The sequence below is a fragment of the Oryctolagus cuniculus genome, chromosome 13 (genome assembly GCF_964237555.1).
Source record: "Oryctolagus cuniculus chromosome 13, mOryCun1.1, whole genome shotgun sequence".
Taxonomy (NCBI): domain Eukaryota; kingdom Metazoa; phylum Chordata; class Mammalia; order Lagomorpha; family Leporidae; genus Oryctolagus; species Oryctolagus cuniculus.
Genome location: NC_091444.1, coordinates 39103075 through 39222038, shown reverse-complemented (window position 1 = coordinate 39222038; position 118964 = coordinate 39103075). Strand labels below are relative to the sequence as shown.

Below are 118964 nucleotides of genomic sequence, written 5' to 3'. Positions count from 1 at the left end.
CAGAGAGGCTCTGAGTCCAGTTTTCAGTCTCCTGTTTTATCTGGTGAGCTAATGATTGGTATTTAGGAAGATGTTGCCCTTATTCTTATCGAAGAGCACAGCTCACTTTAGTAGTGAAAGTTGTTTTGTGCTCACTGGCTGCAAGCACCTGGAGGGCAAAGGCCACAGTCACTCCCATAGTTACCAGCCTGGGATGGGAAAGGCGGGAAGTCAGAACGCTTTACTGAGCAAATGAGTGAAGGTATGATTACACCTGGTACATATAATATCAGTTCAGCTCAACACGCATGTAAGGAGTGCCTGGAACACACAGTGCCGTAGGAAGTCCGAAGATGAGCGGTGGCGGTGTCTAAACTAAGGCATCTGTGTCTAGCAGGCAAGACCACGGCAGAGAAACACCAGACCTGGGAGAGGCTGCCAGGGCTGGGGCTTATTTACCAACTCAGTGACCTTGAGTAGCTTATTTAACTTGTGCTTCCTCTTTTATAGAAGGGTAATAATCCCAGTATCCACCCCTTAGACTGTTGAGAAGACTGGATTCACAATTACACATAAATAACTTAGCAAAGGCTCTGGCTGGCTCGAAGTAAGCTTTTAATAAATGTTGGCCACTATTACGTACAATGTCCCATAAAAATGTAGAGGAGACATTACACAGTGGGGAGGGCGTAGTGTGTGTGTATCACAGGATAAAGTCTGCCTACGAATGTCTTTTACTTGACTTGCAAGAGTTGGCTGCTACAGTGCTTTAAGTATGAATCAGTTGCTAGCCTTGTGGACATGGGCATTTTAATAGAAGAATCCAGATGTAGGACTTAGCTTAAAAACTTAAGGGCCTGGCACTGGGGTTTGATGACAGAGAACCGGAACTCCTGGAGGAGAGACTCATGGCTGCAAAACTTCCCTGGCAACTGACGTGGTCCACACAGCAGGAACCTGCATGTGGTCCATGAACACTGATAAACAGGCTTGAACTCTATCAGTTTATGTGTTGTCTGCCTGGCCACTTGTCTTGGTCCATTCATGCTGCTGTAACAGGACACCACATACTAAGTGGCTTACAAATAACAGAAGTTCATTTCTCACAGTTTTGAAGGCTGAGAAGCCCAAGATCAAGACACTAGCAGATCCTGCATCTGGTGAGGAAAACTTCCTGGATCTCTGGCTGTGTCCTCACATGGTGGAAGAGACAAGGGAGTTCTGTGGGGTCTCTTTCATAAGGGCACTAACCACCTTCATGAGGGCTCTGCCCTACAGACCTAATCGCCTGCCCAAGCCCCGCTCCTAACACATCACACTGGGGATTGTTTCAACATGGATTTCAAGGGGACTAAAACATTCCATCTGTAGCACCACCATCGGCCTTCATGTTTGTGACTCCCTGAAATAGAAGACAAAGAACTGCTCACGCTCCATAAGATTTGGGAGTGGCTTCAGGAGAGAAATCTCTGATGGATCCCCTTGGAGCTTCACATTGGAAGAACATGGCAATGACCTTCTAGATAGAAGGAGGATCTCTTGCCAAAATCCTGAGTGTTAAGAGAGCCTTGCATGTTTAGTCAGGCTGGTTAGAGTTAGGTGAAGACTGATAGGAAATGAGCATGAAGAAAAGGAAGGAGCCAGTGTGCAAGGCCCAAAAAAGTGGGCGATTGGCCTGTAGGTGTGAGGAGCCAGTGAAGGGGACAGGCAAGGCCAGGGAGTGTCACGAAGAGGTGCACAGCAAGGATACGGGCAATGCAGTCAGCTGAGCCAAGTGAGCCGGCAGGAAGTGAGGAAAAGTGCACCAAGATGTCGCTTGGCAGCTGTTGAGACCTTTGGCTCACTTTCTGGACCTGTGCGTCTATCTGTAACAAGTAGAGATTGCCTCTGTCTGGTTTCATCACTTGATGTTGATAGGCTCAACTTATCTCTGCAAAAGTGTTGCAGAGACTAAACAGATAAGGTAGTAGTCCTACAGTAACTTTCACCATTCCCCTCCAAAATGTTCCTATGAGCCCCTGTTGATGATTAAAATCTCTCTATATTTTTTCAGATTCAGAAGTTAAACAATTCTAACCAAAGGAACTCAAATACTTTTGGAAGAGTTGTTTTTTTTTTTTTTTTTTTTTTTTTTTAATCTCCTATAATTCCATTATGGGGTACAGTCTTCCATTTGTCCTGCAAGCTAATATTCATATAACAGTGGTGATGATTGTTATTGCATAGAATTTTCCTACTAAAGTAGGAAGACAGGAAAGTTGAGAAGGGAGGCCATTATTCCAATGAATTGTTGGAAAAGTAGACTAGAGCTTAAGCTCCAGGGCCTCTTAGTGCCCCCTGCTGGCTGAATGCAGTAGCTCGGCTCCTGCCAGGTGATTCTGCCAGATCTGCCTGACATCCTGGGCCCTGGGGCCCCCTCCCGGGTTAGGGAAGAGAAACGCTGCTGAGTCTAGGGAGAAGCAGAACGGCTGCTGGGCCCCCTCTGGATCTGCAGAGCCAAAGCAAAGCCTGAGGTTCTGGGCGGGACCACCCCAGGGAGTGAACTGTAGAGGAAGAGATTTTCTACACGATCAATAAAAACACCAAAGTTCAGTCAGCCGTGCTGGAAGACAGACTGAATTTTCTTGCTCTCTATGGAAAATTAAATTATGAAATTGTTATCATATGGAGACCAAGGAGTATGCAGCCAGTAAAACAGAGGTAGAACAGAACTGTGTAAGTCAAATAGGGGCCGGCACTGTGGCGTAGCAGGTAAAGCTGCCGCCTGCAGTACCAGTGCTCTATGTGGGTGCCGATTTGAATCCCGGCTGCTCCACTTCTGATCCAGCTCTCTGCTATGGCCTGGGAAAGCAGTGGAGGATGGCCCAAGTCCTTGGGCCCTTGCACCTGCATGAGAGACCCAGAGGAAGCTTCTGGCTCCTGGCTTCGGGTCAGCGCAGCTCTGGCTGTTGCAGCCAACTGGGGAGTGAACCAGTTGATAGAAGACCTCTTTCTCTCTCTCTGCCTCTCCTTCTCTCTCTGTGTGTAACTCTTTCAAATAAATAAATAAATAAATAAATAAATAAATCCTTTTTTTAAAAAAAAGTAAGTAAAATAATAATAGTAATAGTAACAATTGTTATTATGACTGTGTTATTTGAATTTGGAGATACTAGTTTTTTAAAGAGTTGAAATTTTTTGTTGTGGTTTCTTTTCTCATTCCAGAAAAGCATCCATTTGGGTACCTAATTTTCTATTCCTTTTCCTAAGCACCACTCTCTCCCCATGGTGGTGTATAAGTGTCAGACGCCACAAAGTCTAGACGTGCCCTTGCTTGGGCATATTTCAGAGACACCCCAGAAGAGCACAGAACCAAAGCCACAAACCAGACTTCCGGGATGGCTCCGCCTGCCACTCGTCCTGCAACCACCACAAGCTTTCTTTCCAGCTCCAACCCACGGTCTCCTGCAGCGCAGCCTTCCTATACCTGCACGTGAGCTCCCCAGCGGCCAAGCTGCGGCTCACCTGTGCCGTCTTCCACTCCTTACACGGTGTCTGGGGTCACCGAGTTCCTCTCTAGAACAGTGGTGACAAACTAGAAAACTGGCGAATGCAAACAAATAGGAAGAATGGAAACTGGGTCCCCAGGTGCTGGTGGGACGGTGAGAATAAGGTGTCACAATTGCTCAGTGCAGTGTAGGAAGGTTTCCTGGAGGAAAGCGTTTTTGAGACTTAACTGAAACCAACAAGCAACAAGACGTGAGAAGCGCAGCCAAGGGTCAGGAGAGCAAAGGTGCACTTGGGAATGAGATCTGCTAAGGCTCCATGGTGGTGATTGTTACGTGCCCCAGGAGGGGATAATGGTCAGTTACGTCATTCCTCACACCCCACACCCCAGGCGCTTCACATACCTTTCCCTTCATGTCTCCAAAGTCTCTTGGAGTAGATGTTAGGAAGGGAGTGCCATGGATGGCCCCATTCCTCTTAAGGAACAGAAGGCAAAGGCTCTATAATAATAGACCCTCACTTAACAGAGAACTGAGCACAGTGCCAAGCATACTAGGTGCTAGAGCTAATGTGTATGATTTTGGAGCCAGCTCTACCCAGCCGTGTAATCTTGGGCATGTGACTTAACCACTCAGCGCCTCAGTTTCCACATCTGTGAAATGGAACAATAACAAAAGAACCTAACCAGAACACCATCACAAGCATTGACAGTTCTTCCCACATTCACAGTGCGGTTAGAAGAGTGACTGGCACAGAACAGTCCCCATAAATGCCGGCTTTGTTGTGATGACTTCTACAGAACTTTCATAGAGTCCCCGGTCAACAAGATCCCGTCACCAATGCCCAACCCCAAGGAAAAACCCCAGTTCCTGCTGCACCTCTGGGCTGTTGTAGATAAAGCCGCTGTGCCAGGAGGCAGCAGCCTCCTGCAGTCTGGGCCATAAAACCAAGAGAGAATCTAGGCTTTTTTTTTTTTTTTTACTGTAAAAGCATTTGTTTGCTGTGGCAATTTTTTTTTACTGTAAAAGCATTTGTTTTCTGTGGCAATTTTTTTATTTTTGTTTTTTACTGTAAAAGCATTTGTTTGCTGTGGCAAATTTTTCCAGCATGGAATAGTTTGAAGGGGAAATCATGTCACGTGCTGGCACCGGAGAGTGCCCGCTAACACCTTCCACGCTTTCCTGCTGGGGTGCTTCGGGCCCAAGCCAGTGGGGGCTGCCACCAGAGACAAAGCTGCGACTAACTTCTCCTGGCCAGGGGAGGACGAGGTTGAGATCCCGCCTCGCGATGTGGGCTGTGCATGTGCGAGATACAAACACTGTCCAGGGCGCGTGGTGAGGCGCCAGTGACACGTGCGCTCGCCAGGCGCGTCCGCGCAGCGAGCTTCTGGCAGCTGTTAGTAGGATGCCCTGATAGGGCAGGAAACATCTCAAAAAGAGCTTACTATGTTAAAAAAGCCAGACGCAGACCCTTTTGGATTAACAGATGGAAAAGGCAAAAATACCTGGGATGTATGAAGAATGTTTAACCTTCCGTTTGCTGCTTTTCTGCGCTATTTGAATTTTCGAATATGCGTGCAATCTTTCTCAAGTGTCATGGAGGATTATCTGGGAAGATTATTTTTTTGAAAAACCTTTCTATGACGTACATTATTGTGTTTTAAAAAGAGAAGAGAGAGCTTTTTGAAAGCCCATCGTAGGATTTCTTGGCTGCTGCTATTGCTGTGGTGGCTGAAAGACCTCCCAGTGCCAGCACATAATAGATGCTGAATAAATATTTGTTCAGTGGATGAATCAACCTGTGGAAAGGTCAGAGCGTGGCTTTCTTACCTTTACTTCCCTCCAGAGACTCTTTCCTGAACTAGATTCAGCGCGTCAGCCCTTCAACCACACCCAGAGTCCTTGCAGAACAGATCCAGGGACCAGGCTGTCTGAAACGCGACTTCCCCAGCCTTCCCCCCCACCCTGCCAGGAGCTCAGCCCCCACACATTCACTCCGGAAATATTTCCTGGCCACTTGACATGAAGGGGCTTCAAAAAGTTCATGGAAATTCACATGATTTTTAAAAATTGAATATTTCTCTTTTCTAAAAGAGGTATTACTTATTTGAAAGCAGAGTTAAAGAAAAGCGAGACAGAGAGGAGACAGAGACAGAGAGGAGAGATCGGTCTTCCACCTGCTGGTTCACTCCCCAAATGGCTGCAATGACCAGGGCTGGGCCAGACTGAAGCCAGGAGTCAGGAAGTTCTTCTAGGTCTCCCATGTGGGCGCAGGGCCCCAACCACTGGGGCCATCCTCTGCTGCTTTCCCAAGCCATTAGCAGGGAGCTGGGTCAGAAGCAGAGCCAGGACTTGATCCCCAGGAGTTTGAGGAGCAGGTGTTCCAAGTGGTGACTTAACTCACTATGCCACAATGCCTACCCCCACATTATCGTTTAATTACCTTTTCCCAAGAACTTTCTGGAGCCCCCTTGTATTTTCATAGGTCAGAGCAGGGGCCGGGGTTAACTGTCCCCCAAGATTTTCCTAGTAAAGCTATTCATCCCACAACTGTTTATTGAACCCCCCAGCCACATCTGCCACAGGTGCAGGTACCCTCAGGGCAGGCCCTGCCCTACTGTACCTGGAGGTACCTCTGATCTCAAGCCCATCAGACTCAACCTGTGAGTCAAGCAGATCCTGTTTACTATCTGATCCCCAAATGCTTGCATAGCCAGGGCTGGGTGAGGCCTAAGCCAGAAGCCAGGAACTCCATCTGGGTCTCCCAGGTGGGTGGCAGGGCCTCAGCTACCTGAACCGTCACTGCTGCCTCCCAGGCTGCACGTTAGCAGGAAACTGGAATTGGGAGTGGAGCTGGCACTTGAGCCCAGGCACTCCAGTATGGGATGCTCACATCCCAAGCAGCTACTTCATCGTTAGACCACTCACTCCTGACCCAATCTTTTACATGTCAAATGATCCTTGAGAAAACAAAAACATTGTTTCTGTAGTAATTTCCCAGAAAGTTTGATATATGTTAAAACCAGGCAAAAATTCATAGTGTTTATTTGCAAAATGCAGGTTGCATGCTTTGATAATTACAGGTGATGTTTTTGTCTCCATGACGGTCCAGTGGCTGTGGGGTGGTGGTGAGTGTATTATAAGGACACCCCAAAACTGGTTGGAGCAGTTGCAGTAGCACCTCCAAAACTGGATCTGCTCACTCAACATGCAGCAAGCCAATCACTGATATCAGGTAGTGGAAGAATACAGGTGTTTGTTGCAAAGCAACAGGCAAGGGTGGGGCAGCCATGACTTAATTCCCAGGTTCCCCAAGGAATTAGGGGCAAAGATTCCTCCATACTGAAGTCAGAGTTGAGGTGCATGTTCAGCTCATATCCAGGTCCCTGATCGGTCTGCAGTGCTCCTGTCCCTCCCGACTGGTTGGAAATACATTCTTTTGGGAATTTTGAGGATGGCAGAGTAGATTCCAGTGAGTCGATTGTTTATTTCCTGCTTGAGGAATGGCGTTTCTGGTAAAGAAATCCCTGAAGACAAGGTCAGACATCAAAATGTTTTCGATAGCGAAGACAAAAGACCTTGTGGGGTTGGCATTGTGGCATAGCGGGAAAGCCACCACCTGCAATGCTGGAGCTCCATATAGGTGCTGGTTCATGTCCAGGCTGCTCCACTTCCAATCCAGCTCCCCGCTAGTGCACCTGGGAAAGCAAGCAGAGGAAGATGGACCAAGTCCTTGGGCCCCTGCCACCCATGTGGGAGACCCAGAAGCAAGTTCCTGGCTCCTGACTTTGGTCTGGCCCAGCCCTGGTTGTTGTACCCATCTGGGGAGTGAGCCAACATATGGAAAATCTCACTGTCTCTCTCCCGCTCTCTGTAACTTTGACTTTCAAATAACTGAATACATAAATCTTTAAAAAAAATGTTATTTCCAGGGGAGGTAATGACCTTGTGAGTCTTGGGATCCAGAACACCATAGAGTTGGTTGCACCATTCTCTCAATTCCCTGAGAATTTTTAGTAAGAGTTCGATTTGCAATCATAAAAGCAGGGCAAGGAAACTTCTTGCTGAGGGAGGGAGGCTGGGGGGTTATGGGGGACCAGGTCCTGGTGGTCTCTCACGTCTGCATCCAAGGCTGTGTGTGGGCTCAGGGCGTTGCAGGAGTCTTGCGCCCCCTAGCCGGCTCTCGGATTCCCAGGCCCGGCATTCCGCGGGCTGAGAGAAGCGGAAGGGCGGGGGTCCAAGGGCAGCCAGGTGAGGCTCTCGGGAGGCAGGAACTCTGGCAGTCAGCAGCAGCCCAGTCTCGCTGCATATCTGCAAACAGCGGGAGGTCCCAACGCCCAGGAAAGCGTGGGGTGCAAGCCCCAGCGCAGGCACCGGGCTGTGGGCCTCCCAGGTGCCAGACAGCGGGATTCCAGCCCAGGCAGATAATAAAGGTGCTAATCAAATAAAACCCCCAATGAAAAAGGACTTTATAAGTTGCAAGCGTGCAGGCCAGCCACACAGGCACAGGTCTGAGCACCAGCTTACACCTATTTGTTTTGTATTTAAACAACAGTTTTGAAGTGGTCTGGGAAACCGGGCTCCCGTAGTTGTTACTTTAAGGCATGGAACAGGTGTGACCCTCAGAGAACACAGCACTCACAGGCCAGGGATGGCACCGAGCAGCATTTTCTTATTTTCATTCTTATGAATTTTATGAATCAGTTCTTAATGTCAACACAATTGTTATTAATATACTTCAATATATCATATATTTTAATGAGTCTAAAATATAAATATATCCTATAGCTACAATAGAATAAATGTAATCAAATAAATGTGAATGACTTGTATTAATCATTAATAAAAGAATATCCTGTATTCCTTATTAACTTCTTTCTAAAGTATTTACTTTGATATTTTTTATTTATTCACTTACTTATTTGAAAGGTAGAAAAACAGAGAGGCAGACAGAGAGAGCTCTCCCATCCACTGGATCACTCGCCAAATGCCTCCAACATCCAGGGCTGGGCCAGGCCACAGCCAGGAGCCTGCAGCTCACTCTGGGTCCCCCCCCCCTGGGGGTAGTAGGGACCCCCACCACTTGACTCCTCACTGCTGCCTCCCAAGATGCACATTAGCAGGAAGATGGAACTGACAGCAGAACCAGGACTCAAACCCGAGCAGTGTTTTAACTGCTACCCCAAACCTGCACCCCTACTTACTGTTTAATTAATCGTACAATAACACATGTTCTTGGTTAAAAAAAAAAAAAATTCGCGCAGCACTGACAAAGGGGTAAGGACAGCAAATAAATTCCCCTGCACCACCCTGAGCCCCCAGTCCCACTTCCTAGAGAGAGATTTCTCACATATCCTTCCTTGAACTCGCTTCTATGCACGTGCAAATGCGCGCATGTATACCCAGTACAGATCTTTTTGCAAGGCATACAAAATGTGTTTTTGGTATACATCCTGTAGGGCAATTGGCTTTCTTCATTTTACAATATCTGGGGCACCTCTTACCATGATAGGACCTTTAGAGCCACCAATCCTTCTGGCTGGGCTCTGGATTTCCTTGGAACCCAGGGAGGAGGGATGGTTGGGAATCTGGTAGGGGGTGGGGCACAGCAAGCAGGCGTGTGGAACTCACCCATGCGGGGCTGCTCAGAGAGGGCAGAGGGGAGAGCAGAGAGAATATGGCACAGTGACACGCGGTGCAGCACAGCAAGGCAGAGCCGATTCAGGACCCTAGTGCAGGAGGTTGAGGGACCCCGCCAGGGGGCCCTGCGGTGGGAGAGGGGACTGGCCTCAGCTCTGAAAACAGCACAAGCAAGTGGGAATTTACACAGAGAGGGTTATGGGCAGAAAATGACTGAGAGGACACATCAGGGGTGTGGAAGCTTCTGGCTAACCTGACCCAAAGGGATTCTTGCTGAAGACAGGTGGGGGAATCTGACATCACCTGCGAGGCGGGCGGGCGGGCGAGGACTCAGATATCAGAGGTGGGAGTCCTTGCTGACTCACTTAGCAGGCTTCTTTGCTAAAACTGGATCATACAAGGGAGTCCCCAGAGGGGCCGAGAGAAGGGTGCAGATGCCTGGCTAGGGTGTGACCAGGCTGAGATCCTAGGTGAGGGCCTGAGTCATGCAGCTGGAAGGATGCCCACACTGTACGGATGGAAAGTCGGAGTGGGGCAAAGCCGGCCCAGTGGATGGAAGAGCCTGTCTTTGACTCAGAGTTCTGCCCAAGATACAGGGCGCTCCCCTGCCTCACACCTCTCCTGAGAGCCACGCCAGCCTAGCCTTCCATTGGAGAAACACAGAACCCCGTGCTCCTGGAAGCACCTCTCAGAGGCCCAGGGACAAGAAACGCCAAGGATCCAAGCAGGCCTGGGAAGAGCTTCGGGAACCGCTGAGGGGGCTCCCGCTGAGTCGTGGGGCTGGAACGGGGCGTGCACTGCCCTGGAGCCCTTTCCTGGGAGGAAGTTGATCCTGCTGACAGATTTCTTTTTTTCTGACAGGTAGAGTTAGAGAGAGAGACAGAGAGAGACAGAGAGAGACAGAGAGAGAGAGAGTCTTCCTTTTTCTGTTGTTTCACCCCCCAAGTGGCCACTACAGCCGGCGCGTTGCGGCCGGTGCGCTGTGCCGATCTGAAGCCAGGAGCCAGGTGCTTCTCCTGGTCTCCCATGGGGTGCAGGGCCCAAGGACTTGGGCCATCCTCCACTGCACTCCCGGGCCACAGCAGAGAGCTGGCCTGGAAGAGGGGCAACCGGGACAGAATCCGGCGCCCAGACCGGGACTGGAACCCGGTGTGCCGGCACCGCAGGCGAAGGATTAGCCTAGTGAGCCATGGCGCCGGCCCAGAACAAGTTTTTAAAATTAATTACCTGGGAGGAAATGAGAGACAGGCATTGTGTCCACCCATTGATTTGTTCCTCAAATGCCCACAACAGCCCTGAGCTGGGACTGAAGCCGAGAGCCTGGCACGCATCAAGGTCTCCGGTGCAGGTTGGGGGAACACCAATTACCTGAGCCATCCCTGCTGCATCCCAGGCTCTGCACGAACAGGAGGCTGGACTCGGCGGTGGAGTTGGCCATCAAACCCAGGTACTCCCTAGTGGGATGCAAGCATCTGAACCCTGAGGCCAAATGCCCACCCGACAACACAATTTTTAGTGGTTGCATTGCTGCTATCTTACGAATGTGCCATTATTCAACCAGTCCTCTGCTGGTGCTGGTTCATAACCAGATTAGACACAGAGGCCCAGCTGCCAATAAGCACGTATCTCCCGTGCACTCCTGCTGTGTGTGGTGTGTGGTGAGGGGAGGAGGCAGGGCTGTGGGCTGATGGCCCCTGCGCGCCGGCAGCCAGCCACCAGCAAACACAGAACCAAGAACGTCAGTAGACTGTGTCTCTACACTGATAGCTGAGGGAAAGGAGTGATGGCGCATTGGGATAGTGTAGGGAAGGGGTTAGACTGTGGTATCAGGGAGGCCTGGGTTCAAATCCAGGTGCGACCAGTAAGTAGCCAGAAAAGTTTTGAGTAAGTTATTTTGGTCCAGTCCCCAAAGCATCAGTATTGTCCCTTTAATATACATGGCACTACCTATGCCCTGAAAGGACTGAAGTTCCGATACCCACAACATCGGGTGAACGTCCAAAACGCCACGCTAATCTAGGCACGAAGCTCGCATCTTGTGTGATCCCCTTTTCATGAACTGTCCAGAACAGGCAAGTCTGTAGAGCCAGAAAGCAGGGTGGCGGTGGCCAGGGGCTGGGAGGAGGTGTAAAGGAGGTGAGGCTCTCCCTTAGCAAGGACGAAGTTAACCAGGAGCCAGACAGAGGCGGTGGCTGCACACAGCGAGTGTACTGAATGTTCTGTGTTGCACACTGTAAACGGGGGAATTCTATGCTATGTAAATTTCATCCCAGTAAAGAATTAAAACAAGTGGGGATAGTAATTGTGCTTACCACGCAGGTGCTGTGAGGTCGGATGAGGCAAACTGCAGGACGCACAGGACCAAGCACAGAGCAAGAGCCAGCGGCGCCAGCTCCTGTCACAAAGGCCCTCCTCTGTGTGGAGCCCCACGGCTCCTACCTCCCCAAAGTCGTAACACAGCCTCAGGCCCCAGTGATCTGGGCCCATCACCTCCACGGCCTTCTTCCTAATGCTCGCCCCACCACGCACCTGCTGATCCGAACGCCCAGCAGACACACTCCCACCTGAAGCTTTTGTATCCGGCTCTGCCTCACCTGAAGATGCTTTGCTAGACACCCACTGAGCTCAGCCAGCCAGCCTGTTCAAGTATGTGTTCCAGATCACCTTCCCAGGGAGGCCTCCTTGAACTCCTATATTTAAAATTGTGTGCCCACGGCCGGTGCTGCTCACTTGGCTAATCCTCCGCCTGCAGTGCCAACACCCCGGGTTCTAGTCCCAGCTGGGGCACCGGGTACCAGTCCCGGTTGCTCCTCTTCTAGTCCAGCTCTCTGCTGTGGCCTGAGAGAGCAGAGGAGGATGGCCAAGTGCTTGGGTCCCTGCACCCACATGGGAGACCGGGAAGAAACACCCAGCTCCTGGCTTCGGATCGGTGCAGCGCCAGCCGTGGCGGCCATTAGGGGAGTGAACCAACGGAAGCAAGACCTTTCTCTCTGTCTCTCTCACTGTCTATAACTCTCTCTCTGTCTCTCTCTTTCACTAACTCTGCCTGTCAAAAAAAAAATTGTATGCCTTGTCCTATTCCCCTTCTACTACTTTTTTCTTTTTTAATTTTTAAGGTCTCTTGAAGTTGTGAGGTTTGTTTTTTGTTTTTTTTTTTTTTTTTTAATTTTTTGACAGGCAGAGTGGACAGAGAGACAGAGAGAAAGGTCTTCCTTTGCCATTGGTTCACCCTCCAATGGCCGCCGCGGCCGGCGCACCGCACTGATCCGATGGCAGGAGCCAGGCACTTATCCTGGTCTCCCATGGGGTGCAGGGCCCAAGCACTTGGACCATCCTCCACTGCACTCCCTGGCCACAGCAGAGAGCTGGCCTGGAAGAGGGGCAACTGGGACAGAATCCGGGCCCCGACCGGGACTAGAACCCAGTGTGCCAGCGCCGCAGGCGGAGGATTAGCCTAGTGAGCTGCAGTGCCGGCCTTTTGTTTTGTTTTGAGAAGCAAACACACACACACATAACTCATAACTCCCATCAGCTGGTTCACTCCCTAAATGGCCTCAATAGCCAGAGCTGGGCCAGGTCAAAGCCAAGACCTGGGAACTCCAACCAGGTCTCCCACATGGGTGGTGGGACCCAAGCATTTGAGCCATTACCTGTTGCCTTAGCCTAAGCTGTGCCTTAGCAGAAAGCTGGACTCCGACTCCAAGCCGTATGTGGGACACAGACATCTCAAGCAGTATCTTTTTGATTTTTTATAAGATATATTCATTTATTTGAAAGGCAGAGTTACAGAGAGAGAAGAGAGAGAGAGAGAAAGAGAGAGAGATCTTCTACCTGCTGGTTCACTCCCCAAATGGTAGCAATGGCCAGGGCTGGGTCAGGCTGAAGCCAGGAGCTAGGAGCTTCATCCAGGTCTCCCAAATGGGTGGCAGGGGCCCTAGGACTTGGACCATCCTCTGTTGCTTTCCCAGACACATTAGCAGGGAGCTGAATTGGAAGTGGAGCAGCCAGCACTTGAACTGGCTCCCATATCCCACTCTGCCATAGTGCCAACCCCCAAGCAGCATTTTTTTTTTTTAATTTACTTATTTACTTGAGAGGCAGAGACAGAGAGGTCTTCCATCCACTGGTTCACTCCCTAAATGGCCGCAATGGCCGGAGCTGTGCCAATCTGAAGCCAGGAGCTTCTTCCAGGTCTCCCACAAGGGTGCAGGGGCCCAAGGACTTGGGCCATCTTCTAGCACTTTCCCAGGCCACAGCAGAGAGCTGGATCAGAAGTGGAACAGCCAGGAATTGAACCAGTGCCCATATGGGATGCCAGTGCTGCAGGCGGTGGCTTTACCCGCTACGCCGCTGTGCTGGCCCCCAAGCAGCATCTTAACTGCTGTGCCCAAACAAGTGTCCTTCCTTCCTTTTTCTTTACGCCACTTCGAGCAAACTACTTGATTATACCATGCTAAGTTCCCATGTAATTAATTACTAACTCATCCTCCTCCTTGTCATGATGGGAGTCCCTCGGGGTGGAGAGTTTTGGAGATTTGTTTTCTGTTGTGTTCCCAGTGCCTGGGATGGTGCTGCTCAGCTGGACGCCCCCCAAACACAGGTGAAGGAAACAGTCGTGGAGGCCAGCAGTCATGGAGACCACGAATGAGGCTGGAGACAGCACGTCTGGGACGCACCGAGGGGCCTCCCGGGCTCGGACATCCTCAGCACACACGCAGGAAGCCGTCGGATCTCCTGTTCTCTGCAGTGGCCTGGGACACTGCAGGCTCCCTCTCTGGAGCCAGGCGTGCAGCAGGTGTGGACCCATCTCGGAAAGTGGGGAGCATCTGAAGCTGCTCCCCACCACACACCTGTTTGGGGCCGGTACAGGGAAGGTTGACTTGCGGTCTCTGGGGCAGGGAGAGGGAGGGGAGCCAGACTGCGGCTTAAGCCCCCTGCTGCCGCCGGCGTCCCTAGGTGAATCCCTGCCACTCCGCCTCTTGCCCGCCTCTCAGATTCTGTTTCACTGTTCCTTGGGGCTCCCAGCAAAGACAGCCAGGGAGAGAGGAAAGGGACCAAGAACCCCAAACTGTGTGATGGCATTGTCTGCTCACACCTCTAATGAAGCAAGCAAACAAAAAGGTGGCCAGGGGGAGTAGGAAGAGCCCCAAGATGGTACCTGGGATTTAGTTCTGGCACTGTCTTCCAGCACACAATTGAGAAGTGGCTGGAAAGGAGCTAATCAACGAGTTCTGTACACATATGGAAAAGGGGGGGGGTGGTCAGAGAGGGAGAAGGCCTGGCCCAAGTGGGACCGGGCCCTGGCCCCTGTCCGTTGGGCCCCATTTCCGGGGCACCCCGTGCCAAGCCCCCTCTGCTGGGAAATGACAGAGGGCTCCTCACCGGCTCCCTGCCGCCCTCACGCCCCAGGTGTGGCTGATTGGCATGCTAATTCCCCACCGGCAGCACCCTCTAGGTGGCTTCACAACTACCTGCCAGCTGACCACTTCCTCCAGCAGCAAATCCAAGGCTTCAAAAACCAGGGAGAAACTTAATATGGCCCCAGACCCTTTCATCCCAGCTTCGCCTTTCATCCCGGCCTTTTAAAGTGCAGCGAAAAGTTGCAGGGACCACAGAGCCCCCAGGGAGAAGGTGGCAGGCAGGCACCGCTTCCCCATTTCGCTGCTGGCAAAACTGAGGCTCCAGCAGAAGCTGGCGGTCCTGTTGGGCCCGCGGAGCTGCAAATCTTCCGCTGAGCCTTCAGCTCCTTTTGAGATAAACCAGGGGCGGGAAGAAATCCCACAGAGTTCTAGAAACAGGAATGGGTGGTCCCAGCTTCTCATCCCACCACCGACCGAGCAGCCTCGGCTTGGGCAGACCCCAGAGCCCAGCATAACCTAGGGCCCAGGTCACAGACGAGGTGGGAGCCGAAATGAGCGCACCTGAAAAAACACCGACTGCGACTGCGCAAAGCAGTGTGTGCGATGCGCCAGACGGGGCTGTGTGGGTGCCCGCCTGGGGCCCCCGCCAGACCGAGGCCACAGACGGTGGGCGGGGCTGCGGGCCGGCCCCCTCCCCCGCCTCACTCAAAACGCAGCATCCAGAGCAGCGCTCAAGCTCGCGGGGTGATGACCGACGAGCAGATCCAGGAGCGGGGTCTGTGACCCGCTCATTCCCACGCACGAGTCCGCGCGGCTGCCCCTTGCGCGGGGCTGGAAGGGCCGACTCAGCGGCAAGCTGCTCCACCCCTCACAGGCACACCTGGCACAGGACAAAGCCAAGGCTCCGAGAGGCTAAGGGGCTTTGCCTGCGGTCCGACAGCCGATGAGGGACTGGAGTGAAGACATTCAAATGTCTGCACAGCTCCTGGTGTTGGGGGCTTGACGCTGGGAGGGCGGGAACTGCACCGAACCCCCTGCGCCCCGCCACGTCCATTTAGCCCATTTATTCTCCACAAGGGCACTGAGTGGGGGCTGTGGGGGTGGGGCCCACTTCCGCTGGCCGCCCAGGGCAGAGGAAAACTCACAAAGGAAATCCCAGACCAGAGAGACCAGGAGTGCCCGTAGGAGGGCCGGCGGTGCCTGCAGAAGGCCTTGGTCCTACCTTGGGGTCAGGGCTTTTTCGGGTACAGGCACCCGCACTTCCATGCTGCCACAGCTCAGCTTGCTGGCTGCAGAGACAGAAGGGGAGTCGCCCAGGGCAGGCTGGTTCCAGCTGTGGGGTGACACCTGGGAGGAGAAGCCTTTTATCTGAGAAGGGCACTCCCCAGATAGCCTCAGCCAGACTCAGGCCCAGGGGGCCTCCTGGAGTGGTAAGAAAGAGATGTCTGCAAACAATGCCAGCCACAACACCTCGCTCCCACTCCAGATGCTCTGCCCCGGCTGAGGCTCTCCAAGCTCCAGGCCGCCCAAGCGCCTTCCCATCAGGGCAAAGGCTGTCCCAAGGGCCCAGCTCCGGCTCCTCGGGGCCTTCTTCAGTGACTGTAACTGCACAGCTCTTCTTGCACCCCCAGGGTCGGATACTGCCAGTGTAGGAGCTGCCCCCTGTTCTGTCTGCCTCCTGGCCACACCCACTCGCCTTCCTGCTGTCCACCACTAGCAGAAGGCGCACGAGACCCTTGCCAGTGCCATGCCACTGGAATCAGGACCAAAATAAACCCATGCTCCTTATAAATCCCCCCCAGGCTCAGGTATTCTGTTATCACAACAGAAAACGGCCTAGACACAATCACGCTAAACACTCACATCCAAGGGGAGATTGTATTCTGATTAGGGAAACAAGGCTAATCCACATAAGAACCTAAATGACATTTTACACACACACACACACACACACACACAGAGTCTACTGAGGAATGGATGTTTGGTGCAGTAGCTTAGGTCACTGCTCTGCTGGCCCTCCCGTATTGATGTCCCGTATTGACAAGTGCCTGGTGTAAGTCCTGCTCACTCTACTTCCGATCAGCTTCCCGCTAAGGCACACCCTGAGAGGCAGTAGATGCTGGTTTAAGTGCCTGGGTCCCTGCCAAGCTCATGGGAGACCTGAATGGAGTTCCTAGCCCCTGGCTCCGGCCTGGATGTTACAGGCATTTGGAGAGTGAGTCAGTAGATGGGAGATGTCTTTCTCCTTCCGAATTTCAAATCTGTACGTAACTTTTGAAATCCACCAAATAAATGTTCTAATTAAATATAAACATATGCCTGCATAAAGAGTTGATAATGGTTGTTCCCAGATAGGTGTGTTTACGAGAATTTTCGTTCTTCTGTGGTTTCTATTCGATTTCTCCGTAATAAGTAGAGGTGACAGTGATTCTACGATGAGAGAAAACAGCACTCGCATGAAGTAACCAGACAGCAGCAGCATCAAGGGAGGAGCAGCTCCAGACAGGGAGACCTGTGGCTTCCCGGGAGAGCGGACCTGACTCGGTCTCGCAGCTAGACCTGGGCCTGCGTGAGTGTGGGGAGAAGGAACCACAGCACCCCGGGGAGAGCAGGGAGCAGACAGGAGGGATGTGGGGCTGGGGCAACCTGTTTCTGCCCAGGGCCACTGGATATTTATAACATTTGTGTGCGTGCCACAGAAAACTATCAACTTAGATTTGTTGAATTTTGAGTCCTGCCCATGGTTGCCTTGGCAGGGCCAGACCAAGTGATTTTGCGGGCACTGCACGGTCTGCAGACTGGACGTTCCCACCCCTGGCTAAGGGGATCAGCCTGGCTCTGACCTCAGCCTCCCAACCACCTTCCCTCCTCCTTGGTCATCTGTCACCCTTCAGAGCAGGAAGGAGAGGCCCCACCCGTGAAATCCCGCGTGCAAAAGCTGTTGGGTGCGTGCCACTGAGCCTGCAGTGCCTGCAGTGGCTGGTAAACCCAAGTGGGCCCGCCGGAGACGATATGGAGAGTTTATGGCCTGCTCTCCTGCTGCCGGGAACTGCCTGCGATCTGCCCGCTTGGGAAAGTTCCTGGGTAGTGGTCCTGGGCTTGGCACCTTCTTGCCCCCATCTGCACCTCCTGCACCCAGGACCGAATGTGCAGGAGGCAGGGGTGAGTGGCCCCCTCCCAGGTAGGCTACCACCCCACTTCTGCCTGGGCTGCTGAGGGATCTGCTGGCCAGCAGGTAGGGGGCAGGCTCCTTAAACTGCACTCGGGGTCACTGCCAGGGCTGTGGTGGGGGTGTCTCTTCCTGCAGACACATACATGAAGAGTTCTAGCCTGACCCTCTAGCTACTCGTGCTCAGGTGACTTTTGGAACTTCCTCACCTGGGGAGAAGTTTAACAATAGTTAAGAAAAATTCCTGAAGGGGCGGGTGTTGTGACACAAAAGGTTAAACCACTGCCTGCAACGCCTGCATCCCATATGAGTGCTGGCTCGAGTCCTGGCTGCTCCACTCTGCTCCAGCTCCCTGCTCACGCGTGGTTCAAGTGCTTGCCCTTCCCTCCTCCGAACCCCAGCTCCAAACAGAAGAACTGAGGCTCATCCTCTCCCCCGTTACAAGGAAGCCAGCACCACCTCAGACAGGAGACCTGACCTTCCCCAAGTGGTATTTCTGTTCTCATACTCAATATCTTTCGCTTTCTTCAAACACACTGCCTTTAAAAACTATTTTTGTATGCCAGAAAATCTTAAGCACACTAAAGTGCAGAGAAGAATATAATGAACTCTCACGATGTAGCTTCAAATTTTTGTCACCTCAAAGTCACTCTTGCTCCTCTAGTTCCCCACGCCTCCTCTTACCCACAAACTGGATTGTTTCAAAGCAGATCTCAGACATCTTATTATTCCATCTGCCAATATTTCTGCATATATCTTAAAAAGAGTAGGAGTCTTTTAAAAATACATGGCTGCAAATCACTATGTGAGCTGAAAAACCACAATTCCCAGATATCATCTCATCTCTAATGTCTGAATGTTCCACCTTGTCCCAGAAAGGAATTTTTTAAAAGATTTATTTATTTATTTGAAAGGCAGAGTTACAGAGAGGGAAGGAGAGAGAGAGAGAAAGAGAGAGAGAGAGAGATACCTTCTATCTGCTGGTTCACTCCCCAAATGGCTGTGACAGCCAGGACTAGGCTAAGCTGAAGCCAGGAGCCAGGAGCTTCACCCAGGCCTCCCACGTGCGTGCAGCAGCCAGGGACTTAGGCCACCCTCTGCTGCTTTCCCAGGTGTACCAGCAGGAGCAGCTAGAAGTGAAGCAGCCAGGATTTGACCCCGTGCCCGCATGGGATGCCGGTGCTGCAGGCAGCAGCTTAACCTGCTACGCCACAGCGTCAGCCCCCCAGAAATTAATTTTTATGGATGGTTTGAATTTGGATTCAAACACTGCATTTGGTTAATGTGTGTTTTAAGTATATCCTTTTTTTTTTTTTTTAACAGGCAGAGTGGACAGTGAGAGAGAGAGAGAGAGAGAGAGAGAAAAAGGTCTTCCTTTTGCCGTTGGTTCACCCTCCAATGGCCGCTGGGGTCGGCGCGCTGCAGCTGGCGCACTGCGCTGATCTGAAGGCAGGAGTCAGGTGCTTATCCTGGTCTCCCATGTGGGTGCAGAGCCCAAGCACTTGGGCCATCCTCCACTGCCCGCCCTGGCCACAGCAGAGAGCTGGCCTGGAAGAGGGGCAACCGGGACAGAATCTGGTGCCCCGACCGGGACTAGAACCCCTGGTGTGCCAGCACCGCAGGCGGAGGATTAGCCTAGTGAGCCACAGCGCTGGCCCAGGTCTATCTTAATCTATAACTTTTCCTCTCCCCTCTCCCCTCTCCCCTCTCCCCTCTCCCTCTCCCCTCTCCCTCTCCCTCTCCCATCTATCTGGTGACTTGATGAAGCAGCTGATTGCTTGTGCTGTAGCATTTCTGAGTCTGTGTTTTGTGGACTGCGGAGCTGAGGTGCTGCGTGACACGTTCCTGTTCCCTGTGCTTCTTTGGAAGTGGCAGTACGTTCTCACGGCTGGGTTAGAGTCTGGCTCAGCATTTCGGCAACAATGACTCGTGGGTGGTGCACATTTGCACAGGGAAGTAGACACTAGCAGCAGCCGTGAAGATCACTGCTGAGGCCCATCATTTCATTAGAGGTTGCGGAACGGGGACACTCTGGAGTGGCCACTTGGAGCAGTGGTGAAGCCACCACTTGGGGTTCTACATCCAAGTGCCTGGATTTGAGTCCTGGCTCTGCTTCCAGGTCCAGCTTCCTGCTAAGGCACACCCTGGGAGGCAGCATGAAGGCTCCAGCACTTGAGTCGCTGCTAGCCACACGGGAGACCTGGATTGAGTTCCCGGCACCTGGCTGCGGCGTTCAGGGAGCAAACCAGGTAATGGAAGGTCTCTGTCTCTATGCCTTTCAGAAGAATGAAAATAAAACAGCTTCAAGAATCACTTTTTTAAAATGAGAACATTGTAACTCCAGCATTTCTTCCTCATGTATTAGGCGAATACTTCAACAGGGGAAACACTTCAACAACAGTTTGCTTACCTTGAGGTACAACCGAGAGGAAAGGCAGGTTCAATGCTTGCTTCTTGCTGTTTGCTTACCTACTGTGTCCCCTAGAACCCTCCACAGGTGACGCATTTTTGTCCTTGAAATGATCATTAGGAACTAATGAGTTTTAGCCTGGTTACGTGCTGGATTTTTCCCATGGATGCCCACGTTGCCCTGTGTTTGGCCAGTGGGAGCTTCTTCAGATTATTTCTTGAGAATGTCTGCTACCTCAATAGCTTGTTGGGTTTCTCATTTTCAAACACTCCAGATTCATATATTTGCCGTCACAGGCCTAAAATGAGCCATTTCTCAAAGGAGCATTTTTTCCCCCTTTCACTGGGAAATGGTACATAAAGACCAAGGTCTGAGTGCTAAAGAGTTACAACAACCCCAGAGTAAGCAACCCACTGAAACACAGGGCTCCCAGGGAAGCTGCTTGACGCAGCTGGGACACCCACATCCCTACGTCGGGGTCTGTGGGCGCCGGTGCTGGCTCTGCTTCTGAACCTAGCAACCCACCTTCCTGATGGGGCGCAGCCTGGGAGGCAGCAGGGGAACACTCAAGTGCTTGGCTCCTCGCCACGCACGTGGGAGACCTGGATTGACTCTGGCTCCTGGGTTCTGCCTGGCACTTGGGGAGTGAGCCAGCAGGTGGAATCGCTCTCTCTCTCTCTGCCTTTCAAATTAATTACTTAATTAAAAATTTTTTTTTAAAAAAGACCCCCTAGGCACTGTTTGTACAGTGGTAAACCCTAAGTGAAAGTGTACTTTGGGTGCTCCATGGGAGTGGGCTGAGTTTGGGGCTGAGCAGAGACAGCCGTGCCCCAAGCAGCTGGGCTGGAGCTGGCACTCAGATCCAGTGAGTTCAACTGGAAAGAACAGGAGGCCAAAGTTACTTCCTCTTCCATCAAAACAAGTACACAAGGCTCAGGTTATTGAAAGAGCAAAGTACCCAATTGTCTGAGAACACAATTTCTTTAAAACCTCCTCTTCCTCGTGTACACTGAAATGGATTCGAATCCACTGGAAAGTGTCCTATTACATCCTAGATCCACTAAGGATCTGGGTTTGATTAGAATAATTCAGGGTGGCACTTTAGCTGCGTGGATGTCCCCCACCTATGACAGGCCATACAACAAAAGACTGTATTTTAGAAATACACACTGCTTACCTGCAGGCTGGGACAGGGTCCAGAATTGAGCTGGGTGACTGCTAACACACTAATTAATTATTGCCAAGCAGGAAAGCCGGTTCTGTGTTATCCTGACACCTCTGTCTTTACTTGGCCTTGTCCGGCGTCACTTTGGAGGGTACACGTGATTTACACGAGCCCAATATCATGGCACATCCCACAGAGGCAGAGGACTTGCACAACAGCTTTTCGACGTGGTTCGAAGGAAACAAGATGATCGCAGCTAAATGAGGGCCAAGTCCAATGCTGAAGAAACTTGTAGTATCATAGCCCTCTAACCAGCAAGCGACCTCAAATGTTTGCTTTTGAAGACAGACCATCTATTCATGCTATAATAGTATTTTTTTTTTTTTTTTGGACAGGCAGAGTGGACAGTGTGAGAGAGAGACAGAGAGAAAGGTCTTCCTTTGCCGTTGGTTCACCCTCCAATGGCCGCTGCGGCCAGTGCACCGCGCCGATCCGATGGCAGGAGCCAGGTGCTTCTCCTGATCCCCCATGGGGTGCAGGGCCCAAGCACTTGGGCCATCCTCCACTGCACTCCCTGGCCACAGCAGAGAGCTGGCCTGGAAGAGGGGCAACCAGGACAGAATCCAGCGCCCTGACCGGGACTAGAACCCGGTGTGCCGGCGCCGCAAGGCGGAGGATTAGCCTAGTGAGCCGCGGTGCCGGCCCTATAATAGTATTTCACACACTGTTCAGCAGAGTCCACCTGAGACTGCTATAAAATGAGGTAACTATTGATGCTCCTGAGTTCTATCGAAACACTAAGAATGGGAGTCTGGAACTCAAATTTAGTGTAAGATGTTGCATCAGTGCCCACGTCTCTGCACCTGCACATAAAAAGTTATCAATGACCAGTGATTTTCCAGATGATAGGCTAGGGCTGTGCTGGTGATGGTGGGCACTGCTAAGTGCACGTGGCCCTTTAAACGCAAATCAATTAACGTGAAGCAAAATCGAACGTTCAGTTCCTCAGTGACAGCACCCCCATTTCAAGTGCGCAGCAGGCATGCTGCAGAACGAGATGAGCACCATTCTGTTCGTTGCTTCAGTTCTTCAAGCGGGTAGACATGAACTTGGGGGACGTATGTTTTCCCTTCTCTGAGTTGAAATGTTCTTTCAACTTTATTGGTTATCCACGTGGATCAGGGCTGAGAAAGACTCATACAGAGGAGTCTTCCCTACTCAGTGACTTTGGTACAAAGAATTTTGGAAGAAGAAATCATTAAAAAAGAAACCCTCAATGTGTTGGAGTCAAAACTTATTTTGTGTTTGTTATTTAACGGATGTAGTGCTGACTAAACTACAACAAACGGCTTCTTAATGTTTTATCACTTTTCTGTCACTTGAATACCTTTTTTGGGGGGGTGTTGTCTTTCAGTCTCCTAACCCCTGGTTCTGAAATAAACCCCCGAAACCCAAGAGGCCCGGGCAGGACAGGAGAGGAAATCAAAGGAGGCAGGGATCAAAGGGTAACCAGCCGCGGAGCTCCGAGGTGGAGGTGGAGCCATTGACTCCCCCGCTGCCTTTTCCTGGCTGTCCCTTTAATAAACACCCAGGGCTCCCGTGCCGGCTCCCAGCAGCCAGAGGGGCCTGGGGGAACAACAAAGAGAGCCCGGGGAAGAGAGTACTTAGCACCTGGGGAGGAAAGGCAGGCCTCTAGGATGTTTGGGTGAGTCAGGGCCAGGGGCCACGGTGGGAAACGCTGAGGGCGCCGGGCAGGACGCTGACCCTGACTGGCCTCCATCCACCGACTTGCACTCTTCCCCTGCTGCCTTTCAGTCTTCCCTGGCCTGACCCAGCCTGTAGGGCTCTTCCGTCTCACCTGGCCCTGCTTTCTGTCTATAGCAACAGAGAGCACTGACAGACCAACAGGACCAAAGCTGGCAGCACACCAAGGGCTGGGCGAGCCCAGCTGCTGGAGCTGGGGAATCCACACCCCAGTCCCAGGGACAAGGGCCACCCGCTGACCCTGGACTTCGGTTTGTGGTTCTGAAACTGACATGCCTCTCTGGAGAAAAGCACTTTATGAAGCCTTACATTGCAAGATTATCTATTTTGGGGCCAGCGCTGTGGTGTAGCTGGTAAAGCCGCTGCCTGCAGTGCCACATCCCATATGGGCGCTGGTTTGAGTCCCGGCTGTTCCACTTCCAATCTGGCTCTCTGCTGTGGCCTAGAAAAGCAGCAAAAGGTGGCCCAAGTCCTCCGGCCCCTGCACCCGCGTGAGAGACACAGAAGAAGCTCCTGGCTCCTGGCTTTGGATTGGCTCAGCTCCGGCCATTGTGGTCATCTGGGGAGTGAACCAGAGGATGGAAGACCTCTCTCTCTCTGCCTATGCCTTTCTGTAACTCTGCCTTTCAAATATATAAATACATCTTTAAAAAAAGATTATTTTGAGATGATAACTTGCAATAATACACACTTTTTTAAAAGATTTATTTATTTATTTATTTGACAGGTAGAGTTACAGACAGTGAGAGAGAGACAGAGAGAAAAATTCTCCCCCTGTTGGTTCACTCCCCAAATGGCCGCTATGGCTGGAGTTACGCCGTTCCGAAGCCAGGAGCCAGGTTCCGCCTGCGGCACCAGCATCCCATATGAGTGCTGGGTTCTAGTCCCAGTTGCTCCTCTTCCAGTGCAGCTCTCTGCTATGGCCTGGGAAAGCAGTGAAAGATGGCCCAAGTCCTTGGGCCCCTGCACCCACGTGGGAGACCTGGAGAAGCTCCTGGCTCCTGGCTTCAGATCAGCACAGCTCTGGCCATTGTGGCCAATCAGGGAGTGAACCAGCGGATGGAAGACCTCTCCTCTCTCTCTCTCTTTCTCTCTGCTTCTCTCTGTAACTCTTTCAAATAAATAAAATAAATCTTTAAAAAATAAAAAAATAGTATTTGCTTTTAATCAGATTTCTCTTGTTTTTCCCACTAATATCCTTTCCATTTTCCAGGACCCAATCCAGAACACTTCATTGCATTTAGTCATCAAAAAACTCAAGTTCCAAAATGCAAAACAGCAATGCATGCACATGATTTGACAATCCTAATACAGCTGCTCTGAAGGGCATGAAAACCTCCCTCTGCAACCCTCCCGCCCCAGCTCCAGCCTGGGTTCCCGCCGTCCCTTGGCAAGGCCACGGCTTCAGCACACACCAGCACACTCCCTCCAGACTTCACTGAGAGCCAAAGGACGAAAACCCCGGACAGGCTGAAGTCTCATCTCAACACAGAAGCTTACAACACAACAGCAAACACTCAGGACACAGTGGGAAGAGAAGAACATGTGTATCGTCAGTCGCGAGATTACCAAATCTCAAACGGCACGCTGATATTTCTCTAGCAGACGGAAAAGCCTGCTCCACCCCGGGGGCAGGCAGCCACCGCCCCCACTGTCTTCGCACGCCCATTCCCCTGGCCCACTGAAGAACAGGCAGGTTCAGGGCCCGTCACAACAAGCACACCAATGAGGCTTGGACACAGGGCCCTGGGGGGGTTCCACACAAACAGACCAGAGCACTTCTAGGACCTTGGAGCCCCAGACAGAGTTTCTGGGATGCCCAGGCCAAGTCTGCCTGTGAAGCTTCAGCTGGCAGCCAGCAGACAGCAAATCTGTGTTCCCTGCCATGCTGGCCCCCAGGCCCCGCAGCTGCAGCAACGCATCAGTTGCTAAGGCCTCCATGGGAACCTTACGGGCCCCTGGCTGGAGAGGGGCCAAGTGACCACAGGCCACGTGTAGTGACCACGGAGGCACGTCTGGAAGCCACCTGGGCCCCTGGATTGTGATCTATTTCCTAATCTATCGACGTGGACTGCCTGCTACTGGCTTTGCAAGAGCACAGAGAAAGCCCATCCTAGCATAAGGACACGCCACCATTGTTTTTTGAAACAAGGAGTTAGAAGAATGGGAATAGAAAAATAGCAGACCTGAACTCCCATGCCATACATTCTAGGTCTGAAATCCACCTGATGTGGCAGAAGGGGTACAGCGGAAGAGGGGAGGGAGTGGCCCACGGGAAAGCAGGGGGTAGGTAGGCACTCCAGCCCAGCAGGGAGAGACTCAAGTCCCAAGCTCAATGCAGCAGCTCCAAGAATACTTCCAGTTTTGACCCCTGCACCCAAGACAGAGACACAAAGAGACGGAGGGAGACTTCCATCAGCCAGCAAAGGCTGAGAAAGGACGATGCCTTCAGAGGGCGTGGGAACCGCGTGGAAGTCCTTTATCAGCTCCGCTTGGCTAGACCCGGCGTGAGCCCTGCGGGGCGTCTCAGCGCGCTGCTAACGGGGGTACTCGGTCAGCGCCTGGGCGCTCCCAGGCCCCTCTATCTCCACCCCCGGCCCAGGCTGATCCGGGATGTGTCGGGGAAGTTTGCTGTGCACAGGAGCGGCGCTGTTTGACTCACCTGGTATAGGGTCTAGCACATAGCAGGGGTGGTAAATAAATGGCTTTGATGACGACGGCGGGGACGGCGGGCCAGGCGCAAGGCCTGGGCCAGACGGAACCCAGGAGCAGCCCCAGGCTCCGGGCCGCCCAGGGTGGGGGCAAGATCCGGGCGGGGAGGGAGGCGCGGCCCCGCGTCCTAGGGCCCCGTGGGCTGCCCCTCCCCGAGCAAACCTTTTCTCGGAGATGTTGATTGCGGTGGCTGGGCCGACCCGGGGGATGGGCGGGGGAGGGGACGGAGGGGCCCGGGCCCAAGTTCGCGCCTCCCTCCCCATCCCATGGCCAGCGGAAGCGATTATTCCCACCGGCGTCTGGCGGGGCCGGGGGAGGGCTCGCACCCCAAAGAGACACGGGCCTCCCCGCGCCCACTGCTTTGATGGCGCCGCCACCGCCAGCCCCCTCCCTCGGGCTCGGGCCCGTATAACTGGGGCTGGACCCTCGGCGGCGTTGCACTGGGCTCGGAGCCATGGCCGCAGCAGGGTCCCGCCCGCTCCAGTTCCCCGACGCCGCCTCGTTCCCCGTATACCGGCCTGCCCACGCCGGCGGGGCCTTCCCGCCACCCCCGGGCCCGGGGTCCGCCCTGCTCCCCGCGGGCCCGGGCTCAGAGCGCCTAGCCCCCGCGCCCTTCGCGGGCTTTCTCGGCAGGGAACCCGGGCCCGCCGCGCCGCCGGCCCCCAGCCTGGGCTCGCCGGCGCCCCCTAAAGGCGCGGCCGCCCCTTCGGTGTCGCAGCGCCGCAAGCGCACGTCGTTCAGCCCCGAGCAGCTGCAGCTTCTGGAGCTTGTCTTCCGCCAGACCATGTACCCCGACATCCACTTGCGCGAGCGCCTGGCGGCGCTCACCCTGCTCCCCGAATCCAGGATCCAGGTGAGCGGCCCGCCGCGTTCGCAGGTGCGCCTCGGCCTAGAGGCGGGGGTGGGTGGATGGGGCGCGCGTCAGAGCCGGGATTCCCAGGCTTATTGGCCACAAACCCCTGATTCTCTCTGACTTGAGGGACGTTGGGCGAGTTGTTTCCCTTGGGCCTCCATTTTCCGGGCTGTAAAATGGGGACGAGGTGGGTACCTGTTGCACAAGCTGTTTGTGAGTGTGAAATGACGTACTTCACACACGCAATGACTTGGATCTCTCATTTGTTAGTACGTAGTAATACTAACTAGGCTACCCCAGCAAGTATTTTTACGCTTTTTCTGATTCAGGAAAGACACAGATGAAGCGCGGTTGGAGTTCGCTCTGGCTTTGGGTTTGGGAATGGTGGCTCCGAGAGGGGAGGGCGGGCTTTCCGAATTACCTACTGGCCCCCACACCACAAGGCAGGTGTTCCTGCGTGGAATTTTGGTCTGGAAGGATGTGTGGCATTTCGGGTAAAGTCTGAAACATCTGGGCCTTCTTGGCACAGTTTGCGAAGCGTGGTGCAAACTGCACTTGTTATCTAGAGTAATGGAGATCCCAGTCGTGGAGGCTGTCTCTTTGCCTGGTCCTGTCCACGTGTGGTTTGAAGCAGGAGCCCTCATTTCACATGAGGACAGGGTAGGCTTGTTTCTATTCTAGACCCTTGGGAGTCATGCAGCTGCCCATTTCTATCTTTATATTTACATTTATTTTCATTGTATTTCAAAGGCGGGGAGACGGGTATCTTCCACCTGCCGGCTCACTCCCGGTCTGGAGCTCTCTCCAGGTCTTTCACATGGGTGGCAGAGGCCCCAAGTTCCTGAGCCGTCATCCGCTGCCTCTCAGGGAACCCTCAGCAGGAAGCTGGGTGGAAAGTGAAGGCAGGCTTCAGGCCAAAGGATTCCGATCCCGGGCGCAGGCAGCCCAAGCAGCTCGCCAACTGCTGTGGCAGGCGCCTGCCCCTGCCAGGTTCAACAGTGGGCCTTGAGGCACCCTAATTAAGGAAACCTTCAGTGTTTGTGGGGAGGTAGTAACGATTTAGGGGCAGAAATGCAATCTGGGTAATCCGAAGCAGTTTCTGTCTCCCTCCTTCCAGGTGTGGTTCCAGAACAGGCGTGCCAAGTCGCGGCGTCAGAGCGGGAAGTCCTTCCAGCCTTCCCTGGGGCAGGAGCTGGTCCCCAGCCCCTGCGCTCCTGCAGCGGGATCCAAATGTGTGAAGCCCCAGCTGCCCCTGGAGGCGGACGTGAACTGCCTGCCGGATCCCAGCCGCGTGGGAGGGGGCGTCTCGCACGCGAGCTCCCAAGGCCAGAATTTCCAGAACTACTCCCCTCTCTCTGCAGACATCGGACCCAAGCTGGACTCATGGGAGGAACACATCTTCTCTGCCTTTGGTAACTTTTGAGGATTCTGGGAGCGTTCAGGGAAAGCTCCAAGGAGCCACGACTGACAGCGGGGAGACACATCAGAATCCGGTCCTCTGACTTCCCCTCGGAGGCCATCTCTTCCTGGTCTCCCCAGGGATCAGAACTTAAACTCGCGCTCCATCTCCCAACCCTATGCGGAGCACCAAGATTGCTTTTCTTTGAGCGTTTTATTTTTTCAACTGTCAAGTAAAAATTATATATGTATTTATGACGTATGTACGTTTATGATGTACAACATGTATGCATACACTGTAGAATGGATACATCAACCTATTTATTATATGCATTGCCTCACACTGATTTTTGTTGTGGAAATACTTAAAATCTACTTTCTTAGCAATTCTCACATATGGAATATATTGCTATGGTCATGATATACAATAGGTCTCTTGAACTTATGCTTCCTGTATCACCAAAATTTATATTCTTTGTCCAATGTCTACCCAACCTCCCCACTCTTACTTTCCAGAAAACTGTGCCCATTGTCTTCACACTCAATCATGGCGCCATTGGCTTAGCATCCAGGTTATTTCAAAGAGTCAGTTTGTAGTAGCTGCCAGTTGCCATCAAATTACAGAAATCTTTGCTCTCCCAGATAATCAACACCATCGTCTTTTAAAAAGTTTATTATTAGGGGCTGGTGCTGTGATGTAGTGGGTAAAGCCACCACCTACAGTACCCGTATCCCATATGGGCACCGGTTCTAGTCCTGGCTGCTTCACTTCCGATCCAGCTCTCTGCTATGGCCTGGGATAGCAGAAGATGGCTCAACTGTTTGGGCCCCTGCACCCATGTGGGAGACCCGGAAGAAGCTCCTGGCTTCGGATAGGTGCAGTTCCTGCTGTTGCAGCCATTTGGGGAGTGAACCAGTGGGTGGAAGACACCTCTCTCTGCCTCTGCCTCTCTGTAGCTCTGCCTTTCAAATCAATCAATCAATCTTTTTTTTTTTTTAAAAGAGTTTGCTATTTTGTTTGAAAGTCAGAGACAGAGAGATCTTTCATCTATTGGTTCATTTCCCAAGTGCCAGGAGCCAGGAACTCCATCTGGGCCTCCCACGTGGGTGCCAGGGACCCAGGTACTTGAGCCATCACCCGCTGCCTCCCAGCATTAGCAGAAATGCTGGAATCAGAAGCAAAGCTTGGGGGGGGGGGGTGTCGGCGCTGTGGCTCATGTGGTTAATCCTCCGCCTGCAGCGCTGGCATCCCATATGGATGCCGGGTTCTAGTCCTGGTTGCTCCTCTTCCAGTCCAGCTCTCTGCTGTAGCCCGGGAAGGGAGTGGAGGATGGCCCAAGTGCTTGGGCCCTGCACCCACATGGGAGACCAGGAAGGGGCACCTGGCTCCTGGCTTCGGATTGGCGCAGTGCTGGCCATAGAGGCCATTTGGGGGGTGAACCAGCAGAGGGAGGACCTTTCTCTCTGTCTCTCTCTCTCACTGTCTAACTCTGTCAAATTAAAAAAAAAAAAAAAAAGGAGAAGAAGCAAAGCCAGGACCCGAATGCGGGCACTGCAACGTGGGATGCAGTGTGTTGACCCACAACCCACCCTGACATCCTCTTCAGCCTACAGAACACTTCTACAAGTCTTCAGTTCACCTACCCACTGTATGTGCCACTTCCAGTTTTGGACCAAACAACTACCTTTCTCCTTCAAAACGCCCGAGACCCTCTCCACTGGCCCGCCCCTCCCCACTGCTTTGACCTGGTTCTGCTGTTTGAAGCCATCTCTAATCCTGATGTTGTACCTGTCACTTTGATCACTCCAACATTATCCTTAGCACTTGGTATTGTACTTCCTGGGCAACTTGAATGGATATTAAATGTTCTTCACAAAAGCTTCAGTGTAATTCTGTTGAAGTCAATTCCATCCTTTATTTTTTATTTATTTTAGAATAAAACACGGGGCGTTATTAACCCCAGGGTGCGGGGCAGGTCTTCGGGGGCGGGAGAGGCCCCTGCTTGCCGGTGATGAGGGGGTCGCGCAGCACCACGATGACCGAGTCCCCGCGCAGGAACATCCTGGAGATGTACGGGTCCTCGCTGGCCGGCTTGGACTTCTCCCTGCCCTTGCTGCTCTCGGGGATCCCGGTCCACATCTCCTCCAGGTTCTGCAGCGCCAGGCTGCAGGGCCTGTCGAAGGCCTTCACGCGGCCCAGGATTTCCTGTTGCTGCAGCAGCTGATGAGCACCCGGGGGTTGTTCTTGACCGACCGCGTGAGCAGAACGCGTGGCCCGTGTTAAATTCCTCCTTATCCCGCTTCTGCCCCTCCTCGGGGGTCATCCCACTCTTGGGCTTGCTGAGGAGGCTCCCGGTGCCAGCCGCGCGAGTTCGGGTCACTCCAATTCCATCCTTTAGATAGCTCTTAGTACAGTGCCTCACCAGTAATCACTACCATATCAGCTGGCCACTGTGCTGAGAAACCGAATTTGGTTAAGAGCATAGGTTTGCTTGTCCAAAGTTTAGTAACATTCATGAAAGTTCTGCTTTTAAGACTTCTCTTTCTTAATCTATAACTCTTCATGTATGCAAATCACTCTAAGTTAGCCCAAGATCAACTAAATCTGAAGGATTTCAAACTCCTAAGGGTCAAAGGGAACCGAGCATGAGGTAACCACAGCTGAGGTTTCTGGGTAACTGCACTTCAAGGAAGGCGCCTGGGAAGCCCAGGCGAGGGCCAAGGCATCTTGTCTCAATGGTTACTGAAGAACCTGCGCTATGCTCAGTGTCTCAGAGAGTGTACTAGGGGGCTTAAAAATATCATGGAAATGTGTTATGAAAAAATTACATCATGGATTAACAATTTTTTGCATTAAAATAAACAGCTATTAATGACTCCATGAACTTTTGGACATACTCTTGACAATGTCAGTTGTCTAAATTTTATTAGAGATGTTCAAGTGGTTTCCACTTTTCAGAGCAGAAAAATCTTTTTTTAAAAAGATTTATTTATTTATTTGAATGCAGAGCTACAGAGAGGCAGAGGCAGAGGCAGAGAGAGGTCTTCCATCTGCTGGTTCACTCCCCAGATGGCTGCAATGGCCAGAGCTGCACCGATCCCAAGCCAGGAGCCAGGAGCCTTCTCCTGGTCTCCAATGCAGGTGCAGGAGCCCAGTAATTTGGGCCATCTTCTGCTGCTTTCCCAGGCCATAGAAGAGAGCTGGATTGGAAGTACAGTAGCCAGGACTTGAACTGGCACCCATATGGGATGCCGGCAGTGCAGGTAGCAGCTTTATCTGTTACCCACAGCAGTGGCCCCACAAACTCATTATTAAAAGCAAGCCGGAGAGGGGCCGGCATTGTGGTATGATGTGTAAAACTTCTGCCTGCAACGCTGAAGATGGCCTAAGTCTTTGGGCCCCAGCACTTATGTGGGAGACCTGGAAGAAGTGCCTGGCTCCTGGCTGTGGTCTGACCTAGCCCTGGCCAGTATAGCCATTGGGGAGTGAACCAGAGGATGGAAGATCTGTCTCTTCCTTTCTCTGTGCAACTGACATTCAAATAAATGTCTTTAAAAAAAAAAAAAAAAAAAAAAAAAGAGCACACAGCTCAGGCTCCCCTAACAAGCTGGTCGTCTGAATTCTCTGAAGTATGTCTGAAAGCACAGATGAAAAGCGCAACATTAGTGGTTACCCAGTGCTCACAACGTACCAAACCCTGTGCTCAGGCCCTGCTGTGCGGAGGTCAGGTCTCATCACACAGCCAAATGAGAAGATACAAATAATGCACAAGACCAACAGACAACACTTTATAAAGATTTATGGTTCACAAGAATCACATTTAAAAATACATCTTGAAATTTACTTATTTTTCCCCATGAGCCACTTACAAGGTCTGTATTTCGATCCTGCTGTCACGTCTTTAATTTTGACAAACCATGGGAGCCTCTTGAACAGGAAGTCTACACCCCTCTCAGACGCTAAGAGGCCCTAATGATTCAGCATGTCACAGATCTATTTTTATCCCCACACCTACCATGTAAGACAGGGATTACTCCCATCTTAACCACTGTGAAGCAACTAGTAGTGGTTCACAATCGTACAGCTTAAACAGCAATGGCCAGAACTCAAACCCAAGGCTAACTCAGCTCACCCATAAAACCACCACCATACAATGCCTGTAGATAGAGTGACCTTTTTAGTCATGATTAATGATGAAGTGATAGGTTTAACAGCAACCCCCAAAGCAGAATTTCTGCAAGTGAGAGAATTTCTGCAAGTTTACCCATCTTGTAAAGCAGCCACCAAGGCAGACCATACTTAAGCTCTCCTGAAACCCATTTATGCATGCATTGCACAAATTTCATTTGGTGACCAGGAACAGGCTCTTTACCAGGACCTGGAAATAAAAGTGAGCAAAGTCAGAACCAGTCCCTGCTCTCATACAGCAGAGGCCAGCACTGGAGGCAGCACATCATTCCAAGAAACAAAATGGCAAACACAGCAAGTGCTAGAGAGAGAGGCGCGTGACCTGGGGACACTAATAGGAAGTGTGCTGCAGTCAAGGACAGCTTCCTGGAGAAGGGGATGCTGGAGGGAAGATATCTGGGATGATCACGAACTACCCAGGAGAACTGGAGCCCAGCCTGTGGAGGGAGCAGGCGGACGGAGCGAGACCAGATCACAGATGACCTTGGGGGGTCTTGAAAAGAGTTCTGAATTTGTCTCTCCCTAAACCTGCCTTTCAAATAAAATAAATCTTTTAAGAGTTCTGAATTTGTCCTGAGTCCTAAGAAGACTTAAAGGCATTTATAAGATGCAGATTCAATGACCAATTCTGCCCCCCCCCTTTTTTTAAGATTTATTTATTTGAAAGGAAGAGTTAGAGGCAGAGAGAAAGAGCTTCCCATCTGCTGATTCACTTCCCAAATGGCCACAACAGCTGGAGCTGGGCCAACCTGAAGCCAGGAGCTTCTTCCAGGTCTCCTACACAGGTACAGGGGTCCAAGAACTTGGGCCATCTTCTACTGCTTTCCCAGGCCATAGCAGAGAGCTGGATCAGAAGAGGAGCAGCCAGAACTCAAACCAGTGCCCACATGGGATGCTAGCACTGCAGGCGGTGGCTTTACCCATTATACCACAGTGCCCACCCCTGCTCCACTTTTTTTCTGATCCATCTTTCTGCTATGGCCTGGGAAAGCAGTAGAAGATGGCCCAAATGCTTGGGCCTTGCACACACGTGGGAGACCCAGAAGCTCCTGGCTCCAGATCAGCCTAGCTCTGGCCATTGAGGCCATTTGGGGAGTGAACCAGTGGATGGAAGATCTCTCTCTCTGCCTCTAACTCTTTCAAATAGATAAATCTTTCAAATAAACAAACAAAAAAACCCAATGTATTAACAAAAAAAACTGACATCTCCCCAGCATCTCATCCTGTCAGGGTTTTTTTTTGTTTGTTTGTTTTTTACAGGCAGAGTGGACAGTGAGAGACAAATAGAAAGGTCTTCCTTTTGCCGTTGGTTCACCCTCCAATGGCCGCCGCAGCTGGAGCCAGGTGCTTCTCCTGGTCTCCCATGCGGGTGACAGAATCCGGGACAGAATCCGGTGCCCCGACCAAGACTAGAACCCGGTGTGCCGGCGCAGCTAGGCGGAGGATTAGCCTGTTGAGCCGCGGCACCGGCCTTTTTTTTTTTTTTTTTTTTTAATAAGCAGTGTTCCTGGTTCATGATGATGGCAGCTGGACTGCAAGGCGTGGTGGTAATGAGGAGGCAGAGAGGTGCATGGATTCCAGAGAAAAAAATTAACAGGCCAATCTTTTTACAGATTCTCAGTGGTAACAAGTGAATATGATTTTTGTAATTAGCTTAAAAACTCAGAACCAAATCTATATAAATAAAAAGCATGTGCATGACTGATTGTTTGCTCAATCTGGCCTTGACAGCTTTTTTCAGAGCTCCCAAAAATGTGTTAATCAGGAACAGCATCATTCAAATCAATGTCCAGCTCACTCAAAATGACTACACTGAATCATATAGATTTCTTTCCCCCTAGACAGAAAGAAAACTCAAGTAAATTCTTAGGGACAGTTCCTGCTGTTAACACACGATGGCACTGAAAGATAATTAGTGCTCAATTAAATATGTGTAAAATGACATACTATTTAAGCATGACAGATGAGTCTTAAGCAATATCAAAGTAAAAATGAACAAAACACCTGATTTTAGGCAGAATGTATTAAAATCAAGCACTTTTTTGTTTCTTTTTTATTTTATTTGAAAGTCAGAGTTACAGAGAGGCAGAGAGGCAGAGAGAGAGAGAGAAAGAAAGTGAGTCTTCCATCTGCTGGCTCACTCCCCAAATGGCTACAACAGGTAGAGTTGGGCTGATCCAAAGCCAGGAGTCAGGGGCTTCTTCCAGGTCTCCCACACGGGTGCAGGGACCCAAGGACTTGGGCCATCTTCTGTTGCTTTCACAGGCCATAGCAGAGAGCTGGATCAGAAGTGGAGCAGCTGGCCGGCGCCGCGGCTCACTAGGCTAATCCTCCGCCTAGCGGCGCCGGCACACCGGGTTCTAGTCCCGGTCGGGGTGCCGGATTCTGTCCCGGTTGCCCCTCTTCCAGGCCAGCCCTCTGCTGTGGCCAGGGAGTGCAGTGGAGGATGGCCCATGTGCTTGGGCCCTGCACCCCATGGGAGACCAGGAAAAGCACCTGGCTCCTGGCTCCTGCCATCGGATCAGCGCGGTGCGCCGGCCGCAGCACGCCTGCCGCGGCGGCCATTGGAGGGTGAACCAACGGCAAAGGAAGACCTTTCTCTCTCTCTCTCTCACTGTCCACTCTGCCTGTCAAAAAAAAAAAAAAAAAAAAAAAAAAAAGTGGAGCAGCTGGGACTACAACCAGCGCCCTATTGGATGCTGGCACTGCAGGCGGCAGCTTTACCTGCTACACCACAGTGCTGGCCCCTGAAATCAAACTTTTGCTGGGTGTATATCAAGCCAAGTGACTTGGTTCACTGTTTGCAGTGATCACAGATGGAAAAAAAGTCCTTCCTAAAACTGAATGGTATACTTCAAAATGACGAATTTATCTGTATTGTATTTCCTAAAAATATGATTTAATAGAAAATACAATTCAAACTTTTTAAATAGAAGGAATACTTATCAACTTATGTTAATCAAATGAGGAACATAGACAATAATTTTCATAGATCAATTTATTTAGAATTACAAATATTAAGAATAAAAGATTTATGCATTTCTTAGTTAACATAACAGCTTAGCTCAATATAAACTCTGCACTACAGTTCTGCAGTGGCACAATACCAACAAAGAATACAGAAGCATTTTTAAACTATACAAAAATTTCAAATGGAAAATAATCTTGTTTGAGTTTTATCATACATTAACATATATAAAAGTCTCATTTTATGAGACATCTAAAAGAATTAAAACCACTGCTACAGCCCTATCTGAAACTCCAAATCTGAAAACAATTTATATTTTTGACTTTATAATATTCTATATTAAAACAAAGAAAATTACAAATACATATGTTTTTACAAGATTAACATTTTAGGCAGGGGTTTCCTTTAAAAAAAAAAAAAAAAAGACACACACAAGAAAACAAAACAACCAAAACCAAACCTCTCTTCTGCATTTCACAGCACTGGTTATTATATTTGTTTTCCTTATAAAATCTTTTTACTTTATAAATTGTGTACTGTTGGATTTTAACCAGTAATCTGGTTTAAAAGTTGTGCAAATAAACAAAAAATATGAAAATAGTGTGTTATCAGTCTTTTATATCTTACTAAATCTCCTAACAATAGCACTTTTTGCCCTGAATCAACGGGAAAAGACACGCCAGATCCACTCTGGAAATCAGCATTATGCAGTAATGGTTTCTCCTGCTCCTTCATTTTCTTTCACAAACAACAAAAGTTTCTTTTATAAATTATGATAAATTAAAATATTATTATAAAATGATCTACAGAACCATGTCACATTCCAAGTATATATCCAATATTCTTGTAAAGTTCATACGTCCCATCTATATTCCAGTGGCTTCCTTAAAACTAGGACTTCCTACACCTCATGATGTTATCTTCTGAAGACTGAGATGGTGAGCAACTAAATCAGCCGGAGTTAGTTTTCCAGGTGGGATTTCCACATTGCCACCAACATGCACATAAAGACCAGGTTTCTTCATGTTCTCCAATGCAGGATTGCCTGCATGTGTTGGGTTGAATTCATGCACATTAAAAAAAATGGTCATTTTCTTCCATAAAATTATATTATGTTCAGACATTTTCAGTTTAAAAATACTTGCTAATAAACATATGTAACATAAGCAATGCTACTGTATCTGAGTAATAAAAGATAAATTAATATAGTCTGGCCAGCAATGCTGGTTTAAGCAGTACAGTACATTGAAAGGACTTATTGGAGACTGAAGTCCCCCTTGTTCTCCAGCAGTTAGATTATTTGGTGTTGGAAGCCTATACAAAGGAGAAGAACTTCTCAGAAACAATGTCCTACGCAGTTGGAATAATTCATCTTGCATTCAGTCTCTGTTGGTGTTATTTGCTGCAAAGGCATGTAAGTTTCCCATCTGGCTCAAGCCACTCTGAATATGTGCAACATGGATTTCTACATTATTCTGAAAGCAACTAAAGAAAGAAGAAACATGGTTAACTACTTTATTTCACAAAATTAAGAACAATTTTTTTAAAAAGAAAAGCTAAATTTTAGTTAAGAAAAATAGCTAAGATAAATCTCAGGGAAGGAATAAATTTCTTACACATCAGCCATAATTCTACTTTAGCAGCAGTTGAAACAGCATGCTCTGAAGAAGCAAAGGAGCCACAGGGGCGCTAGAAAGAGAGGACGACCCTCAGGCCGGGGCGGCTCTATTGCTACACTGAACTGCCATCCTAACCCCAAATGTAAAGAGTCTGTCTCCTGATTCTCAACATAAAAAATTCTGTGAAATTTCTATTGTCTATAGACTGAAAAGCTCTTTTAAAATATATTTAAAATATAAAAATATATGAATACTTCACAAATATGCATTTTTTTTTGACAGGCAGACAGTGAGAGAGAGACAGAGACAGAGAGAAAGGTCTTCCTTCCTTTGGTTCACCCCCCAAATGGCTGCCACGGCTGGCGCACTGTGCTGATCTGAAGCCAGGAGCCAGGTGCTTCTCCTGGTCTCCCAAGCGGATGCAGGGCCCAAGCACTTGGGCCATCCTCCACTGCCTTCCCGGGCCAGAGCAGAGAGCTGGACTGGAAGAGGAGCAACTGGGACAGAATCCGGCGCCCTAACCGGGACTAGAATCCGGGGTGCCGGCACTGCAGGCAGAAGATTAGCCTAGTGAGCTGCGGCGCCAGCCAATATGCATAATTCTTAAGATTTGTACTGAAAATCACTATGAATTTAACACAAAAATGATTAGAGTGTGCCTAAGGGATTACCTGATATTAGAAGCATCGATTGTACTCTTGATATCATTTAATGAATCTGTAAGTGATTTGAATTCAAAGGAATTCAGGTCTCCTCCTTCCGCTAGACACTGAAGTAAAAAAACATTTTGAGACTGAGTTGAATTATAGCTCAAATACAGACACAAAATACCTGACACAATCCATGGATTATAATCTCAACAACATAGTTAGTTTCAAAATTAAGAAAATAATTTCTCTGAAATTTACCTTAATTTGCAATAAAATAGCAGTAAGCCTGGAAATTAAGTCTGTTAGATTTTTATTTTCCACACAGGGCTGTCCTGTTGAAGAATTTGCATGCCGAACAATTTCTTGTGCTTCTTCCTCGCACCTGCGTCTCATGTCTGTCGGCTGATCTGCAGGCTGGAGGCCCTGGTCTGGAGCAAGCTGAACACAGACGATTGAAACATGAGATGACTATTCATAAGGCTATTATTCCTATGTGTGTTTGTGCCCTATCTTCAGATCTGACTTTATAAACTAGCATTTATAACTAAAATGATGCTCACTCTTACCTTCAAAGGTTTTTTCCTCGTAACAGTTTTTTTTTTTTTTTCAGTTAATTTTTCTTGACTTTTAATATTCACATTAGACCAACAGTCACAACAACATCCTATGCACAGCCACTTCACCCTGAATACACTTGGTTGTCACGTCTCTTTGGATACCTGTATCTGAAACAGTGCCTCAGGTGCTCATGACCTTGGTATTTTTGAGGTGTACCAGCCAATTATTTTGTGTAATAATCTTCAACATGAGTCTGTCTGTCTCCTGACGATCATACCGAAATCGTATGTTTTTGGCAGGACTACACAAAAGCAACGCTGAGTTCCTTCTGCCTCACTGTTGGAAGGCACGGGATACTGACGGTCCCACTGCTGGTGATGCTACATTTGGTAACTTGGTTAAGTAGCTCCAGATTTCTTCACAGTGAGGGATTTCTCCTTTGTAATTAATGTGTATTTGTGAAGATATACTTTGAGGCAATGTAAAGATTCTGTTTGTCATCAAACTTTTACCTACCAGTTTTAGCATCCATTGACAATTCTTGTCTGTCTCAATTACTGTGATGTTGCCAAATGGTGTTTTTCAATCCTATCATTCCTTCTATATTTATTAGTTGGCATTTACTATAAGGAAGAACTTTCCCTTAAAAAAGGAATTCATTAGTATCAGCAGGGACTCATGGCTTCTTATTTTATCCTATGGGTTATAGTGTCTTACTATTTACAGATGTAGCCAGTGGGAACTCTGTCAAGCTGGCTCCTTTTGACATGTCCCCATCATTTTGGGGAATATTTTACTTTGCAGGAATAAGATGGTCCAGGCTTATCTTCTACCTTCTCTCCTTTAAGTCCGAGATCAGTCTTTTTCAAGGAACTCTGCTTCTTTTTACTGGAGAAGTGTTTAGGGACCAAGATGAGTTCTTTGCTAGTAGGGTATCATTGCTTCTAGACTCTCTCAACAGGCACAGACACACCAATCGTAACAAAATAAACCATAAATTCACACTGATTCTACCTAATCCAACCTAACAACACAGGGTTTACTCTATTTTCCTCTTTATAACATCCTTCACTCTTACTGAGAAATCCGACTTCCATAATCCTCATTACATTTATTTACTTATCAGTCTTAGAATATATGCAAAGAATTTCAGCATTGCTAATCCATGCTGTACTATAGGGAAAAGTCCTACTAATTAGAGTTTAGCATTTGTTTAAAGTTTGGTTTAGACTAAGGGCACAGAGTCAAAACACTATGCTCAAGTGATTTGATTAATTTTGTCTCCTCCTCTGAAATACAGTAAGGTTTATTTTTATTTGCATTCTATTTTAGTTTTTTTTTTCTTTTAAAAAGATTTATTTGGAAGGCAGAGTTAGAGAGAGGAAGAGACAGAGTCTAGAGAGATCTTCCATCTGCTGGTTCACTCCCCAAATGGCCGCAACAGCCAGGGCTGGGTCAGACCAAAGCCAGGAGCTAGGAGCTTCTTCTGGGTCTCCCATGTGGGTGCAGGGGCCCAAGCACTTGAGAAATCTTCCATTGCTTTCCTAGGTGCATTCGCAGGGAGCTGTATTAGAAGCAGCTGTGGGGTTGGCACTGTGGTGTAGCAGGTGAAGCTGCTGCCTGCAATGCAGGCATTCCACATGAGCGCCGATTTGAGTCCCAGCTGCTCCACTTCTGATCCAGCTCTCTGCTATGGCCTGGGAAAGCAGTAGAAGATGGCCCAAGTCCTTGGGTCCCTGCACCTGAGTGGGAGACCCAGAAGAAGCTCCTGGCTCCTGGCTTCAGATCAGTGCAACTCCAGCTGTTGCGGCCACTTGGGGAGTGAGCCAGAGGATGGAAAACCTCTCTCTCTGTCTCTCTGCCTCTCCTCTCTCTGTGTAACTCTGACTTTCAAATAATAATAAAAATAAATCCTAAATAAAAAAAGCAGCCGGGTCTTGAACCGGTGGCCATACGGGATGCTGGTGTTGCAGGCAGTGGCTTTACCCACTATGTCACAATGTGAATTCCCTTTATTCTTTCTAAAAAATATTTATTTATCTACTTAAAAGGCAGAGAGAGATCCTCCATCTGCTGATTCACTCCCCCAAAAAGCTCCAACAGCCAGGGCTGGGCCAGGCTGAAGCCATAAGCCTGGAACTCCATCTAGGTATCCCACATGAGCAACTGCAGAAGATGATCCAAGTACTTGGGCCCTTTTCACCCATTTGGGAGATCTGGATGGAGTTCCTGGCTCTTGGCTTCAGCCTGGCCCAGCCCCAGCCACTGCAGCCATTTTAGAGGGGTGAACCAGTAGATGGAGGATCTGTTTTTTCTCTCTGCAACTCCACCTTTCAAATAATTAAACCTTTTTTTCTTAATATTTTCTTATTTGAAAGTCAAAATTACAGAGAGATGGGGAGAGACAGAGAGAAAGAGAGAAAGAGAGCGAGCTCTATCCACTAGTTCACTCTATCCACTAGTTCACTCCCCGAATGGCCTTGACTGCTAGGGCTGGGCCAGGCCAAAGCCAGGAGACCAGTACTTGTTCCAGGTCTCCTATGTGGTTGCAGGGGCCCAAGTACTTAGGCCACCTTCTGCTGTCTTCCTTTTTTTTTTTTTTTTTAATTTTTTAAAGATTTATTTATTTCAAAGGCAGAGTTACAGAGAGGTCAAGAAAGAGAGGTCTTCCATCCGATGGTTCACTCCCCAAATGGCTGCAACAGCCGGAACTAGACTGTTCTGAAGTCAGGAGCTCCTTCTGGGTCTCCCACACAGGTGTAGCCTTGGGCCGACTTCCACTGCTTTCCCAGGCCATAGCAGAGAGCTGGATCAGAAGTGGAGCAGCCAGCACTCAAACCGGTGCCCACATGGGATGCCGACACTGCAGGGAGTGGCTTTACCCACTATGCCACTGCACTGGCTCCAATAAATAAATCTTAAAAAAAAAAAAAAAAAGTAGAGCAGCTGGTACTTGAACTAATGTTCATATGGGATGCTGGCATTCCAGGCAGCGGCTTAACCCCCTGTGCCACAACACTGAGCCCTAGAGTTTATTTCTATTTGTTGGGGAAACACTCAGACAAATGTTACTTCTCACCATTCCCCAAAACCCACCTCATTCCCAAATATTTGAAATATTAAGCAGATATATTTTATTTACACTTATTTTCTAACTTAAAGGTAACAGATCCCATATATATTTTTTCATACTTTTAAAAAATTATATTCTGCAAATCATAGCAGCTAGCAGACAATGTCGTTGGTAATTAAAAAAAAACACTTAAAAATATATTTTATTTATTTAAAAGGCAGAGTGAAACAGAAGAGAGAACTCCCATCCCAATTCATTCCCAGAACGCCTGCAAAAGCCATTGTTGGGCCAGGCCAAACCCAGGAGCCGGGAACTCAGGCCAAGTCTCTCATATGGGTTGCAAGGACTCAACTACCATCAACTCTGGCTTCCCAGGATATGTATTAGCCAGAAGTCAGAATTAGTAGCAAAGCCGGGACTCAAACCCAGGCAGTTCAGTACAGGATGCGGTGTCTGAGTGGCATCTTCACCATTATGTCAAACACCTGCCCCTCACTCTTTCTTATAGTAGCACAGTACTCCATTGTATGGATGTCCCACAGGTTACTTAGCCAATTCCCTGTGTGTGTACACTTAATTTTTTTCTAGTATTTTACAACCACCATAATGCCACATTGAGTAATCTTGTCCTCTTCTTAAAACTGTTAAAAAATTTTAATTTGATTCACAAACACATGAAAGTACACAAATCATCAAGATAGAGGTTGATGAGTTTTCACAAGCAAGCCATGCCCAGCACCCCAGGGGCCCTCCTAAGGCCATCCTGCAGTACTGCCTCCCTGAGGGTAACCACCATCCTGAAGTGCAGCGACACAGAGGAGCTTTGGCTGCTTTTGAGCTCTACAGAAATGAAATTGAACATTTATCCTTTGACATCTGATTTTATTTGTTCAACTTTGTATTTGTGAGATCCATCCAAGGCATTATGTTGCAGCTGATTTCATTCCTTCTCATTAGTGGTAGTATTCCATTGTGTAAACCATGTTTCTCATGTCCATTGTAGCACTGATGGGTATTGGGGTAGTAGTAATTTTTAGCAACAATGAACAGTGATGCTATGTGAGGCAGGAGATGCTTAGTTAACTCGGGAAGCTGTGAAAAACAAATTTCAAAACTCTTCCCAGTTGTTTTCACAGCTGCACTAAGGGCCCTTCATCCTTATAAAAATATAATTTTCACATTTGGGGCCCCAAGTCTCAGCCTCAATCTGAGCTTTGAATCCTGGCTCACATCTACTCTTTTATATTTATTTGAAAGGCAGAGACTTGGGGGTGGGAGGCAGCGACAGAAAGAGGTCTTCCATCTGCTGGTTCACTACCCAGATGGCTGCAACAGCTGGGGCTGGGCCAGCCTGAAGCCAGGAGTTTCTTCTGAGTCTCCCACATGGGTGCAGGGGCCCACACACTCAGGCCATCTTCTGCTGCTTTTCCGAGGTGTGTTAGCATGGAACTGGATTGGAGTGGAGCAGCCAGGATTTGAACCAGCACCCATATGGGATGCTGGCACTGCAGGAGGAGGCTTAACCTTCTACACCACAGCGCCGGCCCCACTTTTATTCTTGTAAGAAGTATACTTTGTACTTTCCTATAATAAACTTTTGCTGTTATACTTATTATCTGTGTGAACTTCATTCAGTTCATTGTCTGAAGCTCAAAATAACCTGTTCCATGGTCCTTGCCTTTCTACTTTCTACTCCCACATTAGTATATCTTTGGCAAATACATGTTCACTTATCTGTTTTGCATATAATACGATAACTGCTTGATACTGCATTCTTTTTTTTTTTTTTTTTTTTTTTTTTTGACAGGCAGAGTGGACAGTGAGAGAGAGAGACAGAGAGAAAGGTCTTCCTTTTGCCGTTGGTTCACCCTCCAATGGCTGCCACAGCCGGCGTGCTGCGGCCGGCACACCGCGCTGATCCAAAGCCAGGAGCCCGGTGCTTCTCCTGGTCTCCCATGCGGTGCAGGGCCCAAGGACTTGGGCCATCCTCCACTGCACTCCTGGGCCACACCAGAGAGCTGGCCTGGAAGAGAGGCAACCGGGACAGAATCCAGGCCCCGACCGGGACTAGAACCCAGTGCGCCGGCGCCGCTAGGCGGAGGATTAGCCTATTGAGCTGCGGTGCCGGCCCCTGATACGTTATTTTAAAACCAATATTGTACTCTCCCAAGAGCTTGGTGAAAAATTATGTTGCTTCATTAGAAAAGGAATCTATCACAAATGTCCTTGGATACTACAGAAAGTTTGAAAAGGAATCCATTTCTACATGTATCACTGGCTTTGTTATGTCACCTTGGGTTGCTGGGCCTGTACCTCTCTCTCATAGTCCAGGGGAGAAAACCTATTTACTAGGACAACACATAATGTTATAAATGCAATTAGCAACTACCATGAGAACAAAAATAAATGATAACAGATGGCTAAAGGAATGGGCAAACTATCCTTAGAATTTATGTAAGCAGAGTTTGTTCCCTCAGGTCCTCAAGCAGATAGGTAACATCACCTAGGGGAGAGTTTTGGGACTTATCTATGCGGTTACTGTCATAAAAAAGCCAATTGTTTAAGAATTTCATATCAAAAATAGAGGGACTTTACTGGAAAAATACAATTTCAAAGAATGTAAATGCAAGAACATTCTAAACTTATCTCAATCACTTAATTCTTACCCTGGAGTAAAAAACAATTTGAGGTGAAATTGTTGTACTACTTATATATATATAAAAAATCATATATGAATGATAATCGACAAATAAAACTGTGACCTGTGTATCTGAAATTCAAGAATTCATAGTTGTAATGTAAAGTTTAGAAGAGGAAGAAGCAAAATTATATACACAGCGTGACCACAACTTTGTGAGAAAAAGCATGAACTGCACAGCAAACAAAAACTAAGGGAAAATAAACCAAGATACATCCTTTGGGGTAGCGGAATTAAGAATTTTTTTGTACAAAAACATTTTGAGAGTACTATACCATCTGTAATTTAAAACAAAAAAATCCAGAATTGATGAGTTATGATGTATAAAGTGCTCTTCCACACTGATGCTATGAGGAATAAAAATACATATAAAATATGACTCTGGTAAAACACCTTACAAAGATAATGGCTTCCCTGGATTTTCTAAGATGCATAGGTAAAAACATTAAGCCAGATATAAAAGTAGAGGTAAATTCATACAAATTACCCACCTCATAGCAGTACTGTTGAACTTTATGCAAAACTTTGTTTAAGTCCTTATTCAGCTGTTCAAGTTCTAGAACAATTGTTGCATATCTCCGCTGAAATTCAATGCCAATGGGCATGGAATATGATTTCTGAAAAGAAAAAATAGCCAGATCTTGATAAAAATTTTTATTTAAGTAATGCAAGTTCAATAATCTAAAATTGGATTTGATGTACCTAAAACTAAGGTTATTAACCTTGTCTATACTCAATGTTACAGTTCTTGTGGTAATATTATTTTTTTTTGAGACTGTCATAGTCCTCAGGAGTGTCATGATGTCTGGTACTTAACGTTTTAATAAAAATATTTATTTCAAAGGCAGAGAAAGAGAGAGAGAGAGAGAGAGATCCATCTTCAATCTGCTGGTTCATTCCCTAAATGGCTGCAGTGCCCAGGGCTGGGCCAAGCCAAAGTCAGAAGCTAGGAATTCCACTAGGGTCTCCCACATGGGTGGCAGGGCCCAAGTACTTGGGTCATCTTCCACTGTTTTCCCAGGCACATTAGCTGGGTAGGAAGCAGAGCAGCCAAGACTCAAACCAGCACTCCAATATTATTAACTTACTGTGCCACAATGCTGGCCACAATCTTTTATTTTCTCTTAATTGTGTCTTTTGGTGAGAAGTTCTTAACTTCTTAAAATTTTTATTTATTGGGGCTGGCATTGTGGTACAGCAAGTTAAGCCACTGCCTATGATGCTGGCATCCCACATGAGCACTGGGGTTCAAGTTCCAGCTGCTCCACTTTCTGTCCAGCTTTCTGCTAATGTACCTGAGAGAGCAGTAGAAGGTGGCCCAAGTGCTCGGGCCTCTGCCAGCGACATGGGAGACCTGGATGAAGGATCAGTCTTTGTATCTGGAGCGTGTTCTCTATCTGCATAACTCTGCTTTCCAAATAAATCAATCTTAAAATTTTATTTTCATTTTATTTGAGAAGCAAGAAAGGGAGAGATAGATACACACATACAACACACAAAGACCTCTTTCATCTGCTGGTACATTCCCCAGATGCTCACAACAGCCAGGGCTAGTCCACACTGAAGCTAGAAACCTGGAACCCAATGTGGGTATCCCACATAGGTGGCAGGAACTCAAGTACTGGAGCCATTATTTGTAGTCTCCCAGGGTATGCATTAGCAGGAAGATGGATTGCAAACCCAAACCAGGCACTTTATGGGTTGCAGGTGCTCACAGCCATGATTTAAATGCTACAACCCATGTCTACTAGCCTCACGGTTCTTCATTTTAATGTAGTTTAATTTAGCAATACCTTCCTTTATGGTCATTGCTCTCTAAATTCATCTTGTTCTTACTTCAAGCTCATGAATATAATCACCTGCATTCTCTTCTATATTCTCTCATCTTTAGATCTAGAACACTATGACTTTGTCCATGGTATGGAGTAGGAGTTGAGTTTTTTCCCTCCTATACTGATGGCTCCACTATGATTTCATAATTTTTTTTTAATTTATTTTTTTGACAGGCAGAGTGGAGAGTGAGAGAGAGAGACAGAGAGAAAGGTCTTCTTTTTCCGTTGGTTCACCCTCCAATGGCCACCATGGCTGGCACGCTGCGGCCGGTGCACTGCGCCGATCCGAAGGCAGGAGCCAGGTGCTTCTCCTGGTCTCCCATGCGGTGCAGGGCCCAAGGACTTGGGCCATCCTCCACTGCACTCCCGGGCCATAGCAGAGAGCTGGACTGGAAGAGGGGCAACTGGGACAGAATCCGGTGCCCCGACCGGGACTAGAACCTGGTGTGCCGGCACCGCAAGGTGGAGGATTAGTCTATTGAGCCACGGCGCCGGCCTCCACTATGATTTCAAAGATCTTTCTTTCTCCAGTGTTCTGCAGAACCATTTCGTCACAGATCAAGTGTCCACATGTTTGCACGCCTGTTTCTGGGCTCTTTAATCTGTTCTACAGTCTATTTATCAATCTTGTGCCAGTATTACAGTCTTTATTAGTTTATCTAATAGTTTTATTATTAGTTCATCTTTATAATGTCTTGATATCCAAGAGAGTAAGTCACTTTACCTTGTTATTCTTCAAGAATATCTTGGAAATCCCTGGCTTTTTCTAGTTCCACGTACATTTTAGAATGAGCCTGTCGGCTGGCGCCGCGGCTCACTAGGCTAATCCTCTGCCTAGCGGCGCTGGCACACCGGGTTCTAGTCCCAGTCAGGGCGCCGGATTCTGTCCCAGTTGCCCCTCTTCCAGGCCAGCTCTCTGCTGTGGCCAGGGAGTGCAGTGGAGGATGGCCCCTGCACCCCATGGGAAACCAGGATAAGTACCTGGCTCCTGCCATCGGATCAGTGTGGTGCGCCGGCCACAGCGTGCTGGCCGCGGCGGCCATTGGAGGGTGAACCAACGGCAAAGGAAGACCTTTCTCTCTGTCTCTCTCTCTCACTGTCCACTCTGCCTGTCAAAAAAAAAAAAAAAAAAAAAAAAAAAAAAAGAATGAGCCTGTCTACATGCAACCAGTTTTATAATAGTGCATACAAGCAACTTAAAAGGGATTTTGATTCAGATATACTCAGTCTATACATGAATTTGGGAAGATTGACTTCTTCACAACAATTTGAATTTATAAATATGCATCTCTCTTAATTTAGGTCTTTAATTTCTCTGAATAATATTCTACAGTTTTCTGTATCAAAGCTTTAAGTACCAATTTATATGTAGGAATGTCATTTTAAATTTCATTTTCTAACTGCTTAGCTGATGTACAGAAACACTTTAATTTTTTTTAAAGATTTATTTATTTGAAAGGTGGAGCTGGAGAGAGAGAAAGAGGGAGAGACACAGAAATCTTCCATTGCTGGTTCATTCCCTAAATGGTCACAACGGCTGCGCCAGGAGTTTCTTCCAGGTCTCCAAAGTGAATGCAGGGGCCTTTCCACTGCTTTCCTAGGGAGCTGGATAGGAAGTGGAGCAGCCAGCTCATTGGTGCCAATATGGAAGAGAGAGAGAGAAAGGTCTAAGGTCTTCCTTTCTCCGTTGGTTCACCCCCCCAACTGCCGCTGCGGCCGGTGTGTTGCTGCCTGCACGCTGTGCTGATCCGAAGCTAGGAGCCAGGTGCTGGACTGGAAGAGGAACAACCAGGACAGAATCCGGTACTCCAACTGAGACTAGAACCTGGGATGCCGGCGCCGCAGGTGGAGGATTAGCCTAGTGAGCTGCGGCGCCGGCCTGTAGGTGGTGGATTTACCCATTAATGCCACAATGCTGACCCTGGAAAACACGTTTTTTAAAGTTTTTTATATTTCTAAAGCTGGCCTAGGGCGGACATTGTGGTGTAGTGGGTTAAGGCATGGCATGTGAGGTCATCAAATACTGGTTTCTCTACTTCCTATTCAGCTTCCTGCTAATGAGACCTGGGAGGAAGCAATGACCCAAGCCAAGTGCTTGGGTCCCTGAAACCCAAACAGGAGGCCTGGGCTCCTGGCTTCAGCGTGGCCCAGCTCTAACTGTTGTGGGCAGCCACAAGATCTGTTAAACAGAAATTGTGACTATGGGCATCTGTATCTCATTCTCAATCTTTTGTTTTTTAAGATTTATTTATTTATTTGAAAGGCAGAGTTATGAGGAGGGGGGGGGAGGGAGGGAGGGAGGGAGGTCTTCCATCTGCTGGTTCACTCCCCAAATTGCTGCAACAGGTAGAGCTGGGCTGATCCAAAGCCAGGGGCCAGGGACTTCTGGATCTCCCACACGGGTACAGGGGCCCAAGAACTTGGGCCATCTTCCACTGTTTTCCCAGGCCACAGCAGAGAGCTGGATTGGATGTGGAGCAGCCAGGACTCAAACTGTATACGATGTGGGCACTGCAGGTGGCGGCTTTACCCACTAAGCCACAGGGCCAGCCCCTCATTCCCAAAGATAAAATTCCTTTTTTTAATTTGACAGAGTTATAGACAGTGAGAGAAAGAGAGAGAAAGGTCTTCCTTGTGTTGGTTCACTCCCCAAATGGCCGCCATGGCTGGGCTGCACCAATCCAAAGCCAGGAGCCAGGTGATTCTTCCTGGTCTCCCACGCGGGTGCAGGGGCCCAAGCACCTGGGCCATCCTCCACTGCCCTCCCGGGCCACAACAGAGAGCTGGACTGGAAGAGGAGCAACCGGGACTAGAACCGGCGCCCATATGGGATGCCGGCGCCACAGGCAGAGGATTAACCAAGTGAGCCACGGCGCCGGCCTCGGAGATAAATTCTTAACATTCTATTAATTAGTATGATGTCTGCTATGTATTATTGGGTAAACATTCTTTATCAGATTAAGGAAGTTCCTTTCTATTCCTAGTTTGATAGGAGTATTTGCTGGGGCCAGAGCTGTGGCATACTGGGTTAAGCCAACATCCTCAGTTCTGTCATCCTATATGGGTGCCGGTTCAAGTCCCAGCTGTACCATTTAAGATCCTGTTCCCTGATAACGTGCCTGGGGAAACAGCAGAAGATGGTTCAAGCACTTGGTCCCCTGCACCCATGTAGGAGACCTGGATGAAACTCCTGGCTTTAGCCCAGCCCAACCCTGGCCATTGCAACTATTTGGGAAGTGAACCAGTGGATAGAAGATCTCTCTCTTGGAGCCAGCACTGTGGTGTAAATAGGCTAAGCATCCGCCTGTGGCGTCTGCATCCCTTATGGGTGTACCGGTTTGAGTCCCAGCAGTTCCTCTTTCGATCCAGCTCCCTGCTGGTGGCCTGGAAAAGCAGTGGAAGATGGCTCATGCACTCACTTTGGGCCCCTGTACCTGCATAGGAGACCAGGAAGAAGTTCTCGGTTCCTGGCTTCAGATCAGCTCAGCTCCAGCCATTGTGGCCAGCTGGGGAGTGAACCATCAGATGGAAGATCTCTCTGTCTCTCCCTCTCTCTGTAACTCTGCCTCTCAAGTAAATAAATAAATCTTAAAAAAAAAAAAAATACCTCGGTCATCTGACTTCCAAATAAATAGTTTTGCAAGATGTTTTTTGATATTTATTGAAATGATCTTGTGGATAATCTTTTTTTTTTTTTTTTTTTTAAAGATTTACCCATTTATTTGAAAGGCAGAGCTACAGAGAGGCAAAGGCAGAGAGAAAGGTCTTCCACCCGATGGTTCACTTCCCAAATGGCTGCAATGGCCAGAGCTCTGCTGATCCAAAGCCAGGAGCCGGGAGCTTCCTTCAGGTCTCCTAGGCAGGCGCAGGAACCCAAGGACTTGGGCCATCCTCCACTGCTTTCCCAGGCCATAGCAGAGAGCCAGGGTGGAAGTAGAGCAGTCAGGACTCGAACTGGTTCCCATATGGGATGCCAGGCTTTACCCACTATGCCATAGTACTGGCCCTATAGATAATCTTTCTTAATGTGATTAGTCACACTTAAAATTTTATTAATATATGATTATTTTTAAGTCTTGTTAATCAGTTAATACACATTTAAGGCATTTTAGTAGTCCATTTAAAGGATAATAACACACACTCCTAAAACCTTAGTTGCTTTAACAGATAAATTTTTTCAAAAAATTTTCCATCATAAAATGCAATGTACATTGTAATATTTTAAAAGAAAAATCAGGGTTGCATTTGAAACTTTTAAAAAACTGAGAGTAGAAACATTGGGTCTTAATTTAACACAGGATCAGTAAAATTGCTGTAAATACTGAGAAACATTTTGAATGCTCTTCGTCTTATTAATACTCCATGCAAAAAACAAAAAGCAGCAACTAATCTTGATGATTTCAAGATTATTATTCAGTATTTAGTACTGCATATTTCACTCTATGTAATGGGGATCCCTCTCCTTTCTCTTCTTGTATTGTATGCAATTCTGAAACTGATTGAGTCATGAAAATCATTTGTGGTGGTGACTTTAATGTATTAAAAACGTTCTGTGTTCCTTTCTGACTGGATTACACCCTGGATTGAAAAGTCTTCCTTGTGGTAGTTAGATGCAGTTTCAAACATGAATAAACTTTTTGTTTTTCCTAATTAAAAAAAAAAAAAAAAAAGTCTTTTTGTAAAACAGCCTGACAGTTCCTCAAAAGGCTAAATAAACAAGGAGTTAGCCCAGCAATTCCTAGGTATGTACTCAAGACAGTGAAAGCACGTATCTACATAAAAACTTCTATCTTCTATGTACATGTTTACAGTAGTCCTACTCATAACTAACAAGGGGAAGCAATGTTCGTGCCACTAGCTGAAGAATGGGTAAGCGATATGCGGCACGTAGAATCTGAGCTGCTGTTTTGGCTTAGCAAGCTACAAAGCTGCTGCTTGTGATACTGGCATTCTGTATCAGCGCACTGGTTTGAATTTTGGCTGTTCTGCTTCTGATCCAGCTTCCTGTTAATGTACCTGGGAAAGCAGCAGAGGATGGCCCAAGTACTTGTGTCCCTGCCACCCATATGCGAGACCCTGACTGAGTTCCAGGCTCCTGGCTTCGGCCAGGCTCAGGCCCGGCTCAGGCCCAGCCATTGCAGCCATTTGGGGAATCAATCAGCAGATAGAAGATCTTTCTCTCTGTCTCTCTCTCTCTCTCTGCTTTTCCCTCTTCCTTTCAAATAAATCTTTTTTTTTTTTTTAGAGTAGCACATAGACACATGGAATTGAGTGTAATAAAAATAAAAGAAACACTGATACATGCTATATCATGGATGGAGCTTCCAAACATTATGCTATATGAAAGAATCCAGCCCCAAAAGGTCACATGTGATGTGATTATATTCCCATTAAATGCCCAGAACAGACAAATCCACAGAGACAGAAAGTAGATTAGTGGTTGCTTGGGGGTAGGGGTATGAGTTCAGGACACAAAAGAGATGGACTGCTAAAAGGTACAGAGTTTCTTTTGGAATGATGAAAATTTCTAAAATTGATTTTTTTTTTTTTTTTGGACAGGCAGAGTTAGTGAGAGAGAGACAGAGAGAAAGGTCTTCCTTACATTGGTTCATCCCCCAAAATGGCCGCTACGGCCAGCGTGCTGCGCCAATCCGAAGCCAGGAGCCAGGTGCTTCTCCTGGTCTCCCACACGGGTGCAGGGGCCCAAGCACCTGGGCCATCCTCCACTGCCTTACTGGGCCACAGCAGAGAGCTGGACTGGAAGAGGAGCAACCGGGACAGAATCTGGTGCCCCAACCGGGACTGGAACCTGGTGTGCCGGCGCTGCAGGCAGAGGATTAGCCTAGTGAGCCGCGGCGCCGGCCTAAAATTGATTTTGAACCATAAACTAAAAACCACTGTACTCTCAATTTACTTTAAATGAACCAACTGTATGGCATGTAAATAATTTCTCAAATTTATAAAGAACATTACCCCCTACTTTTAAAAATATTTATTTTTGAAAGATAGAGAGAAAGACAGAGTAGTCTTTCATCACTGGTTCACTACACAAATGGCCTCAACGGCTGGGGCTGGACCTGGGCCAGGCTAATCCAGGAGCCAGGAGTTCCTTCTGGGTCTCCTATGTGGCTGCAGGGGCCATCCTCTGCAGCTTTCCCAAGCACATTAGCAGGGAGCTGGATCGGAATTGGAGCAGCTGGGACTTGAACCGGCACCCATATGGGATGCCTGCACTGCAGGCTAGGGCTTTAACCCACTGTGCCACAGCACTGGCTCCAGAGCATTACCCCTTAAACATGTTTCTATAATTAAGAATGTTCTAGGTTGCCATATGGAGGGTGACTGTGCTGTGCAAAATGGATTGTTTTGAAGGATGGCTAACTTGTAAGCTGATTTCTGCAGATATCCATAGTCCCCAAAGTAGAAAAGGACTAACAAACATTATAGGATAACTCTAACAACACATACAGAGATATGAAATCAATGCTCACAGTGGTGGACATGGGGGAAAAAGGAGCAGAGACAGCACAGTATCTAGTTTCCCAATAGTTTAAAAAATGATTAAAACAGAGCTCTCAGAGAGAACCCCTTTTCTGACTCTCGTATTATTAATGTCCACGTATGACAAGACAAATTATTTGCAAAGCAGAAAAATAATAATTAGAGACTGAGATTTTCAATTCAATATCTATTTCTGTATAATGCTGAGGCAGTCAGAAACTAATGAATTACATATGTATTTTTGTTTTGTTTTTTGAAATGAGAGGGAGGGAGGGAGAGGAAGGGATCTTCCACCCACTGATTCATTCATCAAATGGCCACAGTGGCTGGCCAGTGCTGGGCTAGAATCAACCAAGGAGTCTGGAACTCCACCTGGGTCTCCCAGATGGGTGGCAGGGGCCAAGTACTTGGGGTAACATCTGCTGCTGTCCTAGGCACATGAGCAGAAAGCTGGATTGGAAAGCACAGCAGCCAGGACTTTAACTGGACACTCCAATATGGAACAAAAGTGTTGGCTTAACTTGCTCTGCCACAATGCTGGCCCCTCACATGTACATATTACTTTGTATTTGCATGTATAATTTTACAAATTTGATTACTTAATTTTAATTTAAAAGACAGAGAGACAAACAGACTGAAAGATCTTCCATAGGTTGGATGTCTCCCCAAGGCCACAACAGCCAGGGTTGGGCCAAGCTGATGCCAGAAGCCAGGAGCTCCACCCAGGTTTCCCACATAAGTAGTAGGGATAGAAGTACTTAAGCCATCATCTGCTGCCTCCCAGGGTGTGCAGGAAGCTGGAATCAGAAATAGAGCTGGGACTTGAACCCAAGAACTCTGATATAGGATGCAGCTATCTCAAATGGTATCCAAATGCTTGCCAAATGCTACCTTGCCAAATGCTCCCTCTAGGTATATGTCATTTTAATATATTTAAAACATATTTGCTTAATCTCAAATAGGAAAGGCATATTGAAATTAATATGCTTTGACAAACATATCCTGACTTTAATATACTATGTGGTTTCAGGGCTGGCATTGTGGTGCAGGAGGTTAAGCCACAGCCTGCAACACTGGCATCCATATGGATGCCAGTTTGAGACTCAACTTTTCCATTTTTGATACAGCTCCCTGTTAACACACCTGGGAAAGAAGCAGAAGATGGCACAAGGGCTTGGGCCCCTATACCAACGTAGGAGACCTGAAAGAAGCTCTGGGCTCCTGGGTTCAGTTTGGCCCAGTCCTGGCTGTTGTGGCCATTTGGGGAGTGAACCAACAGATCGAAGATCTCTCTGTCTCTAACTCCATCCTCCAAATAAATAACACTTTAAAAAAAGAAAAAAAGGTTATAAGGAATAAATAAAATATACACCAAAATAATTTGTAATTCATATTTCTGGAAGGATTGCCAAATTTCTCAGTCTTTTTTTTTTTTTTTTTTTTTTTAATATTTATTTGAGAGGTAGGGTTAGAGAGAGAGGGAGAGACAGAGGGAAAGGTCTTCCATCCATTGGTTCACTTCCAAAAAGGCCACAAGTGCTAGAGCTGAGCAGATCCAAAGGCAGGAGCTTCTTCCAGGTCTCCCATGCGAGCAGAGGGGCCCAAGCACTTGGGCCACAGCAGAGAGCCGGATTGGAAGAAGAGCAGCTGGGACACGATCTGGCACCTGTATGGGATTCCAGTGCTATAGGCAGAGGCTTAGCCCACTATGCCATAGAACCCAGCGGCCCCTGAAAGTCTTCTTAATGATAGATTTTGAGACAGTAAAAATAAAATAAACATATTCTAATACCAAAAGGATCTTCCTTTTGCAAAGAAGGAATTAAATTTATTTGGTAATCTGTATTTGTCCCTAAGATACTCTGCAAAATATCAGTTCATAAATAACACAGCAAATATTGGGGCTGCCGCTGTGGCACAGCAGGTAAAGCAGCTGGATGGAAAAACCTCTCTCTCTCTGCCTCTGCAACTCTACCTTTCAAATAAATAAATACATTTAAAAATAATAATACATCAAATAGGATAATAGGTATTTAAACAAAAATACACAATTCTTTTTATTTTTAGTACCTTTATAAGGTATCATACATATAATACATCAGTAGAAATGGTAGTCTTTATGATAACTTCCATAATTTACATTTTAAAACTAATCTTAGCTACTGGCTTTGTTAAAGTGGGTTAAGCCACTGCCTGTGACATTAGCATCCCATATTACAGAGCTGGTTCAAGTCCCTGCTACTCTGTTACTGATCCAGCTCCCTGCTAATGTGCCAGGGAAGGCAGCAGAAGATGGCCCAAGTGCTTGGGGCCCCTCCATCCCCGTGGGAAACCAGGATGGAGTTCCACGTTCCTGGCTTTGGCCCAGACCAAAGGCCACTTGGGAGTGAACCAGCAGATGGAAGATTGCTCTCTAACTGCCTTTCAAATAAAAACATATTAAAAAAAGGAATTATTTTGAATAAAAACCTTTTTTAAGATTTATTTGAAAGAGAGTTACAGAGAGGGGTAGAGGGGAGAGAGGTCTTCCATCTGCTGGTTCACTCCTCAAATGGCCGCAAAGGCCACAGCTGAGCAATCTGAAGCCAGGGGCTTCTTCCAGATCTTCCATCCTCCACAGCTTTCCCAGTTACATTAGCAGGGAACAGGATTAGAAGTAGAGTATCTGGACTCAAAATGGTGCCCATATGGAATGCCAGCACTGCAGGCCGAGGCTTTAACCAGTCACGCCATGGCACTGGCCCTTCTACCTTTGTTTTTAATAAATACAGGTAACAAAATAAAGCTGAACATACTTTGGATACAACCAGTAGTTAGCACTTCTTCAAAACGTAGCATAACTGTAATAGTATTCATTTTATCTGCTGTTCTAAGCAATTTAAATTTTAGCTTTTCACTAAAATATATATGATATATGCTTTTTCTTCTTTTTTTAAGCATATATTATTCTACAGCAATCTAACATTGTGGCCTTGTTCTTATCTTACGAAGCTTAACTTCAGGTTTATGTTTAAAAAACAATCTTTTTTTTTTAAGATTTTATTTATTTATTTGAGAGGTACAGTTATAGACAGTGAGAGGGAGAGACAGAGAGAAAGGTCTTCCTTCTGCTGGTTCACTCCCCAAATGGCTGCAACGGGCACAGCCGTGCTGATCTGAAGCCAGGAGCCAGGTGCTTCTTTCTGGTCTCCCATGTGGGTGCAGGGGCCAAGCACTTGGGCCATCTTCTACTTCTTTCCCAGGCCACAGCAGAGAGCTGGATTGGAAGAGGAGCAGCTGGGACTAGAACCAGCGACCATATGGGATGCCAGCATGCAGCGGGAGGATTAACCTACTGTGCCATGGAGCTGGCCCCAAGGACGATGCCTTGATAAGAAAAAACCACTATAGTACATTTTCTTGCCTATTGTGTGAAAACATAATGGAGGACTTTTTTTACGTGGGAGGCAGAGCGAGGTGAGGGAGGCAGGAAGGGAGGGAGGGAGGGAAGGAGTAGGAGGGAGAAGGGAAGACAGGGGAGAGGGGGAGAGAGGGAGAGATGGAGGGAGGGAGGGAGAGATGGAGGGAGGGAGGGAGGGAGAGATGGAGGGAGGGAGAGAGCTATCTTCTATCTATTGTTTCACTCTCCAAATGCCCAGGGTAGGTCAGGCCACAGGTAGGGGTCAGGAACTCCAATCTGGATCTCTCATGTGGGTGGCAGGAATTCAACTACTTGATCATTACTGCTACCTCCAAGGTACATTAGAGGGAAGGTGGATTAGTAGCAGAGGCAGACTCCATTCCAGGCACTGTGACACGGGATTGAGCGACATGTGACATGTTAACCCATTGTGCCAGAAGCCTGCCCCAGTGAGGGACATATTTCAACCATTTTATTACCAGTGGTCATGTCATGGTTACCAACTAGAAATTTTGCTAAACTCTTGGGTGTTCTGTACTATGACAATCAAGATACTAATATAAGTAGAAGGTTTTTGATTTAAGACAAGTTGGAGATCTTCTAAAATCTATTGTTTTCTGTTCTTTTGGTGGCTGTGGAAGTTTCATATTTTCTCTGGACATCAATAGACATCCAGTTTTTTTTTTTTGCTTGTTTGTTTTTTTGACAGTCAGAGTTACAGACAGAGAAAAAGGTCTTCCTTCCGTTGGTTCACCCCCCAAATGGCCGCTATGGCCAGCGATCAGAAGCCAGGAGCCAGCCCCCAAATAGCCACTGAACTATAACTACAATGCTTCTATGAATTTTGCCATTTTTTAAATTCTGGTATATTCTTTGAATCTACCACACCACTGGAAATATTTACTGTATTCATACTAAATTTTGTTAAAATCTAACCAAAGGAAGAGAGTTTCTGGGTATTTAGGTCATTTTAGCTCACAGGCTTAATTTTTGTTTTTTATAATTTGTGGAGACTTATCATCATCTTCTGTGGCCATGGACTCCATTTATTTATATAAACACAGACCCTCTTGCCTTCTTTTATTAACATAAACCCTGGGGAGCCGGCACCGTGGCGCACTAGGTTAATCCTCCACCTGCGGCACCAACATTCCATTTGGGCGCCAGTTCTAGTCCCGGTTGCTCGTCTTCTAGTCCAGCTTTCCGCTATGGCCTGAGAAAGCAGTGGAACATGGCCCAAGTTCTTGGGTCCCTGCACCTGCATGGGAGACCCAGAGGAAGCTCCTGGCTCTTAACTTCAGATCGGCACAGCTCCGGCCATTGCAGCCATTTGGAGAGTGAACCAAGGGAAGGAAGACCTTTCTCTCTCTCTCACTGTCTGTAACTCTACCTGTCAAATAAATAAATAAAATTAAAAAAAATATATATATAAACCCTGCTTGGCTGTGATTATTTGCCTTTTTAATATACTGACAAATTCTATTTACTAATGTTTTATTTAGGATTCTTACATCTATGTTCATGAATGACAAGTGCTGTGATTCTCCAGTAAAGTCCTTTGGGGTCCTATCTCAGAGCATGGAAAGTTTGCCAACTTTCCCCAACCCCTGATTGGTTTTTGGACTCTAATTTTCATCTTCCCCTCTCCTGTAAGCCTTTTAAGAATACCACTCAGCTGGCTGGTGTCGAGGCTAAATAGGCTAATCCTCTGCCTGCAGCGCCGGCACACCAGGTTCCAGTCCCAGTTGCTCCTCTTCCAGTCCAGCTCTCTGCTATGGCCTGGGAGTGCAGTGGAGGATGGCCCAAGTGCTTGGGCCCTGCACCCGCATGGGAGACCAGGAGAAGCACCTGGCTCCTGGCTTTGGATCAGCGCAGTGTGCCGGCCGCAGCGGCCATTGGGGGGTGAACCAACGGCAAAGGAAGACCTTTCTCTCTGTCTCTCTCTCTCTCACTGTCCACTCTGCCTGTCAAAAAAAAAAAAAAAAGAAAAGAAAAGAATACCACTCAGCTTATCTATCACCTTCTCTGTAACTTGCAAAAGCCCCCAAGGAAGAAGTAACCTTAAATGCCAAGTTCTCACTTCCTTTTATTTTTGTAGACTAAATACCTGTAATTCTTTGATGTCTCATTAATGCTCTGATGTCTACAATTAGGTTATTTGAATATTTCAGTAAGAAAGGTTAATCCAAATCACTGAGTCTACCATTACAAAAAGCAGAAAGAATCCCTAATGTTTCCCTAATAGTATATAATAGTATATTCAAATTCTTTAGGAGTGTGTTTCTCGCTCCACTTTTAACTTGAGTGAATGCCATGTCTGAGTTCTGTCACAGAGATGAAGAAAAGGAATGAGGAAACAGACCTTGCATTAATCCCCTGTCAAAATATGCATCTTACTTCTTCATTCCACTGTATTTGCCAACTCTAGGTCTAGAGCCTCTTCAGGGGTGCAATGCAACCCCTGGTAGCCATGGTTTTTGTTTTCATCTAAAAACATGCCAGAAAAAATTTTGAAAGCTCATGTTGTTAAGCAGATGGCTTTCATTTTTACTATTTACTTCTTTTCATAATTCACATTTTGTGTGGAATTATAAAAGGTAGGAAGAAAATGTGCTCAGCCTACCATTTTAAAGTAGAAATTTCATTAAATTTTTTTGTTAGAGATTTTATTTATTTATTTGAAAGGCAGTTAGAGAGAGGCAGAGGCAGAGAGAGAGAGAGAGAGGTCTTCCATTCCATGGTTCATTCTCCAGATGTCTGCAAGAGCCGGAGCTGGGCCGATCTGGAGCCAGGAGCCAGGAGCCAGGAGCTTCTTCCCGGTCTCCCATGTGGGTATAGGGCCATGTTTTACTGCTTTCCCATACCATAGCAGAGAGCTGGATTGGAAGAGGGGCAGCCGGGACCAGAACCAGCGCCCATATGGGATGCCAGCGCCACAGGCGGAGGATTAACCTGTGGTGCTATGGAACCAGCCCCTTGGGCCATCTTCCACTGCTTTCCCAGGCCATAGCAGAGAGCTGGATTGGAAGTGAAGCAGCAGGACTCTAACCGGCACCCATATGGGATGCAGGCACTGCAGGCAGTGGCTTTACCTGCTACATCACAGCGCTGGCCCATTCACTAAATCTTTAAAATGTTCATGTACTTTTAGACCTAGGCATTCTATCTTCTAAGAATTTATCCTAGGATTTTGACTGTTTTTGCCACAAAGAAATAATAAATGAGTAGATATGCTGACCTTGATTTGAATGTTAACACAATGGCTACATGTGAAAACATCATCACATGGCACTCATTAATATGTAAAGCTTTTATTTGTCAGTTAAGAAAAGAATTTGGGCCTGTGCTGTGGAATAGTGGGTTAAAGCCCCAGCCTACAGTGCCAACATCCTATATGGGCGTTGGTTCAGTTCTGGCTGCTCCTTTTCCAATCCAGCTCTCTGTTATGGCCTGGGAAAGCAGTAGGAGATGGCCTAAGTGCTTGGGCCCCTGCATCCTTATGAGAGACCTGAAGAAGCTACTGGCTCCTGGCTTTGGATCATCTCAGCCCTTTCCATTGCTGTCATTTGGGAAGTGAACCAGTGAAATGGAAGACCTCTCTCTCTCTCTCTCTCTCTGGCTCTACTTCTTTTTGTAACTCTTTCAAATAAATAAAATAAATCTTAAAACAAAAGAAAAGAATTTACCCCACAGATTGACACCAAAAAACACAAAATCACAAAGCTATATGGATAAGGATATTTACTGGAGCGCTATGTTCATAAAATAACACAAATATACATTAATAGGAGACTGCTTAGATTATGGTACAATACAGTAAAAAGACAAGTCAATACATATGACAAGGGCTGACACTGTGGTATTCACAGGTTAAGCCTCTACCTGTGATACCAGTATCCCATATTGGTGCTGGTTTGAATCCTGGCTGCTCTACTTCCGATCCAGCTCCCTGAGAATGTACCTGGGAAAGTAGTGGAAGATGGCCCAATGCTTGGACCCCTGCCACCCACATGGGAGACCAGAAAGAAGCTCCTGGCTCCTGGTTGTAGCCTTGGCTGTTGTGGCCATCTGGGGAAGTGAACCAGCAGATGGAAATTTTTTTTCCTCTCTCTCTCTGTAACTCTCTCAAATAAATAAGTAAATCTTTGAACAAAATACATAATTCGTTAGAAGACATATAAATTCATTTGTTAGAAGATAATTTTTATTTTTTTTAATTTATTTGACAGGTAGAGTAATAGAGAGAGAAAGAGAGAGAGACAAAGAGAAAGGTTTTCCTTCTGTTGGTTCACCCCCCTAATGGCCTCTATGGCTGGCGCTGCGCTGATCTGAAGCCAGAAGCCAGGTGCTTCTTCCTGGTCTCCCATGCGGGTGCAGGGGCCAAGCACCTGGGCCATCCTCCACTGCCCTCTCAGGCCACAGCAGAGAGCTGGACTGGAAGAGGAGCAACTGGGACTAGAACCCAGTGCCCATATGGGGTTCTGGCGCCACAGGTGGATGATTAACCAAGTGAGCCACAGCGACAGCCCCTAGAAGATAATTTTCAAAACTACATGATCCTCCACCTGAGGCGCTGGTATCCCATATGGGTGTGGGTTCTAGTCCCAGCTGCTACTCTTCTGATCCAATTCTCTGTTATGGCCTGCGAAAGCAGTGGAAGATGGCCCAAGTGCTTGGGCTCCTGCACCCACATGGGATATCAGGAAGAAGCTCCTGACTCCTGGCTTCAGATTGGCAAAGCTCTGGCTGTTGCAGTTATTTGGGGAGTGAGCCAGAAGGAAGACCTTTCTTTCTCTCTCTCTCTCTCTCTCTCTCTCACTGCAACTCTACCTCTCAAAAAAATACAATTTTTTTTTTTTTTTTGGACAGGTAGAGTGGACAGTGAGAGAGATACAGAGAGAAAGAAAGGTCTTCCTTTTGCCGTTGGTTCACCCTCCAATGGCCGCCACGGCCGGCGCGCTGTGGCAGGCGCATGCACTAATCCGAAGGCAGGAGCCAGGTGCTTCTCCTGGTCTCCTATGGGGTGCAGGGCCCAAGCACATGGGCCATCCTCCACTGCACTCCCTGGCCACAGCAGAGAGCTGGCCTGGAAGAGGGGCAACTGGGACAGAATCCAGCGCCCTGACCGGGACTAGAACCCGGTGTGCTGGTGCCGCGATGCAGAGGATTAGCCTAGTGAGCCGCGGCACTGGCTGATTTCTTTTTCTTTACATTTAATATCTTTTTTTTTTCTTTAAAGATTGTATTTATTGGCTGGCGCCGCGGCTTACTAGGCTAATCCTCCACCTTGCGGCACTGGCACACCGGGTTCTAGTCCCGGTCGGGGCGCTGGATTCTGTCCCGGTTGCCCCTCTTCCAGGCCAGCTCTCTGCTGTGGCCAGGGAGTGCAGTGGAGGATGGCCCAAGTGCTTGGGCCCTGCACCCCATGGGAGACCAGGATAAGTACCTGGCTCCTGCCATCGGATCAGCGCAGTGTGTGGGCCGCAGTGCACCAGCTGCGGCGGCCACTGGAGGGTGAACCAACGGCAAAAGAAGACCTTTCTCTCTGTCTCTCTCTCTCTCACTGTCCACTCTGCCTGTCAAAAAAAAAAAATAAATAAATAAAAAAAATAAAAATAAAAAGAAATCCATACATTAAATATTATTTTAAAAATCTGTATTCCTCTTTAAATTATCCCTCTTTAGAATTTTTATAACAGGAATTGTTACTTTCAATCATATATAGGACAAACCAAGCCAATGAGCCCTCTTCTACAGAGCTCTCACCTGCCAAGAAGGCAAATCACTATCAAAATAGGTCTGTTTGAAAACTGCTTAGACTCAGTATATGCAAGCCTAATACCTTAAGGTATAAAACTCAGACATAAGTTCTAGCTAGAGAAATTAAAGAGAAATAATTAAATTATGCACAAGGATGGAAGCGATGAAGAGATCAAAGGAAACACAGAAGAGGGGGAGAGCACTGAAAGGCACAGAATAAAGGGGAGACATGAGAATGACGGGAGCAGGGTCAGCATGCACCTTTCTCTGTTCAGGATATGCAATAGGAATACGTGGTGGCTGATCTTCTTCAACCTTTGACAGCTTGTCTACCTAACATTATTGATTTCACATTATGCTTAATCTTGGTCTTCAGTTTACAATTTCATCAAATGAAGAGGTTGAATTAGATAATTTAAAGTCTTTTTCTTTCTTCTTTTTTTTTTTTTTAAGATTTTATTTATTTATTTGCGAGGTAGAGTTATAGACTACTAGGTAGAGTGAAGACAGCGAGAGGGAGAGACAGAGAGAAAGGTCTTCCATCTGCTGGTTCACTCCCCAAATGGCCACAATGGCTGGAGCTGAGCTGATCCGAAGTCAGGAGCCAAGAGCTTCTTCTGGTTCTCCCCTGTGGGTTCGGGGCCCAAGTGCCTGGGCCATCTTCCACTGCTTTCCCAGGCCATAGCAGAGAGCTGGAAGGGAAGAGTAGCAGCCGGGACTAGAACTGATGCCCATATGGGATGCTGGCACTGTAGGCAGAGGATTAACCTACTGCGCCACACAGTGCCTGCCCCAAAGTCTTTTTCATGGAAAAATTTCTATAATGCTAAAAGAGGACTGTTTTTCATTTATGTATCTATTTGTGCAATTATTTATCTACACCTACTCCCATTTAGATATCTATGTGTGTAACTGTTTATCCATACCAATCCTCTTATTATCCCAGAGATGATAGTGCTAAGACTTCCCATCCCTGCACACATGACAGATATTGGAAACCGTCACAGTATTTTCTCCCTAAGTCTAATCACCAAGCCCTCTCTTTTCATATCATGCAGCCTTTTTCAATCACCTGGAGATGGTACTTAAGATAAAACCTACTTACCACATTACAAATTCTTAGTACATGAAGTTCACTACAATATAAAGACTTTAAGTCACTATTTTCTTTTCTTTTCTTTTTTTTTTTTTAAGAATTATTTCATTTATTTGAAACAGAGTTACAGAAAGAGGCAGAGCCAGAGAGTCAGAGATCTTCCATTCTGCTGGTTTACTCCCAAAATGACCATAACAGCCAGAGCTGAGCTGAGCTGAAGCCAAGAGCCAGAAGCTTCCGGGTCTCCCATGCGGGTACAGGGGTCCAAGGATTTGGGCCATCTTCTACTACTTTCCCAGGCCATAGCAGAGAGCTGGATCAGAAGAGGAGCAGCCAGGACTTGAACTGGCACCCATATGGGATGCCGGTGCTGCAGGCTGGGGTTTTTAACCCACGGCACCACAGTGCCTGCCACAAGTGAATATTTTCTACAGTTTTTTCAAACCCTGCTAATTATCTTTTATGAATAAAACTGCTCATTTTTTTGACTCATTAGCTTAATAAAACAGGGTATAAACTCTAACAAGACAACCTAAAGTTGGCAACTTACATACTTCCTGATTTACTTTTTCTGAAATACTCTTTTGTAACCTTTGTCAGTACAACTTCCTTAATCAGAGGAGTCAATCCAAGGGATTCTACATTCATGCAAAACTGACGAAGTACCTACCATACCCATTTTTTTTTTTTTTTTTTGAACAGGCAGAGTGGACAGTGAGAGAGAGAGACAGAGAGAAAGGTCTTCCTTTTGCCATTGGTTCACCCTCCAATGGCCGCCATGGCCGGTGTGCTGTGGCAGGCGCACCGCGCTAATCTGAAGGCAGGAGCCAGGTGCTTCTCCTGCCTGGTCTCCCATGGGGTGCAGGGCCCAAGGACTTGAGCCATCCTCTACTGCACTCCCTGGCCACAGCAGAGAGCTGGCCTGGAAGAGGGGCAACCGGGACAGAATCCGGCACCCCAACCGGGACTAGAACCTGGTGTACCGGTGCCACTAGGTGGAGGATTAGCCATCTACCATACCCATTAATCCTATTCAACTATACAGTCAACACTGCATTGTTAATCTATGTGTTGAGTATAACGAGAGCTAAATGACAGAGGATGAGGATTTGAAAATAATATTTACCTCATGGGTTTTTTTCCGTATTTTTTCATCATTAGATATAGAAGGCCTCACCATTTTAAAAGCAGACAAGCAAATAGGGAAAAAGAAACCCTTACCAGTTTTTCTGCTTCTGTGTTCATTTCCCTTAATTTCTTGATATGTTCCTTTTTAATCATGAGAATTTTTGATAATTTAGTCTACAAAGAAAAAAAAAAGTTTTAAAATAGAGGCACTTAAGCTTACCAGACACTAGATTTCCAATTTTTCACTAAGATATTTTATAGATTTGAGTGTTTCAATAAGTATAGCAAATCATTTTATTTTAGATAACAAGAAATATTGTTTTAAAATACACTGTAACTAGCATATGTTTAAAGAACTAAAATGTCAACCTGAACAAGCATACACCGACTCAAAATAGAAAAATTTGTAGGTCAATTAGTATAGTAATTGTAAGGAAGTGAAGCACAAATGTTAAAATTTGTAAATTCAGAGTGTTTTTTTAAAAGATTTATTTATTTGAAAGGCATGTTCACAGAAGAGGGAAAAACAGGGAACGAGAAAGAGAGAGAGAGAGAGAGAGAATCAATCTAAGATTGATATCTGCTGTTCATTCCCCAAATGGCCATAATGGCTGGGGCTGGGCCAGGCCAAAGCCAAGAGCCTAGCAGTTCATCCAGTCTCCCATGTGGCTGCAGGATCCCAAGTAACTAGGCCATCTTCTGCTGCTTCCTGAGGCACATCAGCAGGGAGCTGAATTGGAAGTGGAACAGCTGGTATCCAAACTAGCACTCATATGGGATGCCAGCATTCCAGTGGCAGCCCAAACCACTGTGGTGCAACACTGGCCCCCACAGTTATTTATTTATTTTTTTTCAAATTAGCCATCATTAGAAAATGCCAGTGACCAAACTGATTATTTTATAGAAACAAAGAAAAGAATAAACATTTATCCTACCTTTTTTTTTTTTCTTTTTTTTTGGAAAGGCAGAGTGGATAGTGACAGAGAGAAAGAGAGAGAAAGGTCTTCCTTTGCCGTTGGTTCACCCCCCAATGGCCGCTGCGGCCAGCACACTGCGCTGATCCAAAGCCAGGAGCCAGGTGCTTCTCCTGGTCTCCCATGCGGGTGCAGGGCCCAAGGACCTGGGCCATCCTCCACTGCACTCCCGGGCCACAGCAGAGAGCTGGACTGGAAGAGGAGCAACTGGGACAGAATCTGGCGCCCCGACTAGGACTAGAACCCGGGGTGCCGGTGCCACAGGCAGAGGATTAGCCTAGTGAGCAACGGCGCTGGCCTATCCTACCTTTCTTAATACAAACTATACCATTTAGGTAACCAAATAATATATTAGGAGATTTTGTTTTTCTCATAAACTATTTTCACTAGTAAGAAAAAAAGGAGGAGGAAGACACAATGAGAATTCCATTTGCAACTAACAAATGAATTGACCTAGGATTGATAATCAATGGCAGCTAACATTGAAAAAAAAGATAAAACATTATGGGTCTCTTATCAGAAGACAAAATCTAGAAAGGTACATTAGTCACATTAAACAAATAAACAAACCAAAGAAGTAACACAAATCGAACCAGATCTCTAGATCCATTTAGCAACTTGCAAAAGGAGATGAAAACTTATGCCTACACAAAATCTCACACATAGATGTTCATGGTAGCTCTATTTATAACTGCCAAAACTTAGCAGCAACCAAGATGTCTTTCAGTAGGTGAATGGATAAACTGCGGTGCATCCATACAATGAAATATTATTCAGTGCTGAAGGAAAATGAACTGTCATGTCATAAAAAGACAAGGAGGAACTTCAATGCATGTAAGTAAGTGAAAGAAGTCAATCTGAAAAAGACACATATTGCATGATTCCAATTATATGACTTTCTGGAAAAGGCAAAACTATGAGCAGAGTAAAGATTCAGTGGTTGCCAGGGTTCAGGGAGAGGAATGAAAAGGTAGAGCATGGAAGAGTTTTAGGGTGCTGAAACTGCTCATTATGAAATTATAATGGTCGATACTTATAGTACTACACATATGTCAAAACCCTTTAGGCTGGCGTTGTGGCGCAGCGGGTTAAAGCCCTGACGGGAAGCACCAGCATCCCACATGAGCGCCCGTTCTAGTCCCGGCTGCTCCCCTTCTGATCCAGCTCTCTGCTATGGCCTGGGAAGGCAGCAGAGGATGGCCCAAGTTCTTGGGCCCCTGTACCCACATGGGAAACTCGAAAGAAGCTCCTGGCTCCTGGCTTTGAATTGGCGCAGCTCTGGCCGTTGTGGCCATCTGGGGAGTGAACCAGCGGATGCAAGACTTCTCTCTCTGTCTTTACCTCTCTCTGTAACTCTTTCAAATAAATAAAATAAATCTTAAAAAAAAAAAAAAAAAACCTTAAAAAGTTTGATACCAAGAGCTCTTTTTAAACCCAAGACATCACATTAAGATAATAAAGAAGGGGCTGGCATTATGGCGCATATGGACACGGTTCTAGTCCTGGCTGCTCCTTTTCCAATCCAGCTCTCTGCTATGGCCTGGGAAAGCAGTGAAAGATGGCCCAAATCTTTGGGCCCCTACACCGCATGGCAGACCAGGAAGAAACACCTGGCTCCTGGCTTCGGATTGGCACAGCTCCAGCCATTGCGTCCATTTGGGGAGTAAACCAGTAGATGGAAGAGCTTTCTGTCTGTCTCTCCCTCACACTGTCTGTAACTCTACCTCTGAAATAAAATCTTTAAAAAAAAGAATAAAGAAAATCCATAAATTTGTTAAATAGAAACTGTGATAGCAGGCATCCAGATCTCATCTCTAGTCATAAAGAGAAATTTTTTAACATTTCACTAATAAGTATGTTTTCTATATGTTATTTGGCAAATATTCTTCATCAGATTAATGAATTTCCCTTCTATTCTTGGTTTGATAAGAGTATTAGTTTAATTTTGTAAGTTTTTTTAATATTTATCAAAATGATCTTGTGAATTTACTTTCTTAATATGAATTACACTTAAAATTTTATTAATGTAAGATAAATTTGCTAATACTACAATATTATCTTCAAGAGTCTTGTTAGTCATTTAAAACACATTTATTTATTTATTTATTTTTTAAGATTTATTTATTTGAAAGGCAAAGCTACTGGCAGAAGGAAAGACAGAGATCTTCCATCCATCCACTTGTTTACTCCCCAAATAGCTGCAAGGACCAGGGCTCGACCAGGCCAAAGCCAGGAGCTTTTTCTGGGTCTCCCATGTGGGTGGCAGAGGTCCAAACTATTGGGTCATCTTCTACTGCTTTCTCAGGTGCATTAGCAGGGATCAGAATTGGAAGTAGAGCAGCCGGTACTTGAACCACTGCGGTCTAACCCACTGTGCCGGCCCCATTTAATATATATTTAAGTCAAGTTAGTAGTTCATTTAAAGGTTAATAATATATACTCTTAAAACCTTAGCTGCTCTATGGAACAGAGAAGGGGAAAATTGCTTTGTCTTTTTGTAAAATAGCCAGCAGATCCTCAAAAGGCTAAACACAGAGTTACCATATGGCCCAGCAATTCTACTCTGAGATATATACTCATGAAAATGAAAGCATTTATCTACATAAAAACTTGTATATGTATATTCATAGTAGCCTTGCTCATAATGACCAACAACCAACCATTCAGAATTTCATAGAACATAGGCTACAATATTTAAGTCCTTAAAATATCATAAAAAGAAGAATCCAAATCCAAGAAAACCCCACCAAAAAGACTGATGTCCTTTTTGGCTTTTTTATTTTTAACAGTTTTTGGAAATAGCATAGATCCTAAAACCCACACAATAAAACAATGTCACACAAAAATATTTGGTCACAGGGCCTGGGGTTGTGGTATAGTGGCAAGGCCACTGTCTGCAACACTGGCATTCAATGTGGGTGCTGGTCTGTGTCCTGGCTGCTCTGCTTCCACTCCATCTTCCTGCTCAAGGCCTGGGAAAGCAGTAGACGATGGCCCAAGCCCTTGGGTCCCTACCACCCAAGAGGGGGACGTGGAAGAAGCTCTTTGCTCCTGCCTTCAGACTGGCCTAGCCCAGCCTTGACCATTGTGGCCATCTGGGGAGTGAATCAGTGGATGGAAAATCTCTCTCTCACTCTCTCTTCCACTCTATAACTCTGCCTTAAAAAAAAGTCTGGTCACAGAAAAATTTTCAACTTTAACACAACAAAGGAAAACCTAGTTTTTAAACAAATAGCAAGATATTCAGAGCAATTCTTACCACTTGGATAAGGAATTCTACTGGAAAACCACCCAGTGTTTCAGTGTCAGAACCAGATATTTTACTTCTCCAGGGTGACTGTCCTAATAAAGGATCATTATCCTATGGAAATAAAAGGTAATCATTTAATCAGTGATTGCTCAAATAAAGTAACTTATTTTTAGGAAAATTGAAAATCCTATTGCAATTATTAAAATCCAGTAAGAACAAAAATATTTGACAACTTAAAATATATGGATACCTCAAGTTGTAATAGATGTGTACTTTACTGGAACATAGTTCATATTCATAAAAATAAAATTACTGATGACATCTCTAAAATATTACTTACCGTAACTGGTGACTGGAGGGGAGGAGTATAATGTAACCGTGGTGGGGTCATAAGAAATCGAGAAGGCCGCTGTTTTTGTCCAAAGGCAGCAATTGGCATTGTCTCATGAGGTTCATTACTCTTTGAAAAAAGAGAATAATCCACATAACTTAAAGAAATTTACCAGCTATTCAAGCTTTATAAACAATGTATTTCAGCCTGAGATACATACTCAGACATATACTATACTATATTATAGTATTAAAGCTTATTCTGTGGTTTAGTATTTCTATGACAAGATATAATTCTATAAAGATCAAGGGCTACAAGTTAAATCAGAATATGAAAACAATACTTTGCTGCTAAAAGACAGAACACACACAAGAGAAGAATTAAGAGAAGAAAAAGACTAAAGGATTGAAAGAGTTCAGAGAATCAAAGATTAAAATAAAAGCCTTCTATGACTACCTCTGGCATTCTGCATTTAGACTATCAGAACATATCCTACTGCAGTTAAAGTCAACTCTCACTTTGCCCCCAAGAAACATTTGGGTGATCTCAAAACAGAAAGTATACCACTGAAATAGAAAGTAATTTACCTTTTTTTGACAGAGGAGATTTGAAGATTTCATTCTTTAATGTAAAAATTTAAGAGTGGTCATTTTGTTCTATACTTAGTCCAAATTTTCTTTCTCTCCTATTGCTCTTCTCTAAAAGGCATGTTTGGGAGATTCCAAGGTGGTAGAATACAGAAAGGGTATACTGCTCTAGGCTAGGGGAAAATAGTCAAAAAACCTGAAGAAAGTACATTCTCAGAGGAGACTTAGAGAGAAAACCACAGTGGAAATTCTACAAAAGGAAGAGGGATGCTGCGGAAGGTGTGGATGCACAGTGACAAGCAGATACACAATACACAATCCTAGCAGCTGAGAGCCAGAGCCAGTGCCAGCTTTGGAGAATGAGGTAGGATCAGACTGCAGGCTGGTGCCACTGGTGATATGGTTCAGGGAGAGCCTGGTGTGAATCCAGCCTGGGTTTTACCTAAGGGGGACAGGGTACCTGCTAACCCAGCAAAGAAAAGGGGCACATTTCTCTCTCCCCATCCTCCCTGAAAACAGCACCCAGCCACCAGCTTAGAGAGGGTGGGTGCCATTTGGACATAAGTAGCAGCTGTGGCGGCTCTTGTGTATGCGTCCAGCAACTGGCCAGGACAAGATGCCACCTTATGGAATACAAGCAGTGGAGGTAGCAGCTCAGCTGTGTGCACCCTGCAACTGGCAGGGAGAAGGCACCACAGTGAAATAAGGAGGGGCTGCGGCCAGTGGCTTTCATGCATGCATGTGATCCACAGATTTTACCAGGTGGAAAAATTTGTGCTCTCCACTGACTTTGAGTCTGGCTGGGAGGATTGACAAGGGGCTGGGTACTCACATGAGACTGTGAGGTAACCCCCACCTCTCAATCTATCACAGGCTTCAGGTTTCAAACTGCCTAGGTGGAGCACCCACAGGCAGCTCGCTCTGTGAACAGGTTAGAGGGGTGGGGCAGATCCTCTGTACTGCATGACTGTGGACTGTGGGAGTCTCGTGTGTTGAGACTGTGGGAACTCTGTGACTGCACAAGAGAGCATTTGATAAAATACAACATCCTTTCATGATGAAAACCTTGAGCAAACTGAGTATAGAAGGAACATTCCTCAACAAAATCAAAGCAATTAATGACAAGCACACAGCCAGCATCATGCTGAATGGGGAAAAGTTGGAAGCATTCCCATCAAGATCCAGAACCAGAGTAATAGAGACAGAGGGAGAAAAAGAGGGTGAGAGACAGAGAGATCAGCTGATCAAGTGATCTATCTGTTGGTTCACACCCCAAACTGTTCCAATGACCAGGGCTAGGCTAGATGGAACCCAGGAGTAAGGAGCTTATTCTGGGTCTTCCATGTGGGTGCATGGGCCCAAGCACTTGGGCAATCTGCGGCTTTCCTAGCCACATTAGAGGGAGCTGGATTGAAAATGAAGCAGGGGCCAGCACAGTGGCTTAGAGGGTAAAGCTGCAGTCTGCAGTGCTGGCATCCCATATGGGTACTGGTTCGAGTCCTGGCTGCTCCACTTCTGACCCAGCTATCTGCTTATGGACTGGGAAAGCAGAAGACGGCCCAAGTGCTTGGGCCCCTGCACTCTGATGGGGGACATGGGAGAAGCACCTGGTTCCTGGCTTTGGATCAGCGCAGCTCCGTCCGTTGCAGCCATCTGGGTAGTGAACCAGTGGATGGAAGACTTCTTTTTTTTTTTTTTTTTTTTTTTTTTTTACAGGCAGAGTGGACAGTGAGAGTGAGAGAGTGAGAGAGAGAGGGAGAGAGAGAGAAAGGTCTTCCTTTTGCCATTGGTTCACCCTCCAATGGCTGCCGCGGCCAGCGCGCTGTAGCCGGCACACCGTGCTGATCTGAAGGCAGGAGCCAGGTGCTTCTCCTGGTCTCCCATGGGGTGCAGGGCCCAAGCACCTGGGCCATCCTCCACTGCACTCCCAGGCCACAGCAGAGAGCTGGCCTGGAAAGGGGGCAACCAGGAGAGAATCCGGCGCCCCAACTGGGACTAGAACCCGGTGTGCCGGCGCCGCTAGGTGGAGGATTAGCCTATTATGCCGCGGCGCCGGCCAAGACTTCTTTCTCTCTCTCATTCTCTCTTTTTTTTTTCTTTAAAGATTTTATTTATTTATTTGAGAGGTAGAGTTACAGACAGTGAGAGAGAGAGACAGAGAGAAAGGTCTTCCATCTGTTGGTTCACTCCCCAAATGCCCTCAAGGGCCGGAGCTGCACGGATCCAAAGCCAGGAGCCAGGTGTTTCTTCCGGGTCTCCCATGCAGGTGTAGGGGCCCAAAGACTTGGGCCATCTTTCACTGCTTTCCCAGGCCAAAGCAGAGAGCTGGATTGGAAGAGGAGCAGCCAAGACTGGAATTGGCGTCCACTTGGGATGCCTGTGACGCAGCAGAGGATTAACCTACTGTACCTCGGTACCGGTCCCCAACCCCGCCCCCCAACCCTCCGCCTCTGCCTCTGTAACTCCACCTTTCAAATAAATAAATCTTAAAAAAAAAAAAAAGAAAGAGAGGCCTTCACTGTGGCATAGATGGTAAAGCTGCTGCCTACAGTGGTGGCATCCCATATGGGTGCTGGTTCAAGTCCCAGCTGCTCCATTCATTCATTCATTCATTCATTCTTTATTTGAAAGAGTTATAGAGAGAGGTAGAACCAGAGAGAGACAGGTCTTCCAACCGCTGGTTCATTCCCCAAATCACAGCAACAACCAGAGCTGAGCTGATCCAAAGCCAGGAGCCCGGAGCTTCTTCCGGGTCTCCCACAGGGGTAGAGGGGCCCAAGGACTTGGGTTATCTTCTATTGCTTTCCTAGGTCATGGCAGAAAGCTGGATTGGAAATGGAGCAGCCAGGACTTGAACTGGTGCCCATATGGGATGCTTGCGCTGCAGGCTGGGGCTTTACCTGCTATGCCATAGTGTTGGCTCCTGCTCCACTTTTTTTTTTTTTTTTTTGAAGGTTTTATTTAATTAATACAAATTTTCCTATTACAGCTTTTAGGGATATAGTGTTTCTTCCCCCCATTTCCGCCCTCCCACCCCCTGCTCCACTTCTGATCCAGCTCTCTTCTATTGCCAGGGAAAGCAGCAGAAGATGGCCCACGTTTGGGCCCATGAACCTGTGTGGAACGATGCAGAGGAAGCTCCTGGCTTCTGGCTTCTGACTGGCGCAGCTCTGGGCCTTGCAGCCAATTGAGGAATGAACCAGCGGATAGAAGATCTCTTTCTCTCTCTCTCTGCCTGTCCTTCTCTGTATAACTCTGACTTTCAAGTAAATAAATTCTTTAAATTTTTTTAAAAAGTGAGGGGGTGGCACTGTGGCACAGCAGGTAAAGCTGCCGCCTACAGTACCTGCATCCCATATCGCACCGTTTTGAGACCCAGCTGCTCCTCTTCTGATCAGGCTCTCTGCTATGACCTGGGAAAGCAGTAGAAGATGGCCCAAGTTCTTGGGCCCCTGTACCCATGCAGGAGACCCAGAAGACGCTCCTGACTCCTGGCTTCAGATCGGCATAGCTCCGGCCATTGCGGCCAACTGGGGAGTGAACCAGAGGATGGAAGACCTCTCTCTCTCTCTGCCTCTCCTTCTCTGTGTAACTCTTTCAAATAAATAAATAAATAAATCTTTAAAAAAAAAAAAAAGAAGAAGATCAAAAAGCAGAAGCAGCTGGCATTTGAACTAGTGTCCATATGGGATGCTAGCATAGCAGGTGGCTTTACCTGCTACGCCACAATGCCAGCCCCGTCATTCTTTTTTTTTTTTTTTTTTTTTTTTGACAGGCAGAGTGGACAGTGAGATTGAGAGAGAGAGAGAGGTCTTCCTTTGCCGTTGGTTCACCCTCCAATGGCCGCTGCGGCCAGCGCGCTGTGGCCGGCGCACCGCACTGATCTGATGGCAGGAGCCAGGTGCTTCTCCTGGTCTCCCATGGGGTGCAGGGCCCAAGCACCTGGGCCATCCTCCACTGCCTTACTGGGCCACAGCAGAGAGCTGGACTGGAAGAGGAGCAACCGGGACAGAATCCGGCGCCCCGACCGGGACTACAACCCGGTGTGCCGACGCCGCAGGCAGAGGATTAGCCTACTGAGCCACGGCGCCGGCCCCAGCATTCATTTTTTAAAAAAGATTAATTTATTTATTTAAGAGTTACAGAGAAAGAGGGAGACAGAGAAAAGGTAAGATCTTCCATTCGCTGTTTCACTCCTCAATGGCCACAACAACTAGGGCAAGGCAAGGCTGAAGCAAGGAGAGTGGAATTCCATCTGGGTCTCCAACATGGGTGGTACAATCCCAAACACTTGGGCCATCTTCTGCTGCCTTTCCAGGCACATCAGCAGAGAGCCAGATTCTAAGTGGAGCAACCAGGATTTGAACTGGTGACAATATGAGATGACAGTATCACAGGCAGGGGCTTAACCCACTGTGATAAAAAAAACCAGCCCTACATTATTCATTTTTAAAGCTTTATTAGATCACACACTTATATTAATTTTAATAATTATTTTATTAGAAAGTAATCTCCTTGACATAGCTAAATGAAGAATGAACATGAAATGATGGTCTAGCAGTTTAATGGAGTATACTCAAAATTTAAAAGATCTCAATTGTAGTTAGCCTTATAGGAAACCAGCTCTAAAGCTCTGAGTAAATTATTTAATGTACTTATAACTCAGTTTCATCATGTAAAAAATGAAGGTAACTAATACCCAACCTGTCTAAGTGTGAGGATAAAACAGGACAAATATTAAATTACAAGATGTTGGGCCCCACGTTGTACAGTAGGTAAAGTTGCTTCCTGCAAAATCGGCATCCCATATGGGCGCCAGTTCAAGTCCTAACTGTTCCACTTCCAATCCAGCTTCCTGCTAATGTACTTGGGAAAGCAAAGGTGGCCCAAGTCCTTGGGCCCTGGCCACCCATGTGGGAGACCTGAAAGAAGCTCCTGGCTCCTGACTTTGAATGGGTCCAGCTTTGGCCACTGTGACCATTTGGGAAGCAGACCGGGGATGGAAGGTCTCTGCTGTTCTGTCTCTTCCTCTCTCAAAGCTCTGCCTTTCAAATAAATAAATAAATCTTTAAAGTACAAGATATTGTTTCATAATTTTTAAAGTCTATTTATTTTTTCCTTATTTGAGAAAGTGACAAATATATACACACACATGGAAAATTAAGAGATAAGAGATTTTCCACATGCTGGTTCATTCCCCAAATGTCTATAAAAGCCATGACTGGGCCAGGCCAAAGTCAAGAGACACAACTTCATCTGGGTCTCTCTTGTGGGTGGCAGGAGGCCAGCACATGAGCTCTCATGTGCTGTGTCTCAGGATACATTAGCTGGAAGCTGCATTAGAAATGGAGTAGCCAGGACTCAAACTAGCACTCTGATATAGGAAATGGATGTCCCAAGAAGTGGCTCAACATGCTGTGCCCTAAAACCTGCTCTTTCATTATTTTTTTTTAATTATTATTATTATTATTATTATTATTATTATTATTTTTGACAGGCAGAGTGGACAGTGAGAGAGAGAGACAGAGAGAAAGGTCTTCCTTTCCCGTTGGTTCACCCTCCAATGGCCGCCGCGGCCGGCGCGCTGCGGCCGGCGCACCGCGCTGATCCGATGGCAGGAGCCAGGAGCCAGGTGCTTTTCCTGGTCTCCCATGGGGTGCAGGGCCCAAGCACCTGGGCCATCCTCCACTGCACTCCCTGGCCACAGCAGAGAGCTGGCCTGGAAGAGGGGCAACCGGGACAGAATCCGGCGCCCCGACCGGGACTAGAACCCGGTATGCCGGCGCCGCTAGGCGGAGGATTAGCCTAGTGAGCCACGGCGCCGGCCTTCTTTCATTATTTTAACAGCAGTTTGCAGGACTATATTTTAATCTAACAATTGGTATGAAAATATTGTGCAGCTTCTTCCCAAGATTAGTCAGGGAGCATTGGTTCTGTTACACTAAAGTACTGTTGAGGGTAAGGTATGACAGTTTCTGGCAAATGGAAGAATTACAGTGTAGTTCTGTTCCAGGGGTCTAGCACAAGGCTGGGAATCCCTAAGGATTTCTTCCCTTTGTAAGCTGAAGTCTGGATTCTATCATAAAATACAATTTCCAAGCAAACTCTATGTAACAATTTAAGAGGCATAAAGCACAAATGTATCACAAAACAGTACTTACAAGAACTTCATAGTCAGGTATGGTATGGGTTCCAAGGCCGGCCCTATCAAAGGTGACTCTATACGTAGCATTCAGAGTATCCACAGCATCTATTTGTCCAGTGAACAAGCCATCATGAACACCACGTAATCGTGCTGAAAATAAACAAAGGCATTATTATGTTTGGGAGAATCAAAGAATTGTCCAGTATAAAACTGTCTTGAGTATGTAACTTATTTTTATTTAAACAAAAAATTTTTAAGGGGCCAGCATTTTGATAGAGCAGGTTAAGCTGCAGACTACAACCCTAGCATCCCATGTCAGAGTGCCAGTTTGAGTCCTGGCTGCTCTGCTTCCAATCCAGCTCCCTGCTTATGCACCTGGGAAAGCAGGAGAAGATGGCCCAAGTGTATGGGCACTGCCACTACATGGGAAACCCAGATGGAGTTCTGAGTTCCAGGCTTTGGTCTGACCCTTGCCTGGCCATTTTGACCATTTGGAGAATGAACTAGCAGACAGACCTCTTTTATCTCTCTTGTCTCTCCTTCTATCTTTCAAATAAATATAATTTTTTTAAAAAAATTTAAATCATTCCTATTTTTAAAAAATTATTTATTTGAAAGTCAGAATTACAGAGAGAGACGAAGCAGAGAGAGAGGTTCTCCATTCGCTGGTTCACTCCCCAGATGGCTGCACCAGCTGGAGCTGCACCAATCTGAAGCCAGGAGCCAGGAGCTTCCCCCAGGTCTCCTACGCGGGTACAGGGGCCCAAGGACTTGGGCCATCTTGTGCTGCTTTCCCAGGCCATAGCAGAGAGCTGGATCAGAAGTGGAGCAGCTGGGACCCGAACCGGCACCCATATGGGATGCCAGCACTGCAGGCAGAAGCTTTACCTACTACGCCACAGCACCAGCCCCAATCACTCCTATTTTGAAGAAAATATTTATTTAGGGCTGGCACTAAGCCACCACCTGTAACACTGGCATTCCATATGAGTGCCAGTTCGAATACTAGCTGCTCCACATCCAATCTAGCTCCCCACTATGTGCCTGGCAAAGCAGAGATGTCCTAAGTATTTGGGATCCTGCAAATCATTTAGAAGACTTGAATGAAGCTGTGGATTGGCCTAGCCCTGGCTATTTAGGCCACTGGGAAGAAAACCAGTGGACAGAAGATCTCTAACTCTGCCTTTCAAATAAATAAATAAATAAATCATAAAGTAATTTATTTATTTTCATCTACCTGAAAGAGCAAAGAAAAGAGATTTTTTTTAAGGATTTATTTATTTTATTTGAAAGTCAGAGTTACACAGAAAGAGGAGAGGCAGAGAGAGAGAGAGAGAGGTCTTCCATCCAATGGTTCACTCCCCAGATGGCTGCAACGACTGGAGCTGGGCCAATCCGAAGCCAGGAGCCAGGAGCTTCTTCCAGGTCCTCCATGCGGGTGCAGGGGCCCAAGGACTTGGGTCATCTTGACTGCTTTCCCAGGCCATAGCAGAGAGCTGGATGGGAAGTGGAGCAGCCGGGTCTTGAATTGGCGCCCATATGGGATGCCAGTGCTTCAGGCCAGGGCATTAACCTGCTGCGCCATAGCGCTGTTCCCAAGAAAAGAGATCTTACATCCTTTGGTTCACTACCCAAATGCCCACAACAGCCAGGGTGGGCCAGGCCAATGTCAGGAACCTTGTACTTCATTGGACATTTAGGCAGATGCCAAACACTTAAACCAACACCTGCTTTCTCACAGGCACATCAGCAGGAAGCTGGATCAGAAGCGGAGTACCTGGGACTCAAACCTACACTGAAATAGCAGATTTGATTGTCTCAAGTGGTGGCTTAACCCACTGTGCCACAAAACCCACTCCCAAGCATATAGTTTAAACCATGGAAAGAAAGTGTTATCTCTTAGTGTTTCAAAAGAAGCACACACTTCATACTTAACAGAAAAACAGAAACTGTTGAACTGTTTGAAACAACCAAAACTAATGTCCCTAATCTGACATATGAATGAAAACACTTAACTACGAAACTACTGAGATTTAGGGCTCTTAAAAAAAAAAGCTAACAAAAGAACTCTGTTTACTATACTCATGAATAAAACACTACCTCTAGTTTACGTAAAAAAATAAATAAATAAATAAAAAAGACACAGCAGGCCCAGACTGCTATTCTCACAACTGCCTACCTGCAAGACTGGCTTCTGGCTGGCATCCAGGGACTTAGATTTTGGGAATGTTAAACAGTTCCCCAACTAATAAAGGTGGCTTACTGAATCTAGATTGTGCGAAGAATGCTGGACATCTGTGTTCCTTTCAGGAGTATGTGCTCAGCAGAGTTTGCCTCTGTGACCAGTCCACCATAAAAAACTAGCACTGTGTCTCTAATGAGCTTCCCTAGAAGATGACACTTTTCAAACGTTGTGACAAGCTGTTTTTGGCATAATTATACAAATACCATGTGATTCTACTGGAACAGGACTCTTGGAAGCTTGCACCTGATTTTTTCTGGACTTTTCTCCATGCATCTTTGTACACAGTTTTGTATCATTCACTGTAATAAATCTTGATTGTGAGTACAAGTACACTCATGCATCACATAACAAAGTTTTGATCAATGAGAGATAGTATATACAATGGTCATCCAGTAAGATTGTATTGTCCAATGATTTCATAGGTGTATTATTTTCTCTAAGTATATTCCAGGATGTTCACACAATAAAGAAATTGTTTAATGGCACATTTCGTATAGCACATCCCTGTAGTTAAGTGATGCATGACTGTGTGTGCCAAGTACTGTGAGTCCTAGTGAGTCACCACACTTGGGGCTGGTCTTGGGGACTGCTGACACAGATGAACTCATGTTACCTCATTTTAAAATCCAGCCTGAAATAGTATTAGGAAAATTGAAACGGATATATTAACTTGAGTGAAAAATATAATAGTACCATTTAAGGCTTTAAACTGGGCAAAGTGATAAATTTTCTGTTGAACAAAAAGCATAACCCACAATATCTCTGGGGTAGGCACTGTTGTGCAGTGTGTTACACTACTTGGGACATCTACATCCCTTATCAGAGAGCTTGGTTTGAGTCTATCTACTCCACTTCTGATTCAGCTTCTTGCTGATGTGCCTGGGAGGTAGCAGATGATTGTGCAAATACTTGAGTCCCTGCCACCCAAGTAGAAGACCTGGATGGAGTTCCCAGCTCCTGGCTTCAGCTTGGCCCAGATCTGGCCACTGTAGGCATTTGGGAAGTGAACTGATTATCTCTCCGTCTCTGTCACTCTGCCTTTCAAATAAATCAATCTTCTTTAAAAACATGGTTTATTAGAACACAGACATATTCCATGCAAAACTAATTAAAAAGGATCAACTGATAAAAACAATTGTAGGAAGTGAAAAGATCACTCTCAGTTTCTGACAGATTAAAGGAAGAGTAAACAAAGATATAGAAGATACATGTAATAAATCTCAAAAAACAAAAATTAAAAATAGAAATGGAAGCGTAGACATTTGATACAGTAGTTAAGATACTGATTGAGATACCTGCATTCCACACTGGAGTGCCTGGATTACAGTCTTGGCTCCACTTTTTTTTTTTTTTTTTTTTTTAAGATTAATTTATTTATTTGAAAGGCAGAGTTACATAGAGGCAGAGACAGAGAGGTCTTCTGTCCACTGGTTCACTCCCCAGATGGTGCAACGTCCAGAGTTTTGCTGATCCGAAGCCAGTAGCCAGGAGCTTTTTCTGGGCCTCTCATGCAGGTGCAGGGGCCCAAGGACTCAGGCCATCATCTACTGCTTTCCCAGGCCATAGTGGAGAGCTGGATCAGAAGTGGAGCAGCCGGGACCCAAACCGCTGCCCATACGGGATGCCAGCACTGCAGGTGGCGGCTTTATCCCCTATGCCACAGCACTGGCCCCCTTGGCTCCACTACTGATCCTAGCTTCCTGCTAATATACATTCTGGCAAGCAGCAAGTACTTAGGCTCAAGTACTTAGGTCTCTGCTACCCATAAGGGAGATCCAGAATGAGTTCCCAGTTTCTGGCTTCAGCCTAGTCCATCCTTGGATATTGTGGTCATTTTGGGATGGAAGGAGATAGAAGATTCCTATCTGTCTCTGTCAAATAAGAATTACAAATAGAAAAAGGGTATAGATATCCCATATCAGAGTGCCAGTTCAAATCCCAGCTACTATGCTTTTGATCCAGCTTCCTGCTAATGTGCTTGGGAAGGAAGAAAATGGCCCAATTTCTTGGGCCTTTGCTACCAATGTGAGAGACCAGGATCGAGTTCCTGGCTCCTGGCTTCAGCCTTCCTCAGACATGGTTATTGTGGACACATGAGGATATGAGGATATTGGGGGATAAAAGATCCCTTTCTATATTGTTCCTTCTCTCTCCGTAGCTCTGCCTTTCAAATAAACAAACAAAACATAGGAAACCGCTATAATGCAAAAGTTGTACTTATGAAATTTATATTAAATAAAAGCTTTCTAAATATATAAAAAAAAGTGGAAACCAAAAAAAAAAAAAAAAAAAAAAGGAAAAGGCTTCTTGTTATGGTAGCAAGAGGAGGTTGGTGATTCTTCTCCACAAAGCACAACCTGGACAAGATTGTCAAAAAAGGGATGGGTGTCGATGCAGATTGAGACATCTGTATCCCATATCAAAGTACATAGGCTGATTACCAACTCTGGATCTTAAGTCCAGCTTCCTGCCTGTGCAGATTCTAGGAGGCAGCAAGTGATGACTCAAAGTAGTTGGGTTCCTGCCACCTATTAGGAGACCTGGGTTGAGTTTCCAGTTTACAGCTTTGGTCCTGGCTGTATGTGTGGAGTACTGAGCCCTGGCCATTTGAGAGCATTTGGGAAATGAACTAGGTGATGGAGTTCTTTCAGTCTCTCAAATAAGAAAATAAAAGACTATCAAAAACAACCATTCTAGAGCACTGGAAATGAATCAAATGCAAAAAGTAATTTTAAAATGTTTACTACTGAGAAAAACAAAGCTTCAGCTTAGGACAAAGGTAGCCAGTGACCTTTTTACATGAGGTTAATTACTTTCCCACCGTTGCCATCATCTCTGTTGGCAAAAATGGTTTTATTAGTGAAGGGCTGGTAATGAGAACCTGCAGTGCTGCTGCCAGCAGGGAGACTTGAGGGACAGCAGGCAAAAAGCTGTGACTGCAAGCTGGTTAAAAGTAGAAAACTTGCTCAGGAAAGAACAAGAAAAATCCACAGCTTTGTAAGCCCAAGGGGTGGTCCTGGATAAAATGAGTGGCAGCTTAATCAGGTATTTAACTAAGAGATCTTGGAAACTAGAAAGCCATAAAAAAAGGGGGGTGAGGGCTGAAATAAACTATCTATCCACACATCCCCGGCTAACTTGGAAACTATGCAAATAGGTGGGGAAGACTCAAGAGTGTTTGGCAAAAAAGTGTTTTACTGGCAACAACTTTGTATACATTCCTCAACCTACACACAAATCAATTTGAGGTCATTCAAGTTCAAAATGGGCATCATCTGCCCAAATCATTGGCTGACTACTGATCACACAGACACAAGGGTTCCTCTAGGAAGTCAGGCTTAAAAATAAACATAAGAATTAAACAAACATACAAGCCCAGAGCAGAGACATCAATGTTTACTAAGTTACTAAATCTAACAACTTTCCAAAGAACTATTTAGTGGAGTATTAAGATTTTTACTGTAATGTAAATTAAAAATATGGTATCACAAAAACAAAAAAGGAAATACATTATCACAAAAACAAAAAAGAAAAAAGCTGTCACAATATACTATCTAAAGTTTCAAGTTTTCATCCAAAAATTACTAGGAATGTAGTGAAATAGGAAACTGTGGCACAGGAAAAAGGTAAAGGGTAAGCAGAGATGATAGACTTGCCAGTAACTTAAAAATCAACTATTAGAAAATGTTCAAAGAATTAAAAGGAAGACGATGACAGGGAATCTCAACTGAGAAATTGAAATGAAACAAAAGAACAGAAATTCTATAAGCAAATATACTATCAGAAATGAAAGTTTCACTGAAGGAGCTCAACAGCAGGTTTGGATGGAAGGGGAAACAGTGGAAGACTTTAGATATATAGCAAGCGTGTATTCAAATTTTTTTTTTGAAACATTACAAATGAAATCAGATGTATTTGTCATCTACAATACAATGCTTTGAAGTATACATATATTGTAGAATGACTAAATCTAGCTAATTAGCATATGTAATACCTCTATAGCTATGGGCTTTGAGGTGAGAACACTTTACATCTACTCTTGGCATCTGTCAAGAATGTATTAACTATAGGCGCCGCGGCTCACTAGGCTAATCCTCCGCCTGCGGCGCCGGCACACCGGGTTGTAGTCCCGGTCGGGGCGCCGGATTCTGTCCCGGTTGTCCCCCTTCCAGGCCAGCTCTCTGCTGTGGCCAGGGAGTGCAGTGGAGAATGGCCCAAGTCCTTGGGCCCTGCACCCCATGGGAGACCAGGAGAAGCACCTGGCTCCTGCCATCGGATCAGCGCGTTGCGCCGGCCGCAGCGCACCGGCCGCGGCGGCCATTGGAGGGTGAACCAACGGCAAAGGAAGACCTTTCTCTGTCTCTCTCTCACTGTCCACTCTGCCTGTATAAAAAAAAAAAAAAAAAAAAAAACGGCCGGCGCCGTGGCTCACTAGGCTAATCATCCGCCTGCGGCTCCGGCACACCGGGTTCTAGTCCCGGTCGGGGCACTGGATTCTGTCCCGGTTGCCCCTCTTCCAGTCCAGCACCTGGCTCCTGCCATCGGATCGGCGCGGTGCGCCAGCTGCAGCGCACCAGCCGCGGCGGCCATTGGAAGGTGAACCAACGGCAAAGGAAGACCTTTCTCTCTCCCTCTCTCACTGTCCACTCTGCCTGTGGAAAAAAAAAAAAGTAGAGCAAGAATGTATTAACTATAGTCACCATGATACACGAAAGAGCTCTTGTATTTATTCTTGTCTAATTGAAATTTTGTATCCTTTGACTGCTATCTCCCCAACCTCCCACCAAGCCAGCCCCTTGTCACTCCCTTCTATTCTTTTCTATGAGATCAACTTAGTATAAGTAAAGATTTCAACACTTTGCACACACACACACACACACACAGAGTTTGAGAATTAGTTTTACAGTTAACTCTCATAATATAATTCACTGAGGACAGAGGTCCTGCATGGGGAGTTAGTGTACAGTGACTCCTGTTGTTAACAATTAACATTCTTATGTATGACGTCAGTGACCACACAAAGCTCTTTATGGGTGATCCTATGCCTGGCTGGGAGACTGCCTGACTAGTCCATGAAGGAGGCTAAGAAGGGATGGCACAGCATGCCTCTCAGGAAAGACCCTGGTTCGGGGCTCAGGTACACTGAGCGCCATACATAACCTGACTGCTGGCAGGCAGCAGGAGCCCCAAGCACATCCCCCTGCTTCCTGTTGAAGGGCCTTGTAATTGTAACTCAAATCATCCCTGCTCAAAGTGTCAATTTCACTTCCACAGATTTCATTTTAGGTGCTCTATTAGTTCTCACAGATCAGGGAGAACCTATGGTATTTGTCCCTTTTGGACTGGCTTATTTCACTAAGTATGATGTTTTCCAGATTCATCCATTTTGTTGCAAATGACAAAATTTCATTTTTTTTTACCGTTGTGTAGTATTCCATAGTGTACATATCCCAAAATTTCTTTAGCCAGTCTTCTGTTGTTAAGGCTTTCCACTGCATTTTTTATTTGTTCTATTTTCTTCATTTCATTTTGGTTTCTCTTTAAGATCTCAATTTCATGGGGGAAATTTTGTTCATGTCATATTTGGATTTCAGTAGTTCATGCATTTGTTTCTAATTACTTCTATATAATCTTAAGATCAATTTTTTGAATTCCAATTCTGGCATTTCTTCAATCTCATCATCTTCACAATCTAGTATTGAAGTGTTGTGTTCTTTTGGGGGCATCATGTTGTCTTCCTTATTTTTGTTTCTTCAATTGATGTTTGTTATTTGGCATTTGTGAAGATACTCATTGATATCTTCTTTGTTTTTTAACTGTGGCAGCTTTTATCTTTGTTCTATGCCTCTGTAGATAAGTAGAGTGTATGCTTTCAGTGAATATCTAGAGGCGTGTGGTGGGTGTGGCTAGGGAGCTCTGTTCAATTCTCCAGGGTGAAGGGAGTGTCCAAGGTGACACATCCTGGTTTGGTGCAATAAATCTTCTTTTTTTTTTTTTAATCAAAAGAAGTTTATTTTGCTCAGCTGAGCTTCTCTCCTCAAAGGAGACCAGTGCCTGAGTGCTAGCCCAGTGGGTATAATATTTGTTCACCCTGCCCCATGAACCACACAAAGGATCTTGCAGTCCTCAGTGTAAGCTCAGATTCCCTAGCAATATCCCTCACCAGGTAACCAGGAAGCCCTAAGTGTATGGAGTCTCCCACAGTGACTGCCCGAAGTCCCAGCCACACCATGAGTCCTCCTGCACAGCCTCACTTTTTTTCAGTCTTACAACACAAGCCTCCCAGAGTCATGAGCACCCAGCCCGCTGTGAGTTCTCCCCACTAGAGTCAGAAGTCTCTACTCAACTGCTTGCTGGACGTGGACATGAGCTGGTGTAGCTGTTACGTATGTTCAAATTGGCACCCGCTCTATCAGCTTGTTACAGGGCACTGTTGCAAGGTGACTAGGAAGAAAGAAATGTGTCCCTCCTTTTTTTATTCTTTAGTTTCGGAGGTACACTATCCCCCACGGGGCTCCAAGCCGGATTCCCTATAGGCTCTTCCTGCAGCTTTATCACCAATGGCTTGGGCTGCTACAGTCTAGAGTCTCCAACACTCTCCAATGTAGGCTCTCAGCTGCTGGGGTCCTGAGTTGTGGGTGTCCATGCCCTCCCCACAGGTCCACTGTGTCCCTCTAATTTGCATAGAGTTTCCTTTGCCATTTTCTCCCTAACTCTTTCCTGAGACTGCACTCTCTCCACTTTTTTAAACTATCTTCTCCTAGACTAGAGAAATAAGCTCCCTCCCAACTCCACCATCTTGGAAACTCTTTGAGAAATCTTTCATTCTCTGGTTGGCTCTTGAAATAGCTGAGACAGCCAGGACCAAGCCAAGCCAGAGCCAGGAGTCAAGAAGCCCATTCTGGTCGCCAACATGGGCAGCAGGAGCCTAAGCACTTGGGCCACCTTCCACTGTCTTCCCAGGAGCAGTACCAGGAAACTAGATTGGAAGTGGAACACATGGGCCTCAAACTGGCACTCTGACATGAGATGCTAGTGACATAAGTAGCAACTTAACCTGCTGTGCCACAATGCCATGTGCTACTTTCATGATGTAAAAAGTGATCTAAATATATAACTCCAGGTTCCATTTCTCTACAAAACATTCCCTGATCAACCAAGCTATTTCTCAAACTCTTTTAAATACTAACCTACTTACCTACTTCCTACCTTTTGTCCTGTATTTACATAATTTGTAATTTTACTTTTTCAATAAATTATGAAGAATCAACTTAAACTTGATACTTTGGGGCCAGTGCTGTGGTGTGGCAGGTAAAGCCACCACCTGCAGTGCTGGCATCCCATATGGGCACTGGTTGGAGACTGCTCCACATCCGATCCAGCTCTGCTATGGCCTGGCAAAGTAGTAGAAGATGGCTCAAGTCCTTGGACCCCTACACCCATGTGGGAGACCTGAAAGAAGCTCCTGGCTCCTGGCTTTGGATTGGTGCAGCTCTGGCCATTGCGGTCAATTGGGGAGTGAACCAGCGGATGGAAGACCTTTCTCTCTCTCTCTCTCTGCCTCTCCTTCTCTGTGTAACTCTTTCAAATAAATAAATCTTTAAAAAAAAAAAAAAAAAACAACTTGATACTTTGGTTGCATTTTCCCTTCCCCTTCTTGTCATAAATGAAGTGAGGACACAGGAATCACATCTATAAAAGTGACAGATTTTACTCTTAGAAAATTTCAAGCAAACTACCAAAGAGTTTTTTTATTCAGACATCCCAAATGAACTGCTTCTAGACCAAGTGACCACAAAAACAATAGTATTTGTGAACTACACAGACAAGGCTAGTTTTGGAAAGGAAAACAAATGTTGTAAAAGCAAAAGATACAATAATTAGAAAATTTAAACTACACTATATATACTTATTTCAGCGAATTTTAAATTCCACCTTTGTGATAGTTTCCTTTACCTTACATTGTAGATGTTACTTTGAACCAGCACACTTTTTCCCAATTACTTTAAAAATAGAAAAGAGTAATCTCTGTAGTAAACTGCTGTAGAACTATATGCTTTCTAAACCTAATTACATTGTGTTGTCTAAAAGTTACAATTCAAAATAATAATAAACTTGTCTTCACCTACCTGTAACTTTGGTTCCGATAACTAGAGGCAAAGGAATTTCATCTGGGAGATCTTTAAATTGTGAAACATCTGCAACTTTCCTTTGTTGTAAGAGTCTTATTTTCTGCCGTTTCTGTTTTAATGCTGATCTCTCTTCCTCAAAAAATGCAGAAGAACATCTAGAATAAATTATAAAAATCACATAAACTAATAACTGTCCTATACAAAAATTTAAATTCTGACCGTCCATTTCACTGTTCCCTTTTTCATCCTCATTTTTTTGAGCACTGTATTTAATAATGGTTCTTAGAAATTCTTTCTCTTGCAAGCATATTACCTTTAATTTCCTAAAACTGGGAGGGGGTGGGGAGGGGAAGGATCTCACAAAACAAAGCTATACAAGCAGGTCTAGGTTTTTCCTTCCTGTAAAACCAGAGGATTTCATCAACATGTTAACAAAGCAGTGTCTGGAGCTTAACAGGTCTCTTAAAGACAATGTTCAATTTTAATATTCTACTTAGAAGAACATGATGCTTTTCCAGTTACCCAGTGAGCACAATATAAAATTAAGGATGAAACTTTTTACTGTGTAAACTTTCTTTAGTATATACGTGCTATCGAAACGAGCACCCTGTGTAAACTTTTAACAACATTTATGCCCATCTTGCTCCCCTTTTCAAATTCTACAATGAACTAAAACATTTAAATACGACTTTTACACTGTTTTATGACTACCACCTTCAAAGGTACACTGTGAGCTCTACTGTCATTTAAATTAAATAGTCTCAAAAACTAAAAACAAGGAGTAAAAATGATACAACAGGCTGGGCATTGTGGCATAGTAGGTTGAGCTACCTCTTGGAATGTCCATATCCCTCATCAGAGTGTCTGGGTTGAGTCCTGGCTATTCTGCTTCCTATCCAGCTCCTAATTATTTTGCCCTGGCAACAACAGATAAAAACTCAAGTACTCAAGTACCTTGCCACCTACATGGGAGACCCGGATGGAGTTCTTGGCTCCTAGCCAGGTTTGGCCCAGCCCCAGGTATTGGAACCATTTGGGGAATGAATCAGTGAATCGAAGATTTCTGTATCTCATTAATAATTTTAAAAGCTAGTATACAGAGCACTGGGCTGAGCCAAAGGAGGCTCTTCATAATATAGTTTTTGCCACTTGTTAAAATTAGGGGTACAGCATTGCAGTTCAGTGGGTTAAGATACAGCTTGCAATGCTGGCATCCCATATTAGAGCACTGGTTCAAGTCCTAGCTGCTCCACTTCCAATCCAATTCCCTGCCAATGTCCTGGGAAGGCAGTGGAAGTACTTGGGTCCCTGCCACTCATGTGGGAGAGCAGGATGGAGTCCCTGGCTCCTGGCTGTGCTCTGGCCCAGACCTGAGTGTTGTAGCCATTTGGAGTGAACCAACAAACAGAAGATCTCTGTTGTTCTGCCTTTCAAATAAATAAATCTTAGAAAAAACAAAACAAAACAAAACACCAGAAAACTATACATGGGAAAAATGTGAAAATACTAAGCAAAGAATGATGGGTTACTAGAAAATGAATAGTAGAATAGTTTCATAAAATGGATTTTCTTCTGCTCTATACGACATCATTTAGAGGTTGTTTTGGCATTTAAGAACAAAGGACTCATACTATCCTCCTACAGTTGACAATTCCAAATGTTTGCTTCCTTGAATACCAAAATTACCATTTCCTCTCTTGTACTCACTTTCCTCAATTCTGTTTTGAAATTTCTGTTTGTTAACATTTTGAAGTATAATCAGCATTTAATTATATATGTTTAAAGTGTACTATTTGGTAAATTTTGATATATGCGTATTATATATAAATTATAAAATCCCTCACAACACAGTGAACACATGAACACATCCACAAGTTTCTTGTGCATTTTCTTTTATATTGCTTCCTTTCTTATACCTCTTTTCTCAAGCAACCACTAAGTTGTTTTCTCTCAGTATAGTTTCTATCTTCTGAAAGTTTATATATATGGAATCATCTAGTATATACTATTTTGTAAGGCTTCTTTCATTAAGCATTAAGTTTTCTGAATTCTACCTGGTTGTATGTATCAATTGTTCATTCCTTTTTTAAAAAAAATTACTTATTTACTTAAGATTTATTGAATTTTGAGTCCCACCTACAGTAGCCTTTGTAAGGCCAGACCAAATGATTTCACAGGCCTCACAGGACCCATAGGCCGGATGTTCCCCATGCAATAGGGATCATTAAAATTAAATTCCATTTCTCCTTCTCCAAATCACTTTATATTTCTAGGCCTTCTTTGACCATTCCTATCACTTAAAACGAAAAAGTCTTGCACGTGCTTTTTCTTGGCAGACAGACAATGTGAGAACTAATGATCTTATTCTTTTTTTTTTTTTTTTTTTTTGACAGGCAGAGTGGACAGTGAGAGAGAGAGACAGAGAGAAAGGTCTTCCTTTGCCGTTGGTTCACCCTCCAATGGCCGCCGCGGCCGGCGCACCGCGCTGATCCGATGGCAGGAGCCAGGAGCCAGGTGCTTTTTCCTGGTCTCCCATGGGGCGCAGGGCCCAAGCACCTGGGCCATCCTCCACTGCACTCCCTGGCCACAGCAGAGAGCTGGCCTGGAAGAGGGGCAACCGGGACAGAATCCGGCGCCCCAACCGGGACTAGAACCCGGTGTGCCGGCGCCGCTAGGCAGAGGATTAGCCTAGTGAGCCGTGGGGCCGGCCTAATGATCTTATTCTAATATAGCTCAAATTTCTACTCACAAGTAACACAGGCTTTCCGATATGCTACAAAGATAACACTGGAATAGGAAGTCATTTCACACAAAGAGTAATTCTTGGAAAGTTAACATATTGGATAGATTAACTTAGTTTCTATTTTTATAGAACGTGAAACAGGCTCTTGAGGCAATAAAGGTTTTCACAAGAGACATTAACAATACACAGATAACCTTATATAGCCTCCTTAAATACGTGTTAAGATATTACTAAATATTTTTCGGAAAATAGAATGAATAATTTAGAATATAATTATGTTCAAAACCTGTGAGCTGAACAAAAAATCAAATTACACCTTTAATGATATGATGCATAAGAACAAAAAGCACCTATAATACAGTTGGTTAACAGGATATATTTAACATATAATCAAGTATTCTAAAAGTTATGTTTTGGTACTAGTCATTTTGAAGATAAGAAAATCAATGTAGCAATGATACTATCAACTATTAATCAATTTTAAACAAACATTATTACCTCCGTGGTTTTCCCATAAGCCTCCTGATTTTTCCCCATTCTACTCTTGTTAACTTTCTTGTTTTCAGATTAGGAAAAGATTCCTTTAGACATACACAGAAGTCATTATCACCTTCAAAAAGTGGTCTGTAAAACAGACATGGTATTTTAATGGTTAATGTACAATGTCTTATGTTCTTAAAAGACATAAAATTCAAAATATGCACTCCAATTTTCTCTATTGTGCTAATCCAAAAATGCCAAATTTTTACTTACACTATATATATGATATATATATGTGTGTATATATATATATATATATATAGAAAGGCACCAATTCAAAGCGTTAAAACTAAACTAATCTTTGGCATTTGTGAAACTATGTATGAAAGTAACTCAGGAAATGCTGTTTGTGCTAGAGATTCCAGGAGACACTGATTTTTGTTCAATCTGCTACTTAAGAACATCCTTTGGGAGGCTATCCTGGCCTTGGCATTACGTCTGTAAAGAGAAGTAATGTTAACAACAAAGTATCTTTGTCCCAAAGGTAATACCATCACCAAGGAGTTCTCTTTAGGACTAAGCCAAGTTTAGAACACTGGAGGACTCTAGAGGTTTGGATTAGTTTTTGTGAATCTCAGATCACACAAGGACATGTTGAAAGCTCTACAGAAAACCTACAGAAAACCTGTGGACAAGAACAAAAAACCTCTATTCATGAGTTTGGGAAACCAGGACCCAGTCTTAGCAATGATACATAAATGCTTTGGACTGAAATATGAATATTCATGAGATTCACAAGCTTTAGAGGAGGCAACTGGTTTGGAAAGCAGAGAAAAGAAGTAAAGCTAAATAGCCAGCAAAGTAAGCCCCAGTGATGGGCATATGAATACGGATTACAAATCAGAATGTTTCCTCAGTAAATTCTGTTGTTGAATAACTGGATTGCAGCCAAATTTTTTACTATGTTCTACTTACACATTTATAAAGTGCTTAATTAAGTACTATCCTCAAACTAGAAAGAATACTCTCCTAAAATTCTTGAGTTATCTTTACCATGAATAACAATTTCTCCACTCTTATACTAGGACATAAAATTTCAAGATTTCCAAAAAAAATCTCATTCTTTGCAAGTTAAGGTGTTCTGCTTAGGTTATCTCCATAGTCTTTATAAATTATAATATATAAAGTATGCTTTCATTTAATTTTTCACAAAAATATATAGCTTCTTCCCTAAAAAGGGGAAGGAAGAAAAACATGAGAAATAAAAACAAACTGAACTGGAAAGAAGAAATAGGAAAACAGACTCAAGGAGAAAAAGGATCAAATTAGACCTATTAAAAAAGTTGTAGCTTATAACATTTGAGAAACTTAAATTTCTAGTCCAAGTAATAGCCATGATACATACTTATCTATATTTGAATAGAACCACTCATATATGCACCATTTATGAGCTTTGGGAAGCTTGAGGAGGTTACGTAATCGGAAACCAATCTTCTGTGATGCTTTCTTATCTGGTGTTGACATTGTCGCTGTAAATTTCTATGCAATAAAAAACAGAGATTAATAACAGTTCCAGCAAGTAAAAATGAACATTTTTAACATTGAGTATATCTGTAAACTGATAATTACTCACAACGATTCAACATGGAATTTTTTGTTATTGCTTAACAAATAAACATTCTAGTAATTTCGTTTACTTACCTGAGGAAGTAAAGATATGGAGAGAGTGGGAGAGACAGAATTCTCATCTGCTGGTTCACTCCCCTAATGTCCACAATGGCTGGAGTCAAGAGTCAAGAACTCAGCTCAACTCACCCTCATGGGTGTCAGAGACTCAAGTACCCGAGTTATCACCTGCTGCCTTCCAGGGTGTGCCTTCACAGGAAGCTGGAATTGCGAGCTAGAGACAGCAATCGAATCCAGGCACTCCAATCTGGGGCAATGGCCTCTTAACTGCTAGGTCAAACACTGCCTCCCTGATTATTTTTTAGAAAGTTAAAGCCACTAGTTTCATAAGATATTCTGATAAGAAATGTGAGTTATTTGCCTCCACGATGTTTGAACTGCAATAAATTTCCAAGTTAGGTATGCTGGAAGGAAAGACTTACACGAAATATCCCTTGACTTCACAGACCAAAAGACTACTATGAGAGAGACAGAGACATATACACATATAGAGATAAGAAAGTGAGAGAACAAACATGCCAGCAGTCACAAGGCCCAGAAGGTTTCCTCTGTGAATTCTATACCAAACCACAGAACTCTAAGACTACTTAAATGTTTTAGGTCATTAAAAGCATCATTTAAAAAAAAAAAAAAAGCTTCCCAACTCTATATAAAGCCAGCATAACACAGATAACAAAATCTGCCAAACTACCATAAAACTTCAGAAAATATCACTCATGTATATGGATTTTAAAACTCTTTAAAAAAATCTTACCAGATGAACATCATGAAATTAAAAGAAAACAAAACAACCCAGGGGAATTCAGATATCAAGATGATCCAGTATCAGATTAATACAATCTATTATTATTAATAATCTAAGAAAAGCCCTATGATCACCTCTGCTGGATGTTAAAATAATTTGAATACCAATTTTAAGTTTCATAGAATAGAAATAGATGAAATGACTGAAAAAGGTACAATATATTAAAAGTTAAATAATAAGGCTAATGTAGCGCTTAGAGGAAAATTTACAGACTACAACTGTAACTGTCCTTTTAAGTCTTGGGGCCGGCGTTGTGGTACAGTGGGTTAACACCCTGGCCTGAAGTGCTGGCATACCATATGGGCACTGGTTCGAGACTGGCTGTTCCACTTTCTGTCCAGCTCTGTGCTATGGCCCAGGAAAGCAGTAGAAGATGGCCTAAGTCCTTGGGCCCCTGCACCCACATGGGAGACCGGGAAGAAGCTCCTGGCTCCTGGCTTCGGATCAGCACAGCTCCAGCCGTTGAGGCCATCTGGGGAGTGAACCATTGGATGGAAGACCTCTCTCTCTCTCTCTCTCTCTGCTTCTCCTCTGTGTAACTCTTTCAAATAAAAAAATAAATAAATCTTTAAAAAAAGTTTAAGTCTTTATTAGAAAAGAAGATATCAAATAATTTACACTTCCACACTCCTCCTCCCCCCCAAGAAACTAGAGCAGAATAAAAGACAATATAAAGGGATCCGCGCTGTGGCACAATGAGTTAACGCCCTGGCCTGAAGCGCCAGCATCCTATATAGGTGCCTGTTCTAGTCCCGTCTGCTCCTCTTCTGATCCAGCTCTCTGCTATGGCCTGGGATAGCAGAAGATGGCCCAAGTCCTTGGACCCCTGCACCCGCATGGGAGACCTGGAAGAAGCTCCTGGCTCCTGGCTTGGGATCTGTGCAGCTCTGGCCGTTGCAGCCATCTGGGGAGTGAACCAGAAGGTGGAAGACCTCTCTCTCTCTCTGCCTCTGCCTCTCTGTAACTCTGCCTTTCAAATAAATAAATAAATATTTTTTAAAAAAAGATAATATAGAAAAATAGGAAAACAATCAGTAAAATCAAAAGTTCTTTGAAAAGGGGTTGGTGTTATGGCATAGGGGGCTAAGCTGCCACCAGGAATGCATCCCATATCTGAATGCCAGTTTGATCCTGGCTGCTCAGCTTTCCATCTAGCTCCCTGCTAACAAGGGATGCTCCACTGGGAAGGCAGTGGAGGATGGGTCAAGGACTTGGGATCCTGCCAGATGGAGCTCAAGGCTCCTCGTGCTCACTTGTGTGTGCTTTCTCTATCACTCTGCCTTTCAGGTAAATAAATGAAATATCTTTTTCAAAAAAGGTTCTTTGAAAAGATCAACAAAATTGACCTATCTTTAGCTAAACCAACCAATAAAATAGATACTTTAACTTCATGTTATGCTTTAAAAGTTTCTAAAATGTCATTCTAGAGACTTAATCCTCAAAGTCACATGTCATCAATATTTGAGATGGAAACTTTAAGAGGTGATTATGGATTGCATTATGAAGGAAGTAGCTATCTTGTAAAAGTGAGCTCTCTCTGGCATCCTTGCTTTGTCTCACCATATCATACCCTCTGTAATGTCATGATCTTTCTTGTAAAAAAAAAAAAGATTTAATCATTTATTTGACAGACAGAGCCAGAGAGAGAAAAAGAGTCGATCAGTGGTTCTTCCATCCACTCCCCACTGGTTCACTTGGGCTGCAATAGCCCAAGCTGGGCAAGGCCAAAGCTAGGAGCCCAGAACTCCATCTGGATACCCTATGTAGTCAGCAGGGGCCAAGCACTTGAGCCAGCCTTTGCTGTCTTCGAAGATGCATTAGGAGGGAGCTGAATCAGAGGCGGAGCATCCAGGAATAAATTGGTGCCCAAATGACATCCTGGCATCACAGGTTGCAGCTTAACTGGTTGCACCACAGTGCTGGCCCCATGCCATGATCTTGTAGACAGGCCTTCACCAGAACCAGAACAAATGCCAACATCAGGCTACCAGACCATCAGATCAATGAGCACCATGAGCCAAAATAAACCTTTCTTTATAAATTAATCAATTGTCGGTGTTCACAAAATGTAATAGCAACAGAAAATGTACTAAGACACTTGATAAAACACATTTCTTCCCACTTCAATTCAAAAATCAGTATCATATTCAATGTTAAAATACAAAAAATAGGGCCAGCATTGTGGCATAGTGGGTAAAGCCACCACCTGTGGTGCCGGTATCTCATATGGGCACCGGTTCGAGTCCTGGCTGCTCCACTTCTAGTCCAGCTCTCTGCTATGGCCAGGGAAACAGTAGAAGATGGCCCAAGTCCTTGGGGCCCTGCACCCATGTGGGAAGACCTAGAGGAAGCTCCTGGCTCCTAGCTTTGGATCAGCACAGCTCTGGCCATTGCAGCCAACTGGGAGTAAACCAGCGGATGGAAGATCTCTCTCTCTCTCTGCCTCTCCTTCTCTCTCTGTGTAACTCTGACTTTCAAATAAATAAATACATTTTTAAAAAATACAAAAAACTGAAAAGGATATCAATCTACCACTATTTTTAAACACTGTTTTGAAGGAACTGCTCAATTAGATGAAAGGAATAAAAACTGGAAAGATTACAAAACTACTATTATTTGCAGGTGTTATGACTGCCCCCAAAAACTTAAGAAAATCAACTATTCATTAAAAACAAGAAGTGAATTTAATAAAGTTGAATACAAAGTTTATAAGTAAAAATTAGTATTTACCAAAAAAAAAAAAAACACTCTTCTCAACCTACAAATGAGAATTAGTCAGACAACAGAAAAAATATTGTTTAATGACAGAAAAATTGACACAAAATAATAAACATAAAGGAATATATTTAAGAAATCTGAAAGATTGACAGAGAAAAACTTTTAAAATCTACTGAGGGATTTTAAGGACTTGAAAAAGTACAACTACAACTAGTTCTTGGATAGGTGGATAGGTAGATTCAATACTACATATATCCCATTTCCCATAAATTAACTTAAAATATTATGCAATCCTAATAAAAATGCCAACAAGACTTTTTTCTTACTCAAGCTAATTCTAAAGTTCATATGAAAAATAAATGTCCAAGAATACTTAGGGAGCCAGGGCTGAAGCACAGCTGGTTAAAGCCCAGGCCTGAAGTGCTGGCATCCTATATGGGCGCCGGTTCTAGTCCCGGCTGCTCCTCTTCCGATCCAGCTCTGTGCTATGGCCTGGGAAGCAGTAGAAGTGGCCCAAGTGTCAGATGCCAGAGTCCCTAACCCTACACCCATGCAGGAGACCAGGAAGAAGCTCCTGGCTCCTGGCTTCAGATTGGTGCAGCTCTGGCCGTTGCAGCCATCTAGGGAGTGAACCAGCAGATGGAAGACCTCTCTCTGTTTCTACCTCACTCTGTAACTCTTTCAAATAAATAAATTTTTTTAAAAAATACTTAAGCAAAACCTAAAAGAACAAATAATGTCTTATCAGACATTGAAACAATATAAGGTCATGTTAAAATAATTTAATACAAGCATCTACAGAGACAGCCTAGACATAGAAAGACTTAAGTCATTCTAGCTACATGGAACAATTTAGCTTGTGATGAAGACAGCATTTTGAAATCATGTATAAAAGATGGATTACTCAATAAATGTTACCAAGACAACTAAATAGACCTCTGGAAAAAAAATTACACTGTAGTCTTACCTCATTCCTTATTCCAAAATAAATTCCAGATGTATTAAATATTTAAATATTTTAAAAATATGAAATAAAAAAGTGAGAATTTTAGAACTATAAAATTTACTTAAGGAAGGTAAAGAAGTTATAAAAAGGAAAGTAGGTTATATTTGACATTAAAATTTTTCTAAATCTTGCCTATTGAAAGAAATACAGAAATAAAGCCAGAAGACAAACCACAGAATCTGGAAAAAAATTACAACTAATATACAGACTCTTTCTAATACTCTATTATGTATAAAAATCTTACAAACTAAAATAACCAACAATCCAATAGAAAAATGAAAAAGTAATTACAAAAAGAAATAATTTTTAAACATATGAAAAGTGTCTGAGCCTCACTCACTGATGAAATGCCAACTTAAACAAGCGAGAGGTTATTTCTAAATGTATCAAATTAGCAAAAATCTACATTTTGGTTATATACAGAGTTGGCAAGCATTCAGGAAAATGGGAACTGATATATTGTTGGTAGTAAATATAAACAAGTACAATTTCTTTGGAGAGTAATTTGGCAGTACTTTAAAAACTTTAAATGTGCATATCATATATTCCAGCAATTCCACATTTTAGGCATTGGTCCCAGAAAAAAAACTTGTAAATTTATACAAACATGCTCAGGATGTTCACTACATTGTTTGCAAGAGTAAACCTTAGACATTGTTTAAATAGAATAATTTATAAAGAATTTATAAATAAATTATGGTCTCATGTAAGACTGACTACCATACAATAAAATGAAATTAAATGTTGAACCCTATTTGACAGTCCATCTCAATCAAAATGGTTAAATCTCAAAAAAAGACTTTTCGGGGAGGAAAAAAAATTATAGGATGATGCATGCCATAATTATCATGAAAATGATACTTTAAATGTAATTTTAAAATAGACATTCAAAATGAAAATACTATTAATATATATTCTATGAAAACAAAGTTCTATAAGTATAAAAAAGTCTTAAGATTTCATATATATACGTGTGTGTGTGTGTGTGTGTGTATATTTATATATGAAACCTACAATAATAAACCTAGTTAGGGTGGTTACCATTAGGTGAGTGATACAGAAGATCAGGATGGTAAATTGAGATCAAAATTAGCTTTTCATTTTTTGTTATAAATTTATTTTGGAAAAACTGTAGTTACAGAAAAGCTGCAAAGACAGCATGGAGTTCCCTTATGTCTTCCACTCAGCTTTTGCTGATATCAATATCTTAAATAACCATGTTATATATTTGTCAAAACTGGTACAATACTATAGACTTTAGTACAGTATAAAATTAGTATTAATAACTATAGACTTTATTTGGATTTCATCAGTTTTCTCATTAGTCTTTTATCTGTTCCAGAACCCAGCCCAGGATACCACATTATATTTATAAAATTAACTTTTTAACATAAGAAAAAGTCTGTAAGCCAGGAGATGTTTAGCTAAATAACAACTAAGTTACTTATCACATAAAGTGCTTTCTACTGAGTTATTGAGCAGATTTTTAAATAGGGTATTGGCAGCTCACTGGTGATTCTCTCTAATAATATATAATAAAAGTATATGTAACTGATCAGTTTGGGGAAACATATTCACACTGTTAAATTGTTAAAACTTTTATGGATAGATTATTTGATAGTACCTTTTAAAAAAAAACTAGGCTTCCATTTTACTTAGGATAATTCAGTGTTACCTGTTTGCTTTTTAATTAATTTATTAATTTATTTATTTCCATTTTATTTGTAAGGCAGAGAGACAGAGATCTTCCATCTAGTTCACTTCCCAAACACCCACAACAGCCAGGACTGGGCCAGGTGAAAGCCAGCAGACTGAACTCGGCAACCAGGTCTCCCTGTGAGTGGCAGGATCCCAATATGCTTTCTAAGGTACAAACCAGTAGGAAGCTAGATTGAAAGCAGAGTAGTCAGGATTCCAAACAGGCACTGTAATATCAGATGCCAGAGTCCCAAGTGGTGACTTAACCACTATGCCAAATTCCTATCCCATATCTTCCAAAATTTTAATGTAAACATCCTTGTTATAGCAATTAGACTTCTAAGGGATTATTAAATGATTGAAAAATAGACAGTAACTGACACCAGGTACAAAGTTTCTTCTCAGGGTGATGAAAATGTTCTAAAACTAACATAATGATAGTTGATCAACTCTGTGCATGTATTTAAAAAACATTAAACTACACTTTGAACATATTAATTTATGATATGTGAATTACATCTCAATAAAGATATCTGTTATTTATTTAACAGAGAGAGGTCCCATCTACTAGATCAAATGCCTGTAATAGCTAGGACTGGGCCAGATCAAAGCGGGAAGCCTAGAATTCAATTCAGCTCTCCCACATTTGTGGCAGAAATCCAACTACTTAGCCATCACAGCTGCCTCCCAGGGTCTGTATTAGCATGAAGGTGGAATCAGAAGCAGAACTAGGATTCAAATCCAGGCACTCTAACATAGTGTGTGGGTATCTCAAGTGCTGTCTTAACCATCGCACCAAACACCTGCCCCTGCATATATTTGTTAGAAAGCAGGATTCTGCAGATAAGATGCCTGCCATTGTACTCTCAGCCGTCACTTCCTAACTTCATGATCTGAAGTTAGACAACTTTTCAGCATCCATTTTCCATCTGTAAGATGGGGACTAGCTGGCACCGTGGCTCAATAGGCTAATCCTCCACCTAGCGGCGCCGGCACAACGGGTTCTAGTCCAGGTCTGGGCGCCGGATTCTGTCCCAGTTGCCCCTCTTCCAGGCCAGCTCTCTGCTATGGCCCAGGAGTGCAGTAGAGGATGGCCCAAGTGCTTGGGCCCTGCACCCCATGGGAGACCAGGAGAAGTACCTGGCTCCTGCCTTCGGATCAGCGCGGTGCGCCGGCCGCGGCGGCCATTGAAGGGTGAACCAACGGCAAAAGGAAGACTTTTTTCTCTGTCTCTCTCTCTCACTGTCCACTCTGCCTGTCAAAAAAAAAGCCTGCGCCACGGCTCAGTAGGCTAATCCTCAGCCTTGCGGCGCTGGCACACCGGTTCTAGTCCTGGTCGGTGCGCTGGATTCTGTCCCGGTTGCCCCTCTTCCAGGCCAGCTCTCTGCTGTGGCCCGGGAGTGCAGTGGAGGATGGCCCAAGTGGTTGGGCCCTGCACCCCATGGGAGACCAGGATAAGCACCTGGCTCCTGCCTTCAGATAGGTGCGGTGCACCGGCCGCAGCGCGCCGGCCGCGGCGGCCGTTGGAGGGTGAACCAACGGCAAAGGAAGACCTTTCTCTCTGTCTCTCTCTCTCACTATCCACTCTGCCTGTCAAATAAAAAAAAAAAAAAAGAAGATGGGGACTAATATAATAGTAACCAATCTCCTGGTTAAAGATTAAATCAGGCTGGCGCCGCGGCTCACTAGGCTAATCCTCCGCCTAGCGGCGCCGGCACACCGGGTTCTAGTCCCGGTCGGGGGGCCGGATTCTGTCCCGGTTGCCCCTCTTCCAGGCCAGCTCTCTGCTGTGGCCCGGGAGTGCAGTGGAGGATGGCCCAGGTGCTTGGGCCCTGCACCCCATGGGAGACCAGGAGAAGCACCTGGCTCCTGGCTCCTGCCATCGGATCAGCGCGGTGCGCCGGCCGCAGCGCGCCAGCCGCGGCGGCCATTGGAGGGTGAACCAACGGCAAAGGAAGACCTTTCTCTCTGTCTCTCTCTCTCACTGTCCACTCTGCCTGTCAAAAAATAAAAAAAAAATAATTAAAAAAAAAAAAAAAAGATTAAATCAACAGATGCATTCAAAATGCTTACATCATGACCTGGCAAATACTAAGAATCAGTAAAAGATTTGCTTTTCATAACTGCTCTGGATGGTATTTAAATAAACACACAGACAAAATGCAATGGATTTAGAGAACTAGACGGGCAAGGGAAAAAGTCACATCATGTAAATGAAGACCAAAAATACTAGGGATATTAAAACTAGTAAAGAGGAGCAGGTGTTTGGCATAGTGGCATAAGTCCCCACTTGGTTCGCCTCACATATTGGAATGCCTGGTTGGAGTCCCAGCTATTCCACTTCCAATCCAGCTTCCTGCTAATATGCATCCTGGGAGGCAGTAGATAATGGTTCTAATACTTGAGTCTCGGTCACTGCATGGGTTCTAAGATCCTGGTCTTGGCCTGGTCTAGCCCTGGCTGTTGTGGGCATTTGGGGAGTGAACTAGTGAATAAAAGATCTCTTCTGTCTCTGACTTTGAAAGTAAAAAAAAAAAAAAAACTAGAGAAAACTCAGAGGATATAAAAACTCACATTTTTAAAGAAGTCTCATATCATGTTTGTCTTGTATTGCTCAGAAGTAGAAAGGACTTTGTAAAATAGTCCTAGTAGGAATGACGTACCTGGGAAGGAATGCAGCGGACAGGGTTGGGATAGGAAAGTTTCATAAAGACCAGAGTTCTTACGTTTGTGAATCATCTACATCATTCTAATAATGTAGCTCTTCCAAAGTCAAGCTATTGTTAACTACTTCTGTAGTCATTCAATCTCGTATCCAATATCTACCATGCCAAGAAATGTTCATTGTGTTTTGGCTTCAATCAGGTCAAATGTTATGTACACTTGTTCTTGATGTTTAAAAAGTTTGATATATTTTTGTTTATTATATAGAACATGAAATATTTTATTGTTTGAAATTATCATAAAGGTACATCATTTTGGGGGGAGGGCAGGTCATTCCTTTAATTTATTTGATACCAAGTCCTTAGTTAAAAAATTGTGTTTAGAAAATCTTGTTTTATAACACTTTTGAGAAAATAATGAGAAAGAAGTTGAGAATGACTATATAAGAAGTCATAAATTTGACAGAAAAATTACATTATCCTTCCTAATTAAAAAAAATTTTTTTAATTGAAAGGCAGAGAGAGAGACAGACAGACACATGAAGAAAGCGTCCATCTGCTGGGTCACTCCCCAAATGCCCACAGCAGCCAAGAATGGGCAAGACCAAAGCCAAAAGCCTTGAATTCATTGTGGGTCTCCCATTTGGGCAGTATGAGCCATCACCAGCTGCTGTCAGGGTGTACATTATTAGGAAACCGCAATCAGGAATAGAGGCAGAACCCAAACTCAGGTACTCTACTAAGGGATGCAGGCATCTCAAGCAGAATCTTAACTACTGTGCCAAATGCCCACTCTACATTATCCTTAAAGTTACTATCTCCTCATCCAATTTTCATTCCCTTCTTACGTGTCCACAATGACTTAAAAACAAATAAATAAAAGATGCCAAAAATAAACAAAAAAGAAATGATTTCATGCTATGTTTTCCCTTTTTGGATAACCAAAGTCTTCAACATACTTCCCCCAGTGACAAAGTAAAACATCTTTCCCCTCTTATTTCTATGTCAAATTCCAAACTGATTCTATATTGTCGAATCCACTTCAGTAGTGTCTACTATCTTCCTGCTTAAGAGAAAGGTGTGCATATGTAGAATTGACAGCTGGTTTTCTACTCTGATTTAAAATGAATCAAGAAATCAATGACATTTTCTAGCTAACCAAAATAGGAGCCAAGCAGCAGTACCGATTAAAAAAAACAAAATAAAACAAAACAAAAAAAACTTGTTACTCAAAATGTAACAGAACAAATAACCTTTATAATGTGGAGCAATTGCTTACTTCCTTTTGCATGAAACAAAAGTTTAGCAAACATACCTGTGGAACCATTGCAACCCTCTGGTTTCTTTTAGGTGACCTTGTATTTATTTGTCTGTCATCTTCATCAGAAAAGAGTCGACTTCTTTTTGAGTTTCTGAAAGGCTTCATAGAAATTTTTTTATTTAATGAAAAAGCTGAACACTTCCCACTTTTGATCCAAAATATAATTTTATACTTGGAATATACTTGGAAAATAACTCTGGATTATCAGCATTAAGGAAGAACTAAATATGGGTAATACAAGGCACAAAAAGCCAAATGTTAAATAATCTTAGACTTAGGAAGTATAAGATATATATTTATGTAATTTGTTTACAAGTGAAACATCTAACTGATGATTAAACTTTAACTAGAACCCAAATCTCCTTAGTACACTGGCAGCCTTTGATAATAAAGATAAGGAAATAAGTTCTGGAAATTCCAGTTCAAATTATGTTAGCACTTCAATTAATACTAGTTGGGTGTACTACGAAGATATGTCTGTTGCTTAGGGTTAGGCTGGGGCAAAGATACTAAATCTCTCTGGAAAAGTAAGCCTAAATGTATATAATATTATACCAGGTGAGCTGTCAAAAACTGTTAAATGGGCAGGCATCTGGCCTAGTAGATGCTGCTGGAGATGTAAGCGTCCCATATCAGAGTGCTTGGGTTTGAGTCCCAGCTCTGTTCCCAATACCAGCTCCCTGCTAATGCACACCCTGGGAGGCAGCAGGTGATGGCCCAAGCAGTTGAGTCTTGCCACCCAGGTAGGTGACTGAGACCCAATTCCTAACCTCTGGCTTTGATCTGGCCCAGCTGGCCATTGCAGGCATTTAGGGAGTGAATCAAAGGATAGAAGTCATCTCTCTCCCTTTCTCCCTCCCTCCCCACCTACCTCCTCCATCTTTCTACCTCTCAAATGATTTTTTTTAAATTGTTAACCAAATTTCCATTTGTAAATAAAAATACAAGATAAAAATACTTAAGAGTTACCTGTAAAACTAAAAGAAAATGTTAATTACCAAAAGCATATAATACACTCAAGGGTCTGTAACTTGAAAAATGTCAGTCTACCCTAGGTTCAGAAGTTTCATTAATAGAAACAAACAACAGAAATAATATTACAGTAAGACCTACTTCCCTTTTCAAAGCTTTCTCCTCCCACTAAAGATATACTTTCATGCCTATCTAAAAGGCAGTCGGGTGCACGGGGCTAGTATAACACACAGGCAGTATCCAATTGGGTCAAGACTAGAGGTTTGGACCCTTGAAATTAAAACTACTCAGAGTCTCAACATTCCATAGGTCTAACACATAGGTCTCAACATTCCATAGGTCTGACATGAAGTCCCTTCTACCCTGCCCCCTCTCTTAATCAGGGACAGAGAGGAAGAATGGAATGACAGATGGAACTGACAGAATGAGGAAGTCCCTCACATTCACTGTGATCAGCTGCCCCAGCTACTATGACTACTGCTATCCCACCTCCAGGCCCGCTTCACTATTGACTTGTAAGGACTGAAAACTGTTAATCATGCTAGTTATATTTCTCTGCTTTCCACCTCTAAATGTATTTAGCCTTGACCTACACAAGACAGTTCTACCTTACCACTATTTATATATATTTTCACAAAGGCCAGACTCATGTAACATTTTTGTATATCTAAAAAAATGTATGATTTGGGGATGCAAGAGTTTGTTTTTTCCCAATTTAAAGAAATAATTACTTAACAAATACTTAATGATGACCAGCTTATCACTATCTACAACTTATTAAATAATATCAAATATTACTCCATGACACTTAAAAACTCAAATTCTTGAGGCTGGGAGGAAAAAAACCTTAGAAACACTGTACTCTAGGCCGGCGCCGCGGCTCACTAGGCTAATCCTCCGCCTAGCGGCGCCGGCACACCGGGTTCTAGTCCCGGTTGGGGCGCCGGATTCTGTCCCGGTTGCCCCTCTTCCAGGCCAGCTCTCTGCTATGGCCAGGGAGTGCAGTGGAGGATGGCCCAGGTGCTTGGGCCCTGCACCCCATGGGAGACCGGGAAAAGCACCTGGCTCCTGGCTCCTGCCATCGGATCAGCGCGGTGCGCCGGCCGCAGCGCGCCGGCCACGGCGGCCATTGGAGGGTGAACCAACGGCAAAGGAAGACCTTTCTCTCTGTCTCTCTCTCTCACTGTCCACTCTGCCTGTCAAAAAATAAAAACAATAAAAAAAAAAAAAAAAAAAAAAAAAAAAGAAACACTGTACTCTAATAACTTACATGTGACAATAATACAGTTTAGCTATATTTTAAAGTGTAAGAAAAAGTCGTTCCTTACCATTTCCATAGCAGGGCCTGTATTCCTGCCTTTCCAAACAGGTGTTTTTTGTAAAGAACTGTACTTTTCATTCCATGTGTTAGATAAACTTCCCTCTGTAATGAATAAGTAATACTAATAAAATTTAAGTTTAATTCAAAGGGTTTCATATTACGAACATTACTTTTTTAGTAATAGCAATACATATGAAATATTTACCGATGTGCCAATTTTAGATTATTACATGAAAAAAATCTCTCCTTAATTCTGTCCATCTTCCTTAATAATTTGATAGGGCAATGCATCTTGAAAGTATTAAATGTCTACACAGAAACATATAGCTTCCCTTTTTAAAAAAAAATTTCAATCATTCATTTGAAACCCAGAGTTAGAAAGCAGGGAGTCAGAGAGAGATCTTCCATCTGCTGATTCACTCCCCAGATGGCTGCAAAGTAGGACCCCTGGCTGAAACCAGGAGCTTCATCCAGGTTTCCCATGTGGGTTCCAGGGGCCCAAGCACTTGGGCCATCTTCCGCTGCTTTCCCAGGAATGTTAGCAGGGAATAGGATTGGAAGTGGAGCAGTTAGAACTCAAACTGGTGTCGTTATGGGATGCTAGCATCACAGCTGGTGGCTTAACCTGCTATACCACAATGCTGGCCCTTTTTTTTCTTGTTGGCTTTTAATAATCCCTCAACTCCAATTGCCAGGAGCTCTCTCTCTCTCTTTTTTTTTTTTTTTTTTTTTTTTTGTTGTTGTTGTTGTTGTTGACAGTCAGAGTGGATAGTGAAAGAGAGAGAGACAGAGAGAAAGGTCTTCTTTTGCCGTTGGTTCACCCTCCAATGGCCGCCACAGCCGGCGCACTGCAGCAGGCGCACCGCGCTGATCCGAAGACAGGAGCCAGGTGCTTTTCCTGGTCTCCCATGGGGTGCAGGGCCCAAGTACTTGGGCCATCCTCCACTGCACTCCCATAGCAGAGAGCTGACCTGGAAGAGGGGCAACCGGGACAGAATCCGGCGCCCCGACCGGGACTAGAACCCGGTGTGCCAGTGCCACTAGGTGGAGGATTAGCCTAGTGAGCCGTGGCGCTGGCCCAGGAGCTATCTTATAATTGTTGGTACAACTCTGACTGAAAATAGGGCAGGCAACGGAAAACGGAAAAAGCCCTTTCTAACCTTGAATTTAGAGCATATTTCTAAATGCTTTTGGCTTCAATATATGAAACCCTGAACATCTGAAAATGGAATTAGTATGATGTTTTTATTAATTGAAAGAACTATCTTCAAAGCTGTGCACAACCAGGAAAATGTAGCAAGTAACTGATTAGACATATTATGAAAAACAAAGAGGGCCGGTGCCGCGGCTCAATAGGCTACTCTTCCGCCTGCAACGCCAGCACCCCAGGTTCTGGTCCTGGTTGGGGCGCCAGATTCTGTCCCAGTTGCTCCTCTTCCAGTCCAGCTCTCTGCTGTGGCCCAGGAGGGCAGTGGAGGATGGCCCAAGTGCTTGGGCCCCTGCAACCATGTGGGAGACTCAGAAGAAGCTCCTGGCTCCTGGCTACAGACCAGCACAGCTCTGGCCATTGGCAGCCATCTGGGGAGTGAACCAGTGGATGGAAGACTCTCCGCCTCTGCTTCTCTGTAACTCTGCTTTCAAATAAATGAACCTTTGGAAAAAAATTAGATCATGAAATATTTTTTCAGATGTGTATTTTAAGAAGCATGAAAAGAAAGAGGTGAAATGGAGCTGATCCTGCTAGCCAAAGAAGCTGAGGCATTCTGGAAGATGAGTGAGCAGTCTCTTCAAGCTACAAGGACATAATCTAATAAATCACCAATCTAAAACACAACATGGTAATTTTAAAGACTAAATATTCTCTGAGCCTTTGAGAATTTTAACTTGGTTCCAAATTTATCTACCCAGTAGAATCTTTTTGTTTGTTTACTTATTTGAAAAATCACAGTTCCAGAGAAAGGAGAAAAGACAGAGATCTTCCATCCATTGATTCACTCCCTAAATGGCCACAATAGCCAGGGCTGGGCTAGGCCAAAGCCAGGAGCTTTACCTGGGTCCAACACATGGGTGCAGAGGCCGAAGTATTTTAGCCATCTTGTGCTCCTTTCTCAGACACATTAGCAGGGAGCTGGATCAGAAGTGGAACCGGGCCGGCGCCGCGGCTCACTAGGCTAATCCTCCGCCTTGCGGCACCGGCAGACCGGGTTCTAATCCCGGTCGGGGCGCCAGATTCTGTCCCGGTTGCCCCTCTTCCAGGCCAGCTCTTTGCTGTGGCCAGGGAGTGCAGTGGAGGATGGCCCAAGTACTTGGGCCCTGCACCCCATGGGAGACCAGGAGAAGTACCTGGCTCCTGCCATCGGATCGGATCGGCGCAGTGCGCCGGCCGCAGTGCACCAGCCACGGTGGCCATTGGAGGGTGAACCAATGGCAAAAGGAAGACCTTTCTCTCTGTCTCTCTCTCTCACTGTCCACTCTGCCTGTCAAAAAATAAACAAACAAACAAACAAAAAGAAGTGGAACCGGGACTGAACCAGGACTGCAACTGGTATTCATATGAAATGCCAGCATTGTAGGCAGCTGTTTTACCAGCTTGCCACAAGGCCAGCCCCCAACCCAGTAGAACCTTAAGACTTTTATAATAAAAGTTAAACTATGTGAAGTGGGGTAGTCTAAAGTACCTACCAAGAAAAACCATGGAATACATCTAATTTTCTTCTCAGAAAGACCAAAGTACCATCCTTTTATTTCAGGAAACTTGCATCATTACTTAGAAAAGTCAAGAATCTTAAAACCGAACTATTATGAAAGCATATGGCTCAGTACAGTTGTTTAATAAATGCTTTAAATCTAAATAAGGGTGCCAGCGCTGTGGCACAGTAGGTTAATCTTCTGCCTGCAGCGCCAGCATCCCTTATGGGCGCCAGTTCTAGTCCCAACTGCTCCTCTTCCAACCCAGCTCTATGCTATGGCCGGGGGAAGCAGTAGAAGATGGCCTAAGTGCTTGGGCCCCTCACCCACCTGGGAGACCCAGAAAAAGCTCCTGGCTCCTGGCTTCAGATCAGCGCAGCTCTGGCCATTGCAGCCATCTGGGGAGTGAACCAACAGAAGGAAGACCTTTCTCTCATTCTCACTATCTGTAACTCTACCTCTCAAATAAGTAAATAAAATCTTTTTTAAAAAATCTAAATAAGGCCGGTGCCGCGGCTCACTAGGCTAATCCTCCACCTTGCGGCACCGGCACAACGGGTTCTAGTCCCGGTCAGGGCGCTGGATTCTGTCCCGGTTGCCCCTCTTCCAGGCCAGCTCTCTGCTGTGGCCAGGGAGTGCAGTGGAGGATGGCCCAAGTGCTTGGGCCCTGCACCTGCATGGGAGACCAGGAGAAGTACCTGGCTCCTGCCATCGGATCAGCGCGGTGCGCCTGCCGCAGCGCGCCAGCCGCAGCGGCCATTGGAGGGTGAACCAACGGCAAAGGAAGACCTTTCTCTCCGTCTCTCTCTCTCACTGTCCACTCTGCCTGTCAAAAAAAAAAAAAAAATCTAAATAAGATCTTTCTGGAATATTTAGTTAGAAAATTCTTAATTTTTGGAATAATTTTTTCTTTATAATTTATACTGAAGGCCAATTCTCCTACAAAATTATATAAATTCAAAGTTGCTGGGGGGCAACTTTGTGTGGCGTGGCGGGTGGGGCGCCACTTGCAGTGCCAGCATTCTATATTGGCACTGGTTTGAGTACCGGCTGCTCCTTTTCCGAAGCAGCTCTCCACTATGGCCTGGGTCCTTGGGCCCCAAGTGGGACAGCCAGAGGAAGCTCCTGGCTTCAGATCAGCACAGCTCTGGCCATTGCGGCTGTCTGGGGAGTGGAGTAGCAGATGGAGGAGGACTCCTCCCTCCCTCCCTCCTTCCCTCTCTCTCTTCCTCCCTACCTCTCTTCTCACTGCCTCTGCCTCTCTGTGACTCTGCCTTTCAAATAAATGAATGCATCTTTTAAAAAAAAGAAAGTTGCCAAATGGAATAGGCATAGGGTATAGCAGTTAAGGCGTTGTTTGGGACACCCAAATCCAATATCAAGTGCCTGGTAAAAGCACCAACTCCTCTGCATCTCATCCAGCTTCCTGCTAATGCGCACCCTGGGAGGCAGCAGGTGATGGCTCAAGTACTTGGGTCCTTGCCATGAGTATCAGAGACCTGAACTGAAGTTCTGGGGTCCTGGCTACAACTTGGCGCAGCCTTGGTTGTTATGAGCATTTGGGCAGCAAACCAGTAGATAGATCTCTGTCTCCCTGTATCTCAAAAAGAAAATGAATTTTTAAAGAATAATTTTTTAAAAATTAATTATTTGAAAGGTAGAGTTACAGAGAGCCAGAAGCAGAGAGAGAGGCAAGTTTTCCATCTGCTGGTTCACTCCCCAAATGGTTGCAACAGCCAGAGCTATGCCAATCCAAAGCCAGGAGCCAGGAGCTTCTTCTGGGTCTCCGATATGGGTATAGGGACCCAAGGACCTGGGCCATCTTCTACTGCCTTCCCAGACCATAGCAGAGAGCCTGATCGGAAGTGGAACAGCCAGGACTCAAACCATTGCCCACATGAAGTATGAATCAATGATGTTGGCAATGCAGGCAGCAGCTTTAAAAAAAAAAAAATGTATTTATGGGCCCAGTGCTAAGATATAGAAGGTTAAGCTGCCGCCTGCAGAGCCAGCATCTCATATGGGCATGCTCCACTTCCAATCCAGCTCCTTGTAATGCACCTGGCAAAGCAGTGGAAGATGGCCCAAGTAACCATGTGGGAGACCCAAAGAAGCTTCTGGCTGCTGGCTTCAGCCTGGCCCAGCTCTGGCAGTTGTGACCACCTGGGGAGTGAATCAGTGGATAGAAGATTAATATCTCTATCTCTCTTCTCTCTGTATCTCTGTCTTTCAAATAAATAAATAAATCTTCAAAAAAGTATTTATTTATTTGAAAGAGTTACACAGAAAAAGGGAGATATACACAAGGTGTGGGGGCAGATCTTCTAACTGCTGGTTCACTCCCCAGATGGCTGCAACAGTCAGGGCTGAGCCAGGCTGAAGCCAGGAGCTTCATCTGGGTCTCCCATGTGGGTGGCAGGGGCCCAAACACTTGGGCCATCTTCCACTGCTTTTCCCAGACCATTAGCAGGGAGCTGAATGGGAAGTGGAGCAGCCAAGGAAGTAAACCAGTGTGCCCATATGGATGCCAGCATCTCAGGCATATGCCACAAAGCCAGCCCCCAAAATAAAACTCTTTCACTGATAGCTAAAGCTATCAGTGAAAATATTTAAAAGCTATAATGAATCAACTTAAAAAGGAAAAAAGAAACATGATATCCAAATTAATCTTATGAATTAAATTTCTAGCTTCTGGCACACCTAAAAACACTGTAATTCTTACCTTTTAAACTGACAAGGGCTTTTGCTGAAGAGCCTGCAATTAAAGATAAATCAACAATTATTTCATAATCAACAGGAAGAGAAAAAAAGAGATGTGTTTAGTTAGCAATATTGAGATTGAAGTGGTACTGGAAAATACCACTGTGCTCCTGGAAATAACTAGTAGACAAGTACAACTACAGACCAGAACCCAGACAGGGCAGGGAAGAAGTGCAGAAGACATTTGGGAGTCTTGTTTAAGTTGTGAGAAGTAGAGACCATTCTGAGACAGCAAAATGTAAAAAGAGAGGAAAAAGAAACAGTAGGGACAGAAGTAATTCTGTATCTTCATTCATGCTCTGGCACTGGAGGAAGAGAGAAAGGAATCTGACATTCATTGAGGCAAAGATCAGAACAGGTAATGGAGTAGAGAAAACAGACAGTAGAAATGATTTAGGGACTGCCATAGCAGGCAACAAGTCCCTTCCAAGCCTAGAAGGCAGGTATGTGTAATACTTCAAGATCCTCAGAACAGCCAAGAGGGGCTAGCTTAAAGCAGGAAGGGTTCACTAGACAAGGCAAACTGCAGTGTTTATGAGAATTAGTAGGAAGCTCCCCATGCATGCAGAATCTGCACTGCTTAAAAAAGCGCTTGGAGAATTTTGTTACAGGCAACCCACTTTGACGAACATCGGACTAAAGATTTCAGCATGAACAATGGACAGCATCTATAGGTGTGGGGAGAAGGAGAATCAATAGAAAAAAAGCTTTTTTGAAGTTTAAACCAAAGGCAGATGAAGTCAAGGGTGAGGGGGTTTGGGAGAATACTGTAAAATCTTAAGAAGCCTCAACAATACAACTGGGAAGCAGCAGAAGTACAAAATACACATATCCATGAAGTTACCAAAGGAATATAGTTCATTTGAGAAAAAAGTGGTAAGCAGTGCTGACTGCATGCCAGTCTATGCTCCAGGCAATGAGGGTACAAGAGCAAGCAAAACAGCAAAAGTCCCAATTCTTGTGGAGGGTATATAGTTTTGAAGGGAGACAAATACACATCAGGTGATGATAAGCACCATGGGAGAAAAATAATAAAGCAGGAAGACAGTGAGTATGGAATGGGCATGATAGGATGAAAGATTATATTTATATCAGGTGTTTGTGATTAGCTTCTCTGAAGTGTAGTATCTGAACAGAGATCTGAAAGCTACAAGGAAACCCATCCCTGTATAAACCACACTTTAGGGCTTCTGACCTATCACCTTTAAAACTTCTTTTCTGGTTGGTTGTTGTGGCTCAGCAGGTTAAGATGCAGCTGAGGATGCCATACCCCATACTAGAGTGCCAGTTCAGTTGCCAGGTCCCTGCTACTCTGCTTCTGATCCAACTTCCTAGGAGGCAGCAGATGGTGGTCCATGTACCTGGGTCCCTGCCACCTGTGTGAGAGTATGGGATGGAGTCCTGGCTCTTGGCTTCAGCCTGGACCAGCCCTGGCTGTTGTAGGCATTTGGAGAGTGAACCACCAGATGGAAGATCTGTCACTCTGCCTTTCATATAAATAAATCTTTAAAAAAAAAAAAAAAAAAAAAAACAGGAACTCCATCCAGATCTCCCATGTGAGAGGCTCAAGTACCTGAGTCATCTTCCACTTATTTCCTAGTGAGCTGGATCAGACTCCAGTTGGCACTCTGATATGGGATGAAGGTGTCCCACCTGGGGGCTTAACCCACTGTGCCACAATGCCCACTCCAGATTTTTTTTGAGTGGCAGTATAGTACAGTGGTTAGGAGTATAGGTTCTAGATTCAGACTAGCTGGGTTTGAATCTTGCTCTGCCACTTTCTTGGTTACCTTAGCAAGTACTTAACTTCTCTATGCTGCTGTTTCTTCCTTTAAAAATAGAAATTAAGTGGGATAATAAGCAAAAGTTTTCAGAAAGTTAAGGGAGGGCCAGCACCGTGGCACAGCGAGTTAAAGCCCCAGCCTGCAGTGCCAGCATCCCATATGGGTACCAGTTCAAGTCCCGGCTGCTCCTCTTCTGATCCAGCTCTCTGCTATGGCCTGGGAAAGCAGTAGAAAATGGCCCAAGTCCTTGGGCCCCTGCACCCACATGGGAGACCCGGAAGAAGGCCCTGGCTTCAGATCAGCTCAGCTCTGGCTGTTGTGGTCATTTGGGGAGTGAACCAACAGAATGGAAGACGTCTCTCTCTCTGTAACTCTTTCAAATAAATAAAATAAATCTTTAAAAAATAAAATAAGTTCAGGGAAAATGCATATTATGAAAAATTTCTGTGGATTTAGAAATATATTTGCACCAAAATAAACTTAACTTTTCATTCCATTTTCCGTGAACTTTTTAAAGTATCCTTGTGTATTAACAGTGCTTAGAACAGTGCACACACTACATAGCTAATTTTCATATAGTGTTTACTGTTGGAATTATTTTGATCAATCAAAAAGAACCTATTAGGTTAAGAACATGAACTTCCCAGACAGGTGAATCTGATTAAGTTTGAATTCAACTCTAACTGGTTTATGTGCACTCTTCATTCAACAAATATGTAGTGAATGTTTGTGAAAAACACTATTCAAGGACTGAGGTTATGCCAAGGAACAAATCAGACAAAACATCTGCTCTCAGAGATTACATTCTAGCGAAAAGAGACCACAGAAAACAATTACTACTACTCATGACAACTGCTATAAAGGAAATCAACAGGGTGATCTCCATGTGGAGGGTTACTTTACACGCAGTAGGTAGGGAAGACCTCTTTCAGAAGGAACAGCTGAAAAGATCTAGCCGTGAGAGCAGAAGTCCAAGCAATGAGTTTGGGCAGAACAAACAGCTGGTAAAAAGCCCTGAGAAGCTGGCGTACTCAAGGAGCCTGAACAACAGAAGGGGTATAGTGCTTGAGGACTACCAATGCCAGGTGTCATCCACAGAACTAGGAATACGGGAACAGTACCTGCTCTGGAGGGTCTACTAACCAAATAGACACATATATGTCACAATGGTGACAGCTGTCACTAAATTACATAGTGGCTTGAAAAGACTTAAAGAGGACCAAATCTAGTCAGGTAGGATGGGAAAGAGCTCTCCAAAGCAGCTTACAATGGGGCCTAAAGAGTAAGTAAAAGTTAACTGGAAGTGGGGAGAGAGAACAACACTGTAGGCAGCAAGAATGGCACATCCAAAGGCACTGCAGAAAAGGGAGCCAGGCGAGCAACGGGAAGGGAAAGGTCCAATTAACTCCAAGGGCCAGAGTGAGAGGCAAAGTGCTACAAAATGAAGCTGGGGATGTGCAGTCTCAGCCAGCGAAAGGTCTCGTAGCTAGCTACTAAAGGGTTTTAAACATTTCCAAAGGATTGCTCCAGCTGTGGGTATGTGGGGAGGAAATGAATTAATTGGAAGTTGAAGTGATTACAGAAGAGATGGTGACAGCTTGGGCTACGGTGATGATAAATAGGTAGAACTGAGACATCCTGAAGGCACAAAGTTACAAGATTTGGTAAAGGTTTAAACGTGGGAAATCAGAGGGAGAGAGAGGAGTGCCAAAGATAATCTGTAAGGTTTCTGACTGCCAAATGCACAGAGGAACCATTCATTAAGACAGGCTCCACCGGAAGTACGTATATACGGGATGGGATTATGTTATGAGAGGTAGATTTTCAACCTGTGAGCTTTGAGGGCATCTAAAAGAAGATGTGACAAAGCAAGAGATACCAAGGCTGGGAGCTCAGAGGAAAGAGCTGGGCCAAAGACAGCCTCAGTTTCCTCATCTATAAAATCTAGCATTACATAATTGAAATGGGAATTAACTGAGCAAATACATAATATGCTTTGCTAATAGTAAGTACCTGGCTAATAGTAAGTACTCCATAAATGGTAGTTTTTATTATTGATAATGTTATAGTGGCTATCAGCTAGTTCATTACCTAGCTTCCTTCACCAAAGTTGTCAAAAAACATTGCTATTTCTAGCACCAAATTGAAACTACTTTTCCTTTTCGGTTCCCTGCTCCAGTTTCATTAGTAACGCCCATAACTCTACAATCAACTCCATATAAATCAAGTACTTATGTATAGCTGATTTGTGGCACTTTGTAACAAAAGGTAAAGCAATTTCCTTTCAGCAAAGCTGTAGTCTAGTTAAACAAGACACCCCCTATACATACACACATCCTGCAATGTGCTAGAGACATCACAAAGTAACCCAAATGATTAGGTTATACAGTTTTAAAGTGTGACTGGAATGTGAACCCTAGTGTAAGTTTCAATCCTTACAAAGTTCCACAGTAAGTTCTCAATAAAGTGTCTGATGATGACATGACAAATATTCCTAATAAGAAAGTCACTTAAAACACCTCTCATTTCAACAGAATTACTATAGTAACCAAAATACCAGCTCTACTGATTGTGATTTCTAAGAGGATGGTAAGACATCTTCCCAGTGAAGACAAGTAGGAGAGGAACAAGGCTGCAGGTTTTGAGCTCGGCCTGCTCACTAGGCCCACCTGTATTTGCAGGCACCTTAAATCACGAGCAACTGCAGTCTCCAACCCAGGGGCTGTAATAAAACTCAAGGATGGTCTGCAACCAAGTCTGGGCCGCCCGTACAATACCTACATATAACTATTTCCCATTTAATTAAAATGAAACAAAATTTCAAATCCAGTTCCTCAGTCAAGCTAGCCAAACTTGAAGTGTTCCACAGTTGCAGTGGCTGCCCTGTGGGACATCACAAAAGAGACTATTTCCATCACTGAGAAAGTTCTCTGGGGACCTAGTGCTGGTCTAGACGAAATTTAAAACACTTTTTAATACAACTTTTCACCAGCTTGGCAATCTGAACTTTTAACTTCACACTTGACCTCACAAAGAAAACAGAACTGGCACTATCTTGAGCTCTCATTGTTAAAATCTATGTGCCTTGTGCACAGTGATGAGCTTATCTGTTACACGAAAACCCTCTCAAATGATATGTATACATACACTGAACAGTATGTGTGGATTCAGGACCATTTTGTAATTAAAATTTTTTATATAATTTATGCAATATCGAAAATCACAAAATAAGGTTCCATTGTCCTTAGACCACTGGTGGTCTTAGAACTGGTGCTTTGCCCTGCTCAACACGGTGGGCACACGCGTCCGGGCTGTCAGGGGCAGGGTGCAGCTACCTGGGCCAGCGTTTGGAGTGGGTGTCAGGTAAGGCACCGACCCTGTGTGCTGTGCAGGTGGCACCCAAGTGTCAGGAGGACCCCTAGGACTCTGAAGGCACAGACGCACAGAGCAGTCTGGGATGGGGAGACCGTCTGGGGTATCTCCGCAAAGCTCCACGGCCACCTGTGGTCCCAGGGGAAGGGGCCAAGCCTCTGACACGGAAACACTTCCAGGGGTGGACACAGCGATGGGTGGGGTGGGGTGGGGGACGGTGGAGATCATCGGCGCCAGCAGAGGTAGGAGCTGTGACAGGTCGTGATCAGAGGCCGGGACAAGAAGAAGGGGCTGGGACCACCGCGTGCCCAGCCCAAGCCCGCCCTCTGCCCCCCAGCCCGGCGAGTTACATAACCCGGCGGGCGTCTCTCGGCGCCGGGCGAGTGGTGCAGGCGGCGAGGACAGCCCCGGCGTCCGGGGGCCGCTCTTCCCTCGCCTCGGCCGGGGGCCGGAGTCGGGCCAGGGAAGCAGCCACCGCCTCCGCCCGGCACACGCTGGACTCCTGGGCTTTCGGCTTCCGGCCCTGGCGCTCACATAACCCCAGAAACCAACACACAGACACCATAACAAAGGCGGCGACGCGGCGGCAGCCCCGGAGTAGGACGACTAGGGGACCACGGTGGGGCTGGCAGGCAGCCTACCTGCCGGGTGGAGGGCACGGCCACACGTCCCGGCCGGTGCAGGCGCGGGGCAGGCGGCCGGCGGGAAGGGGGGGGGGTGCTTTGAGGTGCTACTCACTCTCGTCAGGCAACTGGTCGAGCTCCGCCATCTTGAACGAGCCGCGCCGCTTTTTCAAAGGCTGCCCGCCGCGGTGCATTGTGGGGCGGAGACTGTCTTTGCGAGGGAGGTTCGAATGCAGAGCTCGCTGCCCGCGGCGCGGCGCCGAGCCGCTCCCGCCGCGGCCGGCTGAGGCGGGCTGGGCTCCGCCCGCGCCTGCCCGGGGAGGGGGTGCCGCCGAGGGGCCCGAGCCTCGCCCTGCGCCCCCGCCCTCCCCCCCCCGGAGGGAGGGCGCAGGAAGGCAGCGCGGAGAGGCCCGGCGCCCGAGCGCGCGGGGAGCGGCGCCAGCTCCCGAGTCCCGCCCGGGCCCCGCTCCGGCCCGCGCCGCCCGCCCCCTCCGGGGCTCGCTCCCGGCGCGCGTTTCGCGGCTCCCGCTGCAGCTGCGGGAACTGCAGGCTGTTTGTTCCGAGAGGAGCACGGGAGGGAAGGAGGGAGGGAGGCCGGGCGAACCGAGGCCAGGGCAGGGAGGGGCACCTGTGGGTCCGGCGGCGGGGAGGCAGCCTTAGGTTCCTGGTGGCGTCATGCGAGGGGCTCTATACTAAGAAAACATTCGCGGTCCTCCGGGCCCACGTTTCTCGGGCGCCTGCACCCTTCCCTTTTCCTGAGAGCTCAGGCCGCAGCGGGTCCAGGATGCGGGGTCCCCGCGGTCCCTGGTAAGCCGGCGCCACCTCTCCTGCAGAATGCGTGCGGCCAGGAGGGGTCGTGAAGTTGGCCGTTTGGTCCGGCAGCGGAAAGAACTGCGCTGCTCGTCTCCTTCGTCCATTGCACGTTAGAGCGCGCCGGGAGAGGCAGCTGGAGGCTTCGTGAGGATGCGGGCAGAAACCCGCAGAGCACTACGAGGCGGTAAAGCATCCGGATCCAGCTGGATGAGAATTCGTCCTGGCTCGGGAGAAGCCCCGGGGAAGATTTCACAATTCTGTCTGTAACACTGCCCATAAGCCGCTGCTGCTTTTTAACAACCTACGTGATAAATGTTACTGAGCTCCAGTCCTTTTCTCCAGGAATTCATGGGGGTGGGAGAATGGGACACTTAAGCACAGGCAAGACAAGGGTGAATTCCTGGAACTTAAAAAGCTTGAAAGTGGTGGCCTTCGATAAGAGCAGGCCCGGAGAGATCAGCCGAGGCTGGTGGTTGGACTTCGAAATAATTGGGATGGCGGGTTCCGTTGGTGTTGGGGAACAAAGTTGCCCGGAAGAGATTGGAGGTGGGGGGGAGGGATGGAGCCTGAAGATGAGTCAGGAGGAAGCTGGTGGACAAAGGACAGGCGAGAGAGGCTGTGGAGGCTTAGAGAAGCCCCAAGGCCTGGGTGGGATTCTGACTGCCCTTTGTGTAGCGCGCAGTCAAGTTTGTTTCTTACTTGTTCCTGCCTTGGTTTCTCATTTGCAAAGTGCAGTTAAAACAGGGCTGCTTTGAGGGTCACGTGAGCTGAGGGGCGGATGGAAAGCCTTACGGTAGCTCCTAGCAGGCCGCTGTTCGCTCCTACTACAACTCCGTGGCATCAGAAGGGATGGAAAGGCAGGAAAAAGGATTTGGTGAGTCAGGGAGTGAGGAAGAGGCAGCCGGCTTTGAGCCCTGGGCAAGGGCACCCCGCTGAGGCCGGAGGAGGGCAGGCTGGGCGAAAGTTTAATTTTGTGAAGTAATCCCTTCTGATCAAACTTAACCCCTTCTAAGCACATCTGAGCTGCCCTGTAAGAAGATGAACACGCTGATCCCTGTGGTCAGCACCCCGGAGCTCCACAGCGGGCGCTCTGCTATCAGTCTGGAGATAGCAAGAAAAGGTCAGTCCTCTGAGGAGGGAAGGAACCCAAGCAAACAGGAAGGAGGTCGGCAGAGTGGGAAGAGTGAGGGTCCAGGTGTCATTAAATCAAGGCAAACCGGTTTTTTTTTGTTTGTTTTCCCAAGTTTTTACACAATAGCAGGGCTGCTGTTTAAAATGACACTTTTAGGCCCTTCTAATAATCTGCACTATAAACAAAAACGCTAAGTGATCCTTTTTCTAGTCTGACCTCTGAAGCTGGATCCCAGCTGCAGATCCACCAGCTATGGTACTGGTGACCTCAACCAAAGCACTTAACTGTTTTTTTCTGTGAGGTTCTTTGTTGGATATTCATGAGAGGTTTTACAATCACTGGCTTACTTGATGCTCCCAATGATCTGGTCATTTGTCTAAGGACAGAAGCAACCAGGCTGCTGGCCCACTCTGGGCACATGGGCACTCCCTCTGCGATACAACGGTGTGTCTTAGTCCATCTGTGCTGCTGTAAGATGGGGTAGTTTATAAACAACAGGTTGCTTCCTCATGGTTTTCGAAGCTGGAAGTCCACGATCACGGGGCTGACGTTGGTGTCTGGGGAGGGCTGTCCTCTGTTGCCAAGAGGCCACCTTATTGCTACGTGCTCCAGAGGGACGAATGCCGTGTCCTCCCCTGCTGGAAAGGACTGGAGAGCAGGAGAATGCTCCTTTCCACCTCAGGCCTTTTGTAAGGGTGCTAACCTCATTCGTGAGAGCAGAGCACCCAGGACTTACTCACTTCCCAAAGACCGCATCTGTTGCTACTGTTGCACTGGGGATTCAGTTTCAGCTTGAGTTTTTGGAAGGGGCGCTGTTATTCAAACCATAGCAACATGCATCACAGTGGTGTTAAATTTCCTCTAAGCACGAAGTCCAATTTAAAATGATGTGCTCATGTGTGTTATTGTTTGCTTAAGGAAAACTAAACTAAAATTTGCATAATGATACTAAGTCATGAAAAAAACCTAAGTAAAAATACACCATAAGAAAAATAAAGATGGTCACATTTTAGGCACATCAAGTTTCTTCCAGTGCTATGGCCCATGTGTCAGTTATTGATTTGATTCAGTGCCACCAGTCAAATTGCAACAATGAGACAAAATGTATATATGTGTTTAGAAAATTTATGCATGGGAATGTTTTTATAAATACTTTTGGTAAGGTCATAATTTGAGTTGGAAATGGGAAAATAACACTATACAGCTCACTTGCTTGAGAACCTCAGCTCTTCATTCTATTTAAAAAAAAAAAAAAAAGTTATGTTGCTAATAGACCCCAGGCTCAGCACTTCCTCTCCCAGCATCTAAATATTCCAGTAATAGGAATGGTCCTAGGATCTGGGGCTCAGATTTCAATTTCCCTACTTATGCTGCGTGTGGCCTTGGACAGAATACTTATTCTCCGGAGCTCTTTGCTTCCTTCTTCCTTCCTTGAAAGATGATTATGCGAATTAAATGATATAATGTAAGTGAAGTGCCTAACAAGGTCTCCAGTGAGTGTTGGTTTCCTTCCTTTAGTTTTACAGCAAATAATTGCAAACAGTGTGCCAAGTGGCTAGCCTGGTGATACTCTGCAGAATGTTCTCTCCGGGTGTGTTCTGAGCAAGAGAAAGAAGCGCCAAGAGGGAGAGCAGAGGTCATGGGTTCTGGACCTTGCTCTACCACTAGTGAGCACTGGGTTCTTGGACAAGTCTTGAATCTCTCTGCCTCAGTTCTCTGGTTGGAGGGTGTGCGCCGGGGGGTGGGGGAGGTGAAAATGAACTACCCTGTCCTACAGGGATCACAATGTAGAGGCAGATGTAGATAAAATGGAGAGAATAAAAGGTAAAATTCTCTGGGTAGGTGTTTGACTTAAGGGTTACCATGGCAGATAGGATGCCCATGTCCCATATTAGAGAGCCTGGGTTCAATACTTGGCCACACTCCTGACTCAGCTTCCTGCTCCTGCAGACCCTGGGAGGCAGGGCTGACAGCTCAAATGATTGGTCTCCTTGCACTCACATGGGAGACCTGGAGTGAATTCCTGTCTCCCAGCTTGGGCGGCACCAAGGAGAGACTGTTGCAGATATTTGAGGCGTGAACCAGCAGATGGGAGTGCTATCTCTGTTTTTCAAATACACAAAGTTTTTTAAGTAAAAATCTCAACATATGCTAGATATTATGGATGACACCACCAAAATGAGTAGAGTTTAGTATGTTACACTACTATGAATAAAATTCACAATACTATAAAATTCTTAGACTAAAACAGGTTAAATCTTGATGATCTTGGATTAGGCAACAGTTTCTTAGATATGATACAAAATTATAAGCAACTAAGGGAAATGTGAGGGGGTCATGAAAAATTTCATGGTAAATGTATAATATGAAAAACTTAAAATTATTTTAGTTCAAAATAAACTAAGTTGTCATATCACGGCTAAATAAAACCTAGTTTGAGGCACTAAGAAGGATACAATATCAATTTTAAAAAGGTCCCTAACATGAATTCTGCTAAAGTTAAAACAAGAACAAACATCAAATTGATGGCGAAGCTTAGCTGGAAGAATGGTGGACTCCTTGGTGCTTTACAATTTGTGGGACAATGCTCCAGAGAAATGAGATGTTTACAGATAACTCATTTTTGTTTTTTTTTGTTTGTTTGTTTGTTTGTTTTTTAAGATTTATTTATTTGCCGGCGCTGCGGCTCAATAGGCTAATTCTCCACCTGCGGCGCCGGCACACCAGTTCTAGTCCCAATTGGGGCGCCAGATTCTGTCCCGGTTGCTCCTCTTCCAGTCCAGCTCTCTGCTGTGGCCCAGGAGTGCAGTGGAGAATGGCCCAAGTGCTTGGGCCCTGCACCCCATGGGAGACCAGGAGAAGCACTTGGCTCCTGGCTTCAGATCAGCACAGTGTGCCAGCCGCAGCGTGCCAGCCACAGTGGTATATTGGGGGGTGAACCAACGGCAAAGGAAGACCTTTCTCTCTGTCTCTCTCTCTCACTGTCCACTCTGCCTGTCAGAAAAAAAATTTATTTATTTATTTGAAAGGCAGAGCTAGAGAGAGGCACAGAGTCTTGCATCTGCTGGTTCACTCCCCAGATAGCCACAATGGCTGGAGCTGCACTGATCCAAATCCAGGAGCTAGGAGCTTCTTCTGGGTCTCCTATGTGATTGCAGGGGCCCAAGGACTTGGGCCATCTTCTGCTTTCCCAGGCCATAGCAGAGAGCTGGATCAGAAGTGGAGCAGCCAGGACTTGAACTGGTGCCCATATGGGATGCCAGTGCCGCAGGCAGAGGATTAACCTACTGCACCACAGCGCCGGCTCC

General features: G+C 45.6%; 2 protein-coding genes, 1 long non-coding RNA gene and 1 pseudogene across 8 annotated transcripts; 2 read left to right on the top strand and 2 right to left on the bottom strand.

Moving 5' to 3' along the window:
* The first annotated feature begins 25896 nt into the window (after positions 1-25896).
* On the top strand, positions 25897-29809 carry MIXL1 (Mix paired-like homeobox). Its single transcript, XM_017347651.3, has 2 exons — positions 25897-26537; positions 27655-29809. Exons 1-2 carry the CDS (start codon positions 26139-26141, stop codon positions 27958-27960), a joined length of 705 nt encoding a protein of 234 aa, XP_017203140.1. The 5' UTR covers positions 25897-26138; the 3' UTR covers positions 27961-29809.
* Positions 29810-29889: 80 nt separating this feature from the next.
* Positions 29890-30355, bottom strand: LOC100353704 (small nuclear ribonucleoprotein Sm D2 pseudogene; annotated as a pseudogene).
* Positions 30356-35107: 4752 nt separating this feature from the next.
* LIN9 (lin-9 DREAM MuvB core complex component) lies at positions 35108-114179 on the bottom strand. 6 transcript variants are annotated; one of them, XM_070055390.1, is made up of 16 exons: positions 113827-113882; positions 107895-107927; positions 102492-102586; positions 100186-100290; positions 98782-98870; positions 89700-89833; positions 88313-88438; positions 85069-85226; positions 74711-74844; positions 67972-68091; positions 67641-67742; positions 63501-63581; positions 44182-44307; positions 37620-37799; positions 37383-37480; positions 35108-36577 (listed from the first exon to the last, which is right to left on the bottom strand). In XM_070055390.1, exons 6-16 carry the CDS (start codon positions 89816-89818, stop codon positions 36472-36474), a joined length of 1350 nt encoding a protein of 449 aa, XP_069911491.1. In that variant the 5' UTR covers positions 89819-89833; positions 98782-98870; positions 100186-100290; positions 102492-102586; positions 107895-107927; positions 113827-113882; the 3' UTR covers positions 35108-36471. The 6 variants fall into 6 exon arrangements, with proteins under 6 accessions (XP_069911491.1, XP_069911489.1, XP_069911493.1 ...); XM_070055388.1 differs by lacking the exon at positions 98782-98870 and having other exon boundaries at positions 113827-114179; XM_070055392.1 differs by lacking the exon at positions 98782-98870 and having other exon boundaries at positions 113730-113865.
* Positions 113483-114852, top strand: LOC138844954 (uncharacterized). Its single transcript, XR_011381470.1, has 2 exons — positions 113483-113707; positions 114545-114852. It is a non-coding gene; the product is annotated as an uncharacterized lncRNA (long non-coding RNA).
* The last annotated feature ends 4112 nt before the right edge of the window (positions 114853-118964 follow it).

Coding starts and splice junctions, on each gene's coding strand:
- MIXL1 (XM_017347651.3), top strand. CDS start 26,139: ATGGCCGCAGCAGGGTCCCGCCCGCTCCAGTTCCCCGACGCCGCCTCG. Junction 26,538..27,654: donor TCCCCGAATCCAGGATCCAG/GTGAGCGGCCCG, acceptor CCCTCCTTCCAG/GTGTGGTTCCAGAACAGGCG.
- LIN9 (XM_070055388.1), bottom strand. CDS start 113,905: ATGCACCGCGGCGGGCAGCCTTTGAAAAAGCGGCGCGGCTCGTTCAAG. Junction 102,587..107,894: donor AGCCCTTGTCAGTTTAAAAG/GTAAGAATTACA, acceptor TATTCATTACAG/AGGGAAGTTTATCTAACACA. Junction 68,092..74,710: donor TACCTGACTATGAAGTTCTT/GTAAGTACTGTT, acceptor CTTTTTTCAAAG/AGTAATGAACCTCATGAGAC.